The 101,673-nt window shown below is 47.2% G+C and overlaps 4 protein-coding genes and 1 long non-coding RNA gene across 10 annotated transcripts; 3 read left to right on the top strand and 2 right to left on the bottom strand.

The window, feature by feature from the left end:
• The first annotated feature begins 5,818 nt into the window (after positions 1-5,818).
• On the top strand, positions 5,819-45,938 carry Crkl (CRK like proto-oncogene, adaptor protein). The gene is made up of 3 exons (XM_057765507.1): positions 5,819-6,599; positions 28,821-29,286; positions 42,273-45,938. Exons 1-3 carry the CDS (start codon positions 6,289-6,291, stop codon positions 42,405-42,407), a joined length of 912 nt encoding a protein of 303 aa, XP_057621490.1. The 5' UTR covers positions 5,819-6,288; the 3' UTR covers positions 42,408-45,938.
• Positions 45,939-49,323: 3,385 nt separating this feature from the next.
• LOC130872002 (uncharacterized) lies at positions 49,324-54,814 on the bottom strand. The gene is made up of 3 exons (XR_009056877.1): positions 54,682-54,814; positions 50,481-50,604; positions 49,324-49,436 (listed from the first exon to the last, which is right to left on the bottom strand). It is a non-coding gene; the product is annotated as an uncharacterized LOC130872002 (long non-coding RNA).
• Positions 54,219-72,689, top strand: Aifm3 (apoptosis inducing factor mitochondria associated 3). Of its 3 annotated transcripts, none has more exons than XM_057765795.1 (20): positions 54,219-54,258; positions 64,572-64,785; positions 65,004-65,113; positions 65,311-65,420; positions 65,499-65,543; positions 65,675-65,771; positions 65,855-65,967; positions 66,361-66,447; positions 67,059-67,150; positions 67,240-67,370; positions 67,482-67,597; positions 67,697-67,768; positions 67,855-67,918; positions 68,325-68,401; positions 68,486-68,603; positions 69,792-69,890; positions 70,601-70,676; positions 71,162-71,266; positions 71,814-71,834; positions 72,042-72,687. In XM_057765795.1, the coding sequence occupies exons 3-20, from the start codon at positions 65,005-65,007 to the stop codon at positions 72,079-72,081; spliced, it is 1,572 nt and encodes a 523-aa protein (XP_057621778.1). In that variant the 5' UTR covers positions 54,219-54,258; positions 64,572-64,785; position 65,004; the 3' UTR covers positions 72,082-72,687. The 3 variants fall into 3 exon arrangements, with proteins under 3 accessions (XP_057621778.1, XP_057621775.1, XP_057621776.1); XM_057765792.1 differs by lacking the exon at positions 54,219-54,258 and adding an exon at positions 54,742-54,876 and having other exon boundaries at positions 72,042-72,688; XM_057765793.1 differs by lacking the exons at positions 54,219-54,258; positions 71,814-71,834 and adding an exon at positions 54,742-54,876 and having other exon boundaries at positions 72,042-72,689.
• Positions 72,690-73,318: 629 nt separating this feature from the next.
• Positions 73,319-92,333, top strand: Lztr1 (leucine zipper like post translational regulator 1). Its single transcript, XM_057763456.1, has 21 exons — positions 73,319-73,719; positions 74,073-74,135; positions 77,371-77,427; positions 80,733-80,812; positions 81,174-81,282; positions 82,553-82,636; positions 83,828-83,885; positions 84,760-84,899; positions 85,812-86,013; positions 86,266-86,421; positions 86,766-86,876; positions 87,525-87,617; positions 87,745-87,840; positions 87,922-88,087; positions 88,314-88,483; positions 88,604-88,760; positions 89,423-89,549; positions 89,641-89,790; positions 90,200-90,305; positions 90,383-90,463; positions 90,646-92,333. The coding sequence occupies exons 1-21, from the start codon at positions 73,520-73,522 to the stop codon at positions 90,760-90,762; spliced, it is 2,523 nt and encodes an 840-aa protein (XP_057619439.1). The 5' UTR covers positions 73,319-73,519; the 3' UTR covers positions 90,763-92,333.
• Positions 92,211-96,118, bottom strand: Thap7 (THAP domain containing 7). Of its 4 annotated transcripts, XM_057763459.1 has the most exons (5): positions 95,786-96,118; positions 95,538-95,617; positions 94,998-95,153; positions 93,579-93,719; positions 92,216-93,378 (listed from the first exon to the last, which is right to left on the bottom strand). In XM_057763459.1, exons 2-5 carry the CDS (start codon positions 95,615-95,617, stop codon positions 92,829-92,831), a joined length of 927 nt encoding a protein of 308 aa, XP_057619442.1. In that variant the 5' UTR covers positions 95,786-96,118; the 3' UTR covers positions 92,216-92,828. The 4 variants fall into 4 exon arrangements, with proteins under 4 accessions (XP_057619445.1, XP_057619443.1, XP_057619444.1 ...); XM_057763460.1 differs by lacking the exon at positions 95,786-96,118 and having other exon boundaries at positions 92,215-93,378; positions 95,437-95,542; XM_057763461.1 differs by lacking the exons at positions 95,538-95,617; positions 95,786-96,118 and adding an exon at positions 95,443-95,530 and having other exon boundaries at positions 92,215-93,378.
• Positions 96,119-101,673: the final 5,555 nt, after the last annotated feature.

Raw genomic sequence — 101,673 nt, 5'->3', positions numbered from 1 at the left:
TGCTATGATTTGAAAAACTGGTGGCAGTCTAGTAGAAAATCCTTGTACCCCTCCCCGTTGACTTTTCTAGAATGGGCATTTTTGTTTGCTTGTTTGTTTGTGCTTTTTGGTTTTTTGTTTTTCAAGACAGAGTTTCTCTGTGTAACCCTGGCTGTCCTGGAAATCACTCTGTAGACCAGACTAGCCTAGAACTCAGAAATCCACCTACCTCTGCCTCCTGAGTGTTGGGATCAAAGACATACGCCACCACCGCCTAGCTTGAGTAAGCATTTTTTTAAAACCTAATTTAATAAACACGCTAAATTTGGAGTGGGAAAGAAAGAATACTTTTAACAATAGGATTCTTGATCACCTGCTTGGCAGCACATTGGCAAGGGCCCACAAAATAACTGCAGTTCAAGACCAGGCCTGACCCTGCCAGTTAGCAAAGGCAGGAAGAACAGTGAGAATGTGAACTCTAACCCGAGGGCCTAGGACAAAGTGTCCACATCCACAGCCTTTGGACCGAGGACTGGGTGCCAGAACTGGAACTCATATCAAAGGCCTTGAATGCAAAACTGACTCATCATTGATTCCTACTCAAGGTGAACCCCGGAGGCCATATAAAAGTCAGAGGCAAGAACTGGCCTTGCACAGCAGATGCCTGAGCTCCATAGTGTGTCATGGCGCATGTCTTCTCTACAGCCCAGTAATAAAACAATTTAAAAATATTTACTTAGCTTTTGTGTGTGAGTGCTTTTGCCTGTGCACATGTTTCCATAAGTATGCCCAGGAGAACAGGAATGACAGGAACCCACAGGACTGGAGTTAGATAGTTGGAAGCCACTATGTGGGTGCTGTGGACCCAATCCCAGCTCTTTTACAAAAGCAATTCTCTAGCACAATAATACATTTTTAAAAAAGAGCAGGGGGCAGGGGCACTGAGGACCAGATGTGATGGTACTCATCTGTAATCCCAGTACCCTGGGGGCAGGGATGCTGAGGACCAGATGTGATGGTACTCATCTGTAATCCCAGTACTCTGAGGGCAGGGATGCTGAGGACCAGATGTGATGGTACTCATCTGTAATCCCAGTACTCTGGGGGCAGGGATGCTGAGGACCAGATGTGATGGTACTCATCTGTAATCCCAGTACTCTGGAGGCAGGGATGCTGAGGACCAGATGTGATGGTACTCATCTGTAATCCCAGTACTCTGGGGGCAAGGATGCTGAGGACCAGATGTGATGGTACTCATCTGTAATCCCAGTACTCTGAGGCTAAAGTAGAAGAATCACCATTTTGAAGTCAGCTAGGACTATATAGGGAACTCTGGTTCAAAAAAAAAATAGAACTGGGGATGTAGTTCAGTGCCAGAGCATGGGCTGAGCACATAACAATGAAAAAAGATCCATAAAACTGGAAAGAAAAGAACAGAAAAGAAAGTGTGAATGGAGTCAACAAGAAAATATGGTTCTCCCACAGAATCAACTAACCTGGGCTCATAGGGGATCACAGAGCTTGAACCGCCAACCAGCGAGCTTGCATGGGACTGACCTAAGCACTCTACATAGAAGTCATAGTTGTGTAGTTTGGTCGTTTTGAGGAACTCCTAACAGTGGGAACAAGGGCTGTCTCTGACTCTGTTACCTGCTTTGGGGACCCATTCTCTGACTGGGTTGCCTCATCCAGTTTTAGTAGGAGAGGAAGTGTCTATTCTCACTGCAACTTGACAGGCCTTGGCTGGGAAGCCCGCCCTTTTCTGAAGAGAAAAGGAGGAGGAATTTATGGGAGTAGGAAGAGAGGAGGTTGGGGGGGGGAACTGGAAGGAGAAAAGGGAGGGAGGGAAACTTTGATTGGGCTAGAAAAAAAAAACATTTTAAGAAGAGAAAATACAGTTCTTTGAGCAGGCGTTGTCATGATTGGGTATGAGGACTGGGACGACTGAACCTCCCTCTCTCACTTCTCCGTTACTCTGCAGAATAAAGTCAAAATCCTAAGAAAGTTGGAGCAAGGAAAACCACACAGAAGCAGCTCCGGAGACTAGCTTTTCTGTCTGCTGAGCAGGCCTTTTACAGACAGCATGTTCTGAGAAGCACTTTTATTGCTCTGAATACTACTCTTGAAATGGCATTTATATGGTCTTAGCCACAAGGACGTTGGCTCCCCATGACTGCCGAAGGTAGTTGGCTCTTCACTCCTCGATGACTAACCCTTTGTAGAACCTGAGTCACTGCCGTTGCAGGTATAGACTGGTCCGACTGCCTAACCTGAAGGGTTAGACTCTGACCTCAGTCATCATGGCTTGTCAAGTAGGCTTGCTACTAGGAACTGAGTGGGAGGACCTGGGATAGTCCAGAGACTTAATCATGAACTAAGTTTTGTGGCCTTTCCTGTGGAGATGTAAACTAATGTCTATCCATTTCAGATAACGCACTGGCAACAGACCAAAGGTAATTCCAGCAAGTCCAGCTCAGTGATGCAGTTTATTGGGTCCTTTATGATGTACTCGAGGTTACTTAGAGGAGCATGGATAACTCAAAAACACACTCCAGCATGGTGATGACTCTCCCAAGTCACATCTTTGAAGCTCACTGCACAAGTTCTAGCAGATTCCAGAGGCTTCTCCTTTGCAGATGCTGACCATTTTTACCTTGTTAGAGAGGGGAGGGCTTGAAAATCTCAGGAAGTCTAGTACCTTCCTAAGCCTTATAAGTTTCGTTTATGTTTCCTTTACTTACTAAATCTTGGGCGCTTCTGGCTTCTCTCCTCCCTCCAGAGAGTTCTCACAGCAAGTCCTCAGTACCAAAAGAAGAAAACATTTTGGTTTTTTGGTTTTGTTTTTGAGACAGGCTTTCTCTTTGTAGACCAGGCTAGCCTTGAACGCACAGAGATATACCTGCCTCTGCCTACTAATTGCTAGGATCAAAGGTGTGTGCCACCACCACCCAGTGTGAGAGTTTTACCAAGAGACTGTCTAAATCATGTTGGTCTATAGAGGATTGTCTTAACTGTATTAATTATGAATGACACCATATTCCCAAATATTTCTTATAAATGTTCTTTTACATTTAAAGGGGGATATGATATAAATATGAATAATTTGCATTGGTATAGATTTTAAGGTCAATTTTGTTATATGTATATGTATTTCTGATCTTGATTAAGGTATTGTGATTGTGTAGTTCATTTAAAAATGTAATGTATAATTAGGAAATATAGGTTGCTAATGGATAATCATAAATAATAATCAAGCTTGTAGTCATGTTAGTTAGATTTTCTAGATATATAGAGATATATTTCAGTTAGGCATTCTTCATATCTTTCAAAGACTACAGAATATGGCATTTAAGTGTTTTAATAATTTAGGGCTTTTTATGACAATGAGACACATCTGCTCCTGACAGCACCAATCTACTTCAAGAGGAAGATGGGCATCGAAGAGGCTCCTTATGGAGTTTGATAGACATTTGGGCAAGAAACTGATCTTGCCTGGACTGATGCATAAACTGGACACAGAGAACCTGCAGAAAGAGGACTGCTGAACTTGCCTAAAGGTGAGATGGTCTTTCGGGGTTCCTGACTCATGAAAGAGTCTGTGAGACATTCTGCAGGACACAGCAGATAGTGACTGAACTGTCTTTGGAATTTCCTGCTTCATGAAAATGTCTGCTGGATACTATGGGCCTGTAGGCCAAAGATGGATGCCCCAACGGTACAAAAAAACTTTGGGTGACTGTCCAGGCAGTGAGATGTCTCTGTCATTTCTAGAATTTGAAATTTCTTATTTCTTGTTTACTTAGGTAATATTATATCCTTCTGGAGTCTTTGATGGAGTTGAAAAATGGTTAGTTATAGTTATAGTTTTCCTTAGTTATGATAAAAGATAAAATAGATATAAATATTGTAACTGTAATTCTTGCTTGATAACTGTTTTGCTATATGTAATCTTACTATGTTAAAGTAAAAGCCTTTCTATTTTGTTTAAACAGAAAAAAGGGAAATGATGGAGGTGGGTCTTGTATTAATCTGTTGCTTTCATTGGTTAATTAATAAAGAAACTGCCTAGGCCCACTTGATAGACCAACCCTTAGATGGATGGAGTAAACAGAAGAGAATGCTGGGAAAAAGAAGCCGAGTGAGGGAGTCGCCATGATTCTCCCACTCCAGACAGACGCAGGTTAAGATCTTTCCTGGTAAGACAGCTCATGGTGCTACACAAAATATTAAAAATGGGTTAGATCAATATGTAAGAGCTAGCCAATAAGAGGCTGAAACTAATGGGCTAGACAATGTTCAAAAAAATACAGTTTCCATGTAATTATTTTGGGTAAAGCCATGCGGGCAGCCGGGTGCTGGGGACGTAGTCCCACCGCTCTTATTACAACATTCCTTGGGGTTTGGTTCTGGACTATACAAGTATTGGCAGTGGGCTGAGCAGAAGTAGGCATGAGTGCCTTGATTCTTTCTTTGCTTTTTCTGTTGTTATTTTTATTAGTTTATGTGTCTGGGTTTTTGCCTTGCATGTATGTGTTACCACATGAGTACAGTCCCCCTGAAGACCAGAAAAGGGTACTGGATTTCTTGGGACTTGCGCTCCAAACAGTTGTGAGCTGCCACGAGTATGCTTGGAATCCAACCCTGTCAGTGCTCCCAAGCACGGAGTCATTGTTCCAGGCCCTCCTTCTGCTCTGGGCCGTTACTTTGACTGGCTGCTTCAAGTTCCTGCCTTGACTTCCTGCAATGATGGCCTCTAACCTGGACCTGGGAGCCAAGGAAGCCCTTTCTCCTTCACAGTGCTTTTGTCAGGGTGTTTATCACACCGGCAGGAACGAAACCAGGACACCACATAACCCCTCAAATGTTTTAACCCCACAGTAACTCCATCTGGTGAGAGGAGTTAGGTGAAATTCCAGAGAAAGAACTTAAAATAAGGTAATAATTAGACTAAAAACACAAATAGCTGAGCCAAATAAGAGGCAATCAGCCAAGCAGTGGTGGTGGACACCTTTAATCCAAGCACTCAGGAGCCAGAGGCAGGCGGATCTACAAGGTGAGTTCCAGGACAACCAGGACTACACAGAGAAACCGGGTTTTTGTTTGTTTGTTTGTTTTTTAATGCTCCGCCCCCAAAGTAAAGAAAAAAGATTGATCCTATTGGAGGGAGGAGATACATTAGGAGGACACAGCCGGAGCCGAGTAACGTGGAATGGCAGGAAATGATCTGGAGCAGGCACGACCGGCAAGCCAGACACGGGGGTGCTGCACACCCTGTGGTGGCCTGGGTGTCACCACACTTCAGTCTTCCTAAAGCAGTATTCAAGCTGATCTTCACCGTCATTCCTCGTGTGTCAAGTCGGATCTCCTAAGGCAGGTGTTATTCAGTAACCTATTTGATGGTCACCGCACCCTAGGTCATGCCTTTCCTGAGCCACCTGATTTACCAGGGCCCTCTGGCTCGCAGTCACCTGAGGGCCACGCCTCCCTGGCCAAACATCCAGCCAGCGCGCTAGGCTTTGTTCCCAGAAACAGGTTTCCAAAACGCTGCTCCTTCTCGGCTCCAGTTGTTTTCTTGCCGAGTGCAGGAGGCCCGAGAGCGGCGGCTGCAGTCGCCCGGCTGCTGCTTTGCGGCCCAGGAAGGGCCTGACCCACTGCCTCCTCAGCCTCCTCCCCGAACGCGGGAGCCAGCACGAGCGGCTCACGGCGGGACCCTCGCGAAAGCACTCCTGATTGGCTGCCTCGGGAGACGTCAACGGGAGGGCCCCCGCGGTGGGGGTAGCGCCCGGCTCCGCGCGTGCGCAGAGTGAGTGCGCTGGACCAAGGGGGAGGTGCCCGGCCGCTTCTCCCGCGTCCGCCATTTTGTTGCTGTGGCTATTGGGAACGGGCTGGGTGAAACGGCCCGGGAGGCGCGACTCTTGTTGGAGTAGGCTGCTTCGGGTGACGGCGAGGGTCGCTGCGGGCTCCTGAGGCTGCGGAGCCGGCGGGTTCCAGGACAGAAGTCACCGGAGCCACCCCTGGACGCCGGGCAGCCGAGGAGCCCGAGGCGGCCTCCGCTACTGCTCCGCTTCGCCCACCTCGACCCCAGGGCTTTGCCCAGTGTTCCCGGGCCGGCTCTTTCCGTGAGGCGGCCCGGTGCAGGCGGGCGGTGGCGGAGGATGCTGCGGGGCCCGGAGCCGAGGGTGAGGTCCTGACCCAGCCCTCTGATTGCTCTTCCGAGAGGCCCTTCCTCGGCCCCAAAGCCGACAGCGGGTAAAGGCTTCGCGAGCAGGCGAGAGCAGCAGACGCCGCCCATTCCCGGACCCCAGCACCATGTCGTCCGCCAGGTTTGATTCTGCAGACCGTTCTGCCTGGTACATGGGACCAGTGTCTCGCCAGGAGGCGCAGACCCGTCTCCAGGGCCAGCGCCATGGCATGTTCCTAGTCCGGGACTCCTCTACCTGCCCCGGGGACTATGTACTGTCCGTGTCCGAGAACTCGCGTGTCTCGCACTACATCATCAATTCCCTGCCCAACCGCCGCTTTAAGATCGGGGACCAGGAGTTCGATCATTTGCCGGCCTTGCTGGAGTTCTACAAGATCCACTACCTGGATACTACCACCTTAATCGAACCAGCGCCCAGGTACGCCGTTCTCTGGCTCGGAACCTGACCCGATGCGGAGGGTCGGTCAAATAATTGAATTTTGAGGGTGGGGGAAATTGAACTTCTTTTTCTCATTCTAAACCAGAAGACATTCGGATTGGAAGGCCAGTGTCAGGATCTGGGTCACTGGATGGAAGGATACTTTTTATTTAGACATTTAGCTGTGATTGTATTGTTCAAATGCACCCACCGACACACATACACAATTTTGCCACTTTGGCTGACTGTAATACTAATGCAGAATTCTTTTTAACGACATTAAAAAGTCTGTAGACTTCCTTGAGAATCCAAAGATAGCCATGACTCTCTCCCCTCAAAAATTCACGGAAAGTTTGTACACCATTTAAGGTTTTTGGAAGCCCTGTATCTCAACAGCTAACTGCAGGTTAAGAACTGGCCACGGCCTTTGCAAAATCGTTAAAATGAACCGAAAACGTAGAAATCTGAAAATCTGATGACGACCTTGAAGTAGCATCCCTCCTTTAAAAAAAAAAAAGAGACTAGGATTACAAAGGAAAGAGGGTGAGATTATATTTGAGGAAATTTGTATCATCACCTCCCTTCCCCAGGGTGGGAAGTGTATTTACTTTAATTCTATATTAATTTAGCTTTAGATTTTTTTTTGATAATTAAAATTAGTAGCTTAACATATTCTTTAAAGAAACAGTACAGTTAGATGAGCGAGGTGCACATCCCTAACCCCCCCACCCCCAACAAAAGAGGACCTTGGGTTCCAAGCCAAATTGGGCTATAGCTAGACCATATCTTAAAGGAAAAGAAAAGAAAGAAGCTGATCACTTAAGTGTTTCAAGTAAAATGCATTGCTTTATAATGCTTTAATTTCCCCTAATGAATATCATATTAAATTATATCAAATAATACCAAATGTGAGTTGAAAAAGTGGAGGCTCGCCGGGCGGTGGTGGCGCACGCATTTAATCCCAGCACTTGGGAGGCAGAGGCAGGTGGATCTCTGTGAGTTCAAGACCAGCCTGGTCTACAGAGCTAGTTCCAGGACAGGCTCCAAAGCCACAGAGAAACCCTGTCTCGAAAAACCAAAAAAAAAAAAGAAAAAAAGAAAAAGTGGGGCTTTCAAAGGTATTTTACTGCCTGGCTTATTTCTAAGCTATTTTCTAAAAGGGATTGAGGATTGATTTAGACTTTTCAGGGTGAAATGACTTCATAGAATTGCTAAGGAGGTAATTTGCTCTGAACTTTGAAGTTGAAAAGGTATTGTACTTCATTAAGGACACCTACTAAAAGCCAAAGGATAGAAGAAATAGTGTAAAATTAACTGCCAAAGTCATTGGAGTCAACAAAAACGTGGAGAAGGGGCTAGGCTTGATGGCTTGGTGAGTGAAAGTATTTGCAGCCGAAGAAGCTAGATGGCCTGAGTTGGATCCCCCAAACCCACAGAAATGTGGAAGAGAGAACCGACTCCTCAGAGTTGTCCTTTAGCTGCAATATCTGTGCACCATGGCAAGTGAGTATCTGCACACATCAATAGTTTAAAAAATGTAAAATCCAGAAAGTGTCTGTAAATAGTAGTCTGTGCTGTAGAGATGAAGATACTAAGAACTCTGTGCCACATGGAGGTTCTGGTAGATGCTGGCAGGTGCTGTCACCTTTAATAATTTCAGTCTAGGAGCTTGGATAAACTTAGGAAGTATAATGTTTGGTAATATATTTAAGTAAATTACCTAATTTGTGAAAGTGAATTATATTATTGACTTTAAGCCTTTATTAAAACATGCTTGCAACAATGTAACAGGTGTTGGAGAAAGTCTAAATTAATTATTAGATTCCTCTCAAGGAGGAAAAATATATACTGCAATGGCTTCCTGTTATCCTTAAATCTAATTCTACTTCATGTCTTCTCAGGTACCAATTTTCTGTATTACCAATGAAATTTTCTGAAATTTTCCTTAGCTCTATTTGACACACTTTGGTATCTTTTCTGTCATGCTCAATTTTCAAATGAAAATAATAACTAAGTCATAATTATTTTTAACATAATATAACAATCCCTTGTACAACTGCAAAAGCATTATAAATTTTAGAATACAGGACAATGTCCCTTGAGAGATATTCTTTTAGTGTCTCAAAACTTAAATATGATAACTACTGATAGTCTCTTGATGTTATATTACATGATAAAGAAATAGAGGGAAAACCACAAATATCTATACAAACATACTTAACAAAATATGGTAGAAACACGTGTTGATTTTAATCTTTGTCACTACAACTGGTCAGGTGGCCTTAACTGGTATTTCTAACTACTTTCTCCATTCCGTGTTTCCTCCACCCTCAGCAAGCATCTCGACAGGTATTGGCTTTTCCTGGAAGAGTAACCCATACCTTCATTCCTGAAGGGCCCGTGTCCTTTGTCATCCTGCCTGGATCAGGTTGTTGTAGTTTCCTATTGGCGTGAATCACAGGACACGGTAGGACTAAGAAACACCCTAGAGGATCTCCTGCACTCCAGACATAATCTGTCTTCCTCCACTGGGGAGAAGAAATCCAATTTCCCCTTGGTAATCTGGGTCAGTTGCCCCTCTTAACATTGTTATGTCTTTCTTAGCCTGTTGGCTCAAGGGTATCAGAAGCCCACAGTGGCCAGGGAGAAGTTTGTGCCTCCAATCAAATGGGAATGTTTGTTGTATCTCCTGGCAGGAGCTCTTCCCCATCTGGAACCAAAACTTCTAGGCCAGCAGAACTTAAGGTTGCAGGAACAGGAAGCAGAAATGTTCCTGGCGGGTCATTAGGGGTGATAATGGAACCATTTTCTCTTTCTCCCCTTGACTCCTGGGCTATGGATCTTGGCTATGAGAGAAAGCGTACTATATGTTGGATGCTGATTCAAAGCATATGCTGCCTTGAGAAGCTGCCCCAGCTCTCCAGGCTGCTGCCACCTAATTGGTGCTATGTAGCTCTGTATTCAAAAGACTGTTCCATTTTTCTGTCGGGTCAGGGGCTTCAGGATGGTGGGAAATATTATGAGACTAGTGGATTCTATGATCATGAGCCCACTGTTGCTTATCTTTTGCTGTGAAGTGAGTTCTTTGGTCAGAAGCAATACTCTGTGGAATACCATGTCGGTGCATCAGGCATTCCATCAATACATGGATGGAGGTTTTGACCAAAGCATTGTGTGCAAGAAAGGGAACTCCATAACCAGAATATCTTTTCTAACCTATTACAATGCTTTATCCTTTCCACAGAGAAAGTGACCAGTGTAGACATTGTGCTACCAGGTTGCTAGCTGGTCATCCTGGGGTATGGTGCTATATCTAGGGCTCAGTGTTGGTATCTGCTGTTGGCAGATCTGGCACTCAACAGAAACTGTAGCCAAGTTAGCCTTGGTGACTGGAAGTCCATGTTGTTGAACCCATGCATAACCCCATCTCTGCCACCATGGCCACTTTTTTTGCGTGCCCATGGACAGTGTCAGGGATGACTGGGGAAAAAGACTGACAGTCCATAGAACGGGTCATCTTACCTACTTGATTATTGAGCTCCTCCACTGTAGAAGTCACCTTTGATAAGCGTTTACATGGGACACAAATATCTTCACATCCTTCACCCTTTTAGAGAGATCTATTTACATACTTCTCCAAAAATCTTTCTTACCAATTTTCCAGTCATGCTCTTTCCAAGTCCCTGACCATTCAGGCAATCCATTGCCTACAGCCTGTGAATCAGTGAACAATCACACATCTGGTCATTTCTCCTTCCAACCAAAATGTATGACCATGTGTACTGCCTGAAGTTCTGTCCACAGTGAAGATGTGTGGCCTTCAGGTTGTCCCAGAAAGGGGTTATAATGCTGCAGCTGTCCACTTCTGGTTGGTGCCTGCATAGCATGCAGAACTATCAGTGAACCAGGCCCTAGTCTTCTTTTTCTGTCAACTAACCATAGGGCACAGCCCGTGAGGCTGCAGTGCATGTTGGAGGCAGACAGCATTGTAGCTGGAGTAGAGAACATAGGCATTTGGGCAACTTCTTCATGCAACTTCCTTGTGTCTTCAGGACCTGCCTGGGCCTGATCCATCTATATCACTTCAGTTTGCTTGCCATAGAGTGCTGCTGTGCGCGTCCTTCTTTATGGCTTAATGGGTCAGATGATACCCAGATCACAATGAGCAGCTCAGGTTGCATGGTAACTTGGTGACCCATTATCAAAGGTTCAGGTTCCACTAAGGCCCAATAGCAGCCAAGAGCTGTCACTCAAAGGTAGAGAGTAGTTGTCTGCAGATGACGGTAGAGCTTTGCTCTCAAATCCCAAAGGTCTCCTCTGTGGCTCATCTCCAGCGACCTGCCAAAGGTTCCAAACAGCATCCCTGTCTGCCACTGACAGACACCTCAAGTACCAAAGGGGTCTGCTGAGTCATATGGTCCCAAGTGGTGGAGCAGCCTGCACAGCAGTCTGGACCCATTGAAAAGCCTCTGTTTAGGCCCCACACAAATCTAGTGGTTTTCTGAGTCACTTGGTGAACGAGCTGGTATACCACACCCAAGTGAGGAATGTTCTGTCTCCAGAATCCAAATGGGCTCACTAAACATTGTGCTTCATTCTTAGTTGTGGGAGGGGCCAGGTGCAATAACTTATCCTTCACCTTGGAAGGAATATCTCTGTATGTCCCACACCACTGGACTCCTAAGAATTTCCCTGAGGTAGAAGGCCCTTGAATTTTGGTTGGATTTATTTCTCATCTGATGTGCATATATGTTAACAAGAATTCTAAATCTCTTGCTTACTTGGTCCAGTGAACATAGTGTTGTCAATGCAGTAAACCAATGTGATATTTTGTTGAAGGGATCCCTTCAAATGAAATGATGACACAAGGCTGCAAATGTATATACTGTAAATGTATATTGCTGTCCTTGCCATCTGAAAGCAGATTGTGTGGCCCTTAGATCCATAGCTGCATATCATGTACCAGGAGATGGGTTAATCTGCTCAAGTAAGGACATCACATCTGGTACAGCAGTTGCAATTGGAGTCACTACTTGATAGGTTTTTTTCGTTTTGGGTTTTTTTTTTTTTTTTTTGGTTTTTTGAGACAGGGTTTCTCTGTAGCTTTGGAGCTTGTCCTGGAACTAGCTCTTGTAGACCAGGCAGGCCTTGAACTCATAAAGATCCGCCTGCCTTTGCCTCCTGGGATTAAAGGCGGTGGCCTGGCTACTTGATAGTTTTGTATAGTCAACAGTTCTTCACAATCCATCAGTCTTCTGCACTGGCCAGATAGGAGAGTTAAAGGGAGATGTGGTGGGGACCTGCACCATGCCTGCATCTTTTCAAGTCCTTGGCAGTGACACTAATTTCCGTAATTCCTCCAGGGATGTGATACTGTTTTTGATTTACTATTTTCCCTTGCAGAGGCAACTCTATATGTTTCCATGTAGCCTTTCCAACCATAATGGCCCTCATTCCACAGGTCAGGGAGCCAGTGTGAGAATTCTGCCAATGACTTCTAAGTATATCTATTCCAGTTATATATTTTGGGACTGGGTTAATAACCACAAGATGAGTTCTGTGAGTCAGACTTCAGTCAAAATTCCATACATAATCTCCTGACCTCCATAAGCCCCTACATTAAATGGAGGGCCGCAGTGTTTCTTGGGGTCTCCCAAAATCAGTGTCAATTCAGAACTAGTATACAGTAGACCCCGGATCAGTCTGATTGTTTTTTTTCCCCCAGTGTAGGTCCTTTTAGGGAAGATGGAGAAAGACAAACAGTAAAACTCTTAGATATTTTATCCAATTCCTTCCTCAGGGGAACCTGGTTGTCCCTTTATTCATTTGTTCTGGCTCCAGTCTGGAAATTGGTTCATGAACTGTGATGAAGATTCCCTTTTTCCATGATCCAATCTAACATTCATTTGTCGAAGGATTTTTTTTTTCTGCTTATACAGATCAAGCAAACATGCAGTAAACTTCTGTCTAAGAATTTCTGTTGCTGTGAAGAGACACCATGACCATGGCAACTCTTATAAAGGAAAACATTTAATTGGTGTTGCCTCACAGGTTCAGAAGTTTAGTTCATTATCATCTTGATGGGAATCATGGCAACATGGGGGGTGACATGGTTGCTGGAGATGGAGCCGCGATTCTATATATGGATCAGCAGGCAGAGGAGGAGACTGAGTTCAGTTTGGCCTAGTTTGCGCTTCTGAGACCTCAAAGCTCATCCCCAGTGACACACTTCTTCCAACAAAGTCACACCTACTCCAGCAAGATCATACCCCTAATCGTGCCACTCCCTGTGAGCCTTTGGGGAACCATTTTCTTTCAAACTACTACATTCTACTCCCTGTCCCCCATAGGCTTGTAGCCATATCATAATTCAGAAATACATTAAGTCCTACTTTAAAAGTACCCATAGTCTATAAAAGTCCTAAGTCTCTTCTGAGACTCATGCAGTCTCTTAACTGTAATCCCCTGTAAAATAAAAATCAAAAAGCAGATTATATACTTCCAGCATACAATAGCACAGGATATACATTATTGTTCCAAAATGGAGGAAAGAGAGGATAGTGAGTAAATACTGCACCAAAGCAAGACTAAAAAACATTGGACAAGCTCTGCCTCTCCATGTCTGATGTCAAAATACTCTTCAGATCTCCACCTCCTTTCAGCTTTGTTAACTGCAACACTTCTGTTAGGCTGGTTCCACTTCCTGTTAGCAGCTTTCCTTGACAGGTATCCCACAGCTCTGGCATCTCCAACATGTTGGGATCTGCAAGACAATCCAAGTGTCACCTTCACGCTTTGTGAAATAGCCTCTCTAGGCCTCCATGCAGGAACATCCCTGACACATGCCTGACTTCAGAGGCTTTCTGTTGTCACAGAGGTAGACTCCATAACCCCTTTCTCCTAGCCTTGACTCTACAGCCAGAACCATGTGACTGGAGTTGCCAAACTCTGCTGCTTGTTAGGGCTGGAACATGGCCCCTCATTCAATTACATCTGTTTTCGATGGTTTCCTTCACTGCCTAAGCTTGATTGTTCAGAGTTTCTTATCCATTTCATGCCTAGAAACACCATGTTTTATTAGCCAGTAACAAAGGTCCATAGGAGCCAATGCTACCATAAGAATGACTTTGCCTGTGCTGTTCATTATGGGTTAGGCCATTATGGACATTGCTTTGTCTATGCTGTCTATTACAGGGACTATGATCACCTTGCCTTTAGTGATTCAATGCTGCCACCTGGCCCCTGCTACTTCCAGACCCCATTAAGTCTATTGCATTTAATTCATCTTACTGAGCAGCAGCATGTATGACCCTAAGGACTGGCACAAGGAAAAGGGTGAGCCCTAAGGGACATCAGTATTATCTTGCCTGGCATTTCCTTCGGAGAAAATCACTGCTGTTTAGCAGATAGTGAAGGATTAATTTCCTTAGTCAAATACTGGAAAAGGCAGTATTTCAGGGGGTGGGGGTGGGAGTACATCTGCTGAGGGTGGGGAGACTGCTTCCTCAGGTGAGATAAACCCTTGAGAATCTGAGGGTGCAAGTTCTCAGCTTCAAGAGGGTCTTCCCACACATCTCCATCCCAAGATAAAGGATCTTTTTTTTTTTAACCAATTAATGCCCTTACTTTAACTGCTAGCACTTTCTGAGGCTGGTACTTTAATTTAGTTGTTATTCTGCCAACCTTATAATGAGGGCTTCAGTTTGAATTTACATAGAGCAACTTGAGCTCTGTGACTGCTAGAGAGAAGATTCTCTTCTAGGACTCACTTCGAAACCTTTAGATCAGTAGTTCTCAACATTCTAATTCTGTGACCCTTTTAATACATTGTGGTGACCTCCAAAAAATAAAATTATTTTTGTTGCTACTTTGTAATTTTGCTACTGTTATTAATTGTAATGTAAATTTATCAGATATGCAGGATATCCGATATGCAACCCTTGTGCAACAGGGTCATTTCATACCTGAGGTCATGGCTCACAGGTTGAGAACCACTGCTTTCGACTTAAACATTCTTTATTGTCCTTCACTTTTACCTCAAAGCTCATTCTTTTCCTTTGCTAATTTATGCGGAGATTCTAGGAACAACCATTAGTATCATCATTTTCCTTACTTTCCCACAAACTGTCTCAAGTTTTATATACAGAGTCACTAAGTTCATTGCCTCTCACAGTTGGTGAATCAGGATAATCAGATGCATTTGTCTCCTTCAGTTTGTAATACAATTCACACCATGGCTTTCAATACTCCAAGCTTCAGTAACTGTTAGTGTTAGCAAATAGGAAAACCTATTCCAGATACTTAAAAAATCCACGCTCATACTTTTGTACTAGAACCACTCTTGGTACCAAAGTCTGTATTAGGAGTCTCTAAAGGAACAGAACTGATAATGAATATATATATACATTGTCCAACTAGTCCAACAATGACTGGCTGTGAATGGAAGGTCCAGTAATCCAGTAGTTCAGTCCACAAAGCTGGAAGTCTCAGCTGGTCTTCAATAAATGCCAGAATACCAAAGGGTTAGACTCTAATGCCAGTTAAGGAATGGCCTTGCCAGCAAGAGTGAGAACATGCAGGCTAAGATAGCAAACTTTCTTCTTCCATGTCCTCATATAGGCTGTCACCAGAAGGTGTGGCCCAGATTAAAGGTGGATCTTCCCACCTCAAAAGATCCAGATTAAAGTAGTAAAGTGGATCTTCCCACTTCAAATGATTTTAGAAATCATTTGAAAAAAATTTTTTACTGGTATATCCAGCTGCTTGGATTGTAAATTCCAGATGTAGTCAAGAATAACCACCTTACCTTGCTTTAAAAAGTACAATCTATTTTTCAACAATTTTATACATGTAAACAATGTATCTTGATCATGTTCACCTCTAACTTTCCCCCATTCCCCTGAGTGTCTCCCAACACTTCCCCCTTCCCTCTTCATATCCTTTCTTTGTTTTTAATTTTTATAACACACTGAGTCCAGTAGTGCTGTATTTTTGTTGACTTGATTATGTGCAGGTGACCACAGCTGCTGGGAGTTCATGAATACATTGATCATGTCATGCCCAGAAGACAGCATTTCACAGCATCCTTCTCCATTGTCCAACCCCTGTGTTCTTCTCTGACCCCTCTTCCATGGTGTTCCCTGAGCCTTATTTGGGAGGGGGTTGATTTAATGTCCTACTGAGTGCTCAATAGTCACTTATTCTCTGTACTTTGACCAGTTCTGAGTCTGTATTAATCTTCATACCACTATTTAACCAGTGGACAAATTCTGCCTAGATTGTCTGTGTTGAAGCTTACAGAGTTCACTACTTTAACAACCAGGAGGGAAATTTTCAGATCCGTTTCAGCTTGATTTTTTCTGTTTACTACAATGAAAATGTGCCTTTAGCAATAAGATTACCATCTAGCTGTGGAAAGTCATAGTGAACAGTAGTAGGGAGCTGCGGGCTGCGTTCCTGCCACCTGGCTCCCAGCCGCCTGGCTAGCTTATACCCCGAAATAATTACATGGAAACTGTATTCTTTTAAACACTGCTTGGCCCATTAGTTCTAGCCTCTTAATGGCTAATTCTCACATCTTGCCTAACCCATATTTAGTAATCTGTGTAGCACCAGTCTTACCGGGAAAGATTCAGCATGTCTGACCTGGTGGCTGGCTTCATCGCATCTGCCCTGGAGAGGAGAGGCATGGCGTCTGTCTTACTTCCTCCCAGCATTTTGTTCTGTTTACTCTGCCTACCTAATTTTCTAACCTATCAGACCAAGCAGTTTCATTATTAATTAACCAATGAAATCAACAGATTGATATATGACACTCCCACATCATTTCCCCTTTTTCTGTTTAAAAAAAGGCTTTAACTTTAACATAGCAAAATTACATGTAACAAAACAGTTATCAAGCAAGAATTACAGTTACAATATTTACATCTATTATCTTTTATCATAACGATGGAAAACTATAACTATCTATGTATTCTTCAACTCCCTCAAAGACTCCCGAAGAATACAATATTACCCAAGCAAACAAAAAATAAGCAACTTCCAAACTCTAGAAATGACAGAGACATCTCGCTGCCTGGACAGTCACCCAAAGTTCCTCTGTACAGTTGTGGCATCCATCTTCGGCCTAGAGGCCCATAGTTTCCAGCAGACATTTCCATGAAGCAGGAAATTTCAAAGACAGTTCAGTCACTATCTACTGTGTCCTGCAGAATGTCTCGCAGACTCTTTGATGAATCAGGAACCCCGAAAGATCATCTCACCCTTAGGCACAAGTACTTTAACCTACTTAGCCATCTCACCTGACTGAAGGGAGCTTGTGTTTGTTGAACTTGCAAAGCATGAAGTGTTGTTGGTCTGATGACTTTATTGTGAAGAAGGCAGGGGTTGAATAATTTAAGAACCTTAAACTTAGATAAGTTTGTTCAGATAACCAGGCAGAGCAGGGATATGCGTAGCAAGAGGAATTATTCATGGAGGTAGAGTACTATTACTATTGGCCTGAATAAAATACCAATACAGAGAAGGGAGAGGACTTAATGAATGTCACAGAATGGAGACTGGGTGTATGTCTGTCTGCACATGTGCTTAGATAAGAGAAGCCCTGAGTTCAGTTTTTGGCTCAGCAGCAAAAATGGTTTTTTTTTTTTTGGTTTTTTTTTTTTTTTTTTTTTTTTTTTTTTTTTTGGTTTTTCGATACAGGGTTTCTCTGTGGTTTTGGAGCCTGTCCTGGAACTAGCTCTGTAGACCAGGCTGGTCTCCAACTCACAGAGATCCGCCTGCCTCTGCCTCCCAAGTGCTGGGATTAAAGGCGTGCGCCACCACCGCCCGGCTGGTTAATTTTTTTTTAAAAGATTTATTTATTTATTATGTATACAACATTCTGCCTTGATGTATGCCCGCATGCCAGAGGAGGGAGCCAGATCTCAGTACAGATGGTTGTGAGCCACCATGTGGTTGCTGGGAATTGAACTCAGGACCTCTGGAAGAGCAACCAGTGCTCTTAACCTCTGAGCCATCTCTCCAACCCCCCAAAATGGTTAAATTTTTTAAAAAATGATAAATGGACATAAATGGACATGGGTTTCAGTGGTAGAGTACTGGTTGCCTCGCATGAGTGAGGTCCAGGGTTTAGTCCTCAGCTTAGAATTGGAAGATGAATACTACAAAGACCTAGAGCAGACAGAATAGACACATGCCCGAATCCCAGTTCTGTGAAGGCTGAGCCAGGAGAATTCTCCACTAATTTGAGGCCAGCCTGGACTGCAGAGTAAAGATCCTGTCTTAAGAAAAGGGAAAAGATGGCTACTATTGTGGTTTAAGTGAGAAATGTACTCCAACACTCAGGAGGCAGAGGCAGGCAGATCATTGAGTTGGAGGCCAGCCTGGTCTGTAGAGCTAGTTCCAGGACAACCAGGCTACACAGAGAAACCCTGTCTCAGGAAAAAAAAAATCAGTTTTTTAATTTAGGGCATTTGCAGAAAGTCTGATGTTGAGAAAATGGGCCTAATGGGAGTGTGTGTGTATATATGCTTTGCTCAAGATCACAGGTTCAGTTCCCAGTACCAAGAAAAAGAGAAAAGAAACCAAAAACTATGCTCAAGGGGGTTCATAACATTGAGGAAGCTTGGAGCTGGAGAGATGGCTCAACAGTTAGAGTACTTGTTGTTCTTGCAGAGTACCTGGGAAAAATTAGAAAAAAAGGACTAATATCTAGAAGGGCTTCCTTGAATAGCCTTACAGAATAAAGTATCATACTGCCAGAAAGGTAATCAAGAAGCATGCCAAAATACCCATGCTAACATTAAGTAAAGAAATTCTCATAATGAGGTATGCAGGACTTTAAGAAAGCCATAAACTCTCTGGGCATGGTGGCACACCTTTAATCCTATCACTTGGGGAGGCAAAGGCTGGAGGATCTCTGTGAGTTTGAAGTCAGCCTAGTCTACATATTAAGTTCAGGACAGTCAGGACTGCATAGGGAGACTATCTCAAAAACATAACAAAAAACTGGTAGAAAGGAGAGAACTGAGTCCTACAAGTTGTTCTTTGACCTCCATGTGCACTTTGAGGAATGTGCACGCACACACAAAAACTCTAAGTAAACATAAAACATGTCAGGGTAGCAATATTACTTGGGTCACTAATCAGAGGAAATAAAATGGGCAGTAGCTAAGTGAAGATAAAATACACCAACAGTGAGATGAGAGTCAAGACAAGAGTCACTTAGAAGCTGGAGGGCTAGTTAGCCTGGAGTACTCTCTGAACTCAGAACATGAGATCCTGACTGAATTAAGATGGAAATTAAGAGCCCAGTCCTGAAAGCTACCCTTTGACTTCACATGGATGCTGTACCAATGTACTCCCAATTCTTGCAAAATAAGTAAGTTAAAACAAAAGGTGAAGAATAATTTTTTAAAAATATTTCATCATATGTACAGGTGTTGTGTCTGCATGTATGTCTGTGTACCATGTGTGTGCTGTGCTGCAGAGGCCAGAAGATGTCAGATCTCCTGAGACTAGATTACAGATTGTTCTGAGACACCATATGAATGCTGAGAATCAAAACTGGGTCCTCTGGGAGAGCAACCAGTGCCCTTAACTGCTGAACCATTGTAGTGATCTTAATAAGAATGGCCCATATATTTGAATACTAGGTCTCTTAGTGGAACTCTTTGGGAAGGACTAGGAGGTGTGGCCTTGCTTGGAGAGATTTGTCACTGGAGGGCTTTGATGTTTCTTAAGGCCCATGCCATTCCAGTTATATCCCTTTCTCTCCCTTCTTCCTTCTCCCTCTCGCTTGTGCCTGTGGATCAGGATATGAGCTGCTGCTATGCTCCACTATGATGATCATGGACTCTAAACCTGTGAAACTGTGAGCCCCAATAAGCATCCTTTTAAAAGTCACCTTCACCAAGGTGTCTTGTCACTGCATTAAAAACTGACTAAAACAGTCATCACTTCAAACCTTGAAAAGATATTTCTGAGGAATACAACCTTTGATCCTCACATGAAAGCACACACATGCACTTGCACCCATCCACAAATATCCAAGCAAAGGGTTTACATGTGTGCCTAGAAGTTGGTCAGTGTGCATTGCTCAGAGAAGCAAGCAGTTCTTCCATGCTGGACTGAGCAGAGCTAACAGGAACTACCATGTTTACCATAATAATGGCACAGTTTAAGTTTTAGACTGGGCAGGCAAACAGGTACCATAATACCCCTACTAATGGCGCAACTTAAGTTTTTAAGGAGCGCTTAGCATTTTAAGAAGTGCTCCTGGACAGTAAAGAATTACAGATACACAATAGGACAGATTGAGACATAAAAGACCTCTAAATGGGTCACAGTGTTGAATAAATGTACGTAGGCTTGGGAGAGAGAAGAAAAAGAATATAGAGATTCATAAAATAAAGTTAATGCTTAAAAATAGGGGGTAAAGTCTTTAAAGAGACAGAGTACAGACAATCATAGATTAAAAGAAGTAAAGAAAAATAAGCTATGTAAAAATGGAAAATTCAGAGTCTGGATTATGTATATTAGGTTTCCTTTGAATTTTTGACTGTGAAGGAGCTAAGTACAGAGAGACATTTTATTGTATGGGCTGCTCAGCAAAACCAGCAAGTATACTATAAAGGTATCTTGACTTCAGAATTTGGGTCTAAAGTTATGATACTTTGGAAAAGAGGTTCTTTTTCTTTTCTTTTTTTTTTTTTTTTTGGTTTTTTCGAGACAGGGTTTCTCTATGGTTTTGGAGCCTGTCCTGGAACTAGCTCTTGTAGACCAGGCTGGTCTCGAACTCACAGAGATCCGCCTGCCTCTGCCTCCCAAGTGCTGGGATTAAAGGCGTGTGCCACCACCACCCGGCCGGAAAAGAGGTTCTTTTGTTTTCACAGAAAATGAGAACCTGTGGATTGCTTCTATACCAATATGGTGTCATGGATCAAAGCCTCCTTAAAGGTTGCCATGAATACTCTCGAAAAATTACTTCACACCACTGCTGTCTGAGATGAGCCTAGCATACAGGATACACCATGAAAGACCTGATTAACGGTGCCTCCATACAGCACAAAGCAGTTTGGAGAGAAAAAACTGCACCCACATTCCCAAATATTGTTTATAAATGTTCTTTTACATTTAAAGGGGGATATGATATAGATATAAATAATTTACATTGGTATGGATCTTGGTTATTGATATAAATTTAAGGTCAATCTTATGTATATTTCTGCTCTTGGTTGAGGTGTTGTGATTGTGTAGTTCATTTTAAAATGTATAATTAAAAATATAGGTTAATAGATAATCCTCTGTAATAGTCAGGTTTGTAGTCATGTTAGTTAGATTTTCTAGATGTGCATAGATATGTTTCAGATGGATAGGCATTCTTCATATCTTTCAAAGACTACAGAATATGGTATTTAAATGTTTTTTTAAAAATTTAGGGCTTTTCATGACCATGAGACACATCTGCTCTTGGCAGCACCAGTCTACTTCAAGAGGAAGATGGGCATCAAAGAGGCTCCTTACGGAGTTGGTTAGCCATTTGGGCAAGAAACTGCTCTTGCCTGGACTGTTGCATAAACTGTACATGAAGAACCCGCAGAGAGGGCTGCTGAACTTGCCTAAAGGTGAGACGGTCCTTCAGGGTTCCTCCTTCCTGAAAGCGTCTGTGAGACATTCTGCAGGACACAGAAGAAAGTAACTGAAAACTGCCAATATAGGCGGAACTGTCTTCGAAATTTCTTACTTCGAAAAAGTCTGCTGGATACTATGGGCCTGAAGGCCAAAGATGGATGCCCCAACACTATAGAAGAACTTTGGGTAACTGTCCAGGCAGCAAGATGTCTCTGTCATTTCTAGAGTTTTGGAAGTTGCTTACAATGCACTTTCTGTTTACTTAGGTAATATTATAGCCTTCTGGAGTCTTTGAAGGAGTTAAAGAATTTATAGTTATAGTTCTCCTTAGTTATGATAAAAGATAAAGTAAATATAAATATTATAACTGAGATTCTTACTTGATACCTATTTTGTTACATGTAATTTTACTATGTTAAAGTTAAAGCCTTCCTTTTTGTTTAAACAGAAAAGGAGAAATGGTGTAGGAGGTTCTTCTGTTCATGTGTTTCTTTCATTGGTTAATGAATAAAGTAGCTGCTTCAGAACTTAGGTAGGCAGAGAAGACAGAACTTAATGCTGGAAAGAAGGGCAGAGTGAGACACCATGATCTTCTGCCTGAGACGGACACCAGTTAGAATCTTGTCGGTAAGCCACAGTACATGGCGATACACAGATTAATAAAAATAGGTTAAATGTAAGAGTTAGCCAATGAGAAACTAGAGCTAATGGTCCAAGCAGTGTTTTAATGAATACAGTTTCTGTGTGGTTATTTCGGGGGCTAAGCTAGCTGGGTAGCTGGGAAGAACAAGTAGCCCTCTCCTTGTAACACAGTGTGGGAATGCTGGGGTTATAGATTCATGCCACCACATCCAGCTTTTGATGAGGGTCGCAGGCATCAAAGGCATATAGGCAAGCTTGCACAGCCAGCACCTTTGCCTCATTGAGTAACTTCCCTGGCACCTCTGCCTTCCTGTTTGAGACTTATTAAGCCTGTAACTCCCTGATGTGCTAGAGTGACTGGCCACGGGCTCTCCACCTACCCTGTGCTGACCTTACAGATACTTCAGGCTGTGCCTATCTTTCACTTAGGCGCTAGAAGTGTGAACTCTTGTTTGTGCGTGTGTCATAACCACTTTAATGGCCATCTCTCCACTATAGGGTGAAGGCTTCTTGTTTGTTCCTGGCTGCCCAGAACTGAAATAATCACACAAAAGCTGTATTAATCACAACACTGCTTGGCCAATAGCTTAGGTATATTTCTGGATAACTCTTATATCTTAAAGTAATCCATTTCTTTTACTTCTGTGTATTGTGTGATAGCTACATGGCGTCTCTTTTACTCCACCTACTCTTTCTCTATATCAGATTTCCTGCCTGGCTTTATTCTGCCCTGCTATAGGCCCAAAGCAGCTTATTTATTAACCAGTGGTAATAAAACATATTCACAACATACAGAGGGGAATTCCACATCACCTCCCCATTTCTGTCTAAATAAAAAGGAAGTTTTTTAACTTTAACATAGTAAAATTACATAAAACAAAACAGATATCAAACAAGAATTACAGTTACAATATTTTTATCTATTTTTTATCATAACTAAGGAAAACTATAAGTATCTATTCTTTGACTCCATCAAAGATCCCAGAAGGATATAATATTACTTAATAAGAAGTGCATTGTAAGCAACTTCCAAAACTCTGGAATTGACAGAGACATCTTGCTGCCTAGGTAGTCACCCAAAGTTCTTTTGTAACATTGGAGCATTCATCTTTAGCTTATAGGTCCGTAATATCTGGCAGACTTTTCCATGAAGCAGGAAATTTGAAAGTCTGTTTTGCCTTTATTAGCAGTTTGTCAGTCACTTTCTTCTGTACTCTGCAGAATGTTGGCAGACTCTTCATGGAGCAGGAACCCTGAAGGACAGGTTCACCTTTAAGCAAGTTCAGCAGTCATTTTTCTATGACTCCTGCATTTCCAGTTCATACAGCATGCCATCAAAGTAGTCCAGGCAAAAGCAGTTTCTTGCCCAAATGGCTCATTAACTCCATAAGCCTCTTTGATGCCCATCATCCTCTTGGAGTATATTGGCGCTGCCAGGAGCAGATGTGTCTCATTGTCATGAAAAGGCCTAAGCTCTTAAACATTTTTGAATGCCATATTCTATTAGTCTTTGAAAGGTTTGAAGAATATCCATCTGAAATAAAGATCTGTACACCTAGAAAACCTAATATGACTACAAGCTTGATATTATAGTTGACTATCTATTAAGCTGTACTTAATTATATGTTATATTTTTAAATGAACTGCACAAACGATACCTCAAACAAGAACAGAAATACATATAACAAAATTGATCTTAAATTGTATCTAAACACCAAGATCCATACCAATGCAGAAGATTCATATCTACAGCATATCCCCCTTTAAATGTAAAAAAAAATTATAAACAATCATTTTGGGAATTTGGGTGTTGTTCTCTAGACTACTTTCTGCTGATTGGGGCATTGTTAATCAGATCTTTTGTGGGGTATCCTGTATGGTAGGCCCATCTCAATCAGCAGTCCTGAAGCTGTCACAGATGTTGGACCATCCAAGCCATTGCTTCAGGGGGTCGTGTTTGATCAAACCATATTGGCCAGTAAGGAATCCACACCTTTTCTGTCCTCTGTGAAAACAAACCTTTTCCAAAGCAACATATCAAACTCAAATTTTGAAAAAAGGAAAAAAAAAAAAACAAATTTTGAAGTCAAGATACCTTTAAAGTATATATGTTGGTTTAGCTTAGCAGCCTGTATAATGAATTGTCTCTCTGTACTTAATCATTCACAGTCAGAAAATTCAAAGAAAACACAATAATATGATCCAGACTCTGTGTGATTTTATGTGACTTATTTTTCTTACTCTATTACTTTTTCTACAAGTTTAATATTTATTTTATTGTCCTTACTCCTTTAATCTATGACTGTCTGTACTCTTTTATATTATAACTGTCTATACCCTTTTTCCTCTCTCTCCCAAGGCTACATACATTTTTAAACACATTGTGTCTCTTTTAGAGGTCTTTTATGTCAGAATCTGTTCTGTTGTGTGTCTGAAATCTTTTTCTGACAAAGAATATTTTGAAATGGTAAGCAGTGTGGTCGCTGCAGCCCTCTCTTGGCCCTTTAACATGGTGGAGGTAGTTCACCATCAGCTCTGGGACTGCAGGGAGGGAGCCACACTCATCACCTCAACTTTGGTAAGCAGTTGACCCCCGCTGCCACCAAGTAACTTGCAGCATGCTACCCACAAACCCCATTCAAGTGCTTAGCCTCCTGAAAGAGCCAGAGCTGTTTGTGCAACTAGCATGAACCAGAAAATCTTCTTAAAGGAGCTGCAATGCTTTTGCTGCTACCACTGAGTAAAGAAGCCTTATCTTAAATGACTTATGCTTCTGTTTGTGTCTAGCAAGCAGAGCCCACTGGAGAAAATGCTGCTACCAAGAAGTTGTGCTTAACGGTTTTTTGATGTGTGTGTGTATGTATCTTTAGAATTCCTTCCCAAGCTCTCTCAGATTTTATGTGGATGTGGCAGGGCCATGTTGGCATACCATTCTGTAGGCAGAGACTATTTGTTCCTTCTCGGTCACCCAGACCCAAAATAGTCACACAGAAACTATATTAATTACACCACGACTTGGCCAATAGCTTAGGCATATTTCTGGATAACTTTTTTGATATTTATTGAGCTCTACATTTTTCTCTGCTCCCCTCCCTGCCTCTCCCCTCCCCCTTCAATCCTTCCCCAAGGCCCCCATGCTCCCAGTTTACTCAGGAGATCTTGTCTTTTTCTACTTCCCATGTAGATTAGATCTATGTAAGGCTCTCTTAGTGTCCTCATTGTTGTCTAAGTTCTCTGGGATTGTGGTTTGTAGGCTGGCTTTCTTTGCTTTATGTTTAAAAACCACCTATGGGTGAGTACATATGATAATTGTCTTTCTGTGTCTGGATTACCTCACTCAAAATAATCTATTTTCCTGCAAAATTCGTTATTTTTTTCTGCTGTGCAGTACTCCATTGTGTAAATGTACCACATTTTCCTTATCCATTCTTCGATCGAGGGGTATTGGGGTTGTTTCCAGGTTCTGGCTATGACAAACAAAGCTTCTTTGAACATAGTTGAGCACATGTTCTTGTGACACGATTGAGCATTCTTTGGACATATACCCAAAAGTGGTATTACTGGGTCTTGGGGAAGGTTGTTTCCTAATTTTCTGAGAAATCACCACACTGACATCCAAAGGGGCTGTACCAGCTTGCATTCCCACCAGCAGTGCAGAAGTGTTCCCTTTTCCCCACAACCTCTCCAGTATAAGTTGTCATCAGTGTTTTTGATCTTGGCCATTCTTACAGGTGTAAGATGGAATCTCAGAGTTGTTTTGATTTGCATTTCTCTGATGACTAAGGATGTTGAACATTTCCTTAAGTGTTTCAGCCATTTTAGATTCCTCTGTTGAGAGTTCTCTGTTTTGGTCTGTACTCCATTTTTTTTATTGGATTATGTATTCTTTTGGTGTTCAATTTCTTGAGTTCTTTGTATATTTTGGAGATCAGACCTCTGTCTGATGTGGGGTTAGTGAAGATATTTTCCCATTCTGTAGGCTGTCGTTTTGTCTTGTTGACCATGTTCTTTGCTTTACAGAAGCTTTTCAGTTTGAGGAGGTCCCATTTATTAATTGTTTCTCTTAGTGTCTGTGCTGCTGGGGTTATATTTAGGAAGTGGTCTCCTGTGCCAATGCATTCAAGTGTACTTCCCACTTTCTCTTCTATAAGGTTCAGTGTGGCTGGCTTTATGTTGAGGTCTTTGATCCATTTGGACTTGAGTTTTGGGCATGGGTATAGATCTGGGTCTATTTTCATTCTTCTACATGTTGATATCCAGTTATGCCAGCACCACTTGTTAAATATGTTTTCTTTTTTCCATTTGATATTTTTTGCTTCCTTGTCAAAAATCAGGTGTTTGAAGGTATGTGGATTAATATCTGGGTCTTCAATTCGGTTCCATTGGTCCTCCTGTCTGTTCTTACGCCAATACCAGGCTGTTTTCAGTATTGTAGCTCTGTAGTAGAGTTTGAAGTCAGGGATTGTGATGCCTCCAGAAGTTGTTTTACAGGATTGTTTTGGCTATCCTGGGATTTTTGCTTTTCCATATGAAGTTGAGTACCGTTCTTTCGAGGTCTTTGAAGAATTTTGCTGGGATTTTGTGGATAACTCTTATATCTTAAATTAACCCATTTCTATTAATCTGTGTATCACCACATTATTGTTGCTAGGTTCCGTCTGACATTTGTCTCCTGGAGCAGCTATGTGCTGTCTCTTTTATTCTGCCTGCTCTCTCTATATATCAGATTTCCTGCCTGGCTATATTGTGTCCTGCTATAGGCCCAAAGCAGCTTCTTTATTAATCAGTGGTAATAAAACATATTCACAGCATACAGAGGAGAATTCCACGTCACTCCACCCAATTTTTCTTTCTTTCTTATTGTTGTTCTTTGTTTCGTTTTTCCGGTAAAACTTCCTTAAAACAGTTTAAACAAAAGAACAGTGGAGTGACCCTAGAGAATCTAATTAACAAGGTGAACCCTAAGAAAAACGTATATAGATCCACCTGGGAAGGGAAAATAGACAAGATCGCCTGACAAAAGTGGGAACATTGGGGGTAGTGGGAGAAGGGAGGAGGGAAGAGGAACAGGGAGGAGAACTTGAGGGAACGGGATAGTCAAGATGGCGGAAGGACAGAGATGTAGAGCAAGGAAAGAGATATTTTGATTGAGGGGGCCTTTATAGGGCTAGCAAGAAACCTGGCACTAGAGAAATTCCCAGGAATCCACAAGAATGACCTTAGCTAAGACCCTAGGCAGTAGTGGAAAAGGTGTCCTATAGTCAGATTGATGAATATTTTAAATGTCACCATAGAACCTTCATCCAGCAACTGATGGAAACAGAGGCGGATACCCACAGTGGAGCACTGGGCTGAGCTCCTAAAGTCCAGTTGAAGAGTGGGAGGAGTAAGAATATGAGCAAAGAGGTCAAGACCATGACGGGGACACCCACTGAAACAGTTTACATGAGCTATGGGAGCTCACTAACTCCTGCCGGACAGGGAAGGAGCCAGCATAGGACCAAACTGAACCCTCTGAATGTGGGTAACAGTTGTATGACTGGGGCAGACTGCAGGGCCACTAGCAGTGGCACCAAGATTTGTTCCTACTGCTTGTACTGGCTTTTTGGGAACCATTCTCTGGATGGATACCTTGCTCAGCCTAGATAAAGTAGGGAGGTGCCTTGGACCTTCACCAAAGCAATGTGCCTTACCCTCTCTGAGGAGTGGATGGGGAGTGGAAGGTGGAGGAAATGAGAAGAGGGGAGGAACTTGGAACTGGGATTGGTGTGTAAAATGAAAAAAGATAGTTTGTTTTCTTTGAAGAAAAGAACAGTGGAGGAATGTTTAGAGAGTAGTTCAACTTGAATTTTCAAAGCTTGCATTAAAATAGAATTTATCTGGCTAGATTTTGTTTTCATTTCTTAGCTCAAATTCAGGGCCTTGTACATACTAGGCAAGCACTCTCTCTCCCTCCCCTTTTCTCTTTTTCTTTTTGAGGCGGGGTCTCACATGCAGCTCTGGCTGGATGGCCTGGAACTTGCTATATAGGTCGGTCACACTGACCTTAAACTTAGAGGTCTGGCCGGGTGGTGGTGGTGCACGCCTTTAATCCCAGGTGGAGGCAGAGGCAGGCGGATCTCTGTGAGTTCGAGGCCAGCCTGGTCTACAAGAGCTAGTTCCAGGACAGGAACCAAAAAGCTACGGAGAAACCCTGTCTCGAAAATCAAAAACAAACAAACAAACAAAAAACCTTAGAGGTCTGCCTGTCTCTGCCTTTCTAGGGCTGGTTTAAAGGTGTATGCCACCACACTCAGCCCTTCCCTATCTTACTACACATTTGGCTTTTTTTTTTTTTTTGTGGTGTTTGTTTATCAGCTAGGGGAGGAGGGTACAGACGTGTATGTGGTCAGAGGATAACTTGATGGAGTTGGTTCTCGCTGCCATTTACATTGATTTTGGAGTTCAAACTCGGGTCATAAGGTTTACACAGTAAAGGTGGTACCAGTGAGCCAATTAACTGGCCATGATTTTCATAGTTTGTGTCTGTTGTAATTAGGGAACTGTGCAGGGTGTGAGCCATCAATGAAGAGTTTGAGGAAATGTATCTGTGATGGCTGTAACAAAAGAAGTCAGCAACAGAACTTAAAGAGTTAAATAAATTCAGATCAATTACCTGAAAAAAAAACCTTCTCCAAAACACATTGTGGGTGATGGTGCATGTATCTGTGTACACACATGACATATTTAAGTATTTTTAAGTTATTGTTGTAGACTATAGAGAAGATATTGTTATAGACTATAGAAAGTACAATGAGAATGTACAATGGCAAAACATTCTTAATTACTGAGAATATAATGAAGGAACAGTTTATTATAGAGGAAGGTGGTTAATAGATTTTTGACAGATACCAATATAGAATAAGATAAGACTTTCCTTCAGAATAATTCTGTTTCTCTCTTAAGGTATCCAAGCCCACCAATGGGTTCTGTCTCAGCACCCAACTTGTCTGCAGCAGAAGAAAATGTGGAATATGTACGGACTCTCTATGACTTTCTTGGGAATGATGCTGAAGACCTCCCCTTTAAAAAGGGCGAGATTCTAGTGATAATAGAAAAGCCTGAAGAACAATGGTGGAGTGCCCGGAACAAGGATGGCCGGGTTGGGATGATTCCTGTTCCTTATGTTGAAAAGCTTGTGAGGTCTTCGCCACATGGAAAGCATGGAAATAGGAATTCTAACAGTTACGGCATCCCAGAACCTGCTCACGCATATGCTCAACCTCAGACCACAACTCCTCTACCTACAGTTGCCAGTGCTTCTGGGGCAGCGGTCAGCCCTTTGCCATCCACACAGAATGGACCTGTCTTTGCAAAAGCAATCCAGAAGAGAGTACCCTGTGCTTATGACAAGACTGCCTTGGCATTGGAGGTAAAAATCTATCAAGGCTGGACCTTGAACATGGGTTTTCATTTTTAATTTTAAGTTAGTCATCCCTTTAAAGTCACTTACTTTCTTGAGAATTGGACTGGGATTTCCGAGCTTACACTATTAATGTCTTGTCCTTTACTAGTCATCATGCCAGCCCAGGTCCCCAGCCTGCTTGCTCTCTTTTCTGCTCCCAAAGCTCATAGGTAGTTGGTTTTCTTTCCAGCAAAGGAAATAATTAGAAAGACCCATTACCTATGAGCTAAATTAGCATTCAGAGATACAGTACTAGTTGTATAAATCCGTATCTCCAACGTTGTAATTAAGGATCAATACAAATAAAATGTCTTAAAATTTTACTAGGCAGAGAAACGAGTTTAAAATCTGTAACAAGCAAGGGCTTGTAAATCATAATAGTATGAAGTAGAACTTAAAAACTGTCACTGTCACAGTCGTTTTGTTTTGGGACAGGGTTTCCCTTTGTAGCCCTGGCTGTCCTGGAACTCGATCTACAGACAGGGCTGGCTTGAAGTCGGAGATCTGGCTACATCTGCCTCACAAGTGCTGGGATTAAAGGCCTTTGCCAGCATTAGCATTGTTTCTGTGACTTGCTTAAATAAGACAGAAAGTCCTGAAGGTCAAGTTGATGAGGTTATTGGAGAGGTTATTGTCTTAAAATTTTGAGACTTTCTATTTGTTTTGGTTTTTCAAGACAGGGTTTCTTTTATTTTTTTATTTTTATTTTTTTTAAAGATTTATTTATTTATTATGTGTACAACATTCCTTCCATGTGTGCCTGAATGCCAGAAGGGGGCGCTGGGTCTCATTATAGATGGCTGTGAGCCACCATGTGGTTGCTGGGAATTGAACTCAGGACCTCTGGAAGAACAGTCAGTGCTCTTAACCACTGAGCCATTTCTCCAGCCCCCAAGACAGGGTTTCTTTATGTCGCTTTAGTTGTCCTAGAACTCACTCTAAAGATCAGGCTGGCCTCTGACTCACAGAGATCTGTCTGCCTCTACCTCCGAGTGCTGCAGTTAAAACAGTGCACCACCACTGCCTGGCTTACAAATGGAATTTGAAGGAACATTTCTTGAGCAAACATATATTGCTTAGCATTTCCTTTTTGCTTGTTTAAGTGAAACAACAACATAAAAATATGTCGTGCTGGGATTAAAGGCATGTACCACCACTGCCTGCTTCTCCCACATGTGCATTTAGATAGCACATAGTGTGGATACAGATAAAAATCAGCTGTAGGGATAGAGAGATAGTTCAGCACTTAAAAGCACATATTGGTCTTGAAGGGGACTGGGATTAAGTTCTCAGCATCCACATTGAGCAGTTCACAGTGGTTTGTAATTCCAGCTCCAGGGGGATCCACTGTCTCTGGCTTCTTCAAGCACCTGCACGCACACACCCATAAGTAAAATAAATGTATTTTTTAAACTAGCCATAATTCATTTGTATATAACTTTCTACTTGTCTTTGGACCAGGAATAATATCTAAGTGAGTTAGACTTGAAAATTTGTTTCAGGGTCAGTGACTATGTATCTCTTCTTTTGACTAGAAAAAAAGAGTGGTTGCCTTGTGGTTGCAGCTTACATCAGGGACCAGGATTGAGGAGGGATCCAGTTGTGTTTAGAACAGGAAAGAAACCAGAATAAGGGCCAGGCAAGGTGGCACTTGCCTGTAATTTCAGCACTCAAGAGGCCGAGGCAGGAGAAGTGAGGATTTGAAGTCTAATTGATTGATCAGACTTCTACCACCATGAAACAAGTGTGTCTTACTCTCCCTTTTTCCTCCCTCCCCCTTTCTCTCTTTCTCTTTTCTGTCTAACACACACACACCCCTCTTACTTAGAGATGGGATCTCATTATGTAGTCTGGCTGTCCTGGAAGTTGCTACATAGACCAGGCCTTTGCTGCCCAAGGCATTTGCTATCACACCTGGCCCTTTTATCATCATCATTATTATTTTATATGTATGGTGTTTTGCCCATATGTCTCCTTTACATATGTCTGTGCACCGTGTACATGCAGTGCTCTTGGAAACCAAATGGGAGTGTTGGATCCCCTGAAAATAGAGTTACAGGTGATTGTGAACTACCACGTAGGGGCTAAGAATTAAATTCGGGTCCTCTAGAAGAACAGCCAGTGCTCTTAACTGCTGAGGCATCTCTCCATCCTCTATACACCCCTCTTGACTGGTCCACATCTCACCCATGGATCTTTGGGCTGGTTCTAGGTATGGTAGCACATACTTGTAATCCCAGTACTAGAGAGATAGAGGCAGGAATAGGAGTCAGACTAGATAATAGGAGACCCTGACTCAGAGATTCAAAACAAATGAAGTACCATCTTGTTTGCCTTGTTGCTTCAGCCTTTTGAGATAGTTGTCATCTCAGAATAGAACTCTGAATACATTAGGGTGAAAGCTTTCAGGCACTGGTTCATTGAACTCTGATTCTGTTTTGTTTTGTTTTCTAGACAGGATTTCACTATGCATCCAGGCTAGCCTTCAACTCTGTTGACTGTCCTTCTGCCTCAGCATCCTTGAGTGCTAAGATTATGAGAATACACTAAGTATGCCTAGCTTGATCTTTGATTCTAAGAGAAAGTTTTAGATGGTATCTGCTGTATGGATGCATTCCTTGGTATGTTCAGAGTAGGACTGGAAGGTGGTGTTACAGAGGGATGGCCTGGAGCTTTTTAAGAGAGCCAGACTAATGATGTATATTTTAAGATAACAAACATACTTGGTGGTTACACAGCTCCCCTAGCCTCTAAAACTCCAGTTCTCCTGATGCTGACCCAGCTGTCACCAAACCATCATCACAGGCTTTATTTGGTGATTCACTGCAAGACTCTGTTAGTAGAACCTAAAAGACTTTACTGCTCCAGTGAGGATGTTTCTAATCAAGCTGTTGGCTATAGCATAAGAAATAAATGTTCCTTTGCTTGTGTTGTCTTCTAAAACTATTTGGATAGTAATGCCTGTCTGATCTTGTTAAAGAAAACAATTCTCTCTTGGGACTGTTCCAACTAGGTTATTAGTGAAAGTATTAAAATTAAGTTGAGGAACATTGACAAAAGTAGGGCAAAATGTACCAGTAATTGGAACTTCTTTATCCCCTTGGGTAGTACAAGGAGAAGAATGATAGTGCTGGTGAGCAGTAACCCTGAATTATTTCACAAATTTTTGTTCTTTTGTTTTTCCTTGTAAACATATTTGAGGGTGGGAATGTAGATCAACCCTCAGTTTGATTTCCAGCATTACAAAGTTTAAATAAGTATAGAGGCAGTTTAAAAAGTGTTAGCTATTTTCCTCTTCTCATGAAGTGACATGTATAAGAGAAGTGTAGATGTGTGTCCTCACTCCTTGGCAACAGAACTAACCAGGTCTGTTGGTGCAGGCCTGCAATTCCAGCCACTTGAGGGGCTGAAGCAGGACGATAAAAAGGTTAAGATCATCCTGGGCAACTCAGACCTTATCCCAAAAAGTTAAAAAAAAAAAAAAAAGTTGGGATGTCATTGAGTGGTAGTTTCAATCTCCAGTATGAAAGAAAGAGAGAGGAAAAGGAAAGAAGACAGTAGAGCTCTCCATTGACCTCCGTGGAGCCACAGAGGGCTGTTATGAAAGCCCATCCTACGCCGCAAGAAAGTTCCCAGACTGAGGGACTCAATCTAGCCTGCCCTTTTCGAAAGATCTTGTGTGTAGTACACCTGAAGGCCAGAAGAGGGTGTCAGATCCCATGGCGCTGGAGTTTGAGGCAGTTGTGAGCTGCCTGACATGATTAAGCTTTCTGCTGAGCCATCTAAAGGATCTCTAATCAGAAGACAATAGTTGGAGCAAGAGTGCTGTTGTTACAGAGTACTTGGAGTCAGAGCTACTTGTCTGAGAAGCAAGGTAGGGAAGTAGTGTGGGCTATTTTACACCCTGGCTTTTATGGATATAGTTTTGGGAAAATTTCATAAGTTCTCTAAGAAACCTGGCTGGAAGTATTGATATTTGTCCATTGACTGTCCACTCATATAACTAGAGTGCTGACATCCAAGGGGCTGGCCACTGTGAAGAAAGGGAGACTAGGGGACCCAGGGTAGGCAGGTGGTCTGAAAAGGCTTCATGGAGAACGTAACTCTGGGATTGAATTTTGAAGGATGACTACAGCTAGCTGGTGAACCAGGGAAGGCAGGGGAAAGAGTCTGCAGGAAGGGCCTTGAAACACTACTAGTAACCACCAGTAAATGCACGTAGAGAGCAGGTCGGGTAAAGGGCCAGTGTAGCCAAAGACAGCAGGGGAGCAGGTTTTCACATATTACAAGAGAGCTAATAAGATTTACATTTTTCTTGGCATTGCTTTTATTTGAAGTATGAAACAACCAGTTTCTTAGTGTTCTACAGGAGTCAGTCAGGAGAATATAATCTGTAGGTGAGAGTATCCATGTCAAGCTTCATGTAATACCCAAAGTGATTTAGAGCAGACTTGGTCAAAGTCAAGCAGAAATGAAATTTTGATGATTGCTTAACGCTTAGCCCAGGTGTTCTGACTTTCTACATTGTCCAGCTCCATTGACCTTCCAGTCTTAATTTGGATGATGCTACCTAACATGTTTGCTCCTACAGCAGATTGACTCTTAGGATGGTGACAGACAGGAACTTGAGATACTATAGTGAAAAAAACCAAAGGCTTCTCTCCTTGTAGAACTCATGGAACAGCTTTATAGGGTGAATTAGTTATGGGGTGCTATTTTTGTTAGTTAACAGGTTCTTGCATTCTGACTATCAGGAACCGTTCCTATTAGGAATATTATCTGTCCCCTTCCTGTGCTTATGCAGCTTCATGCTTTGCTTTGTTTTGTTTTGGAGATGGGTCCTTCTCGTGTTGCCCAGTCTGGTCTTGAAATCCTGGGTTTGGACTGGAGAGATGACTCTGTGGTTAAGACCTTCCAGAGGACTCAGGTTCAATTACCAGCAACCCCATGGTAGCTCACAGCTGTCTGTAACTCTAGTTCCAAGAGATCTGACTCCCTCACATAGACAAACATGCAAGCAAAAACACCAATGCATATAAAATAAGAAAAGAAAAAAGAAGAAAATACTACATTCAAGTCATCCTCTGTCTTAACCTCCCAAGTCGCTAGGAGGTGCACACCACACCCAGCTCCAGGGACTGGACACGTGTATGGCCCTACATCCTGCACCGCACCTTAATTATGGTCCTGTTTTTGGCTAAGAAAGATGGTATGTTTTGTTTTGTTAATGTAGGACCTCTATGACCTTGAACTTCTGATCCTCCTGTTTCCACTTCCCAAGTGCTGGGGTTACAGTCATGGACTTTTTTTTTTTTTTTTTTTTTTTTTTGTCTTAGTTGGGGTTTCTGTTGCTAAGATGTAACACTATGATGAGAAGCAATGTGGGTGGCTGGTTGTTTCAATTATATGTCACTGTTGTCACTGTTGATGTGTTAGCAGTCAGGGCAGGAACTCAAGGGAGGAACATGGAGAGAGGTACAAGAGCTGATTCAGAGACCATGGAAGAGTACTGTTTACCTGCTTGCTCCACGCAGCTTGTTTAGCCTGCTTTTACAAAATCCAGGACCACTAGTCCAGGCCTAATACCACCACCACAATGGACTGGGCCTTCCCATATCATTCACTAATGAAGAAAATGCCAATCCCAGCACTAGGGAGGCAGAGGCAGATGGATCTCTGTGAGTTCCAGGACAGGCTCCAAAACCACAGAGAAACCCTGTCTCAAAAGAAAAAAAAGAAGAAAAAAAAAGCCGGCGGTGGTGGTACACACCTTTAATCCCAGCACTCGGGAGACAGAGGCAGACGGATCCCTATGAGTTCAAGACCAGCCTGGGCTACAAGAGCTAGTTCCAGGACAGGCTCCAAAGCTACAGAGAAACCCTGTCTCGAAAAACAAAACAAAAAAAGAGTATATTTCTTAGGGGTTGGAGAGATGGCTCAGTGGTTAAGAGCTCTGGCTGCTCTTCCAAAGGTCCTGAGTCCAATTCCCAGAAACCACATGGTGACTCACAACCATCTATAAGGAGATCTGGCGCCCTCTTCTGGCGTGCAGGCATACATGGAGGCAGATTGTTGTTATACATAATAAATAAATAAATCTTTTTTAAAAAAAGAAAGAAAATGCCCTACAGGCTGGCCCACAGTCCAATCTTTTGGAGACTTTTTTTAATTGAGGCTCCTTTTTCTCTGATGGCTCTAGCTTTTGTCAAGTCAATGTAAAAACTAGCCAGCACTAGTTTTTACTAGTTTGTACTAGGTATGTGTGTGTGGTACTAGGAACCAAAGCCCGGGTGTTGTGCATGTTAAGCAAACATCTGCACCGTCCCCTCACCCAAGAGATTTCAGAAAGAAACATTTAGATCTTTTTATTAAAGACTTCTGTGTGACTTCTCCCCTGGTGTCTTTTGTTTGCTAATCTTTTCCAGCATTATGTTTAGGTTTGGTTTCACGCTCGCTCACCTATAGAATTTACCATCTTCCCTATTTGACACAAACCAAATGACTTGACCTTACTTTAGTAGACCATTGTCTTCTGATGTCAAAGAGAGTGTTCTCTGACAGAACAGTCTTGGACTCTTACTCTGTTTGCCAAGTGCTTGGCCAGTACTTAAGTCATCAATCTGTTCTTACTAGCTCATGATTACCTTTTATCTTTGATGCCTGCTCTTTTTAAAATTTTTACTTGTTTATGTATATTTGTGCCTTTATGTATGCGTGTGCACCACATGTGTCCCTGGTACCTGAGGATGCCAGAAGGTGTCAAATCTGGAACTGGAGTTACAGATAGTTGTGAACTGCCAAGCGAATGCTGAGAATTGAACCTAGGTCCTCTGGAACAGCAACCAGACTGATCCATGTCTCCAGCTCACATTTTTTTTTATTACTATTTATTTTTGAGACAGGATCTCATGTAGCTCAGCTGGCCTTGAATTCATTGTATAACCCTGGTGTAAACCTTGATCCTTCTGCCTCTACCTACCGCATGATGGGATTACAGGCATCCACTGACATTCCAGGTTTATCAGGGTCTTTTTATGATGCTCAGTGATCTTTGAGCTCACTGGTATTCTTAAGACAAAGTAAAAATTGCTCCTTATTCCCACTGGAGGTCATAAATGATTATATTGGAATTTCTTCTTGAATTCCCTTTGCTACCACCCCCTTAAAGATTTGATTATTTATTTGATTGTATTTGTATATGGTTGAGTGTGTGTTTTTGAACCATTTAAGTGTGCAGGTGTCTTCAGAAGCCGGAAGAGAGTGTCAGGTCCCCTGGATGTGGAGTTCCAGGCAGTTGTGAGCTGCCCCATGAATTGAACTCGGTCCTCTAAAGAGCAGCACATGCTCTTCAGAGCACGGTTGCTGAGCCATTTCTGCAACCCCTCTCTTTGGTTTATTTTGAACCCCTACTATTTGGGTTCTATCTCTTCTCTGAGTCTTTTGAATTAGCTTTCTCAAAACCTATTGTGCAAGTTCCCTTCAATGCCTGGCTGGGATTCTCAGATTTCTATTTTGTTAGTTCGTTTTCTTTCATTGGTTAGAATTAAATTCACATTAACAGTGTCCTAGCTTTGTTTTCTTTGTTTTAGACAGGATATTGTTACCTATCTAGGAAACCCTGAATTCACTACACGTTTTTGTGTGCCCTCCCTTACCTTTGAGAGCGATTTCCTGCTTCACAGCACTGTGTGTAGCACATCGTGTGTAGCTTACAACAACTTCTTTAATGTTTTTGCTTGCTGAGATGAAGCAGTATGCCAAGCATAATGAAGTTTCAGTGTTTTAGAATAATCTCAGTGTCCCACAAAGGAACACACACAAAGCAGAAGCAGCTCAGCAAGGCAATTCTTTTTGAGTATAGTGTGGGCTAGAATCCAACCCAAGCTAGCAAGCAGCTAGGGCAGGATGTTCACTTGAGTTGTATGTGTCTGGGGGCGCGCGCGCGGGGGGGGGGTATGTTCTCATTTGCATCCGTGCCCCCCCTTGTTTTTTTTTTTTTTTTTTTTTTTCCCGAGACAGGGTTTCTCTGTAACAGCCCTGGCTGTCCTGGAACTCACTTTGTAGACCAGGCTGGCCTTGATTTCACAGAGATCCCTCTGCCTCCCGAGTGCTGGGATTAAAGGCATGTGCCACCACTGCTCAGTTAGGATGTGAGGGCAATCTGGCTGTGACATCTGTCACCCCATTGATCACCAGGATTGATCTGGCTGGCTAGGCAGGTGTCCCCTTCCTCCTTCACTGCTCCATGTGTGTCCCTTCAAAGCTGCGGGCTTGGTTGACCTCCACTGAATAAAGGAGGACCTTTTTTGGGTCACGGGTATATGAGTAGCTGCGCTCCCCTGCTAGAACCTCCAAACAAGCATTCACTTGGTTTTTATGTTAACGCATATGGTAACTGTTTTTTCCCCATTGGCTGGAGTCTGTCACAGTCCTTTGCCATTGGCTAGTTTAAAAAGAACCAGCACAAAGGCGAGGGGGAAGGAGTCAGCTACTACTGGCCAAGTTCTGCGAAGAGGGCAGTTACCAGATGAGGGAAAGGTTGAGATTAAAAGAAGTGCATACGAATTTTACAAGGTGGGTGAAGATTATTGGCCCTTGGTGGCAAACTATCTGATGAAAGAAAACCATTTCTCACAGTAGCACAGGTTATATTTTTCAGTCTCAGAGATCATCATGAGTTCCAGTGGTAAGTGACCTGTAGTTTATATCTATGTTGTATTGGTCCTCCATCATGTTTGTCGTGAAGCACTTGACTCAGCCCTGGAGGTCCACACGAGGTCACAGCTTCCTAATAACAAGGCTGCTCTCCCTTATCCCTGTCACATTCCAGTACAGGAAGCTTTTCTCTAAGGCAATACCCGTAGGCTAGTGTCGCCTTCTGAAGAGCCTCAGATGTGTGGGTGCTGTGGTGCTGTGTGAATGTTCAGGGCTGTGGAGTCACCCTTTGGGTTTTCCATGAGGACTGACCAAACTCTTACTTGTTTTTGAAGTAGGTCTTGCTGTGTTGCCCAGACTCGTTTTGAGCCCTAGTAAATAGCTATCAGGTGCCTGTCTTCTGTCGTGAGTATTATATCAGTTCTCACAACTCTTTTTTTTTTTTTTTTAGAAATTTTGCCAGGTGGTGGTGGTGCATGCCTTTAAGCCCAGCACTTGGGAGACAAAGGCAGGTGGATCTCTGTGAGCTCAAGGCCAGCCTGGCCTACAGAGTGAGTTCTAGGACAGCCAGGACTGTTTCTTCACTGCCAAAGATGCTTTTTTGCCATAATTACAACACCATGTCAAAAGCAGAATGTTCCCTGGATATTGGTACATACCTGTAGTCACTATCTACTAGAGGCTGAAGCAAGAGGATTAAAGGTTCAAGGCTAGCCTGGCCTGGGTTACATGGTAAATTCCAGCTCACTCTGGGCTACATAAATACTGTGATACCTGGCTGCCAAAAGAATAAATATGTCTGTCAATACAGGCTTTCATCCTGGAGCCCAGAATGGTCTTAAGCAGTCTGCCTGCATTAGCCTCTCAGATGCTAGAATTTTAGGGGTGGATCATCATACCATAACTTCTAGAAGATGTCATTATGAAGTCCTTCAGATGCTAAAGCCAGGGAATAGTGCAATGGGGAAAGTGCTTATCATCTCCTCTATTACATGTACGGATGTGTGTGCCTAAGAACAACTTCTGCCAAGTGGGTCCTGGGGATGGGACCCATCTGTCAGGCAAGTGCCCTTACCTGCTGAGCCATCTTGCCACCCCAGGTTCTCAGCCCTGATTAGCTTGGAATTCACAGATATCTGCCTGCTCTGTTTCTCACATTTTTTAAATTTTTTTCCCATTAGCAAATCATTGTCATTGGCTTATAGATCAGAATGAACTGTTTTTCAGAGACTTTTGTTTGCTTGGGGAGAAGCACTTGCCATACTAGCTTAAGGACTTGGGTTTGTTCCTCAGAGCCCATGTGAACAGCCAGGAATGGTGCACACATTTGTAACCACACTGCTAGGGAGAAGGAAATACTTAACTACGGAGTTCACTTACCAGCTAGCCTAACTAATTGGTAACCCTAGGTCCCAGTGAGAAATCCCCAAAATCAGAGTAGATGGCTTCTGAAGAATGACATCCAAGATTGGCCTTGGGCCTCCATGCATATATATGTGTAACACACATGCACATAGATATATATGCCAAAAGGAGGAGGTGTTTTTCTTAGTGTCTAAATAGGGCGAGGATACTCTGAAATTAATTTGGTAACTTTCAGTCTTACAGGTAGTATATAGCAGAGCCCTGACACTTTTTTTCTTTAAGGGCAGTCTCACATTCACTCAGCTTAGGCTGACATCAGCCTTGGCTATCCTACTGCCGTGCCTCCTGTGTGCTGGGGTGGCGCATGTAGACCACCACACCTAGCTTTATTGTGGTGGTAGTGGTTGTTGTTTTGTGCTGTGTGTGTATGTGTGTGCATGAGAGGAAGGCACATATATGTACGTGCGGCAGTCCGGACAACTTTGCTGTAGAGTCAGCTCTCCCCTCCCACCTTCTCTTGGCTTCTGAAGATGGAATTCGGGTCCCCAGGCTTGCATAGCCAGTACCTAACCGTCCAAGCCATCTTACTCATGGCTCCGATATTTTCCTTGATGAGCATATTTTCATTTACATGCTGACTATTTGTATTTTCTGTGGAGTAATATCTATTCAAATCTTTGTGGTTAAGAGTGGATAGTGCTTTTGTAGAGGACTCCATGTCAGGTGCTTGTCTGGTCTAGGGGGATCTGACACCCCTGGGCTCCTTAGACACCCATAGTCACAGACATACCCACACACATATACACAATTAAAACAATCAAAATAAATACTAGTAACAGTAAAGAGTAATGTGTCTATAGCTCTGTGGTAGAGTGTTTGCTTGGCATGGCACAAGGCACCATTTCTAGTCACAGGAAGGACTAGATCAGGTGCTGCTCCCAGACTCTCTTTCTAGCCTTTTCTGACTGTCTCCATAGGTCCATCTTCCTCAGCAGCAGCAGGGTTTGTTTTCATTCTGTGTTATTGACTCGGTACTTTATATATGTAATGTGTATAACTGTTGTTATATCTAACATAGCCAGCAAGCGTTGACCACGATGGGACTGCTGAATGTTGACTGTCTAACCGCAACAAAGATAGGGAAGTTGCTTAAGAATAAGGAACTGGGGGCTGGAGAGATGGCTCAGTGGTTAAGAGCATTGCCTGCTCTTCCAAAGGTCCTGAGTTCAATTCCCAGCAACCACATGGTGGCTCACAACCATCTGTAAAGAGGTCTGGCGCCCTCTTCTGGCCTTCAGTCATACAGACAGAATATTGTATACATAATAAATAAATATTTAAAAAAAAAAAAAAAAGAATAAGGAACTGCCTTAAACTGATCACAAGAGTTCTGGCAGAAAGGGAATGTTTTTCAGTGTCTTGCACACACTATTCTTGTTTTCCTGTTATCTTTAACCTGCTATACCCATTAGAATTATTTATTAGACACTGTTTTCAGGTCTTCCTCATCCATCACTCTGTTTGCTTTTATGGATTTTTTTTAAAGAGTTATTTGGTTAGTTGGTTTTGACTTGAGACAGAACTTGAAAAAACGAACACTGCTGACTTTGAACTCCCTTTGTAGCCAAGACTAACCTTGATTTCCTGATCCTCATTTCTTCACCTTCCAAGTGCTGGTTTATAGACACACCACACGACATGTAACTCTGCGTGTAATTTTTTTCTTTCTTTCTTTATTTTTTTCCTTTTTTTACATTTGCCATTCTGAAATGCCATTTTTCTTGTGTATGGTCTCCTCCCCTGTCCTTTTTGGTACCGAGACTTAAACACTGTGACTTAGGTGTGCTAGGCAAGTGTTGTACCAGCAAACTGTATACTCCTACCTCTGGCTCCCTTTTGCCAGTTTTAATAGGACTCCTGTTACTCACAAAGTTGGAAAATACTAGTTAAGGGCCAGCTACGAGGCCCATGAGTAAAGGTGCTTTCTGCCCAGCCTGGGGACCTGAGTTGTCCCTAGGACCCTCTTGGTGGAAAGAGCTGACTCTTGAAAGCTGCCCTTTACATAGTAAGCCCTCACGCACTGATACGTGCACACAATACACACAAATATGTACATGTAATAAACATTTTTTAAAATCTATGGTTATGATTGTTGTGCCTGCATGTAAATCTGTGCACTACTTGCATGTCTGGTGCCAAAAGTAGGCATTGTATCCCCTTGGAAGTAAAGTTACAGACAGTTGTGAGCTGCTGTGTGGGTCCTGGGGATTGAACGTGGGTCCTCTGGAAAAGCAGCAAGTTTTTATTTTGAGACCCTGTCTTTATAGAAAATTATAATGGGCAGAAGAAATTGGGAATGGCATGAACAGCGTGAAGTCTTGCACCAACTCAGCTTTTAATTGGTTTCTAACTTTATTTTGTTGCAAGTGGTGATAGATCTTTTTTCTTTTAAACCAAAAAAGATCAAAAGTAGATTGTCAGAACAGTGAAGGTCAGTGGTAGCACACCTTTGAAGTACACTGTCAAAGCAATACGGTTTCAGTTTTTTGAGACAATATCTGTGCGTCCAAGCTGGTCTGGCCTTCGCCTTCTGTGTGCTGGGACTATGAGCACCAGGCCTGGCTGCTTGCTACCCTTCTGTGCAACTTAACATATCCATGTATGTTCACTTATTAGTGACCACATAAGTGCGTGACCATTTAGTAATGGTGGTTGCTTTGTGCTCAGAAGCTGCTTCACAAATGCTTGTCACCTGAGAGGTGTCCTGGGTATGCTGGTGGTATCTTGTGTCTCTGTAGTACTTGATTTTCAGGTCCAAACACTGAAGAGAAAAAGTTAGTCTTAGTCTTTGGATAGATAGTATTTGTGATATAATGTAAACTGTCTTTCTTGTTTGCACAGTGATGCTAATTTTGTCTTTTCTATTCCTCCAGGTTGGTGACATTGTGAAAGTCACAAGGATGAATATAAATGGCCAATGGGAAGGCGAGGTGAATGGGCGCAAAGGGCTTTTCCCTTTCACACATGTTAAAATCTTTGACCCTCAAAACCCAGATGACAACGAGTGATTGCTGTTGCCGTCCCTGCTGCTGCCTTGTCCTGCCTGTCATAATCTCCTTTGAAGTGGGAAGCACTCTCCCATGCAAGTCACAGCGAGCTGCTGGGCCGCTCCCACACATTGGTGGTCTCCTGCACATTTGAAATGCCTCCAGCGGCTGCCTCTTGGCATTTGTATCATAGTCATGCTGTCAAAGAGTAGCTGATTTTAGAGTTCTTCTGGATTATAAACTGGAAATACTGGCGGAAGCACACAAGTTGAGAGAATTGAACACAGAAAGGGTCTTCCTTCTCATCGCTGCCTTGTTATACTTGAGGCTGACTGTTGTGCTCGCCATAGAAGGTGTGAGCCTGCTTGATGGTCGTCCACTCAGAGGGTTAGCCTCGGCAAGCTCTTGCTGTTGCTGGGCTGTAGAGCAGTGGCTGTGCCATCAACTTGTTTTTCTTTGAACAACAGAGGAAGTAAACTCCAGACAGTTCTGTCCAAACTCCTGAAATTTGGCTTGTTTCCACTTTCTTTTGTTTAGCTTTGGTTTTGGAAGACTAATTCATTAGAGTTGTGTGTGTTCTGAACAGATTTTTAAATAGTAGGTTGGATTTTTGTGATAGTCTAAGGAATAGTGCGTGTCCCTGAGCTTCCAAACTGAAGCTGCTGTATGTAACTAAAGGAAAATGAAGACACCCTGAAGTAGAGGCCTTTATCTTTTGTTACCTTGTGTACCGCTTGGCAAACAATGCACACACAGCAGCAGCCATGGTGTGCCGCGCTGTGTGCAGCTGAGAAACACCAGGGTGATCTGTGGAGACTGTTGCTGTCACGGTTGCCATTGATAGGAGCAGAAAGAGTGGAGTGCTTGGTCAGTTCTGTCTAGCTTTTCAATGAGTACACCCCTTTAAGAACTAAAATTAAGTTTATAGAATTAGTGCATTCAGCACAAAGTCCTGTCGGCCCCTCCTGTCCAGGCTGCATGAAAGTGGTGGTGCTGTCTGTCCTAGTTCCATAGCCTAAGTGGAACAGAGCACAGTGCTCCTGAGCAAAGAAAATGCAGGCTCTGGAACCCCTAACCCATATACCATGAGCCAACATGCAAGCCAGCTGATACAGATGTGTGTCTGACACAAAAGTATGCTCTGTTTCAGCTGGACCCTGATGAGGACACACCTCCACACACAACACCACAGCAGTCTCAGAAATGTAGCGGTGACTTAGTGAATAGTTCCAGCATTTACAGAACAGCTAGCTGTAACTGTGACCCTGGCTCTGAGACTCTTAGGCTGTGAGAACTAAGGGAACATATCCTGGAGGCAAAACTAACACAGCTATTTGTCCGCTATATTTATTCTCTTAAAGACTTTTTTTTGTTTAATGTTGTGTATATTGGGCATGGTAGCACACACCTTTCTTTAATTCCAGCACTAGGAAAGGCTGAGGTAAGCAGGTCTCAGAGTTCAAGGCCAGCCTGCCTGCTCTATGTAGTGTGTTGTAATCTGGACAACCAGATGGACAGAGACTGTTTTAGAGCCCCCCACCCCCAAAAAAAGTGTATGGGCGTTTTGCCTGCATGTGTGAATGTGCATCCCATAGGTTCAGTGCCTAAGGAGGCCAGAAAAGAGTGTTGGATCCTCTGGAACTGGAGTCACTGTGTGGGTGCTAAGAATTGAACCTGGGTCCTCTGTAAGAGCAGCAAATCTCTTTAAATCAGTATCCCATCAGGCTGATAAGAGCCATATTTTAGTGTTCATGTGACAAAATGGTTATTTGGGGTTTGGGGGTAGTATCATGTCTACCTATCTGTGGCTTTCCTAGATGTCAGCTCTTTTCCATCTCTGGAAGCTGCCATTTTTTTTAGCCAGATCTGTTGAGTGAGCCCCACACTGCCTAGAACAATACTTGCCCTCTGGCTAGTGGCCATCCCGAGGCCTTTTGATACCTGCACTAAGTACATGCCTTGTTCACAGAGGACACAGCCTCCAAGGAATCGCACCCCATCACTGGGGCTTGAGCCTCATGCCTTACACATGCTAGGTAAGCCCTCTACCACTGAACTCTTCTTTAAATTTTGAGATGGGATTTCCATAAATTGCCCATGCTGGCTTCGAATTTTCCATTCCAGCCCCAGCTGAAATTACAAACGTTTGAGTCACCACACCCAGCTCTTAAGGTCTTTTCAAGCTACATTTAACTGAAGGGCTTGGGTGTCTTGATTACAGCAGCCTGCTCAGCGCAGGCAGCCGTTTTTGAGAGTAGGATTTCCCTTCTCAAGTCTGTTGATGAACAAGACATGCCCCATAAACCTGGAGTTTGGTTTATAAAACCAGCTAATTTGGCCCATGTTTCTACAGCTCCCTCAGGTCCAGAGCCGGACATAAGACTTAAGTTCTGAACTCAGGATATGTGCCAAAAGTAGTAATTTCCTGAATTAGAAGCTTGTGAGTTTATTAATCAGGAAAATTTTCCTTTCACACTGATAGAAAGTGGCATCTTCGTAGGTCCCACTCTCTGGAAAGACATGTAACCTCGGAGGGGAGTGGGATCCAGGGGAGCCTTTCCTTCTGTGACGGTCATTGCATGGGCTGCTCTGCTGTGTTGGACTGGGATGACAACCCTCTCACTTTTGCTGTTGTGTCTGAGAAGGGAATGACTAGGTTGCCAGGGCATAGACGGCTAGATCGAAGTCCTGTCACCTGGGCAGGAACTCCCTGCAGAAGGCATCCTTGGCACTTCTGCACTGCTTTGACGCCAACTGTTGCAGGGTTAACAGGGTGCACGGCTTTGGTCACCCAGACTCAGAACCCTCTGTGCTCACCGGAAGAGACTCTGTGCCGTCCCTCGGAGTTGCACGTTCCTGGCACTGTGCCAGTCTTCCTCTACACCTGTTTACAGACAAGATGGGCCAGGATTGATGGCCACTGCTCTTGTAACTTTTGCTCAGAAGAATAATGAGCTTTTTTTTTTTTAAGGGATGATGTTTTTGTTCTAGGTGTTTATAATTTAATCTTTTAATATTATGTTCATTAACCTCTTAAAATGAGTGAAATCTTGATTGTTTTAACACAGTACCTAAGACTAATGCTTTCTGTGGCCTCCTCACCACAGGACCAGAGAACCACATCCCTGGTAACTGCTGTGAGTGTGGACACTGAGCTGCTTGTATATTCTAAAGGAGCAGGAGGACAGTTCTCTGAGACAGGAGGAACAGTGGCCTTGCTTCTAGACGGTCTTCACTGTGTGTTTTAAAATGACATAAAACTCTTTTGACATGTATAACTTAAAGATCATAAGTGTCAGGCAATAATATTTTCTGTGTAAGCTTTTAAAATTATTTTTGGGGATTATAGCTTGTTTTATTTTGTGCTATAAAATTAACAGTATTAAATGACTTATATTCTTAGAATACAGTGAGTGTCTTTTCTTAACAGATTAGTGCCTTTTTATTTTTGTATTCCATTTTACGTTACTGGTCCCAGCATCAAAACCCTTGTTTCCATGGCCTGTTTGTACATTGTCTCAATAAAACTTGCACCAGCTGGCGGTGGCAGCAGCCTCGGTGTTTCAGTGTCTCCTCAGTCAGCCCCCACCAGCCTCCCCCGACGTGAAACTGGCGAAGCCCCTGGTAGTCACAGAAACTTGCTCATGCTGCTCCCACTTCCCTCACCCCAAAATGGCAGCTTCTTATTCTGGGAAATAACTGTTCTCTGGACATTGTGGGAGCTGTGGGACTCAGCCTTCCAAGCAGGGGTGCAGGCTCTGCTCTGCTGAGTGGCTATTGAGCATGAGCTAAGCAGAGATGCTCGGTGGTCAGGGAAGGTAAGCAATCCTGTCTGCTGTCTGCTGCCATTCCTGTCTAGATGTACACCTCCTTGTGAGCTTTGGGGATCTCTAGGAGGGAACTTTGGTGTTGGCGGCTTGCTTAAAAACCTCACAAATTGCTGATTGCTGGGTGGTGGTGGTGATACACGCCTTTAGTCCCAGCTCTTCTGCCTCCCAATAGGCAGAGGTAGGTAAATCTCTGAGTTGGAGGCCAGCCTGGTCTACAAAGTTCCAGGGCAGGCAGAGAAACCCTGTCTTAAAAAAAAAAAAAAGCCTCACAAACTCTTTGGTAGTTATAGTTTAGGACTCCCCTGCTGTTACCCAGGAAGCACATTTCCTCTTATGTGCATTTTACTCTCGTGCCTGTTTATGTGTGTATCGAGAAATTCAACCAACCCCTTAAACCTTATCCTCTTGCCTGCCAGTGCTGGAATTGTGGGCATGTGTAGGCACGCTCAACGTCTTCTGCGGATTAGAGGGTGATGAGAAGCACTGCTTTGCAGGCCTGCACCTGAGCTACCCAGACCTCCAGCATCTGGGAGATTCAGACCTCAGCGCTTTTATCCCCCCACCCCTGTTCTGAGTAGTGGATACCAGTGCTGGAGGTTGAAGTAGAGTGAGGTTTTAGAACCACTGTGCCAGTGGACACCCTCTCTGGGCACGGGGCTGTAGTTGTTCTAATGCCGCCTGAATTAAAGAACTAGGTCCCATAGGGTTCAAATTTGCCCTGTGCTTCACCACCACCACCATTTACTGCAGAGACAACCTGCCAATGAGCCTTTAGGCCTAAGCAGCCTGCAAATGAGGTGGGGGCTGGACCATGTATAGAGCTTCACTCCCCAACTCGGTACCGGAAAGGTTTGCTCCAAACCCCTCTGCTCATCCTTGGGTCACCTGGACTTGAACCACAAGCCTCACTAGCCAGTTCTTGTGACGCCCACTTGACCGGACACTGCTTCCCATACACCCAGCCTACAGAAAACTACAACTATCAGTGACCACCCCCTGCCTCCCAAGTGTGGGGACAGCAGACCTTGCATCCTGAAAGGGACAACCTGGCCTTGATCTGGGGTGAGGGTGAGAGGACCCCACACTGGGCAAAGGTAGAGACCCCAGAAGGATTCAAGCTTTCTGGAGGCTCCCTATCGCCCTCATGGGGCTGGGCGTGGGGTGGAGCTGGCAGGGTCCGATGGGACCATGGTTCCTTATATTATGTCTCTGAATCAAACTAGCCTCTAAGGGGTGCTGTGTTCTCAGTCCAAGAGCCAGATGTTGGGAAAAAGTCGCTTTTTCTTTTGTTTTCCTTTTCCTTTCTGTCTTTATTATTTTTAAAGATTTATTTGTTTATGTATATGAGCACTCTACTTGCATGTATGCCTACCTGAAAGAAGAGGACATCAGATCCCACTATAAATGGTTGTGAGCCACCATGTGGTTGCTGGGAATTGAACTCAGGACCTTTGGACGAGCAGCCAATGCTCTTAACCACTGAGCCATCTCTTCAGGCCTCTCTGTCTTTCTTATTTATTTTACTACCATCATTTTATGAGGCAAGGTCTCTCTATAGCTCTGACTGCTCTGGAATCCCTGTCTTAAAGGAGTGTACCACTGCACCTGGCTTTATCTTTTCCCCCTTTGTTTTGTTTAACTTTGTGATACAGCCCAGGCTGGCCTCAGACTTCTGATATTCCTGCCTCCACCTCCCAAGTTCTGGAATTGGTTTGTGCCACCAAGCCTGGTTCATTCATTGCCAGGACTTCGTGCATGTTAGGCAAGCACTCTACTGACATCCTGGCCATTAACTTTTTCTTGGCTGAATAAAGATGGTCCTGCACCCCTCTGTTGGAGACCTGAGTGGGGAGCACCGAGGGAGGCAGAAGCTTGCTTCATGACAGGGGTGCCCTGGGGTTGGGGAGCAGTATGAAGCTCCCCATTCTCCTAGGCCATGAGCAGACCCCACACTCATTACTTCAGCAAACCAAACCTTGTGTCTGGGGGGATGTTCAGTCACTCCAACCCTGTGTTTGCTGTTGACAGGATGCTGGAATGTGCCACCTCACCAGAATCAAGACTAGGACTTTGGCTGCAGGTTTCAGCATCTTGCTGGGTCTTCCTGAGTTCTCTTGTCACATGAGCCACCTGACCTCTGATGGCCTTTCTGAAGGTAGCTGTCCTAACGAGTCCCAGGTTTAGTGTTTGCTCCATGAAGCTCTTGCCACTTCTGCCCTACGGGACAGCAGGGACCTGAAGCCTAATGCCCTAGGCCCCAAGGGTACCATAATGATCTTACTCCATGTCAAGATTTCTTCCCAAGTGGTCACCTTCACAGCCGTTACACTTGTGCCCTTCCAGTTTCAGCTTTGATACCTCAAACTCAGCAGCCCCTGTTCCGCTTCCTAAAGCACCTACATGCCTGGCTCTACATCTGTCTTGTTCTGCCAGTAGTCACGGGGAAGCTGCAGTAGACCCGTTTGCAAACTGCAGGACTTGGATGCTCTAGGGTTTCCATTGCTACAACAGGACACCATGACCAGAAACCAAGTTGGGGAGGAAAGGGTTTGCTTGGCTTCTACACTGTTGCTCATCACTGAAGGAAACTGGGACGGGAACTCAAGTAGGGTGGGATCCTGGAGGCAGGAGCTGATGCAGAGGCCATGGAGGGGTATTGCTTACTGGCTTGATCCTCATGGCTTGCTCATCCTGCCTTCCTATAGAACCCAGGTCCAGCAGCCCAGGCGTGGCACCACTTACCATAGTCTGGGCTCTCTTTCACTGAACACTAATAGAGAAAATGCCCTAAAGCCGGATCTCATGGAGGCATTTCCTCAATTGAGGCTCCTTCCTCTCTGAGGACTCTACCTTGTGTCAACACACAATCTCAGCCAGTACAGGGTCCCTAACCTCTCTGAACCTGTTTCCCCATCCTCTGACTAGTGGTGAATAAAGGCTAATCAGATCTGCTGGTATATGACTGTAATCTTGGCTACTCCAGAGGCAGCTGAGATGATAGTTCAAGGCCTGACAGTCAGTTCAAAGCTAGTCTGGGCAATTTAGTGAGTTCCTGTCTCAGAATGAAAATATAAACAGCTCGACAGTGTTGGTGCATGCCTTTAATTCCAGCATTCTGAAGGCAGAGGGAGGCAGATTTCTGTGTATTCAACCAGCTTGGTCAACATAGTGAGTTCCAGGATAGCCAAGGCTTATACATAGAGAAAACTTGTTGAAAACCCTGTCAAAACAAAACAAAACAAAATAATGGTTGAGTATAGAGATTGGTGGCAGAAGAGTTTTCTAGCATAAATGAGACCGTGGATTGAATCCCCATAACCTCAAAAATAATAAATGAAAAACTAGTAAATCAAGTTGCATATGGTGGTGCTCAACTACCATAAGGAAGCTGAGGCTTAGATGGCAAGTTTCGGAGTAGGAAGGATGGCTCAGTGATTAAGGGCGGTTGCTGAGCGATTCCCAGCATCCACATGGCAGCTCACAATTCCAGAGGACCCAACGCCCTCTTCTGGACTCCACAGGCTCTGCATATATCTGGTGCATAGACATACAGATGGACATGGAATAAAAAAAAATTAAAAAAAAAAAAAATATATATATATATATATATATATATATATATATATATATTTTTTGGTTTTTCGAGCCAGGGTTTAAAAATATATTTTTAAAAAGATTTCATACATGGGGGCTGGAGAGATGGCTCAGTGGTTAAGAGCATTGCCTGCTCTTCCAAAGGTCCTGAGTTCAATTCCCAGCAACCACATGGTAGCTCACAAACATCTGTAAAGAGGTCTGGCGCCCTCTTCTGGCCTTCAGGCATACACACAGACAGAATATTGTATACATAATAAATAAATATATATATAAAAAGATTTCATACAGGTTGTGATGGTATATACTTTTAATTCCAGCACTCTGGAGGCACAGGCAGGCAGATCTCCGTGAGTTTGAGGCAGGCCAGCATGATCTATACAGAGTATTTCCAGGTCAGCCAGAGCCCTATACAGCTAGACCCTGGTCCAAACGACTCAGCTTGAAGGATGTAGCTCCAGCTTGAACAGGCTCTGGGTTCAGGCCCAGAACCTAGTACAGTGGCAAAGGCCTAAAATCCCAGCCCTAGGGACACAGAGGCAAGAGGTAAGAAGTTGAAGGTCATCCTGGGTTACATAGCAAGTTTGAGGCCAACTTAAGCTAAATGAGACCGTTTCAAAAAAAAAAAAAAAAATTCCCACAGATCTTTTGTTTCTTTTATGTCACGTACCTTGGTCACACCCACCTCCAATTCTCTGGTCCACACCATGACTACCCTCCTTCAAGGCCTTTCGTGGTAAGAGTGATAAAGCTCTTGTCTAGCAAGGGCAAGGCCCTGGCTTCCATCCTCAGCTCTGGGGGAGAAAAAGACAAAATAGCAGTCTACTGAGTCAATTAGCGCTGCCTGCTGGAATGTTGACTGATCTCTGTGGAGGCTCTTGTGCCGGATTTGAGCAGTTAGCCATAGCTTCAGGGAGTTCATGAGTGCAATGACTGTCCAGAAAACAGTACTTCGTAGTTCTCCTCCCCGTCCTTCAGATCTTACTCTCTTTCTTCCCCTCTTCCGCATTTCCCCCCAAGCCTTGAGGAAACGGGGATTGACAGAGACAACTCATTCATGGTTGAGCACCCAGCGGTCATGTATTCTCAGCATTTTGGCTAACTATGAGTCCCTTCGTCAATTGTTGGCCACTGCGGAGAGCAGCTTCTCTGGCCGCTAATGTGTATAGACATAAATAATTAGAAGGCAATTTGACACTTCCATCCAGCAAGACAGCAGGCAGTACTAGGATCTCCTAGGGCCTATGGCCTCTCTGGCCATGGGCTTTTAACCACTTGCATTCTCTCCTGAGGAGCAGGCCCTAAATCCAACGGTAAAGTGTTGGGTTACCCCGCGATTTTTGTGCCACTGTTCCATCAGTGGGTGTGGTACTATAGCACAGTGTCCAGCACTAGGTGACACCACTGGTGGCTTTTCTGCCCTGGTGGCCTGTTGGGCACCTCCCGTCTCTGTGAGAACTAGCCGGCAGAGAGGAAGTTTCCAGTTTGATTTCTGCGTGTCCTGCAATGAAAGTGTGTGGTGTCTTCAGCCACAGTTTTACCATCTAGTCGTGGTGGGCAACCAGGAGCAGTGGCAATAGGCAGTTTTTGTTGTTTTTTTGTTTGTTTGCTTTGTTTTTAAGTGCATATGAAGTCACAGCTTTTGTTGTTTTTCTTGCTAAGATGAGGCTAGAGGCACAAAATTATCAATGTGGATGTGAGGCCAGCTGGCTTGAGGTCAAGAGCGTCACGCCCCAGCACAAGCATGCCTCCAGTGATGGGCCTTTTTAATGGGGGGCAGCATTCATGATAGAAACCAAACTCCCTGCCAAAGAGGACTGTCCTGAGACCTCCGCTTCTGTGCCCTGGGCAAAAGTCAGTCCCTGGGGCCATCTTTCCATCTGTAAAATGGGTTGGGATGGAGCAGGCGAGCACCGCTTACTCCCAGCAGGCCTGTGTTCCCATGTATTTAGCAAGAACAGAAATACTTCCCTGAAGAACTGCTACTGGTTACAGTTCTAGAGGGACAACCTCTAGGTGACCACAGTGGCTCAGAGACGGAATGAGATGGGCTGAGAAAGACAGTGAAACATCCAGAAAAAGTGGTACTCCGACCTGGGCAGGCTGGCCATGGCTTCAGGGAGGGAGGGCACCATGACGACTCCCGGGAAATTCTCAAATACTAACAGGTTGGGAAAAGAAAATGTAATAAAACGTGGCATGTGTGTGAGTGTGGTGAGATCTAGGAGACCTAGGAGGGTGACGGCTTGTGTTTTTTTCTTCCGGGACATTTCATGCAGAAATTTAACCTTCACCCGGCCCCCGCCGAACAAGGATGGTTTGGCGACCCACACCCTGTGCGCAGTGTCTCTGGGGGGTCTCGGGGTGACTCAGATGCAGCCAGGCTGCCGTCTCTTTCTCCCTCTCGGCAGGTGGCTGGAAGCTTGACGTTGACCCTACTTTGCTGCGGGGCGGGGCGGACGCCTCGGGCTCGGGCTCGGGACCCGCAGTGTAGCCGCAGCGCCAGCCCCGCCCCCGCCCGCTCCGCCCTGCAGGCCGGCCGCAGCGGGGCTCGGATCCCGAGCGCCTGCCCGCCCGCTCGCCCGCCCGCGTCCACCGAGCCAGGTGAGCGCGCCTGGCTCTGTCCCGCACGCGCCCCGCGCCCTCGCCTTGCGCGCTAGCCCATCTCTACCCTGGCGGCCGAGTGGGGCACTCAGGAGGCTGGAGCGACCCCGATCCTTGCTGCTGCTCCCCAGCACCCCTTTCGGCTGCCTGGAGTCCCCCACCTTGTGCTGGTCGGTTGGTTGTCGGCTGCGTTTGGCAAGGGAGTCGCAAAGAAGCCGGTAAGGGTGCTGGAAAAGGTTTCCCAGACCGAGGAAATTGCACGTGCCAAGGCAGGGAGAGTGGACAGGACGTTGGCGTCAGCACCCACCCCCCTAAATGTGAATCACAAGCTGAGGCGCTCCAAGGCAGCAGTCCCCAGGGCACCTGAAGTCACAGAGGGCCTAGGCTAAGCAGGAAAAAAACCCGACCTCCCACCCAACACACACCAGGAGCGAAGAGAAGGACCTGAATGGACAAAAGAGGCAGGTTTCGGGCTGGCCTGTTTCCAGGGGGGTTTGGGGGGCCATGCGGAGGACCTGGGAACCTCTGTGAGGTGAGGTAACTCAGAACCTGCTTCAGGTTGCTCGAGTTCTTGGGACATGGATGCAAGCTTATAATGCGAAGTGTGTAGCAGGCAGTGTTAGAACTTTTCTGGGCAGCAAAATGCAGAGGTCTCTCCCTGCAGGCCCAAGTAACTTTGCCTTTGAGTTGGGATGGCTGGCCCCAAGCTGGCCTAGCACAGCATAGGTGGAAGGCCTGGTCCCCACCAAATTTCCTGCTAGGCCTGAGCCCCCCCCCCCCCCCCCCAGTAAACTCCTGGGCACCTGGGAAGGGAGTGAACAGCTGGCTTGGACCCCAGGGTCAAAAGTCAGTCTGTTTGTAGGACCTCAGGCCCAGACAGGTGAGGTCTAAAACCAGGCAGGAAGGAGGTGGGCCGAGTTAGGTACGGGAGAAACCAGGACCTGGGAAAGGGCTCTCTAGTTCCCAGGAAGAGGGCAAGTAGGGCAACTGGCAACTGAGTTTTATAGACATGCCTTGGTGACAAGGGGGTAAGGGCACACCTACGTGGCTTTGGGTTCCTCCTCCCCTGTATTGCTGCTACCATCAGGAGCCAGCAGTGACTGGGCCTTTCCTTCCTTCTTGGTCCCCAGTCCCTTCCTGGGGCCTGGGCAAACAAAGTGAGTCTCAGCACCCCTTTAGTGTAGACTTGAGGAAGAATTTCTAGGTGAGGTGAGTGGGCCTGACTGCGGGTAGAATGTGGAGAGATCAGTTGTAAACAGGGTAGTTACACCTTTGTCCTGAGCCTTCCAGAGTCCACGTCTTCCGGAAGGCCCACCTGTGCAGGAGGACACATGGCCACAGTGATCTGTTTACCAAGTACTCTTGGCCTCCAGTTTGAGTGATCTTAGAGTGATCTGGGGACCTCTGCTCACCTTAGGAGTTATTAGAATGGGGCGTGGGGGACCACACAGCTACCCTACCTGCTGCTTGACCATGTTGAGACCTGGGACCGCAGTCTTTCTACCTTCTGTGGGGCGTGACCTCGGCAGTGCACAGCCAGCATGGGGGGTAGGGCACTGATCACTGCTGGGCACAGGGCAGAGCTGTGTGGTCAGTCTCTCTCTTCCCCAACCCCATCAGTCCTGGGCTGGCTGCCCGCTCTTTTCCCCACAGAGCTGGGTTTCCCTGGGGACCAGTGGCTTGGCCTAGCCCCACACCCACAGCCCCCTCCTGGCCACAACTCACGCTAGAAGGAGGGCCGGACCCTCCTGGACCCTGGCCCTCCCTGCCCTGCGGTCCAAGGCCCAGTAGTCTGTCTCCATTGCTGGGCTAGGAGCAAGGAGCAGTGACTCCCTTGGAAGGAGGTAGGTGACTAGGGGTTTCTAGTCAGGGTAGTGGCCAAGGCTGGGGCAAGACCCTTGTCATTCCCGTTGGAGGAAGAGGGACTCTGGTTCCTAGGGTTTGGTGCAGACTTGGAGGACTTTCCTAGGAAAATGGAGAGTCCCAGAGTCTCTCCTGGGGGAGAAAGGGGAAGTCTGGGGTCAGGTCTCTGCAGCTGTCGGCTACATGGAGAGTGACAGACACTGGGATACTGAGGTAAGGGAATGTGAGGTTCCTACGCCTGGAAACCTCAAAGGGAGATAGATGCTTCAGAGTACCCACATCTGAGTTCCGAGCTCCCCACGTAGGACTCTTCCAGGATTCCCCTCCCCGCTGCCACCAAAGATGCCTCTGACTCTCCCCACACCTTCATCAATGTCCACACCTGCACCAATGTCCCCTCTCACCTGCAGGCCCTAAAGCTGTCCAGCTGGCATGGCAGCTCCAGCGTCTCTGAGGACCACAGGGGGTCCAGTCCTACAGGGGACATCGTAGACCTTGGACAGCCGGACAGCCGGACAGCCTGCCATCTGCTCTCCCGTCAGCCAGGCCAGATCTCAGGCCATTCACCATGGGAGGCTGCTTCTCCAAGCCCAAGCCAGGTACCTCCCCTTCTCTGACAGCCTCCCCCTCCCTCTCTGCACTCCACCAACCTCCAAAGTAGGTCAGGCTAGGCAGGAGCCCAGAATGTTAATGCGCTGTAGGCAAGAGGGGCGAAGGCCTAAGAAGGCTCTCGCTGGACTCTCCCATGGTAGCCCCTCTTTTTTGGGGGCTTTGTGTGGTGGTGGTTGGGACCACAGTCGATCCCTCTTAGGTTGGAGAAGGGGCTACTTCCTCCATCGCTTGAGAAGAGAGGCTCCAGGAATATTCTTAGCAGCAGTGTGAGGCTGTTTCCCTCTCTGCAAAATAGACCTGGACACTGACCTTTCAAAGAGGCTGGTAGGGTATGATGGGCGGGTCTCTTCACCCCGTCGCTGTGATAGCCGATGTCATCTCTGGTCTTCATTCCCTTTTTCTGTTTCTTTATTTCTTTTTTGTTGTTGTTTTTGTTTTTGTCTATTTGAGTTTTTGTTTTTTGAGACAGGGTCTCACTATGTAGACCAGGCTGCTCTCAAACTTACAGATATCCTCCTGCCTGTGCCTTGCAAGTGCTAAGCTTAAAGGCATACACCATTGTGCCCTTTCTCCTCTCCATTTATATAGGAAATCCTGGCCTTACCGAGCCCGAGAAGTCCCAGCCAGATAGGCTGATTCTGAGGCAGGAGAGGACTTGGGATCTGCCCTGACACTGGACTCAGGCCTTTGAGTTTCTCCCCCAGTCCCCACATTCCTTCTTCCCTAGTCATAACCTCCAGGAAGCAGGACCTGTCGCCATGACAGGATGCAGAACCTGAGGACTTCAGAGCCCAGGCAGTATTCCACCCACCCCCTACCCAGCTTGCCTTGGCTGGCTCACTCTGCCAGCTTGTGTAGCTCTCCTTACCTGGTACCCAGCAGCTCGGTTACCCTGGGACTCAGACTTTTCTCTCTTTCTTGGGTCTTTGGTAGGACTTGGGGGAAGAGGCAGAGTTGTGACCCACTGGTGGTGATGGTGGGAACTGTCCTTCCTTGCCTGAGTCTGTACCAGGTCCCTCAGCCTCTGCCACAGGTACCCATTGTCTTTGTCCCCCTTCTCGGAACGGACAGGGATGTGCCAGCAAGATTCCACGTGAGTCACATACTGGGTACCTGTGGGACTGCTTGGCTGGCAGGAGCCCAAAGAAACAAGATATCATCTATAGTTTCTTTTAAATAACCCCAAAGAGCTGGCCTAACCAGGGACCCCTGACTCGCAGACTTTAGATTTACAGCTAGCCATTGTTCCCTGACCCATTTATCCCTTAGCTGGTGCTTTGTTTTGTGACTTTTTTTTTTAAGGCAAGATCTCATATAGCCCAGGATGGCCTCAGACTCTTTATGGAGTTGAGGATGATCTTGAATTTGTGATTCTCCTACCTCCACTCCCTTAATTCTGGAATTAGAGGACTGTACCATAAAGCGTTAGTTTATTTAGTACTAGGTATGGAACTCAGGCTTTGGGGATGCTAGGCAAACACTTTGCCAACTAAGCTATAGCCAGAGTTCCTTTTTGATTTTTTCAAACTTATTTTTATTATTTTAAATTGGGTGGAGTTGGTGAGGTGGGTGTGTGGGTGCACTTGTGTGTGCACACAAGTGCAAGTGCGTGCAGAGGTCAGAAGACTCAAACCCCTGGATAGGGTGATAGGCTGTTGGAAGCCACCTGATTTGGGTGCTGGATCTCAAACTCTGGAGGAACAGTATGTGCTGTAGCTCTGGTTTTGTTTTGTTTGTTTGCTTGCTTTTTTTAGAAAAGGATCTATTTATTTATTTTCTTATTTGGTTTTTGTGCAGCAGCCTTTACTGTCCTGGAACTTGCTCTGTAGACCAGGCTGGCCTTGAACTCAGAGATCCACCTGCTTCTGCCTCCTGACTGCTATGATTAAAGGTGTGCACCACCACACCTGGCTCTTTTTATTTTATGTATGTGAGTGTTTTGCTTGCATGTATGGAAGTGCATAGCATGTGTGCAGTGCCTGTGGAGGCCAGAAGAGGGCGTCTAACTCCTGAAACTGGAGTTACTGGTGGTTAGTTGTAAGCCATGGTGTGGGTGCTGGAAATCAAACCTGGGTCCTCTGCAAAAGCAGCAAATACTCTTGACCTCTGAGCTACCACCTCACCCCCTTTTGGTTTTTTATTTGTTTGTTTGTTTGTTTTGGGTTTGTCTTGTTTTGTTTTTCAAGACAGGGTTGCTCTATAGCTTTGGAGCCTGTCCTGGAACTAGCTCTGTAGACCAGGCTGGCCTCAAACTCACAGAGATTTGCCTGCCTCTGCCTTCCAAGTGCTGTAATTAAATGCGTGAGCCACCACTGCCTGGCTCAGTGCCCCCCTTTTAAAAAAAGACAGAGTTGTACTATGTAGTCCTCAATGACATAGACTAAGCCAGCCCAGAGCTGTGAGCCTCCCCCAGATTGGGCTCACAGACCGTGCTCATCACACCCAGTCTATGTTTTTAAAGCTTTGTATTTTAAAGGAAGGGAAAATGATCTTGGCTTGCAGCTTGAGCGGACACATTTTAACCTGGTGAAGGTCTGGCTGTGGGTGGCTTGTGGTGGTGGTGGGAACCTTCAACAGCTGGCTACATTTGTCTTTCCCTTTCCCCAGAATGTTACTGTGTTTCTTACTACTCAGAGACAATGGTAAAAGTTGGGCTTTTTAACCTCCTACCTGTGTGAACTGGGCCTGATTACCTCCTCTCTGGTCCGCCATCTCCTCATGTAGAAAATGGGGTGGCTGTGCCAGCCTCTGAGCCTGGCATGAAGCACTCACAGGTATGATTGTGTTCCTTCCTCTCTGAGGTGGATTCTGGGTTACAGCCACAGGCTCAGGCTCCAGTCAGGGCTGAGGCTCAGGAAGTTTCAGGATGTGGGCATGCGTGTGGGACGTGGGCATTCAGCAGCAGTCAGCAGGGGCTGTGATGAGACCAGTACACGTAGAAAACTCTTTTTAATTGATTTTTATTGAGCTTTACATTTTTCTCTGCTCCCCTCCCTGCCTCTCCCCTCCCCTTAAACCCTCCACCAAGGTCCCCAATTTACTCAGGAGATCTTGTCTTTTTCTACTTCCCATGTAGATTAGATCTATGTAAGTCTCTCTTAGTGTCCACATTGTTGTCTAAATTCTCTGGGATTGTGGTTTGTAGGCTGATTTTCTTTGCTTTATGTTTAAAAACCACCTATGAGTGAGTACATGTGATAATTGTCTTTCTGTGTCTGGGTTACTTCACTCTAAATAATGTTTTCTAGCTCCATCCATTTTCCTGCAAAATTCAAGACGTCGTTATTTTTTTTCTGCTGTGTAGTACTCCATTATGTAAATGTACCACATTTTCCTTATCCATTCTTCGATTGAAGGGCATTTGGGTTGTTTCCAGGTTGTGGCTATGACAAAGTTTCTATGAACTTGTGACACAATTGAGCATCCTTTGGATATATACCCAAAAGTTAGGTATTACTGGATCTTGAGGAAGGTTGTTTCCTAATTTTCTGAGAAATCGCCACACTGACATCCAAAGTGGTTGTACCATCTTGCATTCCCACCAGCAGTGCAGAAGTGTTCCCTTTTCCCCACAACCTCTCCAGTATAAGTTGTCATCAGTGTTTTTGATCTTGGCCATTCTTACAGGTGTAAGATGGAATCTCAGAGTTGTTTTGATTTGCATTTCTCTGATGACTAAGGATGTTGAACATTTCCTTAAGTGTCTTTCAGCCATTTTAGATTCCTCTGTTGAGAGTTCTCTGTTTTGGTCTGTACTCCATTTTTATTAGATTATTTGTTCTTTTGATGACCAATTTCTTGAGTTCTTTGTATATTTTGGAGATCAGACCTCTGTCTGATGTGGGGTTAGTGAAGATATTTTCCCATTCTGTAGGCTGTCGTTTTGTCTTGTTGACCATATCCTTTGCTTTACAGAAGCTTTTCAGTTTGAGGAGGTCCCATTTATTAATTGTTTCTCTTAGTGTCTGTGCTGCTGGGGTTATATTTAGGAAGTGGTCTCCTGTGCCAATGCATTCAAGTGTACTTCCCACTTTCTCTTCTATAAGGTTCAGTGTGGCTGGCTTTATGTTGAGGTCTTTGATCCATTTGGACTTGAGTTTTGGGCATGGGGATAGATCTGGGTCTATTTTCATTCTTCTACATGTTGATATCCAGTTATGCCAGCACCACTTGTTAAATATGCTTTCTTTTTTCCATTTGATATTTTTTGCTTCCTTGTCAAAAATCAGGTGTTCGAAGGTGTGTGGATTAATATCTGGGTCTTCAATTCGGTTCCATTGGTCCTCCTGTCTGTTCTTATGCCAATACCAGGCTGTTTTCAGTATTGTAGCTCTGTAGTAGAGTTTGAAGTCAGGGATCGTGAACATAGAAAACCTTTGTGCAAATTTTCTCCGTTGCTGCTCTTCAGGGCTGTGTCTTAGTATTGCCAGCATTTGCCTCCTGAGTCTCTCCTGTCGTGTTCTGGAGGGTCTTTGTTCTTGGGACAGGGTTCTCAGTGTAGCCCTGGCTGGCCTGGAACTTGCTCAGTGGACTAGGCTGCCTTTGAACTCACAAAGATCTGCCTGCCCCTTCCTCTTGAGTACTGGGGTTAAAGGTACCCAACATCATGTCTGGCACTTCTTATTCTTCCTAAGACTTTAAGCCAGTTGCTTATGTCAGAACTGGTAGGAAGTGGTCTGAGATGATGGCTCAGTAAATAACATACCCATTGCACAAGCATCAGGGCCTGGGTTCGAATCCCCAGGACCCACATGAAAGCCAGATGTGGTGGTTTGTACCCCTTAGTATTTTGGGTTGGAGGAGACAGGGCATGTAGCCAGGTAGCCAGTCACTGAAGCCTGGGTTCAGTCGAAGAGCCTGCCTCAAAAGAGAAAGAGAGGAGGAGAGATGGAAAGTGACTGAAAGATTCCTGACACCAGCTCCTGGCCTTCACATGCACATACAGACATGTATGTACATTCCCCCATATTCCCTAAAGCACGCACACACAGACGTCTCCCTGTCCTGAGTGATCACCACACACTATTAAAGCACACACACACAGACGTCCCCCTATCCTGAGTGCCCATCACACGCTATTAAACCACGCACACACAGACATCTCTCCCCGTCCTGAGTGCCCATCACACACTATTAAAGCATACACACACAGACGTCTCTCCCCATCCTGAGTGTCCACCACACACTATTAAACCACGCACACACAGATGTCTCTCCCCGTCCTGAGTGCCCATCACACACTATTAAAAAGAAAAACAATTCTCTTGGTCTATCTAGCTGCCTGTTGTTTTATTTTGTTGGTTTTTCAAGCCAGGGTTTCTCTGTAGTTTTGGAGCCTGTCCTGAAACACACTCTGTAGCCCAGGTTGGCCTCGAACTCACAGGTCTGCCTCTGTTTCCCCAGTGCTGGGATTAAGGACGTGCGCCACCACAGCCCAGCCTATCTGCCTTTTATTAGGCATTTGCTTTTTACCATGTCTGCCAGGAAGCTCAAAGCTAGTTGACAGATCTCTATTGCCAGGGCTTATGTGTGTAGCTCAGTAGCAGAGTGAGTGTTGAATGTGTGAGAGGCCCTGGTTCAATCCCTGGCACAAAAAACAAAACAAAACAAATAAAAGACCTGGAAACCACTACTGGGGTTTCAAAAATGGAATTTTTGTTCTTGTTACATACATCATCAGTAAATGGACAGGTGCCCTTTATTCCTCCCTAGCCCCTTTTTAAACAGTGTCTCACATGATAACCCAGGCTCACCCAGAATTCACTATGAAGCCCAGGCTAGCCAAGAGCTCATGACAGTTTTCTATCTCAGGCTCCCAAGTACTGCAATTACAGATGTCAGTCACTACTCCGGACAGGTGTCAGTCACTACTCCTGGCAGTGTGTCCTTCTCCTGTGATGCGGGAGACAGAGCTAAGTGTGACCCTATCAATGGTCTCTGCCATAGCCTGGCCTCTCATTTTGTGAATCATGTATCTTGAGGCCCAGGAGGCGATGACAGTGTTGGGGGCTGATGGCTCATGGGATTGGGGTCGACCCAGCTCTGTGGGTAAGCAGAGTCCTCCACCTAGCCTTCCATTTGCTGCTTATCCTGACTTAATGACTCCTCAGGAGAATGTCAGTGAGCATGCTTTAGAGCTTTCTGGAAGGAGGAAAGACTAACAGCCTGGCTTGGAGGCTCTCTGCACCCCTGCCAGGCTGTTCCTGTGGACTCCCACAGCTCTCACGGCTGATGTCAGCTGAGCCTGACATATTTTTCTTCTTAATTCTTCCAAAAACATTCTAACACCATTACATAAAGTGTTAGTCCCCACCCCCACGTGACAGCCTCTGCAGTGTGACTGTGTCCTCTCTACCATGTCCAGTCTGCTATTTGCCTCTGTCCCCTGCAATAGCTGGACCTGAGTGGGAGGCTGGGATGCCTGGATGTGGAGGGGGACTTGACCCAACATGCAAAGATCAAGGACCCATTCAGGGCCTACAGAGCCAGAGGATGAAACCATGGGAACTGTACCTGAATGTGAGCGAGCCACTGTTGGAGGATGGGGGTCCTGGGCTCAGCAGCCAGGCTGGTCTTTGTAACTTTTGTTTCTGGGGTGTCAGGTCTGAGGTCAGGGGTTCAGAGGTAAAAGCAGAAAAGAAAGCTTTGATGCCTGGGGGGCTGGAAAGAGGAGCCACCTGCTCCTGCCATAGCTCATGCTGTGCCAGGGGTTTAGCTTCCTCCTCCCTGGCCTCCTCCCTACTGTAACAGCCCAGGAGACCGGATTATGGCTGCTCAAAATTCTGTTTATTGTTCCCTTGTAATTAAAAAAAATACCCCAGGCATTTCATGGGGATTTCGGGAAGTGCAGAAAAGTTTAAAGAAGAAAACGCCAGTCTACCGTCCTGGTGTAGGCCCCACAGATACTGTACAGCCTCTGCGTGCTAGCCATGGGCCTGCTTCTCTGGGCTGCCATACATACCCTCAGTTGCTTCACTGTCAGGGCTCCAGACCCTGTCCGCAGAGACATCAACCACTTGGGGTCTGGTAAATGCTGATTGAATTCCAAACCGATGGATGTAGCTATAGAACAAAGTTGAAGGGCTACACACAGAGAAACCCTGTCTTGAAAAATCAAAACAAAACAAAAGTTGAAGTCCATGCAGTGGTGGCGCACGTCTTTAATCCAGCACTCGGGAGGCAGAGGCAGGCAGAACTCTGAGTTTGAGGCCATTCAGGTCTATAGAGTGAGTTAGTTCCAGGACAGCCAGGACTACACAAAGAAACCCAGACTCAACAAAACAAAACAGAGAGAGAGAGAGAGAGAGAGAGAGAGAGAGAGAGAGAGAGAGAGAGAGAGAGAGGTGAAAATTGAAACTGGGGCTGGAGAGATAGCTGCTCTCTCAGAAGAACCAGGTTTGATTCCCACACGGCAGCTCCTAACTGGGTGTGACTCCAGATCTAGGAGAATCTATTGCCCTCTTCTGGTCTCTGTGACTACCAGGCTCACACATGGTGCCTAGACATACATGCAGGCAAAACACCCATATACATAAATAATTTTAAAGCATATATAAGGGACTGAAGAGGTGGGCCAGCACTGGCTGCTCTTCCAGAGGAGCCAGGTTCAGTCCCCAGCACTAACATGGCAGATTGTCTCTGTAGTCACGTGGGATCCAATGCCTTCTTCTGCTGTGCAGACAAACACATACATAAAACATCCACATACATAAGTAAATAATTATTTTAAAACTTTTAGAGTTAAAGAAGTTGAAATCATATCCTGTACTTTACCTCGCTTTTTGGTATTAAGGTCGTTGATTCTAGCTTCACCTCTGCTAAGTCTGCCGCTAAGGCGTGCCGTGCCCTGAGTACACTTCCCCCGCAGGGCGGATTCAACTCATTCTGTGTCTGAGAGGGACCTTAAATTCCTGACTCTCCTATCTTCACCTGCTAGGTATCGGGATCACAGGCGTACACCGCTCTGCTTTGCTCTGGTGTTTGAACAATTGACTTATTGTTCTTCCTGCTGTCATTGCAGTTCTGAGGACGGAGTCTAGAGCCTGTGTGTGCTTCACAAGCTCTGTCCACTATGCGATAGACACCATTTCCTTTTAGATTTATTTCTACTATTCTCTGTGTCTGTTTTGCCTGCGTGTACATCTTTGCACCACATTTGTGCCTGGTGCCTGAGGAGGTGGTGAGCTTCCATGTGGGCACTGGGAATTGAACCCAGATCCCATGCGGTGGCAAGAAGTGTTCTTAACACTGAGCCAACTCTCCAGCCCTAGGCAGTCATTTTTTTATTTTTAATTTAGAAAAGAATACACTTTCCAAGCTGGAATAGGTAGTGTCTACCTGTGATCATACCGCTTGAGAGGAAACAGGAGGATCAAGAATTCAATGGTGCAAAAAAAAAAAAATGTAGATCGCCTGGGGACAGGTGTTTGCCAAAGCTGGTGACTAAGTTGCAGGTGTTTCCCTAGCCCCATGTCCCCCAGAAAGAGAATATTAATTAATAAAGAGAATATTGGTTTACCTGGGGGTTAAAAGGTGTTTTGTATAGTAAATGCGGGTAGATCTTCAGGATGGAGGAAGCCTGAGATGCCCTTCCATGAAAAAAAAAAAAAAAAAGAATTCAATGGTGTCGTCAGCGATATATTGAATATGAGGCTATAGTTATAGTATATAGTCCAGCTATATGAGACTGTCTAAAAAACAAACAAAACCCTAAAACATGGCAAAACATATTCAAAGCTAATGGGAAAGTTCCAAGGACCGTGATTCCTGTCCCCACCCCTGCCCTTCTCATTTTTTTTTTTTTTGGTTTTTTTTTTTTTTTTTTTTTTTTTTTTTTTTGGTTTTTCGAGACAGGGTTTCTCTGTGGCTTTGGAGCCTGTCCTTGAACTAGCTCTTGTAGACCAGGCTGGTCTCGAACTCACAGAGATCCACCTGCCTCTGCCTCCCGAGTGCTGGGATTAAAGGTGTGCACCCTTCTCATTTTTTAATGTGGGGTTTCACTTTGTTCTCTAGGCTGGTCTGGGACTCATGACACTCCTGTTCAGCCTCTGAAGTGCTGTCACTACCAGTGTGAGCCACTGTCCCCAGTGAACTCTGCTTCTCCTTGCCCAGATACACTAGCTGTGAACTGAGCTGCAAGTGTGTCTTCAAGCAGTGACATCGTCTTTGCCCATCTTCAGATACATGAGTGAGGCATGCAGGTTCTTTCCTCCTGGTTCCTGGAGGAAACGGCTCTGGTATGAAGAGCTGTGTTCTAGGACTCCTTCACTAGTTTTGCCATTGGAAAAATAGAAGTTTCGGGGCTGGAGAAATGGCTCAGAGGTTAAGAGCATTGCCTGCTCTTCCAAAGGTCCTGAGTTCAATTCCCAGCCACCACATGGTGGCTCACGACCATCTGTGATGGGGTCTGGTGCCCTCTTCTGGCCTGCAGGCATATACACAGACAGAATATTGTATACATAATAAATAAATAAGTATTTTTTTTTTTTAAAAAAATAGAAGTTTCTGGGCTGGCTGTAGCTCGGTGTGGAGTGCTAGCCTGGCCTGAGTCTCTAGGTTCTTCACCAAGAAGAAAACATAGAAAAGTGAATTGAAGTCAGCTTATCTCTTGCTGGCCACTGCTTGACCTGTGGGCTGGGAACAGAGCTGGTCCAGTTAGAGCTCATGGCTGCTTTGTCCACAGTGGAACTCAAGATTGAAGTGGTGCTGCCAGAGAAAGAGCGGGGCAAGGAGGAGCTGTCTGCCAGCGGAAAGGGCAGCCCCCGGGCTTACCAGGGCAATGGCACAGCACGCCACTTCCATGCTGAAGAGCGCCTGCCCACTGCGCAGCCCTACCCCAGCCCCCAGGACTGTGTGGAGGCTACTGTCTGTCACGTCAAGGACCTCGAGAATGGCCAGTGTGTGCTGGGCTGCGAGGGTGGTGGCGGGGCCTGGGGTGGAGGGGTCGGGCTGAAGCCGTGGTCTGAAATGGACTGTGGCTCTTGACGCCCTGGGTGCAGCCTTTTTGCTTCTGCCGCTCTGAGTGTGCCAAAGACTGGACCCTGGGAGGAGGTGCTTATAGGAGGACGTGACTGGCTTCTGGCTTGACCTCTAACTGAACACAACTCCTCCCCAGGATGCGGGAAGTGGAGCTGGGCTGGGGGAAGGTGTTGCTGGTGAAGGACAATGGGGAATTCCATGCCCTGGGCCATAAGTGCCCCCACTATGGAGCACCTCTGGTTAAAGGTGAGCAAAGGCGGGTACGTGGGGGATGGGATACGACCATCCATGCCTATATGGGGATTCTTGCAGGCCCCAGGACCCTCATCCATTTGTGGAATATCCTGGGCTGGGGAGAGATTCAGTAGGATTCAGTACCCATGGAGCCCTAGAGAACAGTCTCTGGGCATGGCTGTAGCCTGGTATTCATTTGCCTCTTCTAGGTGTTCTGTCCCGGGGACGTGTGCGCTGCCCCTGGCATGGTGCCTGCTTCAACATCAGTACTGGGGACCTAGAGGACTTCCCAGGCCTGGACAGTCTGCATAAGTTCCAGGTAGGGTGGGAGCCTGTGGCGTGGAGTCAGGACTGAAGCGTTTCAGAGTTTGGTGCTGACGCTGTGCTGTCCTCCCAGGTGAAGATCGAGAAGGAGAAGGTGACTGTTCGGGCAAGCAAGCAGGTACAGGGTGACTCGGGGTTAATGGAAGGGTTTGGAATAGGTCAGTGTGGGATGGGATGAGGGATTGCAGGGTGGAGATGAGGCTGGGCTGGAGCTTCAGGAACCAAGCTTCCCCCTCCCACCACTCCCAGGCCCTGCAGCTGCAGCGAAGGACAAAGGTGATGGCCAAGTGTATCTCTCCAAGTGCTGGCCACAGCAGTAGCACCAATGTGCTCATAGTGGGTGCAGGTTGGTGTTGGGGGTGATGAAGGAAAGGGGAAATGTGGAGGGGGGAAGAGGCCTTGGCCTTGGCCTATGGTCCTGTCCCTCAGGTGCTGCTGGCCTGGTGTGTGCAGAGACACTGAGGCAAGAGGGCTTCTCAGACCGGATCGTCCTTTGCACACTGGATCGACATCTGCCCTATGACCGGGCCAAGCTCAGCAAGGTGGGAATGGGGCGGCACCTGGACCCTTATTCCTCCAGGGCCCTGTCGCATCCAAGTAGAGCCTTGCCTGGCACTAATTGGAGGTCGAGCTGACTGTTTTCTCTGGTCTGCCAGGCTAGTCTGTGGTGCTCTTGAGAGATCTGGGTTTGTTGAGTTCTGTCTTATAGCCCCCATGTGACCCAGAGTGAGCTCACCCTCCCTTGGCTCTGTGTCCTCTCTAGCACTTGGGAGGCAAAGGCAGGTAGATCTCTGTGAGTTTGGTCTACATAGCTAGTTCCGGGCCAGCCAGAGCTACAAACTGAGTCCCTGTCTCAATAAAATAAATAAATAAGTTAAGTAAAAAGGAAATGAAGTGGTCATCATCTAGACTTGACTTGTGACCATGTTCCCCAGTCCCTGGACGCACAGCCTGAACAGCTGGCCCTGAGGCCCAAGGAGTTCTTCCGGGCCTATGGCATCGAGATGCTCACTGAAGCCCAGGTATGAGGGGAAGGGTGGAAACTGGCAAACAGAAAGCTTCACTTGCTGATGCACACCTTTAATTCCAGTTCTTAGGAGGCAGAGGCAGGTGGATCTCTGTGAGTTCGAGGCCAACCTGGTCTACAGAGCAAGTTCCAGGACAGCTAGGGGTACACAGAGAAACCCTGTCTTGGAAAAAAAAAAAACCCAAAAACTAACAATGACAACAACAGCAACAAACAAAAACAAAACAAAACAAAAAAAAGAGGAGAGAAAGAGCTTCAAGGGAACCAGAAATGACATGAGGCCACGTGTACCCCTGGGGTATATGATTGCTCAGCCCTTTGTCCAAGCCTGGGGCTAGCACTGAGCCTTCTTACTGGCAGGGTGGGTAGGGGAGATGGTCTGACCTCAGTTTAGACAAGAGAGCCTGGTGGGACTTGGAAGTATAGAGACAGCTTTGAGGGGTTAGTGGATGCCTGGAATTTAAATAAAGGAGCCCAGACTGGGGGACTGCCCTGCGGTTGCTGCCCAGTAGCCCAACTTCTGGGTTTAGGAGATCTTAGAACTCAGAAGTGAGCAGCAAGGCCCAGGCCTGTGGCAAGGTCTCCCTATCCCCACGGGGGTTACAGGTGGTCACAGTGGATGTGAGAAATAAGAAGGCTGTGTTTAAGGATGGCTTCAAGCTGGAGTATAGCAAGCTGCTGCTGGCACCAGGAAGCAGGTGGGTGGATATCTCCTGCCTTTACCAAACACTCGGTAGCTGGGCATCAGCCAGGATGGGAGGCCCTCGCTAATACCCCCAAATCTTAGCCCTAAGACCCTGAACTGCAAAGGCAAAGACGTGGAGAATGTGTTCACTATCCGCACCCCCGAGGATGCCAATCGCGTGGTGCGGCTCGCCCGTGGCCGCAATGCTGTTGTGGTGGGAGCGGGCTTCCTGGGTGAGTAGCTTCAAGGGGTGTGTGTGGTGCTTAACCGCCATGGCCAGTCCCCTGTATGTGCTGGTCCTCGGTATCAGAGTGCCAGCCTTGCCACCCCTGCCCATCACCCAGGGATGGAGGTGGCTGCCTATCTGACTGAGAAGGCCCACTCCGTGTCTGTGGTGGAGCTGGAGGAGACACCCTTCCGGAGGTTCCTAGGGGAACGTGTTGGTCGTGCCCTTATGAAGGTGAGCCTGTGCCAGTGCCTGGCCTGTGGACCCTGATTGACTAGCCTAGCCCCAGGCCATAGTCTCACCCACGGCCCGTGTGCCTGCTTGCTTGTACAGATGTTTGAAAACAACCGGGTGAAGTTCTATATGCAGACAGAGGTGCTGGAGCTGCGGGCTCAGGAGGGCAAGGTGGGCTCTTCTCTCTGCTGGTGCTCTCTGTGTCTCTCCTGGGCTCAGGAACTGTGCCCGTTTGCTCATCCACTCCCTCCCCACAGCTGCAGGAGGTGGTACTGAAGAGTAGCAAGGTTCTGCGGGCAGATGTCTGTGTGGTAGGCATTGGTGAGTAGACAAGCAGGCGCTAGTGAACAGAGCTGCCCATACACACTTTCAAGTGACCTTGGACCCTTACTTGAGCCTCAATTTCCACATCTGTAAAATGGGACCCCGGTGGTACCCACTTTACAGGACCCTTGGGAAAGATGTGAACCTGGCTTAGCCCAGACCTCACAGAGCAGGTAACTGCTACCAACTGATACATAGGACACAGATAAGCCTCCGATTGGTTCCTGTGCCAGCTGACATAGTAGTTTGGGGAAGAGCCAAGCTGGACGATGGCAGCACAGGGTTGAAGAAACATGGCTTGTGGATCCCCATCAGGGAGTTCTATACCACATATTGGGGCAGACAGCTCCTGGGGCTAAATGCTAAGGAGCAGAGTGTGGATGCATGGCTTCTGTCCTGTTAGGTGCGGTGCCTGCCACGGGCTTCCTGAGGCAGAGTGGCATTGGTCTGGATTCCCGAGGTTTCATCCCAGTCAACAAGGTGGGCAGGATTCTGGGTGGGGCATGGCTGGAGGCCCACATCAGCTCCTGTAGCACCTACCGAGCCCTGGCCCTCTCCCCACAGATGATGCAGACCAACGTCCCAGGCGTGTTTGCTGCTGGCGATGCTGTAACCTTTCCTCTTGCCTGGAGGAACAATCGGAAAGTGAACATCCCACACTGGCAGATGGCTCATGCCCAGGGTATGGCCAGCCCTGAGGCAAGTTAAGGGCTGGAAGGCCATCCTAGGGTCTCGGCCACCTTCAGGCCCATTTCCCAGTCGTTGATTTGGGGTCTTAAGTTCAAGGCTAGGTAGTGGCTTGGTAACGAGCCCCATCCAGTGATCAGTGCACAGAGTGGCCCCTCTGCAGAGACCCTCTGTAAACCGTTTAGCTGGGCAAAGCCCTCTCCAATCGTGTGTCCTCTCCTTTTTTGTTCTCAGGGTCATGTATTTGGCAGGATTCTCCCTTGACCAGAAACCACCACAGAGGGTTCAAGAAAGGGTCTGTTTAGTACACTGGCTTCTCACTCAGGGCCTGTCTCTCCTCACTGCTGTAATCTCTGTGCACTCAGTTGCTTTATGAATCCCCAGAGGCAGCTGCATAGCCCAGGCTCATCTGGGTGTATGGAACTGCCTCCACGAACATTTGGTATCCACCACGTTTCCTGAGCCTCATGGATTATGTCCAACTGGCTGTCATTCCTAAGATGCAGATAGCAGTGTGTTAACCATTCCAGGGCCTTATAAAAGACCTCCAGATTTCTAGTCTTGGACAGGGGACTTGCCCCATACATCTGTCTTCCTTTTATTCTTCCTTCACCATTATCTGGAAGACTGATAATAATGATATCTCCTACCCAGTATCTGTTTAAATTCAAGGTCTAAAGTTGCAGCTAGAGAATAGGAAACCAAAGGCTACTCCTTGGCCAAATATAATTAGGACTTAGGGCTGTCCTGAGCTTAAGTGTATCTATCCAGCTGTGAGTTCAGGCGGAGCTTCAGAAGTAGAAAGCCACCTGTGCTAACTCCGCAGGCCCCATGTGGGCTGCCATTTCTCCTTCTGGCCTTTGTGCTCCAGTGTTGCCGTCCCTCGTTAGATATGTCTGATTAGTTTTCTGTGTACACAGTTATGAAGTAGTTCACAACCCTAGTAGGCCTTTCAGATGTTCAACAGATCAAAGAGGAGCAATGTAAGTGGATCTCTTGGGGTCCGTGTTCCCTCTGTACCAGTTAACGGCATCCAAAGGTGGGCTGTAGTTTGAACATGGTGCCTACATGTTTGGGGAGTCCTGGACAACAACCTGTCAAGGGTCCCCAGAGTGGGCTGAGGGCAGGCAGTGTTGGGGTGGCAAGGGAAAGGGTTGGGCTCTAACCACCCTGGGTCTTTCAGGGCGGGTAGCAGCTCAGAACATGCTGGCACAGGAGGCGGAGATCAACACGGTGCCCTATCTATGGACTGCCATGTTTGGCAAGAGCCTCCGCTATGCGGGTAACTAAAAGCCTGCAGAGGGTAGCTAAAACCCGTAATGGGCATAGGGATTAGCCTGCAGCGCTGGGGGTAGGGCCTGAAGGTCCTGTGGGATTAGGTGTAGGGTTGGGTGCAGTATGCACTAAGAACCGGCAAACAAGCTGACGCACTGCAGGTGTGGCTATGTGCCGTAACCCCAGCAGTGTGACAGTTAAAATGGAAGATCAGGATTGGAGGACAATTTGGGCTAAATGTTGAGACTTAGGTGGCAGGCTAGGAACTACTCAGGAGAAGAGAGTTGGTGAGATGGCTCAGTGGGTAAGGGCTCTTGCTGCCAAGCTCACAATCTGAGTTTGATTCCTAGGACCTAAAAAGTGGAAGGAGAGAATCAATTCCTGCAAGTCTTCTGACCTCCATATATGCATGTGCACACACAATAAATGTAGTTTTAAACAAAGAGTAGAACCCAGATAATGGTGGCAAATGCCTTAGGTCAAGCACTCAGGAGGGAGAGGCAGCTGGATCTCTGAGATTGAGGCTAGCCTCGTCTACAGAGTGAGTTCCAGGACAGCCAGGGCTGCACAGAGAAACCCTGTCTAGGAAAACCAAGACAGAGATAAGAGGGGGCAAGGGGGAGACAGGAGTAGGGGGGTTGTTGAGAGGGCAGAGTAGGGAGCCTATGAAGACTGTTCCCTTCCCCAATTTACATGGGTACCCTCTCCCTTCCACAGGCTACGGAGAAGGCTTCGATGATGTCATCATTCAGGGGGATCTGGAAGAGCTGAAGTTTGTGGCTTTTTATACCAAGTGAGAGAAATGGCTGCAATGGGAGCGTGGGGCAGCGGGAGTGCTATTGGGAATGGATGGCCATAGTGCTGCCAAAGCAGGAGGGGCTTGGCTAAAGGGAAGTGAAGGGCAGAGGGGTAGCTGAGCAGGCAACATCGCAAAGATGAGGAGGCAGTAATAACCCTTCCACCGTCAAACAATATTATGTCTTCTGGATAGTTCTTTGGGTAAGTGTTGAAACCGAGGTGGGTTCTACAACTAGGAGAAGTATGCTAGTAGAGAAAGGATGATGCTAAGGCTGGGCCCATCTCTGCACTGTGCCAAGGGCTGGAACTTCCAGAGCTTCCTCATGCAGCCGACAGTAGTGGGACCAATGGAGGGCTGGGTGCTCGGGGCATCTGCTTTCCTGGACAAGAGCTTCCCAGCGCCCCAGGTGGACAGAAGAGTATTGGGATCTTCAAGGACCATCCTAGTGGTCCTCAGGCTCAGGCTCCTTCTCTCTATAGAGGTGACGAAGTGATTGCTGTGGCCAGCATGAACTATGATCCCATTGTATCCAAGGTGGCTGAGGTGCTGGCCTCAGGTCGAGCCATCCGGAAGCGGGAAGTGGAGTGAGTGTGGGTGTGGGAGGTCTTGGGGTGTGTGGGGTGTTCTGGGTAGGATCTACTCAAGCTCCCATGGCAGCCTATTGCTCCCACAGTCCTGTAGACTTAGTTTCTATGGCTCCTGGGCAGGCTTTAGCAACAGATGTGATTACAAGAGCAGAAGGGAAACAGGTGTGTGCCCCAGAGTGGAGCCAGTGCTGAGGGATGGAGCCCAAGCCGGGGACTCCTGACCAGTATGATTTTGTACTAAGCCTAGGAGGGGAAACACAGCTAGTTTTGCCCTGGATATGCCCTACACAGAGATGTGGAGGCTGTGTGATGTCTGGGAGGCACTGAACACTAGCCATTACTGTATCCCAGCACAGTGCCAATGAGAGTCCCCTGTAGCTTGACGGTGTACAGAGAACTTCCAGGAAATAGGGACAGGCCCAGGGTTACTGAGGCTGTCTGACAGGGGTAGATCCTAGGGTGGAAACATCACAAGACCCAGAGTAGACCTGATAAATGACATGCTTTCTTTGGCCTTCTCTTTTTCCCTCTTGCCTTCGCAAAGGTTGTTTATGCTGCACAGCAAGTACGTGTGTTCTCGTCGTTCCCTTTCTTCTGAGCCTTTCTTCCCCCAGCCCAATTATTGACCCCTCCTGCCCTGCCCAAGTCCATTTCCCTGCTGGGTGCTAGCTGTGACACATAGCAGTCCCCACTGCTGTTTTCAAGAGTCATTTGCTCATGGTGCCTAGAATGGGGCACCTACCCTCTTCTCATTGTCCTCTCATTCCTGCAGAACTGGTGACATGTCTTGGCTCACAGGGAAAGGATCCTGAGCCCTCCTGCGGTGGACTTGGGCAGGCCTCTGGGGCACCAAGGTCAGAGATCAATCCTGGGGGCAAGTGCCAATCTCCAGTTTCCCAGGATCCCCCAGGGTGGAATCTGAGTCCTCCCATGGCCTGCCTTCAACTGTCTGCCTCCCCTCCAGAGAGGCTCCTGCTGCCTCTAGAAGATGGTCCATCCAAGTCCTCAGCTGTCATCGACAGCTGGTTTTAGAGGCACAACAGCCTCTGCCTGTTTCCTCTCTCAGGACTGTCTTCCCAGCAAGACCCTACATGACCTTGAAATTAAAACACGTGTACCTGCAGATCTGTGTACCGGTGTAATTGGGCTAACACTCGAGGGAGAGCTAGGTATGGTGTGACATACCTGTAACAGCAGAAGTCTGAGTCCATACTGAGCTACATGAGATCTTGTTTTGTTTTCAAGAAGCTAGAGGCAGCTTTCGTATTTGCCCACTTAAGAAAGACAGGAGCTGGGACCCGAGGCAGACTCCATGCTCCTCACAGCAATCCGAGCTGTTTTACTACCATTATTATATTAAATCACCTCATTGTTATATACTCAGAAGTAAAAATACTCAGATGCATTACAGTAGCCCCTCAAAAACTTGCCCAGTCCCACTCCGTATTTCTCGATGATCTTTTGTACAGCTAGGACAGCCATTGTGAAGCTGCTCATGACTTCACTTTTATTATTTTACGTTTATAAGCGCTTACCATAAAAAGAAAAAAATACAACCAAGTTGAAATTAGAAAACCAATTAGCTTTTGTTTGAACTTTCTGAATCCTCATTTCAAAGGTGAAGGAACAATTCAACTGGCACTAAACTACATGTTAAAATGCACGGTTCGTGATGTGGCCAAGTGCAGGGCTTGCCCATCAGGTCCTGGGACAAATGGAGAAATAGATGAATCTCCTGCTCCTAAACAGGAACGGAGATCCCAGAGGTTCTCCGCCACCAAGAGTCCCGGACAATAATAACGCCAAGGGGAGAGGGGAGCACTGAAGGCCAGGTTTGGGGGTTGCCAACAGAAGGTGGACGGTGGAGCCGCCTGCAAGCCGGAAACCTCATTTTGGAGTTCCGGGGGTGGTAGCTTCCGGGCGATGGCAAAGTCCAACTACAAGGCATGCTCTGGCCAGAGCGCGTTTCCAGAAAGGGAAAATCCAAGCCGATTCTTGGTCACAAATGCTTTCAGAATGTGAAGTGCTCACGGTATAATAACGAGAGGGCCCCGCCGCAGGACCCCTGACAGCTTGCCGTGCGCCGGAGAGCGCAAAGCTTGTCGGGAAGGCGGGCCTAGCTAGGTGCAAGCTGGCCAGACGTGCTACAGCGTCGGCGCAGGGCTCTTCGGGAAATGTGGTCCCTCGGCGAGGCCCGGGCGGTGGCCGTGAGCCCTGCAACCTGGGGAGCTCATCCGGCCTGAACTGGGGATGGCTGCGCCCGTAGGCTCGGGGGGCCCGATCGGAGCCGGGGCCCTGGCCGGAGGGGTGCGCTCCAAGGTGGCTCCGAGCGTGGACTTTGACCACAGCTGCTCAGATAGTGTCGAGTACCTGACGCTCAACTTTGGACCCTTCGAAACAGTGCATCGCTGGCGGCGCCTCCCACCCTGCGACGAATTCGTGGGCGCCCGGTACGACAGTGTGCAGGGGATCCTGAAGGCACTGGGAGTAGGGACGAGAGCTGAGGAGGTCCCAGGATGGGCTCTGGGGCGAGAACCCGTGTGATGTCCTGGGGTCAGTAGTGACCCTAGGCAGAGCACCAGACCTATTTGTTCTAAGGGTCCAGTTTGGGTCCCCGAGCAGAGGTATGGGTGGGAGTCTGAAGAGTCCTCGGTGTGTCAGATGTCCTTGCTGTCTGATGAAATTGAAGGATCTCTGTAGATCTTGGCATTTGAGAGGCTTTTACCCAAACTTATGTGGCAGTCACCATGGGTGTCAGCCAAGAGAGTCCCGGTCCCACCACCCTTCACCTCTTTCTTTCTAGGCGCAGCAAGCATACAGTCGTGGCTTATAAGGATGCCATCTATGTGTTTGGTGGAGACAACGGGTGAGTTTGCCTATTTTGATGGGAGTGGTGGCAGGGGACGGACGATGACAGTGAGACGGACTGTTGTCTGAGAATGGGAGTCATTAGCCATGTCCTGAGAGCCTCTATTTCCCTATCTGTGAGGTACCTTGTACCTGGTTCCCAAGTTACGGTGAGGAAGATCCTGCCCTTAGAGCCTTTTCACGCCGGCAGTCAAATGTCAGCGCATGCTCAGTACATGGAACTATACTTGTTTTGACTCTATAGCCTATATCACCCTGAGTGGCACTTTTCTTCTTTCTCTGTACTTTCCTCTGAGTTTTGCCCACTTGCTTGCTTTGTAACAAAAAGTATGGAGAACATGTTTGTTGTTGGTTTTACATCTATTTCTGTGGGGGTGCATATGGAGATCAGACCACAACATGCAGGAGATGTCTCAGATTGCGAGCCTTGGTGGCAAGTGCCATCTCTTGCTGAGCCCTCTCACTGCCTCCAAAATCAGTTTTATTGATGCTGTGCATGTCTCACTTCTGGTGATTTCCCTGTGTTGCTTTAACTTCCTGGAAAATAATCTTCCTGGAAATGACCTGCAGTTCTGGTGAGCGTCTCCATGCACACAGACTTATTAATTAAGCTGCGGTTTGTCGCAGGTAGCCTGGCGCAGGTGTATGGGTTCACACAGGTCCATGAAATGAAGACTCAGAAACACTTTGAGGATGAACTTAACCTTTGCAGCCATAGGGGACCCAGCCTCTGTGGACTGAACCTTTCCCTTAGCCCTTCAGTATTTTTATTTTTCCCTATAATTACACGTCAGCTAGTAGATTTCCATATGCTCAAAACAACCTGAATGAACCTTCCAAAAATACAATGCCAAGTGCAAATACCTGATTCATGAGGTACCACAGTTTTCAGGGTTGCCCCCTAACCAAGTTTTGCATAGGCTTTGTATCAGTGGGAAACTCTCAGACAAGATTCACATAGGGTAACAAAGTTTATCTGTAATACAAAGGATGGATTAGGACTGCGTGCTAACTCCGGAGCTAGGCCAGGTATGGCCTAATGGGGGTTATGGCTAGCGGCGATTGTGCCAGGCTGGCAGGCATTGCTGCCACAGAGATTATATGTTTGCATATGACTCCCTCCTCTCAGGCCCAGAACCTGGCCTAAAGCCCAGGAAGGGGACTCTTGGTCATGTAGCCTACCTGGGGTAGCTGATCTAGAGCAGGTGAGATATTCAGGACTCTATTAGAGCGTGCACACTTGGCCGTGGTCCTCTGGCATGTATCTTATCTCCACACCCTCTTTTTCAAGAGCAGCTGGGGATGCATTTACAACTGCTGTCAGTCAGAGCGCCTTCCTCTCAGCTCACGGCCCTGTGATGTCCGGGCACCTCCCTGTGGAAAATCGAGTCCTCCCAGGAGTGTATGAGGCCTACTGCACACTTGTGTTTTCCTGATTCTCAGCCGGCCCTCTGGCTGTCTTGCATTTGGATTGTTCGAAACACCCTGCTGTCCAGCCTTTTGCCATGTTGTTCCTTCCCAGACACGCTTCTCGCTTCCCTTCTAATGTTCCTTATGGATGAGGCCTTTCTGGCCTCACTTACGTCTTACCAGCTCCATTTGCCCCCACCCCCACCCCACACAGCCTGCAAGTGTTGGTGCCGATCTGTTTCCTCTGCCAAGACAAGGCATCTTTCTCCTCACCTCGCTGTACCAGTGCCCAGATGTCCCAGTCAGCATTTACTGAGTTAAAAGATGAGCCTTAGTAAGAAGTCCCCATACCAAAAAGACCAGGGTCCAACATAAGGTGGATGGTGGTAACTCAGGATCGCTGTCCTTAGCGTTTTCTGGAGCAGGAAGACAATTGTGTGGTGATAGCGGTAGTGGTTTCAGTGTGCGTTTTCAAAAGTTAGAGAGAGCTGAATTATGCATCTGTTTGACTGTGGCTTAAGATAAACCAGGGCAGCCTCCGTTCAACAGTGGAAGGAAGAGTTCCTACCGGGCAGTAGCACCTTTGCACACTGAAAGGTAGGAGCAAGGAAAGCTTGGGGTGGGGCCTGGTCAGGTAGGTTAGAGTTCTTCAGAGCGTCAGCAGGGGCCTCATGCACACCCAGGAAGACTGAGTCTCCAGTTTTGCAGGCAAACTGTTAGGTTTTGGGGATTATCTGATCCTTAGTGCTTGATTTTATGAGGCATTTGGCCCCAGTAACTGCTCTGGTTTGCCCTGGCCTTTGGGGGCCCAGTATAGGAACTCAGTTCAAAACAGTTAACAATCACCACGAAGTTTAAGTAGGAGTTAAATGAAGGAGGGCATGATACCAGCTTCTAAGCTTTGCCCTCCTAGCTGTTCGGCCATGCTTCCTTTCCCATAAAGTGAAGTCAGGGAGGGTATCCATCTGGCCCAGACTGAGCAAGGCGGGATGCCCTGTGAAGGCCTGGTCTGACGGGACTGCTTGAGGGGCCTGTTGGCTCACTTTTCTCCTTCTACCTTAACAAGAGTTGGTAACATGCGGTGATGCAGGCTGACCCGGTGGACAGTAGGTTCATCTTAATGCAGGTGATGTGGGCTGACCTGGTAGGCGCTGGGCTCATCTTAATGCCGGAGATGTAGGCTGACCCGGTGGACAGTGGGTTCATCTTAATGCCGGAGATGTAGGCTGACCTGGAGGACACTGGGTTCATCTTAATGCAGGTGATGTGGGCTGACCCGGTGGACACTGGGTTCATCTTAATGCAGGTGATGCAGGCTGACCCAGTGGACAGTGGGTTCATCTTAATGCAGATGATGCAGGCTGACGCGGTGGACACTGGGTTCATCTTAATGCGGTTGTTATGGCAGGTGGCAGGAAGGTGGGAAAGCATGCAGTCTCCACTGATGTTTGAGCCAGCATCTCATCATAGTGCAGCCTCGGAAGGCTTAAATGTAGGAGTAGGAATTCTGAGGGCTGGAGTGAGTGTGAGTGACAACTCCAGCCTCTGGGCCAGCTCCTGCTCTCCTCTCAGCGGGCTGCTGGTGGGGATCAGGCTGGCCCTGCCAGTGTGGGAGCCCTAGCTGCCCGTATCACTAGTTACTAATTTTGTTCTTTGGACATTGGTGGGTGTCTGAGTCTGGACAAGTCTGGAGGTCAGTGAGCCAGGCCCTTCCAGTTGTCTCCAACCCTGGGTGCACACCCTTGCCCATCTCTAAGATCCTGGTGAGGTAACACCTTCACACAGTAGCCTGGCTCCTGCCACCTTCTCTCTCTGCCTTTCAGAAAGACGATGCTCAACGATCTCCTGCGGTTTGATGTGAAGGACTGCTCCTGGTGCAGGTGGGTAGCCTCTGAGCTGCAGGGCCTGCCTGTCCTCCTGGAGAGCGGCAACACTGTGCTGCCTTCACTGGCGAATAGAGTCAGCTCATCGTGGAGGGCCGGAGGGAAATAGAACAGAGAAGAACCTTAGATGGCGTTCCTCCTTTTCACGGCTTTCTGTGAGAATGATTATCCTAAATGCTGTGAACTAAGGGGTCTGTCTGGTCTAGCTGGTGGCAATTAGACTCTGACCTGAGAGGGAGCTTCAGTCACCAGAATTTCTCCTGGGCCAGGAGCTGCTGTGGGATCTCAGAGAGGGCATGGGCAGGCCTTGGCTAATAAGTTTTCTCAGTTTTTCCAGGCTGCCGGCAGGGCCTCTTGTCCCACCCCTGTTTCTTAGGGCTAGTTGCCTGTTGGTGGACCCCACACAGGCATTGAACAGTATGCAAACCCTGTGAACCAGTCTCAGCTGTGTGTCCTTGCACACGCGCTACCTCCTCTCTTGGGGTGCCATATACTGTGTTTCCTGCAGTAGCCCGTGTCTGAGGGGAGACACAGACCTGAGACTTGGGGTTTACTGGACTTGCTAGTTCCAGCATCTGCTCACACAGGAGCACAGCGTCACGCAGCCCTTCTGGTTGTGTTCTGTGGTTTCCAGCAGCCTTCTGGGATGGGGTCTGTTTTTGGAAGAGGAGGATGCAGGGCTCCGGAGGTCGTGTGACTGCTGGACACCCAGCCAGGCAGGGCAGCTCCACTTGCCGTCATGCACCATCTTAGGGTTTCTATTGTTGTGCTGAAACACTATGACCAAAAGCGACTTGGGGAGGAAAGTGTTAATCTCAGCTCACAAGTCCATGTCACAGTCCATCACTGAAGGGAGTCAGGGCAGGAACTCCAGGCAGGTGTCTGGAGTCAGGAGCTGAAGCAGAAGCCATGAAAGAATGCTGCTTACCGGCCTGCTCCTCATGGCTCGCTTAGCCAGCTTTCTTATACCACCCACGACCACCTGCCCGGGGCGGTACCGCCTACAATGAGCTGGGGCCGCCCACATCACTAATTAGGTTAATGCCCTACAGGCTAGCTTACAGCCTGATATTATGGAGCCTTCTTCTCAACTGTGTTTCCCTATTCCCAGATAACTAGCTTGTGTCAGGTTAGCAAAAACAACAAAGCCCCACAACCAGCTAGGACCCTGCCCTCTGCCTTGTCCCCGGGTAGCACTGGCATAGCAGCAGGAATCATTCTCACACTTGATTTTAGTACAGCTGCTGCCAATTCTTTTATTTCGTTTTTCTGTGCTGGATGTAAAATCTAGGCACTGGTATATGTCAGGCAAGCACTTTAGCCTTTTTTTAAAGACAGGGTCTCATGTATATCCCGGCTGGCCTCACACTTGCTCTGCAGGGAAGGATGACCCTGACTGCTTGTGCCCTTCCATCTGCACCGGAGAACATCTCCACACAGCTGTCCCTCACCTCCTCATGTGACCTGTGGAGAACAGCTCCACACAGCTGTCCCTCACCTCCTTGTGTGTCCTGTGGAGAACAGCTCCACACAGCTGTCCCTCACCTCCTTGTGTGTCCTGTGGAGATCTGCTCCACACAGCTGTCCCTCACCTCCTCGTGTGTCCTGTGGAGAACAGCTCCACACAGCTGTCCCTCACCTCCTTGTGTGTCCTGTGGAGATCTGCTCCACACAGCTGTCCCTCACCTCCTTGTGTGTCCTGTGGAGATCTGCTCCACACAGCTGTCCCTCACCTCCTTGTGTGTCCTTTGGAGATCTGCTCCACACAGCTGTCCCTCACCTCCTCATGTGTCCTGTGGAGAACAGCTCCACACAGCTGTCCCTCACCTCCTTGTGTGTCCTGTGGAGATCTGCTTCATACAGCTGTCCCTCACCTCCTCATGTGTCCTGTGGTACTCATTCACACATGTACAGGCGCACACACACACACACACACACACACGCACAAACACACAGTGAGAAACAAAAATGAAAATCACTTTGAAGCCTCTGTGACTGTTAATCAAACGTTGCTTAAGCCAGGCGAACATGGTGGCATACACCTGTGACACCAGCACTCAGGAGGCTGAGGCAGAAGATCATAAATCAAGGACAGCATGAGTTCAGGACCCCCAGCTCAAAAATTAAAAAAAATAAAATCTAGGGATGTAGCTCAGCTCAGTGGTAGCGGTGCACATAGCACAAGTTCCAGGTTCATTACCCAACACTGCAAAAAATTGACATAGAGCCAGGTGTGGTGGCGGCAGACAATTACCATCTAGACTTCGGGAGGCAAGCAGGAAATCTGAGACCAGTCTTTGTAACGTAGCGAGACCCTCTCAAAAAACAGCGAAAGCTGAGCATAGCGGTGCACGCCCATAATCCCAGGATCTTGAGACCAGGATCAAGTTCTGTTGCTTACTTGAAAAAGCAAATTGTAAGCTACCCTCCAAATGAATAAATAAATAAATAAATAAATAAATAAATAAAGTGCCCCAGCCAAGCATCACTGGTGGCTCACACATTTAATCCTAGCACATGGCAGATATCTGTGAACTGAGGCCAGTCTGGTCTACACAGTGACTTCTAGGCCAGCCAAGACTGCATAGTAAGATTCTGCTTAAAGGGAAAAGACGTCAGAGATGGTGGCTTTTTAATCCCAGCACTCAGGAGGCAGGGGCAGGCAGATCTGTCTGAGGCCAGCCTGGTCTACAGAGCAAGTTTCAGGAGAGCCAGAGCTACCTCTGAAACCCTGTCTCGGGGGAAAAAAAAATTCTGAGAAGCCTCTTAGAGGTTTGGAAATGTGTGGAGCAAAGGCCTTCCTCCAGGCAGGATGTGCAAGAGTTTAATGCCCGCTACTTCAGCTTTCTCCTAGCTACTGATGTTTTTAGGGGTTCTATGAGAGAATTGGCACCTTAGAAATACAGAAATAAAGCAAGGCTGATGCCCTGGCATCCATCCCTTCTCTCATCTCTTTGGGCGACCAAGTGAAAGATCGCTTGAACCATAAATTAGAGGCCAGATTAGGCACTATAGTGAGAACCTGTCTGAAAGAATTAAATTACTGTAGTCATGGTGATGCCTCTCTAATTCCCGTATTCAGGAGACTGAGGTTGGAGGATGACCAATTTAAGGCCAGCTTAGACTACACAGCACCCTGAGTTACATGCCAGCCGGGACTACTTACAGCAACACCATAACCTGGAAAGAAAAGAAGGGAGGATAGGTAGAAGAGAGGGAGGGGGAAGGGAGAAAGGAAAACAAAGTATGGAGGTGTCAGTGCCTGACTGACCCCTCACTGACCTCACCCTGTGCCTCTCCAGAGCCTTTACCACTGGCACCCCACCAGCCCCCCGTTACCACCACTCAGCTGTCGTCTACGGGAGCAGCATGTTTGTCTTTGGTAAGCAGCCTCTTACCCTCCTGCACCCACAGACTTCTAGCTCCTGCCTCCTCCACCCTACAGGAGGCTCTCTGAGCTCTGGTGGGCGGGTGTTACCCACTGCCTTTGTCCACTGGAGTGCCCTGAACCTCTGGCTTGAGAGGACTGATTTCCCTAATGTTCTAAGCTCATGGGAATGGGGATGTCCTCTCTGACGGCTAGGGCAAGAAACATCCGTTTGCTCATTCTGCGTCCCCAGGGCTCATGCAGGGGGCATTTGGGTGGGCAGATGGAGCTAGAGGTTTGTACGTGTTAGCTAGGGCCCCACATTTAAATAAATGGTACCCCAGCTCTAACCTTTACTTCCATTCTCTTCACCCAGGGGGCTATACTGGAGATATTTATTCCAATTCTAACTTGAAGAATAAAAATGACCTCTTTGAATACAAGTTTGCAACTGGCCAGTGGACAGAGTGGAAAATTGAAGGGAGGTAAGCGGTTTCACTGGGAACTTTCACAGTAAGAGAATGACCTTCTGCCTGGGATGTGCCTCCTGCCACATTTCAGATAGGGAGCCTGTGGCTGGGAGACTTAACTGCTTGATTTTCATCACTGCTGAGTCCCGGGGGGGCAGGACTAGACAGGGTGTCTGCAGCAGGCCGGAAGCCAGTCACTGCCGCAGCCTGCGCCCAGGCGTACATCCCCTTCTTTCTCAGGACCCGGGGGGCTGTTTTGGGATTACATCCTTCAGTATTTTCATAGCACCTGGGGAGGTGCTGGGCCCGTGTGGACCACAGAATTTTTTTTGTTTGTATTTTCTTTTTTCTTAGCACTGGGGATGGAACCCAAGGCCTTTTTCATACTAGGCAAGTTCTTTATCATTGAGCCATATTCCAAGGCCTATATCTGATTCCTCCCCGCTCCATCTTTGAGACAGGATCTCGTGTAGGCTAGGCTAGCTTTGAACCTGCGGTGTATAGCTGAGGATGACCTTAAACATCTGATCCTACTGCCTCCAGCCCCTGATTGCTGGGGTTACAGACGTACTGCACCACGCCTGGTTTCGTGTGTGTTGGGAATCATGCCCAGGGCTCTGGTATGCTAGGAAAGCAGCCCACAAACTGTGCCACATCCCTGCCCCTTCGGAGGGTTCTTTTGATTTTGCCTTTGTGTGTTTTCCGCTGTTTGTTTTGAGTCAGAGTGTCACACAGTCCCACTGACCCTAGGCTTGCCATGTAGCCGAGGCTGGTCTTGAACTTCTGATCCTCCTCCTTCCATCCCTAGTACCAGGATTTACAGATATGTACCGTCATGCCCAGTTTCACCATCTGAATTTTTATATATCTGCTGCCTAGGCCTCTTGTGCTGTTGTTTGCTTCCGGTGCCCTAGTACCACCCTCCGAGCCCCAATATCAGGCAGATGTGGTCCTAGCTGCTGAACACACAGAGCCCTATGCTTCAGCCTTTCTAATGACTTTTCCTCATTAAAGAAAAAATTATCTATATGTACATACACACACATATAAAATAACCCCCACACACACACCAAATAGTTTGCTGGCATGTATATCTGTACCCATTCATGCCTGGTTCCCGAAGAGACCCAAAAGCATCAGACCCCCTGGAACTGGAATTACAGGGGGATGGTTGTGAGCTGCCATGTGGATGCTGGGAATTGAACCTGCGTCTCCTGAAGAACGAGTTCTCTTCAGTGTTGAGCCTTCTCTCCATCCCCTCCTCATTCGTTTCTTTATGTTCTAGGTTGCCGGTTGCCAGGTCAGCCCATGGGGCCACAGTGTACAGTGACAAGCTCTGGATCTTTGCCGGCTATGATGGCAATGCCAGGTAGGCAAGCAGCTGCCCATGTACTGTACTTCCATTATGTCCTCGGGGGCAGAATAAGCCCTCTTGGCACCTGAGTGCTCAGGCTGGGGTAAGTTACCTTGGTGGGTTTTGAGTTTCTTAGGAGAGCAGTGTGGAGGGAGGGCTTGTCTGTGATCCCTGGATTTCTTCAGATGAGAAGATTTGGAACTACAGAGGCCTGGAGGCTGGAAGCATCTCAGCTCAGGTCCAGCCCTGGGTTCCTCCCCACGTTACAGTTTTCTCTTTGTTTATTTATTGTTTTACGTTTTGTTTTTGTTTTAAGACAAGGTCTCTATGTAGCCTTGGCTGTCCTGGAATGCTCTGTGTAGATCTGGCTGGCTTTCAACTCACAGAGCTCCTTCTGCCTCTGCTGCCCAAGTGCTGGGGTTAAAGGTGTGAACCTCCACACAAGGCTTCCTCCTTGATTTAGAAAAGTTGTTGTATTTATCTGATAGCCAAATAGTGGATGCCCATTCTAAACTTGCGCATTGCAGAGACCAGTAACGGCGCCGTGCAGCAGTAGGCTTTATGGCTCACATCGTCTTTTCCCTGCCTCAGGTGGCTTGCCCTGTCTCATACCCTAGATGTTATATGTAAATCCACTTCTGTCCTGGCTGGTCAGAGAGTCAGCAGGAAGTGAGAGCTGCTAGGGGCTGGGTGCAGGGATTTTTTTTTTTTTTTTTTTGCTTTTTCTTTTTTTTTTTTTTTTGGTTTTTCGAGACAGGGTTTCTCTGTGGTTTTGGAGCCTGTCCTGGAACTAGCTCTTGTAGACCAGGCTGGTCTCGAACTCACAAAGATCCGCCTGCCTCTGCCTCCCAAGTGCTGGGATTAAAGGTGTGCGCCACCACCGCCCGGCTTTTTTTGCTTTTTCGAGACAGGGTTTCTCTGTGGTTTTGGAGCCTGTCCTGGAACTAGCTCTTGTAGACCAGGCTGGTCTCGAACTCACAGAGATCCGCCTGCCTCTGCCTCCCAAGTGCTGGGATTAAAGGCGTGCGCCACCACCGCCCGGCTGGGTGCAGGGATTTGACATAGCATCTTCTTCTCAGAAGTTCCTGTTTCTTTAAGAAAGATGGCACAGTTGCATCCTGACACATGGCAAGTGGTTCTTCCCTGGAGCTATCCCTCCAGCCAGGCTCAGGACCAAAGGATCCTGTCTCCTCTGTCCTCATGCAGGTTGAACGACATGTGGACAATTGGCCTCCAAGACCGAGAGCTCACATGCTGGGAGGAGGTGAGGGGTGCAGGGAGCATGATGCCGGTGGGAAGTCAGGGGCACTGGGGGGCGGATTGCAGCATCAAGAAGTGGGGGGTAAAGGAAGCTGGTATATGAGTGAGAGGTGCTAAGGTGGCATATGACAGAGACTGCCTTCTTCGCTTTACCAAGGCTCGCCTCTTCCTTTCCTTGACCCTCCCCCAGCCCAACTCCAGTATTAAGCAGAGACTCCAAGTGGGCTGGGGATATAGTATAGTTGGTAATGTAGCATGCATGAAGCCCTGGGTTTGATCCGCAGATCCACGTAATCTGGGTGTGGAGATGCATGCCTGTAATCCCAGCACTTGAGAGGTGGGTCAGAAATTCAGGGTGATTCTCAGCTACAGAGTGAGTTTGGGGTTAGCCTGGGCCACATAGCGAGTTTTAGGTTAGCCAGAGCTGCACAGAGAGATCCTGTCTCCAAAATGAATGAATGAATCATCAAGTAATAAAAGGCTTTGGAGTTGAGGCTGTAGTCCATGGTAGCATAGCATGCACGCATCCCCGGCTTTGATCCCTAGAAGCCAAGGTGGAGTCAGAGGAGGGAAAAAGCCCCGAGTCCAGGATGGGCAGAGTGCCACATGTGACAGACGTGACTTCTTCCAGGCCACCCTTGTGTGAACAAGCAGGGCAACCTTTTGTTCATTGCTTTTCCCTGGAACTTTATTTCTCTTGTAGAAATTACATCTTTAGTTCCAAATGAACCTCCTGATTTTAGCCTCAGCTGATCAGAACTGGGTCCGTGTGGGGGCGGTGAGGAGGCTGGAAACTGCCTATGTTTACTCACTTCCAAGTGCAGGGCAGTGCAGCCCCAGGCCTGCGAGGCCCTGGCTGAGCTCTGCCCCTACTGCAGGTGGCTCAGAGTGGGGAGATCCCCCCGTCCTGCTGCAACTTCCCTGTGGCTGTGTGCCGAGATAAGATGTTCGTGTTCTCAGGGCAGAGTGGAGCCAAGATAACCAACAACCTCTTCCAGTTTGAATTCAAGGACAAGACGTGAGTTTCCTGGGTTTTGAGGGACATGAATAATGCTCATTCCTGTGTCTGGCACCTGTTGTGATCTCTCCTCGTTCCCACATATAGTAGAGCATACAGCCTGGAGTATGAGCGTTTGACACCCTCATAGGCCCCTGGGCTATGGCTGTAGGTTAGCAAGATATGGCCTGAGTCAGAAGGATACCTCTTGCCCTGTGTATCTTGCTCACTGACACTGCTAACAAATGTGGTTAGCACTAATCTCATGGGATAGCACAAGATAAGTAGGGTAAAGTAGGCTGTCTACTTCCTTTGGCTGCTGGCTAGCCTTAGCACCCTGTGGTGGGGCTAGCCTCTGGCACTGGAAGTAATAAAGAAAAAGGAATAGGGCTTTGGAGGGGACACAAAAGCTTCTAGAAATCTAGGTGGAAGGAATCTTGTTGAGTACTGGGGCAGCCGTGGAATGAGCCTGCATCTGTTTTGGTTCTTCAGCTAACTTAGCAGAAAAGGGGATTTGTTGTCAAGTCCCGGGAGCCCCTGGAGGAGAGAAGTACTGGAGGCGCCTTAGTGCCTGGGCAGGCATCTCCCAGGCGGGGACTCTACTGTTAGGGCAGTGAGCAGAGCAATCGGGACAACACAAGTCCGTACAGCTCCATTCCCAGAGCAGACTCGTAGAGCCTCTGCCCTGTCACTGCTGTCTGCTCTGTGATGGCGGGAGGAGAGGGAGCTTGGGTAGGGCCCCATGGTGGGTTGCATGGAGCTGAGTAGGGCCAATGCCTGAGCTAAACGGGTCAAGGGATGCGGGACACTTAGGCCTGTGACTTCCCTTTAGACCATGGACTGGCACTACAAGGACTTTAGGGGAACCTCATAGGAGGCCCTTCTGTGGGGAGTGTGTGAGAGACCAGTGTTGGTTCATGGTCATGGCCCCAGGTGGACACGCATCCCTACTGAGCACCTGCTCCGGGGCTCCCCACCCCCGCCACAGCGGCGCTATGGACACACCATGGTGGCCTTTGACCGCCATCTCTATGTATTTGGGGGTGCAGCGGACAATACACTGCCCAATGAGCTGCACTGCTATGATGTGGATTTCCAGACCTGGGAGGTTGTCCAGCCCAGCTCTGACAGCGAGGTGAGTTCTGACCTGGATTCCCTTGGTCCCATATAGTCAAGAAGAGCAGCCTAAGAGCTCTCAAGGCCCGTAGTCCTATGTCCTTTACGGTTCCATGCCTGCGTCCCGTTACTTGCACTGTGCTGCAGACCTCTGGGAAGCACCCTGACCAGCCTCACAGTCTCACCCGATGTCTGGGCTCTCCTCTGGAGCCCATAGTGAGCCCTGGAAGGGATGGTGGCTTGTTACCTTCCTGCATATGTTTTCCTCAAGGTTGGTGGGGCCGAGGTGCCTGAGCGAGCTTCCTCTTCTGAGGAGGCATCAATCCTAACCTCAGAGGAGCGGAGCAGCTTTAAGAAGTCCAGAGATGTGTTTGGCTTAGACTTTGGCACCACTTCAGCCAAGCAGCCTGTGCACCTGGCATCAGAGGTGAGTGGCAAGGGCACTTATTAACATTCCATTACTCTCTGACACAGGAACTCTCAGAGGGTAGAGCAGGGTTCCTGGAAGAGCAGCATGTGGCTCTGGGTGCCCAGGCTTTACCCTCCGGTCAGTGTGACACAGTGCCCCAAATCTGCTGTTAACCTGGGGTTCTACACAACCTGCCCTGCCCTTTGCCCCACCCCAGCATCCCAGCCTCCCTCTGCACCTGCACCTACAAGGGACTGGAATCTTTGGCCTCTCCTCTTTCATGGCCGCATAGATCCGTGACACTAGCTTGGCCACAGGTTTACTGTTGGCCCCATCCCATTACTTGTCTACTTGCTCCTCAGCTGCCCAGCGGGAGGCTCTTCCATGCAGCTGCTGTCATCTCTGATGCCATGTACATCTTTGGGGGCACGGTGGACAACAACATTCGCAGTGGGGAAATGTACAGATTCCAGGTGTGTAGCAGGTGGGCCTGTGAGGCCTGCTGGGTAGGTGTGCCCCAGGGAAGCAACTGAGGCCAGTGGGTGAGGCTAGGGCTGTGCAAGGGTACCTGTTGATAGCTAAGCCTGTGGGTTGATGGTATCTCTGAGTAGTCTGGTGGAGAGGGCTGGGGATGCTGTCAGTCCAGATAGGCAGAGATGAAGCTAGAAGGAAGGGACCTTAATGCAGAGTGAGGCAAGCAGAGCCTCAGCTACAGAGAAGCGTTACCAGGGGAGCACACAGAATCAGCAAAGGAGTGGGCAAGCTGGGCTCTGTGCTAGGACCTCCAGGGAAATCAGCCTAGGGAAAGCTGTGGGGAGCCAGCTTTCCCAAACCTGGAGGAACAGGTTGTTAGTATAGGGTCCCCTGGCATAGTGGAGGCATGGATGAATCTGTTTCAGTGGTGGGTCCGGGGGGATGAGGTTGCTGGAATACCTGGGTCCAGGTTTTTAGAAACGATGCAGCCTTCCTAAAGCCTGGGAGCCTACATCAAGGAAAAAACAGTGGACATTGGAGGCTTTAGTCATGGCCCAGGCATTACAGCCCTCACCTGACCCTGAGGGTCATGGCTGGCTGGTCTCAGAATAGCCTTTGTTGCATGCTCACTGAGTCTCCTTCTGCAGTTCTCTTGCTACCCTAAGTGCACGTTGCATGAAGACTATGGGCGCCTTTGGGAGGGCCGCCAGTTCTGTGATGTGGAGTTTGTGCTTGGTGAGGTAGGTGACTGACCTATACCAGCCTCACCTATAGCTGCTGAGTAGAGCTTTGCCCTGGCCTGCTGGCATCTGTCCCCAGGGCAGGGGTCCTGTGCTTTCACCCACATACTATTCATCCTTTATGCAGAAGGAAGAGTGCGTGCAGGGCCATGTTGCCATCGTCACTGCACGGAGCCGCTGGCTTCGTAGGAAGATCTTGCAGGCTCGAGAGTGGCTGGCCCAGGTAAGGTCTTCCTTATCCCCCATGACTGGGAAGCTTTGGCCACTGTTTACTAGGGTGCCCTGAGCTCCCTTTTCCCCACAGAAGCTGGAGGAGGATGGGGCTGTAGCTCCCAGGGAAGCCCCTGGTTCAGCTGTGGGCAGGGCACGGCCGCCCCTGTTACGTGTGGCTATTCGTGAGGCCGAGGCCCGGCCATTCGAGGTGCTCATGCAGTTTCTCTACACAGACAAGATCAAGTACCCACGGAAAGGTCTGCTTCGGGTTTGGGTGGTGTGGACCAGGGAGGGGATGTGGAGAGGCAGAGGTGGTACTGAGAGGGCTGTTACAGATGTGCCTGCAGCACAAGCCATAGTCAGCTGGCATGTAGTCCACCTGCCATCTTGCAGCCCTGACCCTCTTATGCATGGAGGGAGCCCTGGGCCCTTTTCTAGGCCCTGCTTTCCTGAGGCTCTAGGCTCAGGGGCTTTTTGGCACAGGCCATGTAGAGGACGTGCTGCTCATCATGGATGTCTACAAGTTGGCGCTCAGCTTCCAGCTGTGTCGCCTTGAGCAGCTGTGCCGGCAGTACATCGAGGCCTCTGTGGATCTGCAAAACGTGCTGGTTGTGTGTGAGAGCGCAGCCAGGCTCCAGCTGGGCCAGCTCAAGGTACAAGCCAGGCCTTCCTGGCTGGGGTGGGGTGTGTCCCCTTGCTCCTCACTGCAAACTCTGCTGCCCAGCCTGGGCCTTGACCTGATTCCAATTGCCTGCTGTGCCTGTCTGTCCCAGGAGCACTGCCTGAACTTCATAGTGAAGGAATCCCACTTCAATCAGGTGATCATGATGAAGGAGTTCGAGCGCCTCTCGTCCCCACTGATTGTAGAGATTGTGAGGCGGAAGCAGCAGCCACCCCCTCGAGCCCCCTCGGATCAACCTGTGGACATTGGTAGGGAACTGGTGACAAAAGCCTTAACCTACCTGCCAGACTCTACTCAGGGTGGCTCTGTGGCCCACCAGGTGCTCCCAGTCATAAAAGCAGGGAGGGACAGAAGCAGGCCTGTCTCAAAGTATTCACAGTGGCTTTCAACAGCAAGCTGTGTACCAGTGAGCCTGGGGACCACGAAACCCACTCTTCAGAGGGCCCTGTGCCTCTCTGGTTAGCTGGTCAGATCTGATGTCAAGTGAGCAAGGCAGCTGCAGCTACCTATTGTCTAGTACTTCTTGTCCTACCCGGTGGAGAAGATTGATAGCACCTTCACTTCCCCAGCTCTCTTTGGGGCTTGTACTAGCCCTTGCCACTGGCATGAGGGTCCAAAAGATAGGCCAGGAGGGGAGTCCAGCATGAGACTGGGAGCTGGGCATAGAGGGCATATCGTGGAAGATCGGGTATTGGTGCAGCATCCCTGAGGGCCAGAACAAGGACTTGGGGTTTCCAGGTGTCCTGAGGGCCAAGGGAAGAAGACTGGCACTTCTGACTTGGGGAAACTCTGAGCAGAGCAGCAACATGGTCCCTGTGGAAAGGTGGTGTATATTGGTCCAGAAAGCAAAGGTGGCCTCTTCATTCAGGGTGGAAGTGGGAATCTTCTAAGGTCCTTCTACACCCGCCAGGCACATCTTTGATCCAGGACATGAAGGCATACTTGGAGGGGGCAGGCTCAGAGTTCTGTGACATCACACTACTGCTAGATGGCCACCCACGACCAGCCCACAAAGCCATCCTAGCTGCCCGTTCTAGGTATGTTGAGGGTGTTTGAAGGAGGGCAGGGCAGGGCAGGGCCTTGATGCTTTCTTCTCCTAAGAGTTGGGATCTACCTCCTTGTTTACAGCTACTTTGAGGCCATGTTCCGTTCATTCATGCCGGAGGATGGGCAGGTGAACATCTCTATCGGGGAGATGGTGCCTAGCAGACAGGCCTTTGAGTCCATGCTACGTTACATCTACTATGGCGAGGTCAACATGCCCCCTGAGGACTCACTGCATCCTTTATCTGCTGGTGCTCCTGGGTCATGTTTGGTTCCTGTTGCTCTGTTGGCTGGGTGATCTTGGCCTGACACCTAATTCTAGAGTGTGCAGTGCTGGTGCTGGGCCTGCTGGACAGTGATTCCTCGTGGTTTCTGTCAGTAGTGTTTGAACCTGAAGTGCAAGGATACCTGATGGGGCCAGCAAGGGCGTGGAGGAGTTCTGTGGATGTGCACATGGGAATGAGATGATTCAGGTTTTCTTTGGGTCTTGACTGGGGCCTTTGAGCCTGAAATGGGGCTCTGGCTTCTGAGGTCTGTGTAGTTCTGGCAGTACCCTCCCAAGGAGGACAAGAGATGTGGCAGGATGGGTGAACACAAGTGAATACGTGTCCTTTGACTTGGCAGCTCCTTAACTTGTGCCCAGCTACCTGTTTGCAGCCCCCTACTACTATGGCTTCTACAACAACAGACTGCAGGCGTACTGCAAGCAGAACCTGGAAATGAACGTAACAGTGCAGAATGTGCTACAGGTAGTGCTTGGTACCTCTGGGCCACACCTCTGCCCGTGGGTGAGCTGGGCTGGGCCTCATGGTTCCTGCCATTGCAGATTCTGGAGGCGGCTGACAAGACGCAGGCATTGGACATGAAGCGGCACTGCTTGCACATCATTGTGCACCAGTTCACCAAGGTCAGGCTCCGGCCCCTGTGCTCTAGGTCCCAGCCCTCCCCAGCAGGCCCAGACACCTCTTGGCCATTGCCCACTGTCCTCAGACAGCCAAGCCCTGAGCAGGCTGGACCCCAAGAGGATTCAGCTGCCCACCCTGGTCCTCCTGGGAGTCTGATTTCATCTAGTTTTGGTCATCTGTGCAGGTCTCTAAGCTTCCCACTCTGCGGTTGTTGAGCCAGCAGCTGCTGCTGGACATCATAGACTCCCTGGCCTCCCACATCTCTGACAAGCAGTGTGCAGAGCTGGGTGCTGACATCTGAGGATCTTTGTGAGGACTCTACCTGTTTGGAGAGTGATGACCCTCAACTGATTGGCCACATCTACACCTACAGAGTGATCCCACCTGTGGTTCCCAGCTTGTACAAGGCATCGAGGTGTACCGAATTCCTAGAGGGCATGTCCTTCATTGCGGACACAGGCCCCACGGGGAATGGCAAATGAAGCAGACACCCTTTCCAGCTGGCACCTCTCCCAAGATGACCAAACTCAGGGATACCACTCAGCGGTAGAAAGATGACGGAAGTGTGGCTTTGTGTTCCCCATGGGTGTGCTGTGGATCCAGGCATGGAGTCCTATAGTCAGGGTGAGGTCAGGGTGAGGGCTTGGCAAATTACTCTAGCAACAGGCTATATTCCACTCCTTACCCACAACTTGAGAATGGGGACCAGTGACAGCAGTGGTCTGATCCTAGATATGAACTTTGGAAGGTTTTCCTCCCAGTCCACAGGGCAGCAAGTGTAGCTCAGCCCCCCAGAGGCTGCATATTCCAGCTCACCCAGAGTGCGTATCTGGGCCAGAGAAGTCGGCAGACGCTCCTGTGTGTCTTCTGTCACTGACATGCCTCTTTTAAAGCTGGGGCAATGCTACATACACACTTGGCTGGCATGGTGGCCACCTTTGGTCTGCCTCTGAAGCACAGGACAGTTCCGTGGCTTAGGAGATTCCCCAGATATGGGTTTAGCACATCTTGCCTGTTCTACCTATGTCAACATGGTGTCAGTCATAAGGAAGAGAAAACTGACTGCATATTGAGGTATCTCCTCAGAGACCTAGACTGTCTGGGGACATCCATCCATGCTGCCTGACATCAAGACAGAAAAGCCTACATCCCAATACAGCCCAGTGGATTTTTTTTTTTTTTTTTTTTTTTTTTTTTTTTTTTTTTTTTTTTTTTGAGTACAGGAACATACTCTGTCCTAGGAAGCCAGAACTTACTTTGGAGAAATGCTTGTGTCTTCCTGGCCTTAGAACACAGAACGAAGTTCCCTCCTATGCTCCATTAACCCCATACTGTGGGGCTCCAGGAAGAAAGGTGCCCTGGGTGGCAGTCCCATACAGCTAGGAAGTGGCCTGGTTATAAGATAAGGTACTAGGCACAAGCTGGGGCTGGTAGCTGAGCTCAAGCAGCAGTAGTAAAGGGGAGTGGAGGGTGCCAGCCTACAGTGTGTAGCCAGGCAGGTTGGGTGAGTCTGTTGTGCTGCGTCAGAGCCACTCCCCCAAGGTGGTGATGGCATCCAAGCCTCTTTTGCGGGGAACACCTGACAACTTTGGTCTACAAATCTTGCTTCATGCTGACCCCTGTAACTTAACTGACCTTCAATTGTCTCCTCTACATAGGATACAAATAAACATATTCACCCAGGGCTCCATAAAGAAAACTTTTTGACAACCCTGTGTACAAATTCAGCCAGAAACTCAACTGTGCTTGAGCTATGTGGCCAAGGAGCAGTAGGGAAAGGCCATGTGCTTGGTGTTTACCATGGACAAAGCTATAGTAAGAAGCCTATGTTCCCAAGATAAATACAGTACCGGAGCCAGGATCTAAAAGACTTAACATTTCCCTAAGTGTGGCCTTCAGCCTGACAAGTGTAGCACCCTATGTTGCTTTTGAGTCTTCCTAAGTGTGGCCAGGAGCGGGCAGAAGCTTCCTTCACATGAGAACCAAGTCTGACATTTTGCATGATGGCACATGCCTATCATTCTATTCAGAAGGTACAAGAAGCAGAATTAGGAGTTCAAGCTTCAATGATACCAGCCTGATTCAAAAAAAAAGGACTGGGAGGGAGGCAGAGTTGAACCAGAGGAGCTGGCTTACCTAGAAAGTAACTAAATAAGCAGAGGGACTGCAGACAAAGATTCCCCATGGTCAAGAGGTTACCTGCCAGGGACTGAGCCCTTTGGGGCTTTGGCCGCTGTCTGGGGAGGAGGCTAGCACCCCCAGCTGAACCAGACTACATGGTTTCTTTCTACCATCCACTTTATTGTGACTTCTGGCCAGCCTGGTAGATGCAGTTCCAATCAAGTGTCTCTGAGCCGTAGTGCGTCCTCATGCCATGCTGTTGCTCAGCTGCATAGCAAAGTCCTGTACATGGTCCTTCAGGGTTTGGCGGGCATCTGCCTGTGCCCGCTTCTCTCGTGCCCGTTCCTGCTGCAGCTTGGTCAGTCGAAGCCTAAGCCGCTGTTCCCGCCGTTTGCAGGCTTGCAGCTGTCGCTGGGCCTTGTCCAGAGCATCAAGAGCTGCTTCAGCTCTCCTCTTCCAGAGCAGGGCACTCCCCACTTGGTAGCTGTGCTCATTCTGGATGTAGGCTCCAGCAGGTGGTGGCAGCCGTAACATGTAAGCAGACGGGGAGATAGGCCGAGGCTCAAGAGGGGAGGGGTGCCGCTCTGGTGAAGGCTGGGCACTACAGCCTGCTTCATCTGCTTGGGCACCCAGAGGGCCCAGAAGATCTGAGAAGGGGCTGTTAAGGCCAGGTTCCAGCCTCACAGCCGGGGATGCAGGCAGAGTGGCAGGTGCTGAGGCTTCTTCCACGGGGAAGCAGATGATGTTAGCAGGAATCGGGGAAAACGGAGTTGTGGGTCCTTGACCTTCAGAGCAGCTGGAGGGGAGACAGAAAGAAACTGACTAGCCAACTGAGGGCATGCCAGGCCCCTCTCATGTGCCCATGTAGACTCCCTAACACCTTAGCCCCTTCACTGGGTTTAGGCAGCAAGACCGCTGTTTAGTGAAGATGCTGGCAACTGCAGTCCAGTCCCTTAGCCCTGGGGGGAGGGTGGGGCATCCCCCTCCTGCACGTACCGCTTCCTGCATCGCCGGAGCCGGCTGACATCAGGCAGGCCAGGTGGATAACCATGCCCCTTGGTCTTGGTTGTTCGACGTAACTTGGAGAAAGACTCAAATATGGTGGGGACTGCCCCTTCCTTCAGCCTGTGATACCCACTGTGGGGAAAAGCAGCCCAGATGAGCTGGAGAAAAAGGGCTGCCACTTCCCCTGGGGTCCCAACATAGGCCCCTAGCACTAGGGCTGAGGCTCTGAGGCACATTGCCAATAAATCTGAAGAATGCCATGCTCAGTGAAGTCAAACTAGTCTTCCCTGTGAACGAGCTTCTGGAGACGAGTGCAAAACCTCCAGCCAGAGCCGGAAGAAGCAGGTGCTGAATACCTTTTTTGTGTGGAGACCAGAGGCCTTCCTCAATTATTCTCCACCTTTGTAAAGATTTCCTTTTTCTCCTTAAAGCCACTTTGTTTAGATGTGGGGTGTTTTGCCCATGCCTGTGACTGTTCACCATGTGGAGTCAGGAAAGAGCACTAGGTCCCCTGAGCTAGAGTTTACTGTGTGAGCCACTGTGTGGGAGAAAGGCAAATGAGCCCAGGTTGTCTGGAAGAAGTCAGTGCTCTTTTTGGTTTTTGAGACCGGGTTTCTCTGTGTACTCTGGAGCCTGTCCTGGAACTAGCTCTTGTAGTCCAGGCTGGCCTCGAACTCACAGAGATCCACTGCCTCTGCCTCCCAAGTGCTGGGATTAAAGGCGTGCGCCACCACTGCCTGGCTTGACGCCAGCGGTCTTAACCTCTGGGTCACCTAGCCAGCCCTATTTATCTTAGGAGTACGAATGTTTTGCTGCGTGTATGTATGTGTACCACCTGTGCCCTCACAGGGAGGAGGAAGTGAGGATCCCTTGGAGCTGGAATTGAACTCTGGTCCTCTGAAGAGTGACAAGTGCTCTAAACTGTTAAGCCATCTCTCTCGAGCATCCACCTTATTTTTTCATTTACTTAAATTGATTTGTTTTTAAGACAGTCTCTCCTTGAACATAGGGCTCGATAACTTAATCTAGACTAGCGAGCTGCTCAGTGAGCCCAGGGAACCCTTTGGCTTTGTCTTCTCCAGGCCTGGGATGAAAAAACAAGCAACCACACGTGGCTTTTTATTTGGGTATTGAATTTGAATTCAAGTCCTCCCGCTTGCATACCAAGTCTACCAATGGGTCTATTTCCCCAACTGGGAAAGACGTTTTCTCTGATGCCACTGACACAGTGATCCCGGGGCCATGCTCTTCTGTACAGAATTGGAAAGGCACAACACCCTTGGCAACAGGTCTGTCTGAGCATGCGAGCCAGTTGTTCACGGACCTCACCAGGGCATAGAGCTGCCCCGCTTAACCCACTGCTCTGATGCCTCACACCCCATTCTAGCGTTGGCTGGCAGTAAGACCCACCTGATTCCCACCAGCTCAAAGCAGTTTTCCTCGAAGTGTTTGGAGCAGAAGTAGATGTATTCAGAGGCCGGGTCCCACAGGCCCTGGCCGCTGGGGTCCAGCCGCTGACAGTTGGCCAGCCACAAGCCGCGCCTGGGATTGTCTTTCTTGGGAAGTCTGCAGAGCCACAAAACCGTGAGCACCAGGATGCTGTAGCCTGCGATAAGGATGCCCAAGCTCCCCAGGCAAGACTGGCAGACCTCCCCACGGCCCTTTCCGATTACCACCCTCTAAGGGGGAACTGAGGACAAGAGGAGGAACGGGGCCTGCTCAGCATCACCTAGCAGGAAAGAGCCAGAACTCCAAGTCCAAGGTAAGTAAGCGTTCAGTCCCTTTTCTGTTGGACTCGAGATCACTCGACCGCCCCTTTCACCCTCCCGCTCACAAGTTCAAGCCTCACTTCGACCTCAGGAAGGCGCCGTCTCCTGAGGGGCCTAAAGTGCCGCAACACCAGCGCCTGCGCATGTGAGCCCTCGCGTGCCACTACGCACGCGCGCTGACCTGTGGAAGGAGATGCCGCGGTTGCGAGTCTCACGCGTATCCCGAGTGCAGCAGCCGGCGGCGGAGCAGTGTCGCGGCATCTGGGGAAGGGGCGGGCACTGGGTCGTGGGCGGCAGTCGGGGGAGGACTGCCTTCACGCCCAGTCGCCACTCCTTCCAGAGGGCCTGAGCCTGGCGGCTCCCCCGCAGCCCGACCTCGGCCCAGTCCCGTCCTAACTCGTTCTACAGACTCCCGTCAGCGGTACTCACGGTCTTGCCATTGCTGCGCCGCCAGTCTCGCGATGGGTGGGTCAATGCGGAAGTTGGTAGCGTAGGGACTCCGTAGCCGGTGGCGACTGCCCTCAATGGGCGGGACCGGAAGAGATCCTGGCGGGAGGGCCACCGGATGTTGTGGGAGTGCGGAAAGATCGTTGCTCACGGGATGCTTGAGGTTCCAGGAGCGGCTGTTCGAGCGCTCGTTTGCTCTGTTTGTTTCCAAGGTAACTGCTGAGCACTCTCCTTCGGGCTGCCCGGGTGCGGTCTGTAGTGCTCCCTGAACTTCGTAAGCGGACACGCCGGTTGAAAAAGATCCACCCCCAAGAAAAACCTGGGCTCTTGGCCTGAAAGAACTCCACCAAGGGCCAAAGGTGACTCGGCACTTGGCTGCCAACCTTGAGGATCTGAGTTTTGATTCCCAGGACCCACATGGTACAGGAGAGAAGCAAAGCCCAGTAATTTTCCTCAGACCCTCACATATTGCACATGTGCATGCATACATATGCACAGGGTAAAATGTAAAGACAAAAAAAGAGGTCTTAGGGTAACGGAATTAACTGCGTAAGCAGAGGGGCTGCCAACACGCCCAAGAGATTGGATGCCACGGGTCTGCGCCCGCTGGAATTTTACCACTATCTCAAGAGAATCCTGGCACTCCCAGCTGGGCCTGACAACAGGATCTCTTTCTGGCTTCTACTTTATTATGATATCTGGAAGTCCTGGTAGGTCCATTTTAGAACAGGGTCATTTTGATTTGCATTTCCCTGATGGCTAAGGATATCAACTTGTCATCTTATTAGTGGTGCTGATGATTAACATAAGGTCCTCCCAAAAGAGCTTCTTTTGTGTCATTAGAAGATACAAGTAAATCAAGAAACTCTCAAAACAGTAAAGCTGTTAGGATGATCTTTGTCTTGTTAACATAGGGTAGTGCAGCAATGGCAGATAAAAGAGAGGGACTCATAATCAAGAAAATTTAAGAGGGGCTAGAGAAATGGCTTGGCAGTTAACAGAACTTAACTGCTCTTGCAAAGGATCCAAGTTCATTTCCCTGCATTCATATGGCAGCTCACACCTGTTTGCAACTCCAATTCCAAGGAATCTAGCCTCCGTGAGCACCAGGCATGCACGATGCACATTCCCACACATACATGCAAGCCAAACATTTACACCCTTAAAATAAAGCAAACTTTAAACATGTGTAAGAGTCTGGGAGACAGATTGGCTGCTGAAGTGCTTGGCCAAGCACAAGGGGTGACTTTGATTCCCCTAGGTAATAAAGACTGAGCTTGGTGGTGCTCACCTGTAATGCCTGTGCTAGGGGGAAGTGGATCCCTAGGGCTTCGCAGTCAGTTTAGCCTGTTTGGCAAGTTCTCAGGCAGTGAGAGACACATGGTCTAGAAAAAAAAAAAGGTGACTCCTGTGTCCTGGTCCTAGTAAAATTTAAAATAAGAGCCTTTCTTTCTTTCTTTCTTTCTTTCTTTCTTTCTTTCTTTCTTTCTTTCTTTCTTTCGAAACTGGGTCATACTGTATAGCCTTGGAGATTGCCTTGAGTCTCAGAAGGGACTTGGGATTTTTAAACTGTATTGAGATTGTAAAAGTCTACCGGGACTTTAGAAGTTGGACTAACTACCCTTTCTATTATGATACAGCCATGAGCCTCTGGTGGCCAGGAAGTGGGATGTGGTGGTTTGAATGAGAATGGTGCCCGTAGGCTCACGTATTTGAAGGCTTGCTCTCCAGGTGGAACACGTGGGAAGTGTGATAATGTCAGTTTAACTAAACTCAGGCAGCTTGGCACAACCGTGGGGAGCTTTTTATCATTGGATTATTTGAGGTGGGAGACCCACCCTAAATCTGGGCTACATTTTCTAGTGGCGGTCTACATACAGGAACAGGAAGAAGGAAGTGTTGGCTTTTTACCTGCTTGCCCTCATCCTCACTGACAAGTTCGTCTGTTCTGTTCCTATTGTATATTGGAAACAACAGTGAGTTCTCCCTAAAGGAGGTACCAGGAAGATAATATTGACATCCCTCTGGGCCCTCTAGTAGTTGCCTCTAGATCTATAACCAGATTAAAAGCTAAACAGTTTCCTAGAGGGGAGGCAGAAAGTGAAGTCCATGAGGAGGTACACTACTCTACTAAAGGACTTAATACATTTGCTAATTCGTTCAAGGAGAAGTCTGGGGAATATGTGTGGGAATGGAAAAGTGTGTAAAACTTGATCAGACTGAGTTTATTAATATGGACCCACTGAGGGAGATTCTAGCTTATTAAGGAAGCTTGCATGGTTAAATGCCTTTCTCTGGTCCTTCTCCAGAGGGACCTACGTCCTTTCACAGGGTAACTGGACACTGGAGGAAAGGAAACAATCAGACTTTTCAGGGCCTATTGAATACTGGTTCTGAATTGATGCTGATTCTGGGAGACCCTAAGAAGCATTGTAACATGGAGGTAAAGTGGGGGTTTAGGGAGGTCAGGTTATTAATGGAGTTTTGACTGAAGTTTGATTCACAATGGGCTCAGGGAGACCTCAACTTACCCTGTAGTTATTTTGCCAGTATTAGAATGTATAATTGGTACAAACATAATCAGAAGTTGGCAGATTACCACATTAGTTCCCTGACCTGTGGAATGAGGGATATTGTGGTTGGAAAAGCTAAATGGAGACCGTTGGAATCACCTCTTTCAGGGAACACAGTGAATCAGAGAAAATATTGCATTCTAGGAAGAACTGCATGAATTAGTGCCACCATCAAGAACTTGAAAGATGGAGGAGGGCAGTCCCACCACATCTCCCTTTCACTCTGCTATCTGGTCAGTACAGAAGACTGATGGATTGTGAAGAATGACAGTTGACTATAAAAAAAAAATTCTGTCAAGTAGTGACCCCAATTGCAACTGCTGTACCAGACGCGGTGTCCTGACTTGAGCGGATTAACACATCTGATACATGATATGCAGCTATGGATCTAGCAGATGCCTTTTTCTTAGTAACTGTTTGTAAGGACTGCCAGAAACTTTGCTTTCAGTTGGCAAGGCTAACAGTATGCATTTACAATTTTACCTCAAGGATAAATTAACTCTGCAGCCTTGTGCCATAACTTCATTCGAAGGGATCTTGATCATCTGTATTTTCCACGAAATGTCACATTGGTGCACTTTATTGATGACATTGTGCTGATTGGACCAAGTGAGAAGCAGGTAGCATCTGCTTTGGACTTGCTGGTAACAAATATGCATATAAGGGGATGGGAAATAAATCCAACCAAAATTCAAGGGTCTTCTACCTCAGGGAAATTCTTAGGAGTCCAGTGGTGTGGGACATACAGAGATATTCCTTCCAAGGTGAAGGATAAGTTAATACACCTGGCCTCTCCCACCACTAAGAATGAAGCACAATGTTTAGTGAGCCCATTTGGACTCTGGAGACAGAACATTCCTCACTTGGGTGTGGTATACCAGCTCGTTCACCAAGTGACTCAGAAAGCTGCTAGATTTGTGTGGGGCCTGAACAGATGCTTTTCAATGGGTCCAGACTGCTGTGCAGGCTGCTCCACCACTTGGACCATATGACTCAGCAGACCCCTTTGGTACTTGAGGTGTCTGTCAGTGGCAGACAGGGATGCTGTTTGGAGCCTTTGGCAGGTCCCTGGAGATGAGCCACAGAGGAGACCTTTGGGATTCGGGAGCAAAGCTCTACCGTCATCTGCAGACAACTACTCTCTACCTTTGAGTGACAGCTCTTTGTAGGAGAACGCGAACAAATTAACTCCACTCTAACTCAGAATTAAGTATAACAAGGGATCACAGTCTTCTGCACAAACAGGGAATAGGAACTGAATCTAGCATCCAGGCGAGAGAGCAGAGAGAGAGAGAGAGTGGGCGCATGAGCACGCACCTTTTTGATACCCAAGGCCACACCTGACCTGGTCCAACCTCTCAAAGACCGTTGGCTGAAGGAGGTTCCCCATAACCTTCCCCTTTGTCTAAATAAGAGTTCCAAACCCAATACAAAACTATATACAATAAGAACAGATATCAAGTATAAAAATTAGAATTACAACCAGCATAAACAATTAAGAAACATATGATAGCCGGGCGTCTGCATGCCTTTAATCCCAGCACTTGGGAGGCAGAGGCAGGCGGATCTCTGGGAGTTCAAGGCCGGCCTGGTCTACAAGAGCTAGTTCCGGGACGGGCACCAAAGCTACAGAGAAACCCTGTCTCGAAAAACCAAAAACAAACCCAACCAAACAAACAAACAAAACCATATGCTAAATGTTTCAACAATTATTCTATCCTAAGGAGTCTAAGTCTTGTATTGGAAATGGCTTGGCTAAGTCATAAGAAGAAAGTAACTATGACTATCTAGTCTTTAACCCCATCAAAGACCTGAGAAGGGAGATAATATCACTTGAGTAGGTAGGAAGTGCAAGCAAGCAGCTTCCAAAATGTACAATAAATGACAGAGACAACTGGCTACCTGGGCAATCACTCAAAGTCCCATTTGTAACATTGTAGCAACCAACTTTGGCTAAGGCCTAGAGTAACTGACAGACCATTTTCAGAGGCAGGAAAATTTTCGAAATTGTCTCACTCTGTTTTAGCAAGGTCTTTTTTCTTGTATCCTGCTTTTCCAGTTAGGACACTGTGCATTTTGTCAGTGGTTGAGGCATGAGCAGTTCCTTACCCAAAGACCAGTTGTGCCAGGAAGAAAACAAGCTCCAAGTGGAGTGTCTTCATTGCTCAACATTCTCTGGGGAATAGATCGGTGCTGCCAGGAGCAATTGTGTCTCACGTCGACAGAACCCTAAGCCATATTCTACAGTTCTTTGAAGTGGTTGAAGATTACCTATCTATACAGAATACAATCTCTATGCATCTAAAGAGCCTGATTAGTCTAACTATAAGTATGACAAACATGGATGACTATTGACCTATAATACTTAATACCTGTATAGCTTAAAGACTAAGATTTTATATTATATATTAAACAATCTTTAAACAACTATGCAGCAAATGAGGACAATTACCTCAAAATGTAAACAATATATAACTATCTTTACCAGAAATGTATAGTGCAATATGATAAACATATCCTAAAATTGTATCAATATACAAAATGTTTTAAGTAGAGGTGTCTGCCATTGTGGCGGCTCTGAGACTGCAGAATAACACCACAAGCTTAGGTGGGTATAGCCACGCCAATTTTTACTATCCTTGTTTTTTTATTTTACATCTTGTAATCACAAGATTAGGAGAATTTCTGAATCCTCTCTTCTCTTAAAAGCCATGTATTTATCCATATAGGCTACTTGGCTCATGGGTCAATTAGCCTCTAGGTATTTTTAGTCACCAGCTCTGAGCACTGACTGTGGGATATATATGCCCCTTTAAACTTTCTTTGTCTCCTGCCTTTCCTGGCTCCACCACACAGCGTGGGTCAGACTCAGTTGGCTACAGCGTGTGTGTGTGTGGACTGCCACAATCTCAGTGGTAACCTAGGCCAAATGCCACATTCCCTTTACTCTTCCCACCCCATCAGCAACAGTAGAGGCTGTGACGTTGACCACAGCGCAACCACTTGCAGAGGTGAAGGTGAGGCCTCACTTTGATCTCCCCAAGACCCAGAGCAGTCTGAAGGCAGCAGCAGATATACCGCCAGCACAGGGGTGGGAATATAATATTTACAAACTCTAAATATCTTTGCCTTTGTTTCTGCTCCACTTTACCTCCTCTAGCTATCAAAATACACCCAAGCAACTGTACCAATAGTTGAATGCTATTTCCTTGTCCCATATTTACAGCCATTTACAGTTTTATTCCTGATTTTTCCCCACTTTTCTCTTTCCTTTTTTATTATCTTCTGTTTATTTCT

This window comes from Chionomys nivalis, chromosome 3, assembly GCF_950005125.1.
Source record: "Chionomys nivalis chromosome 3, mChiNiv1.1, whole genome shotgun sequence".
Taxonomy (NCBI): Eukaryota; Metazoa; Chordata; class Mammalia; order Rodentia; family Cricetidae; genus Chionomys; species Chionomys nivalis.
The sequence above is the reverse complement of the archived record's forward strand: the minus strand, read 5'-3'. Positions and strand labels throughout refer to the sequence as shown.

Excerpts from the sequence above, each read along its gene's own strand:
- Crkl (XM_057765507.1), top strand. The coding sequence starts at position 6,289 with ATGTCGTCCGCCAGGTTTGATTCTGCAGACCGTTCTGCCTGGTACATG. Across the intron at positions 6,600-28,820 it reads TTAATCGAACCAGCGCCCAG|GTATCCAAGCCCACCAATGG; the intron begins GTACGCCGTTCT and ends TTCTCTCTTAAG. Across the intron at positions 29,287-42,272 it reads AGACTGCCTTGGCATTGGAG|GTTGGTGACATTGTGAAAGT; the intron begins GTAAAAATCTAT and ends CTATTCCTCCAG.
- Thap7 (XM_057763459.1), bottom strand. The coding sequence starts at position 95,617 with ATGCCGCGACACTGCTCCGCCGCCGGCTGCTGCACTCGGGATACGCGT. Across the intron at positions 93,720-94,997 it reads TTTGAGCTGGTGGGAATCAG|TGGGTATCACAGGCTGAAGG; the intron begins GTGGGTCTTACT and ends TTTTCCCCACAG. Across the intron at positions 93,379-93,578 it reads CTCCGGCGATGCAGGAAGCG|CTGCTCTGAAGGTCAAGGAC; the intron begins GTACGTGCAGGA and ends TCTCCCCTCCAG.
- Lztr1 (XM_057763456.1), top strand. The coding sequence starts at position 73,520 with ATGGCTGCGCCCGTAGGCTCGGGGGGCCCGATCGGAGCCGGGGCCCTG. Across the intron at positions 86,877-87,524 it reads GGGAAATGTACAGATTCCAG|TTCTCTTGCTACCCTAAGTG; the intron begins GTGTGTAGCAGG and ends CTCCTTCTGCAG. Across the intron at positions 87,841-87,921 it reads CTCGAGAGTGGCTGGCCCAG|AAGCTGGAGGAGGATGGGGC; the intron begins GTAAGGTCTTCC and ends TTTTCCCCACAG.
- Aifm3 (XM_057765792.1), top strand. The coding sequence starts at position 54,846 with ATGGGAGGCTGCTTCTCCAAGCCCAAGCCAG. Across the intron at positions 65,968-66,360 it reads ACCGGGCCAAGCTCAGCAAG|TCCCTGGACGCACAGCCTGA; the intron begins GTGGGAATGGGG and ends CATGTTCCCCAG. Across the intron at positions 68,402-68,485 it reads GTTTCATCCCAGTCAACAAG|ATGATGCAGACCAACGTCCC; the intron begins GTGGGCAGGATT and ends CTCTCCCCACAG.